Raw genomic sequence first — 129,238 nt, forward strand, 5'->3', positions numbered from 1 at the left:
TAGCAATGCAATAAATGGGAAAGACTTTTTAGTCTTTGAAGAAAACTCAGCTTCTATCACAGAACCAACACAAGATAAAAACCCTTAATGACGGGCCGGGAGTTTGGCCTAGTGGTAGTTGACCTAGTGGTGATGGATGGGGAAAGACCATCATAATTTGCACCAAGGACCTGAGAGCATCAATTTCTCCACTGCTCCCTTAAAGTCTGCTGTGTATGGTCCATGCATTAAAAACCAAATGGCTTACTATTTCAAATTCAATTTTTGAATGGAAGGTAGGGTGGAAGATACTACTCCTTGTTTATTGCAAAATTTGCACAATAGGAAAATGTTTCTCATCACCTTTTGCTTCAAGTTATTTATGAAACATTCACAAAACATGTAAGTACACACTTTTGGGGATATATTGTGTGTGGGGGGTGTTTGTATCTCTATGTCTGTGTACACAAGTCGTTTAGCTTGAAGTTGCAGCAGAAGCACTCCTTTAGCATCTTTGCTCAATGCTAATGATTCCCACTTGAGCCCCAGCTTTACTCCTGGTTTCTTTGGTGGGTAAAGACAAGAGTCTTAAGTATTTGGTTTTGGATGAGTAAGTCCAAAATGACTTCAGTGCTTCCTTTATATTTAAACACTCACTGATGGTGAGTCACTTGTGATTTAGTGACACTTAGCCTGTTCTTTTGTTCTGCTGAAAGTTTTAATAAAACACCAGTATTCATAAAGTGAAGGACCTGTGTTTTCTCACTGTTATGGATGTGAAGTTAACAAGAGGATGAATATCTTTCTACCACCAATAATTATTCTTTTAACTAGGTCCCTTCAGAATTTTGTACCACAAAACAACTAAGAGATAGATTTGTTAAACTTACAGTAGTGAAAAAATTAAAAGCATGGCTGGGCGTGGTGGCAACTCAGCAGGCTGAGATGAGGATCAAGGTTCAAAGCCAGCCCAGGCACAAAAGGACCTGAAAATCTTATCCCCAGTTAACCTCTAGAAAATGGGAAGTGGGGCTTGGATGAAGGGTTGTTCCTTGAGCTGAAGACCTCAGGGACAACCCCCAGGCCTAGGTTAGGGTGATAGCCTTGAGCTGAAATCCTCAGTGATAGGGCCCAGGCCAAAATCAAGTCCCATGACCCCCCTCCTCCCTCCCCAATAAAAATTAGAAACATGGAAAAGATGAGGAACAGCAGCTAGTTAGAAGATGATTGTGGAAATCCAATGGATGTGAACTGGATGTTTAACCTACTAGTGGAGTGTTTTCCTAGCATGCACAAAGACCCAGATTTGAGTACTCAGTGCCACATACATAGAAAAAGCTGGAAGTGGAGCGGTGGCTCAAGTGGTAGAGTTCTGGCCATGAGAAAGTCCAAGGACAGACTCAGGCCCTAAGTTCAAGCTCCAGGTCTGGCTAAAAAAAAATCCAAGGGATGAGAGAGACAACTAGATACAGGGAGAAATGGGGTAGGTATTTGAAGTACAGTATTATGTTCCATGTTCTCATTCTGCAATGACTGCATATACAAAGCCAGATTGCATGTTTCTTTGTCATGAGGACAGTCTCGTGGATGGTTATGGATGATAAGACGTTAAGCTAACATACTGAAAGATACCGAGCAATTGCACAAAAGAATCATGCATTTCTATTTCCTCTTCTTGACTGCTCACTTGTTCAATCCACCACGCATCTCCTTCTACATTCTCCTGACACTTCAGGTTCCCTTTGCTTTTGCATTTGGAGCCTGTCTCTTCCACTTCTTCTCTGATAGTTTTGTAAGCAACACAGATATGACTCCTCCTGTTGCTCTGACTCTGCTTCGTGTTCTTTGGCTTTCTTAATGAACTGAACTTTATCATCCTCATCTGAGGATTCCATGGGGGCATAGTCTGGTTTCTTTTTTTTCATATATTTTTACTGTAATTAATAGAAGGGTTCTATAATATTCACCAGACAGAAGGTGCATTACCTCCCAAAGGTTGATACCCTTTCTCATGTCTTGGTCCCCATTTTCCTTCCCCCATCCCTATCCATCATCTTGTTTTCCCCCTTCCCTATCCTGTTTCAAATAACTAAATATGCATATATATACACAATATATCAGATAACAAGGGGAAACACTGTAACAATATGAGATATCCAAGGGATAGCAAAAGAGATGAGAGATAACATATTATATTACGCTCAGTGGGGATAGAAATCTGATGGGACCTTCCAGACTGAGAAACAGTCTCGTGGATTTGTGTTTGGCATCCAGACAAGTGAGTGCATTTCTTAACTGTCAGCCAAGACAGAGGAGGACATGAATAAGTGGACATGAATAAGCATCTGTCAGACCCCTGGATGTGGGCAGGTGGAGAAAACATAGGAATGTAGATACCATGACCGGTAGGGCCAAAAAAAGAAGGGTAAAAGAAGCAAAGAAACCAGGTGCTGGTAGCTCACGCCTGTCATCCTAGCTACTCAGCAGTCTGAGACCCTAGGATCACAGTTCAAAGCCAGCCTAGGACAGAAACTCCATGAGACACTTATCTGCAATGAACTACTGAAAAACATCTGGAATGGGTGCTGTGCCTCAAGTGATAGAGCACTTGCCTTGAGTGAAAGAAGCTAAGTGACAGCACCCAGGCCCAACGTTCAAACCGCAGGGCTGAAAAAAAAAAGTTGCAAATGACAAGGAGGTGGCCAAAAGATAGAGGGACTCTAACTTGACAAACAATAGAATGGTAAGTTGCACTCAGAAGTGTTACACAGAATCTCGAAATCCCTGAGACATATCTATCTACGTATCCTATCTGTTTATCTAAATACATATTCTTTATGCATTTATATATTTGTATAGAGAGACAGATTAATACATGTGGCTATACATGCATACATAGCCAGACACATATGAGTTGGTAGTATAGTTCATGTGAGTTTGTGTGTGTTTCTGTGGATGGGTATCTCTGTTTAAGATAGAATATGTGTAAATATCTTTACAAAACTTTGACAAAATGTAGATAGACATAAGCTGTTGGGGGAATCTGAAAGGACAAGATAATTCACAGGCACCTTTATCCTTATAAATTCCCCAGCAAGTTTTAATTTTTTCATTATTTTCTTTTTCTAATCCAGTACTAAGGATTCCTCTCAAGGACCAGGTGCTGCCAATTACTATTTTTTCTCATGACTGGTACAAGGAGAACTGAATCACAGTTCCACTTTTGGCTTTTTTTTGTGCTTAAGATAAAGATCTCTATCAGTGACTTTTTTTCCAGGGCTGGCTTCTAACCAGGATCCTCAGATCTCAGCCTACTCTATAGCTACAATTAACAGTATGAGAACCCAGCACTGGGCATATGAGAATTCAGTTCCAATGCACAGGGCAAGAAATTCTGTGACTCTCTCAACTCCAATTAGCTACAATAAGCTAGAAGTGAAAGACCAATACCTTTGACGAAAAGATGCTCAGGGTTATCACATAGGCCCTGAAGTAAGCCCTAAATCCTATACACACCTGTGCATGCACACACTGGCACACATACACACACATGCACACACAATATCTCAGGCAATATTGTATCTTGAATTAATATCCAGAGATTGGACAAAAGCATAGCAAGTTATGAAATCTGTTTTTCTTGTCTATGTTGAGGGAAAGGAATAGGTCACAAGATGCAGAGTGAAGACTACAGAGGCAAATGCTGTGTATGAATAGCTATCCTTTAGAAAGCCCTAGGACAGGGCCGGGAGTTTGGCCTAGTGGTTAAAGTGCTTGCCTAGCATGCATGAAGACCCGGGTTCCATTCCTCGGGACCACATACATGGAAAAAAAAAAGCCGGAAGTGGTGCTGAGGCTCAAGTGGTAGAGCTCTAGCCTTGAGAAAATCCAAGGACAGTGCTAAGGCCCTGAGCTCAAGCCTAGGACTGGCAAAAAAAAAAATGTGCCAGAGGCAAAATGCTGAGAAGGCACTGTGAAGCAAAATGGCTTGTGCAGGATGAGGGGAATAGTGACAGTTAAGGTTGGATCTTACCTAACAAAGGCTCCTTGAGTCTGAGACCAGGCTAGTACCTAGGCTTAGTTAAAGACGTTGGGATTTTACAAACAAGGCATGCTGTTTACTACATCCACATGTATCTTGTGAGGTGGGAGGGAAGATTCAGCCTCCAGTATGTCTTTGGGGAGGTCTTCTGTGAGCAAGGAGCTTTAGTCATTGGGCCCTGAAAGGTGACCCTACCTTCCTCACAATGGAACAGAATATGGAACCCTGGTAACCAAGCCACAGTAACTGACAACCAGCTCAAGCCAGCTCCCTTGGCCTGTGGCTCAGGAACTAGAAAGATGTTGCTGTGCTGTTGCCAAAGGTCAGGAGACTCGAGTCTCAGGCATGAGAGATATGGATGCCTCGCTAGAAGATGTAGATGCTGGATCAGTGCCAAGCTACAAATCCAGTATATCAGGTCTTTCTCTAGGAAGAAAGCCAGGAAAATCCAGGGCAACTCAGATGAGGTATATTCCTGAGAGGAAACCCATTTGACCCCACCATCCTCCCCACACACTACAACCTTGTGTGCTTTCAAGTGTCTATACTGAGATGACAGTTTGTGTCATTTTCAATCTACTCTCTCCCAATTCCTCAGTGTGAAGTGTGCTCCCATTTCTGTTTGAATGATCCATTGTTTTTGCCACCATAGTGTGACCATGAGTCAGCTCAGACTCTGAATGAGCCTTGTAACGTATGGATCCTGGAGGAAGGCCTGTTGGAGACGCTGCTGATAACGCTGATCCCTGCCTACAAGAAAGGTGATCTCTTTTATGTGGGAAATTTCCTGCACAATTTCAGACAGTGGGGGACAATGGAGCAGTTGCTGGATATTCTCTTGAAAAAGTGAGTGTTCCCCCTCCAAACCCAGGCTTGCTCAGCCCCTCCTGGACCAGCCTTGGAATACGTGGCCCTTCTCTGAGCCTGTTTGATTCACTGGGGGGGTCCACAGGGGAGCTTAGCATGATACAAGTGCACAAGCTGACTACTTTATTAAGACTGGGCCACCATGCCATTTCATTTCCCTCACAAGCTACTGGAGTCTCAGCAGTGTGCTTACTGACAAGATGAATGACAGGCATGAGTGAGTGGCACCCAGTTGCAGCCCCCACCTCGGTGAGGTCCTATGAAATCCCATTTTCCAGTAGGAAATAAGGTTTCAGTAGCAATGGCCGAGGCCTGTGAAGTACTGGAGACAGAGGAAAGGCTGGGGGCTGAATCACTTCTGAGTCATCAGGTAGGGATTATGTTAGCTTTGCCTGTTAGAACCTCAAAGCACTTACATGTTGGTGTGTAGTCCAGTCCTGCCACTTGAACTCAGGCCCTGAGTGTCATCCCTTTGGTGTTCAAAAATCAGCACTGTACCATTTGAGTTATAGGTCACGTTCTGGCTTTTTGCTGCTTAATTGAACACAAGTGCTTCTAGACTTTTACTCACTAGAGTGGCTTCCAACTGTGATCCTCAGATCTCAGCCTACTGAGTGGCTAAGATTAGAGGCATGAGCATTGACTTCTTTATTTAGAGCATTTATTTAATTAGAGCGTTTACTTCTTTAGAGATGCACTTTGGACAGATGCATAGAGGCCTCTTAGCAGAATTTTCATGGAACTGTATAGACATATGTCACTTGGGTAGTTTTATATTCCTGCCTGGGATTTAGCTAGCCCTGTACTTGTCATGTTCGCTCCATATTGGAAAACCATAGAGTTGACTTCCTTCTCTTCTTCCATCGCTACAGATCCATCCACCGTAGTTGGGAGGAAGATGAGCAAGTAAAGAAGTAAGTGGACTTACACAGAAATAAAAGATTTGTCATGTAAAACTGGGTATAATTTTTTTATTGGTCATGAGACTTAAACTCTGGGCCTGGGTGGTGTCAATGAGCTCTTCATCTCAAAGCTATCACTCTATCCCTTGAACCATAGCATTAATTCAGGATTTTCTGGTGGATAATCGGAGATAAAGTTCCCACAGTCTTTTGTGCCTAAGCTGGCTGTGACCCTCCTTCCTCAGATCTCAAACTCTTGAGTAGTTAGACTTGCAGTCATGAGCCAGCAAGCCTGCCTAAAAATATTGGGTATTTTTGAGGCATCTAATCAAAGCACAAGTTTCTTGTTTGCACATCACTTATGATTTCTATCAGGTCTTGAGGTTGGGACTTAAGTGGATGTTAGATAACACAGTTTGAGGGCCCCCAAGGTTTGGCCTAGTGGTAGAGTGCTTGCCTAGCATGCACCAAGGCGCAGTTTCGATTGCTAGGTAGCACATCCATAGAAAAAAATAAAAAGCTGGAAGTAGTGCTGTGCCTCAAGTGGCAGAGTGCTAGCTTTGAGGAAAAAGCCCAAGGACACTGGTCAGTGCCGTAAGTCCAAGTCCCAAGACTGCCAAAAAAAATACATAACAGAGTTGTGGGTGTGATTGTGAGTGTGGACACTCATGAATTACAGCTAGGGCTGTGTGCAGAAAGTCAGATCCTGTGGGGAAACAACCTTCTCCTTGCCTATGACTGAGCATTTTTGAGGACTGTCTCTCAGAAGCTTCTGGAAACAGCGTGTAAAAGTCATCCTGTTCTCGGGTGTCTCTTTCCTCCTGCCAGCACACAAGTGCACATCTCTGCAGGATAGCCACAGCATTAGAGTCCTGCAAGAAAGGGGCTTTGGTAGAAGACTCAGGATGGAGAGAGAAGGGGCTCACTTTCCTTCTCCCCAATGTGCCCGCAGCATCGTGTGTTCCATGTTCATGATGTGGATGGACTTCTACCCCAGTGATTTCTATGAGGTCAAGAACTGCCACACCCTGACACGACTCAAGCTCTACATGAAGCTCCACATGCCGGCCTCGGAGCTGCTCTTCCGCTTACACATCCTTTTTGACCAGCTGGAGGAATGCGCGACCAGTAAGACCAAGAAAAAGAAGTCCTGGTGTGGGCGCCTCAGAGCCTGTGAGTAGGAAGCCCAGCTGGTCTAGGTACTGGTGGGCCCTTACTTGTACCCAGCTTGGCAAAATGCCCTTTATGGGTGGTGTTGGCCAGGTAATGTCCGTTCTCTGAAAGGACTCGGGCATAAGCACTCATTAGAAAAACCCTACATCTCCTCACTGTTCAGTCCAAACTCCAATTCTACAGCTTCCTCCATTAGAGCCTCATGGAAGTTGAGTGACACTTCCACTTGCAGAGTCCACTCTAAGAATCCTGTACCTATTTCCATTCTTAGGTTTGGGTCACCGTAGAAGAGCTTCTCCTGAACTCCAGATGAAAAACCCACCAGTGGAGCTGGTGACTGATGGACATGGAGAATCATCACTGCACTCCAGAAAGCATGGGCCTTCTGTAGAAAACACCAAACAGATTTGGAGTCCTGTGGTGGATATACCTTGTGCTCTGAACGCCATGTGTGACACAGTTGAACCCACAGATACTTTGGCGGAAGAGAAAGAGCAGCCAGAATTCACAGTCTACCCAGAGTCAGTCCACGTGAGTCAGAGCGACACTCCACTTACTGTGCAGGCTAAAGAGCCACATGCTGGGCTCATGGAAAATGTCCCCAGCTTATGTGTGGGGGAAGGAGCAAGTGCAGTCTCAATGCTAGATTCACTGGAGGAAAATGAATTGATCCTCACAGAATATCCAGACCCATCTGTCTCACCACAGGAGAACCAATCTCCAGTCGACAACCTAGAATCCATCCCCCTCTTAACTCAGGAAGGACATTCTGTTTCTCTTGAGGAGGGAGACACTTCTGAAGACTCTGAGGTAGAATTACTGCCTGAAGGCAACTTGGAGGCCAGTCTGGATTTAGAGCTTCCCTGTCCCCTTCCTAAAAAGATATCTCTTTATCTTGCTCTCATGATTGTTGTCAAGTGTTCATTGTATTTCCTTTTCTAACTATTAAATGCTCATTGTTAATATTATGGTGTACAGTTCTTCAGTCCTTATTATACTATGTTTTACTTTCAACCTACAATCTGATGCCCCAGACACATGGGTCATGGGTGTGGTAAAATCCAGACGGGTGGGAGGGTGGGAGGGAAATGGGGACTATGTCATTAGAAAGGGTATCAATGTTTGTAAAATTACGCACCTTCTTCTGGTGAATATAATGTAACCCTTCTATTAAGCACAATAAAAAATATTTAAAAAAATAAAATATTAGACCTTTTACAAGAGTTTACACAATAAAAAAAAAACCAACTGGCCTGGACCTGTACAAGATAACCTTACTGGATATACAGGGAACTATGAAATGCATGGAATTGCAGGGAATCAAGGCCGGTCCTCCTTGGAGAGACAGGTTGGCTACCAAAGCTTAAGGACAGAGCAGATGCCTGTCAATTGGGAGAAATGCCAGAGTAACTGAAGTAATATGTGGGACTCTGTTATGTGAGTTCAAGTCTGTTTATGTATCCATTGTTCTTTGTACAAATATCTAAGAAAATTAAAACTCCACAGTAGCATCAAAAATCTACTTTGGCCTTGAGTGTGGCCTAGTCGTAGAGTGCTTGCCTACTATACAAGAAGCCCTTGAGTCAATTCCTCAGCACTGCATACACAGAAAAAGCCAGATGAGCCACTGTGGCTCAAGTGTCAGAGCACCAGCCTTGAACAAAAAGTGGCCAAGGACAATTCCTGGTTCCTCAGTTCAAGCCCCAGGACTAGCCAAATAAGAATTCATACCATTTTCTGCATATTTTGAAATAGATCTAATTTATCTAACCCTACTTCTTTTTTGCCAGTTCAGGGTTTGTGCCACAAAGCCAAACTCCTGGCTTCAAACCTTAGTATTTTTTACTCATTTAATTTTTTTACATAATCACATTTCATGCTGTCTTCATGAATACCATAAAGCATATGCTTAGTATAATATAATGGTAAAGGTAAAACTTAAGAAATTAATAACTAAAATTTCTTTACTTTTTATTTTTATTAGTATTATACCATTAGTACAATTTTATGAGAAAAGTTACCTAGAATGTTTATTTTAGAGTCAAATAATCCATTTTGATAAATGATATCAGCCTATATCATTTATTTCAACACGTTTCAAACTATTGTTTTCAATAATTAAAATACAAATATATTTGTTATAAATGAACGTTATGATTGGGGGAGGGGTTTTGGGGGGAAGGGAAAGGGAGAAAAGGAGGGAGGAGGTAACAGTGTTTACAAGAAATGTACTCATTACATATATAACAGCAATCTCTTTGTATATCACCTTGACAACAAAATCAAAAAGTATAAAAATTTTAAAAGTCTACATCGGGGAGAATTTTTTTTTGCCAATCCTGAGCACAGTCCTTGTTTTTGTTTTTGTCTTTTCTTAAGTCTAAAGCTCTATCACATGTGCCACAGCACCACTTTTGGCTTTTCTATGTATATTGTACTGAGGAATCGAACAGGGGTCTGCGTTCATGGTAGGCAAGAACTCTTCCACTAGGCTAAACTCACAGCCCCAGTGGGAAGGAAATTTTTGACAAAATATGTAGGAAATATGTACACTGAGAAGGAAAACCATCAACAGAAGAAATGATATTTACATAGATGGATAAACACATGCCAGTATCATGGCACATCTCCATAATTCTAGCCTCAAGAGTGGCCTGTTTGGGCCAGGAGTTTGCCGGCTCAAGTGGTAGAGTGCTATCCTTTAGAAAGCCCTAGGACAGGGCCGGGAGTTTGGCCTAGTGGTTAAAGTGCTTGCCTAGCATGCATGAAGACCGGGTTCGATTCCTCAGTACCACATACATAGAAAAAAGCCGGAAGTGGTGCTGAGGCTCAAGTGGTAGAGCTCTAGCCTTAAGAAAGTCCAAGGATGGTGCTCAAGCCCTGAGCTCAAGCCCCATGGCTGACAAAGAAAAGAAAAGAAAGTCCTATTCAAGGCTGGAGTGTGGGCTAGTGGTAGTTTGCTTGCCAAGCATGCACAAAGCCCTGGGTTCAATTTCTCTGTATCACATATACAAAAAAAAGCTGGAGGTGATCTCAGAAGGCTGAGATCAGAGGATCACAGAGATCACAGTTCAAAGCCAGCCCAGGCACTAAACTCCATGAAACTGTTACTTCTAATAAGCACCAGAAAACCAGAAATGGCACTGTGGTTGTAGCCTTGAGCTGAAGAGCCCAGGGACATTGCCCAGGCTCAAAATTCAAGTCCCACATCCGCAAAACAGAGAGAGAGAGAGAGAGAGAGAGAGAGAGAGAGAGAGAGAGAGAGAGAGAGAGAGAGACCCAAAATGTAGATTTATAAAAGTTAAAAAACAAAAATTAAGTAGGGATATCAAGGCTTGTGAAGTATTATATTCTCTCTGGTGAATATAATGTAACCCATTAATTATAATAAAAAAGTAAAAAAATTAAATGGCTATGTGTGTTTTCTTGTACTCTGTAGACTTCAGTTAGATTGTGTTGGGAAACACAATAGGAATCATTTTAAAACAAGGTTTCCATATTAGTTGTGGGTTTTTGTACATCACAAGAATATTTTCTGCCACGTGCTGAAGACTCATCTCTGGAATCCTAGCTACTCAGGAGCCTGAGATCAGAGGATCATAGTTCAAAGCCAGCCTGGGCAAAGTCCATGAGACTCTTTATCTCTTATTAACCACTAAAATACCAGAAGTGGTGCTATGGCTCAAATTGGGAGAGCACTAGCCTTAAGCTGACGAGCTCAGGGATAGCACCCAGGTCTAGAGTTCACTAGCACAACGATGTTCATTTACCAGAGCAAAGATATGGAACCAGCCCAGATGCCCCTCAGTGGATGAGTAGATCAACAAGACCTGGTATTTATACACAATGGAATTCTATGCTGCTGTCAGAAAGAATGACACTGCCCCATTTGTAAGGAAATGTAAAGACTTAGAAAAAATCATATTAAGTGAAGTAAGCCAGACTCAAAGGAACATAGGCTCAAAGGTTTCCCTCATTTGTCCTAATCAGTAGAAACCATGTGCTCTCCTAGCAGAGATTTGCAATAGAACAAAACCTAGATACATAAGGCCATATAGAATATGATAAATGAAGAAACCTCCAGGATATAGAAACAAAAGCCATATAATGAGTGATGGTTGTCTTTAATGTACTATGTTATCTCTCATCTCTTTTGCTATCCCTTGGTTATCTCATATTATGATAGTATTTCACCTGGTAATTTGAAGTCGGATAGGGAAGGGATGGGGGTGGGGGAGGGAAATGGGGACCAAGACATGAGACAGGGTATCAACACCAAGCACCTTCTATCGGTGAATGTAATGTAATCCTTCTAATAATTACAATAAAACTATATGAAGAAAAAGATACCCTGTAGATTGAGAGGAGCCTTTTGCACTTGTAGATAATTAAAGACCTACTACCCGGATTGTACAAAGAAGTCAAGAAATGCAAGAGGCTAAGCGTTAACTATCCCATTAACAAAGTCAAGTAGAGACTACTTTGTGTATGTGTGTGTGTGTCACTCATGGGGCTTGAACTCTGGGCCTGGGAGCTGTCCCAACAAAAGCAGCACCAGGCTCGCCTGAGCCCAGAGAGCACCCATTCCTCCCAACAACCCAACCAGGGCACTTTCTCACCTGGGCTCAGCTGGGGAGGCGCGGGATGCACCATCGCCGAGCAGGAGGTGGAAGATCGGATGTTGGAGTCCCCGAGTCACACCCAGATGAACTGGAACCTTCCACAAGAAGGCGAAAGCATAACTTAGGAAGTGGAGAAGAAGGAACCTCGAGCACATTGGCTCCACGGTGCCCAACATTGGCGTTGGCAGCGGTGACTCCGCATTCTCCCCCCCCCCCAGCAGCGAGTTGGTGGTAGCGTCCAATTCCTGGAAGTGAGCAGCAGAAGTGAGCTGGAAGTGCCTGGGAGTCAGAGCCAGGGCTGGGCCGCCTCCACTTTCCTCGACGCCCCTCGGCCCACGGTTGTGGACCGGCTCCACCCTGCAGCAAGAAAAGGCGAGGCCGGCCGCCCTGAAGCAGCAGAAGGAGAAGCAGCTTCAGCAGGCGGTGGCTCTGGGACTGGTGGCCCTGGTTTTCCCGTCCTACGTGGGGCTGTGGGCTCTGCACCATGAGCAGCAGCCCCACTGGGATCAGGGGCCACGCTGGTCCCCCTGGCCAGACAGGTGAGTGACTTGGGGTGGGGGGGCCAGGGATGCTCCATCCTCCTCCCCGACAATGGTTTTACTGCAAACCTGCAGCTCATTCTTCCCCGCCTCGTGTCTGTGTCCTCAAAGACGACTCTGCAAGGGTCAGCGCTTCTTCCCATTACTATTACTATTGTTGTTATTATTAATGCCAGATGGGGTAAATTGAGGCACCTAGGGCAGAGATTTATCCACTCGACTGAGTTAGAATTAGAACCCAGGGCCCTTGATACCCCATCCAGAACTCTTGCTTCAAATTTCCAGACTTTCTTTCCAGTCTTCCTTGTTCTGTTGCCCACTCCTGTCCCCTGACCTGCTCAAGTACTCTCATTCTGGGAAGAACGGGGTCTGCATGTCTGTATCCAGCGTGTGATGCCCTGGGTAGGGCTGGTTCCCTCTTCACCTCTGTTCCCCACCATCACCCCCACCTGCCGATCCTGGTATTTCTTCTCAGGCAGTCTCCTTTGAAAATTACCTGCTCCCCTGACCCTCTGCAGCTTTCCCCTTACTATTTCTGTGTCGAGTCCTGTGGATTCCTTGGGGAGTGAGTGCTATGATCTTCTTGGAACTTCAGATCCCCTGGCTGGAGTGAAAGATGAATTTCTGGTTCTTCAGGAACTTGTCACTTTTGACTTTCCAGGAGTACAGTGGTGTCCGAGTGGTGGGATCCCCCAAGACGTTCCAGTTTCAGTTCCCTGAGGGTAGAATGCCCCATGCCTTCGTTCCCCTCTCTGAACTGATGGGACATGGTTGGTTTTGTTTTGTTGCCACTTCTGGGCCTTGAACTGAGGGCCTGAACACTGTCCTTGGGCTTTCTCAAGGCTAGAGCTCTACCACTTGAGCCCCAGCACCACTGCCAGCATTTTTCTATGTATGTGGTAGTGAGGAATTGAAGCCCGGTCTTTGTATTTCTTGTGCTACAAACTGACCATAATCACATACATGATCATGGTCAGAATTGTGCCTCTTTGAAACTCATTCATAAACCTGCACATGTGTACATGCATTTGTACTAAATTAGTATTTTCTTCCTTCATGTGTGTATGAGTATTCAGATCCTGGGTCTTGAGCTCAGGACCTGTGTGCTGCCCTTTAGAAATTTTCACTCATGGCTGGCACCCAACTTCTGGCTTTTTGGTGTTTCATTGGAGATAAAAGTCTTATAGCATTAACTGCCTGGTCAGGCTTAGAACTAGGATTCTCAGATCTCAGTCCCTTGTGTGAACCACTGGCACCTGGCTTGGACTAGCATTTTCCTGCTCCATCACATCACTCCAAATCTCTCATCTTGTAGCAAGTATATGGCATGCTGGAATTGCTTTATATAGTGGGACATTTCAGATTTGTTTATGGGGTTGTGTATCAGGTTATACTTGACTGAGTATTGGCTGTCCTCAAGGAAAGAGGCTGACTTTGAGATTGATGGTTTTCTTTGCTCCTCAGTATCAGGCTGTTATCTGTTTTGGTATGTAGAGCACAGAGGGTTCTTTGTCACAGAGCTAATCAGTAGGGGAGTAGCAATTCTACCTAGTTGCTGCAAACTGCCAGCAGGAGTCAGCTTCATTTTTATATATGTATATTTTTGTGAATCATGGGGCTTGAGATCTGGGCCTGGGTGCTGTCCCTGAGCTCTTCAGCTCAAGGCTACCACCCTACCCCTGAGCCTGGGGTTGTCCCTGAGCTCTTCAACTCAAGGCTACCATCGTACCCCTGGAGCCACAATCCCACTTCCTGTTTTCTAGTGCTTAATTAGAGATGAGAGTCTCACAGTCTGTGCCTGAGCCTGGTTTTGAACCTGATCCACAGATCTCAACCTCAACCTCCTGAGTATCTAGGATTACAGGCGTGAGCCCCCACACCCAGCTTTATGGTAAATCTTTACTGTTCAGAAACTGAAGAACATTAGAACACTTCTTTCCTAAACCCCAGGTTCAAATCCTGATAGCCAGCCTAACCTTTCTACCCTCTATATCTTATGTGTGTATTTCTTTCTTGAAATTTCTTTCCTCAAGGGGTCTGGATGCCAGGACTGTCACCTCAGCACTTTGTTGATTTGCTGCGTGTGTTCATCATCAACCATCTCTGTCTCTAGACCTTAATTTCTCTATCTGTAGACTATGATTAATGGAGAGAAGAGCCATTAGTGCCCAGGCTGGCTTTGAACCTTGATCCTCAGATCTCAGCCTCCTGAGTAGCCAGGATTACAGATGTGAGCCATTGTGCCTGGCTATCATTTTTTTTCTTTTTGTGGGTCTTGGGCTTGAAGTGGCCTGGGCACTATCCCTGAGCTCTTCAGCTCAAGACTACCAACCTACTCTTGAGCCAAGCCCCACATCCCATTTTCTAGAGATTAACTGTGATTGCTGCCGTGATCCTAGACTGGTACTGACTCATCCTGGCAGAACCCTTCTCTGCTGGCACTTTAGGGATCTCAGAGTCTGTCAGCACAGAATAGGTACTGAAAATCTCACCGCTGTCTTTCACTAAAACCTTGCTACAAGGAGCCAGTGGCTCATGCGTGTGACCCTAGGTACTTGGTAGGTTAGCAGTTTGAAGATTAGGGGTCAATGCCATTCCAAGGTAGGAAAGTCCTTGAGATGCTTATCTCCTAAAAAGCTAGATGCTAGCCAGACCTGTGGCTCCTGCCTGTAATCCTAGCTATTCAGGAGGCTGAGATCCAAGCATTCAAATTCAAAGCAATCTGGGGTATAAAAGCACCTGATACTCTTATCTCCAGTTAACCTGCAGAAAAGAGAAGTGGACTTGGATCAAGGGTAGGATAATAGTCTGGAGCTGAAGAGCACAGGGACAACTCCCAGGCCCATGAGTAGGGCGGTAGCCTTGTGCTGAAGATCCTAGGCACAGCATCCTGGCTGAGTTCAAGCCCCACGACCCATCAAGAAAAAAGAAGATGCAGATCTGATCTGTGGCTCATGTGGTAGACTGCTAGCCTTGAACAAAAGGTCACCGACAGTACCCAGGCTCTAAATTCAAGTTCTATCACTGGGGCACACACACTAGTGGCCTAGGACCTGAATCATTTCCTCTGTCTATGTAATATGCAACACATGATTCCCAAGAGACAAACAGGCTGGAGGGATTCTGGGGGTGTGTCTGTGTCTGTCTTATGTGTTGTTGATATGGTAGGGCTTGAACTCATAGTCTGGGTGCTGTCCTTAAGCTTTCATTGTCAAGGTTGGTACACTCTACCATTTCTGGCTCCTTAGTGGTTTATTGGAGTCTCACTGATCTTACTGTCCAGGCTGGCTTTGAACTCTAGTCCTTAAGTCACAGGTTTTTCTGTAGCTAAAATTATAGTCATTGACATTAAGGCATAGATTCTCAACCCTTCTAGGTAAATCTGTTTTATGTGAAACTTAGTTTACTCAGTGTGAACTGGTTTAAATAACCCTAGGCCAGTTGAGGCATGTATACCCTCTTCACAGTGCCTGGCTGGTGCTTCAGTACAGCACTATCTAACCCTGCCTGTGATGGCAGTGTTGGGGTTTTCTTTGGCCAGTCCTGGGGTTGAACTCTGGGCCTGAGCACTGTCTTTGGGCTTTCTCAAGGCTAGAGCTCTACCACTTGAGCCACTGAACCCCTTCTGGCTTTTTCTATGTATGTGGTACTGAGGAATTGAACCCGGGTCTTCTGCATGCTGGGCAAGCACTCTATCACTAGGCCAAACTCCCAGCTTGATTAAAGTTTTTGAAAAGAAACTAGGCCATGGCCAGGAGTTTGGCCTAGTGGTAGTGTGCTTGCTTAACATTCAGGAAGACCCGGGTTTGATTCCTTGGTACTTCATACATAGAAAAAAGCTGGACGTGGTGCTGAGGTTCAAGTGGTAGAGCTTTACTCTTGAGAAAGTCCATGGACAGTGCTCAGACCCTGAGCTTATGCCCAAGACTGGCAAAAAAAGAAAGAAAGAAAGAAAGAAAGAAAGAAAGAAAGAAAGAAAGAAAGAGTGAAGGGAGTTTGGCCTAGTGTTAGAGTGCCTGCCTAGGATGCACAAAGACTCAGGTTCGATTCCTGGGCACTACATACATAGAAAAAGCCAGAAGTGGTGCGGTGGCTCAGGGTAGAACACTAGCCTTGAGGAAAGCCCAAGGACAGTGCTCAGGCCCTGAGCTCAAGCCCCGGACTGGCAAAAAAGAAAAAAAAAGGAAAGAAAGAAAAGAAGGAAAGAATCTAGGCCAGGTGTTGGTGGCTGACACCTGTCGTCCTTGCTGCTCAGGAGGCTGACATCTGAGGATTGCGGTTTAAAGCCAGCCTGGGCAGGAAGACTATGAGATTTGCATCTCTGATTAACTTCAAAAAAGTTTGAAGTGAAGCTGTGACTCAAGAGTTAGAATTCCAGATTCCAGTCTTGAACAAAATAGCTCAGGAATAGCATCCAGGCCCTGATTTCATGCCCTAGTGCTAGCACAAAATGAAAGAAAGAGCCAGGCTTTTTAATAAAATGTGTTGTACTAAGCAGCAATCTCTGTGGAAAGAGAAAATTTAGAAATATTAATCTCAGCTGGGTGCCGTGGCTCACACCTGTAATCCTAGCTACTCAGGAAGCTGAGATCTGAAGATAAGGGTTCAAAGGCAGCCCGGACACCAAAGGACCTGAGACTTTTTTTTCATATATTTTTTATTGTAATTAGTTGAGGGTTACATTATATTCACCAGATAGAAGGTGCATTACTTCACATATATTGCTACCCTTTCTCATGTCTTGGTCCCCATTTCCCTCCCCCCACCCCTCATCTTGTTTTCCCCCTCCCCTACCCAATTTATATTAGATAACAAAGTGAAATGCTGTAACAATATGAGATAACCAAGGCACCAAAGGACCTGAGATTTTTTTCTCCAGTTAACCTCTAGAAAATGGGAAGGGGGGCTTGGCACAAAGGTAGAGCAGCATCCTTGAGCTCCAGAGCTCAGGGACAGTTCCCAGGCCAAGTTCAAGGCCCATGACCCATAAAAAAAAAGACAAAGAAAGAAAAGGGGTCTCAGAATCCATCAGCGCAGAATATGTTCTGAAAAATCTCAGCAGCTGTCTTTCACTAAAACCTTATTACAAGGAGGTTGAGGGGGAATGATGGATGGAAGGAGAGAAGGAAGGAAGGAAGGAAGAGAAAGGATGGAAAGGAAGGAAGTGGAGTGGGAGAACGATCTGGACTTCAGTGGCTCACACCTCTAATTCTAGTCAGAAATCCAGAGGTAAAGCTACACGGCTTAAACTGGTAGAGATCTAGCCTTGATCAAGAAACTCATGGACAGGGCCAGACCCTGTGTTCAAGCCCATGACTGACATAAAGAGAGAAAGGAAGAGAGGGAGGAGTGGGAAGGAAAGAACTGGTTCTAAGAGTTGAGTAAAGTGGAAGCTGCTAGGAATGTGGGAACCTGCTAAGAGCAAGGAGGTGAAACTGAGTTTTTTCACTCAGTCCTTGGCTGGTGCTGAAGGTGAGATTCCACCTACAGAGCCCCTACTCTGCCTTAGTTCTCATCTACTTAATTCTCCATAGGCCCTGGGAAAGAGGTGCTGGCCTCTGCTTCCTTTGTAAAGACTAGGAAACTGAGGCCCTCAAGGAACTCTCCTGGCCAGAAGAGGCAGAGATGGGGTGTCTACTCCCTGAAATAGGAGCCTTTCTATGTCCTTCCTAAAACTTTCCAGTCTGATCTTTCTCCTATGCCATCTTCTGGTGGTCTTCCCTACAACATTATTATAATCAATAAGTTCAGTGAAGTTAGAGGATATGATGTTCATGTAAAAAATAATTGGGGTTGCGAGTTTGGCCTAGGGGTAGAATGCTTGCCTAGCATGCATGAAGACCCAGGATCGATTCTTTGGTCCCACATACATAGAAAAAAGCCAGAAGTGCTGCTGTGGCTCAAATGGTAGAGCTTGAGAAAACCCAAGGACAGTCCTCATGCCCTGAACCCAAACCAAGGACTGGCAAAAATAATAATAATAATAATAATAATAATAATAATAATAGTAATATAGTAATAATTGAACTTATGTGAGCAATGAACAATTTAAAAAATAATGTATGGAGTCAATTCTATTTATACTAGAATAAAAATAAAACATTTAGAAATAAATGTATAAATAATGTAACATTGGACAATGAAAACTAGACTGCACAGCTGGTCTTGGAAGCACCCCAGCTTTTACCTGATCTTCTCTCCTTGCTACTGAGGAATTTACTTTTCCAAAAAGTCATTTTTCTATTTTCCTCTATGTTATTTTAGGTGCTCTCATCTTGAAGTCTGTACATCCAATTATGCCCTACAATCTCCATTTTCATGAGGAATAGCTTAAGTCCACTAAATAGGCAGAACCCATACCCTGGATGACTGAATAGCAGGCATGAAAAATTCCCTACTCTCTCCTTCCAATTATGTTGTATGTAACATCACAATAAACCTTTAAGAGCAAAGCATGGAATCTCACATATAATGAAGGAAGACAAAGGCTCTCTTCCACAGTCTAATGGATAAGGTCTGGGAAGACAAGTGTGAGGTCCCCTTGAAGTGCAATGGAGTTGATGGCGGTGAGGTACCATGCTCCAAGAAACCCCTGTAAGGAAACTTTTCACTAGTTAGTTGAAGAAATTATTAATGGTCTGTGAGCTATGCTCAGTCAGTGCCCAAGCTCTGAGTTCAAGCCACAGCACCAACAGCACAAAACAATACAACAAGAAAACACAACAACACAAAACAACACCAAAAAATAGCAGAGGCAGAAAAGCACAGGAAGAGGAAGCTGTTTCTAGCTTTCCTTGCCTTAAACAATAATTGGTTCTGCTTCCCAGAGTACAAGATTCACGTGGTATTCTTCTCCAACACTCTCAATCACTTGGTGACGTTTGAAGGTTTAGAACAACTTTTAGAAAGAAAATGAGCTGGCCTGAGGAATAAGCCACAGCCTAAATATTAGCAAGGACATGAGGTCATGATTTGGAGTGCAGGGATAACTGTCCAAACAAAGTATCTGTCTATGTACTAAGACTAATTCTAGTCTCACAAATTATTCAGCTTCTTCCCACTATCATTTCTAGTATGTGATCTCTCAGACTTATCCCAAATGACCCATCTATAGAGTTGCTGTGGCTAGCTCCAGTGTGTTGGCTCGTTCTGACAGTTGAGAAAGTGTTGGTCAGGGATCTTTGGCTGTGTAATAAAAATTATAGAATACTTTTGGTGTGGTAATGTATCTTGGTCAACGTAGTATGATTTGTAGATGTTACCTATCCTGAAGTTTTAGCTACTGTTACTGTTCTGTCACAATCTGCTGAAAGAAGTATTATTTCACTTAGGAAATTTTATTTGGAGTTGATGTCAGTGAAGCATAAACACTGCTTTTTTTTTTTGCCAGTCCTGGGCTTGAGCTCAGGGCCTGAGCACTGTCCTTGGACTTTCTCAAGGCTAGAGCTCTACCACTTGAGCCTCAGCAGCACTTCCGGCTTTTTTCTATGTATGTGGTACCGAGGAATCGAACCCGGGTCTTCATGCATGCTAGGGAAGCACTAGGCCAAACTCCCAGCCCCGCATAAACACTGCTTTAAAATGTCTTATGGAAATATGTGTTTATCCTATTTTATCTTCTGCACTCCCTGTGGCTTTTGCAACTTAAAATGTTACTAACATGGACCTTTCCCACTTTATTCTTCTGTTCTTGACAAATTACAATTTCTCCATTAGAATTATGAGCCTGTTTTACATCACTTAAAATGAGAGTGACTAAACATGGATTCTAAAACAATGGATAAAATATAATTGAGAAGGATAGCCTAGTGGTAGAATGCTTGCCTAGCATTCATGAAGACCTGAGTTCAATTCCTCGGTACCACATACACAGAAAAAGCCAGAATTGGTGCTGTGGCTCAAGAGGTAAAATGGTAGCCTTGAGGAATGCCCAAAGTACTCATGCCCTGAGTCCAAGCCACAAGATTGGCAATAATAATAATAATAATAATAATAATAAATATATATAATTTAAATACATTCTAATGCCCTTTTTTGTGTGCTACTCCTCATTCTTGAGCTCATGGTCTAGTCTGGGTACTGACCATGTTTGTTCAAGACTAATGAAGTACCACTTAACACACATGTTCTCTTCTAGGTATTTGTGATTATTTATTGGTGAATTGAGTCTCTCAGACCTCTGAGTAGGTAAGATTAGAACCAGGAGCCACCAAAGCCCAGTTACAATACCAACTTTTTTTTTGCCAGTCCTGGGGCTTGAATTTAGGACCTGAGCACTGTCCTTGGGCTTTCTCAAGGCTAAAACTCTACCATTTTAGCCAAAGCACCACTTCTGGCTTTTTCTATGTGTTACTGAGGAATGAAACAGGGGTCTATGTGCCTGCCAGGCATGCAGTGTACCACTAAGCCAAACTCCTGGCACACAATACTGACTTCTAAATACAGATTCTGTTTCTAATTAAACAACCTGAAATAAGACAGGAACAGTAGTTCACGACTGTAATAGTAACTACTGAGGAGGCTGAGAAATCTGAGGATCGTGGTTCAAAGCCAGCCTGGGTACAAAAGGACCTTGAGACTCTTATCTCCAATTAACCTCTAGAAAATGGAAAATGAGGCTTGACTCAAGGGTAGGGTGGTATCCTTGAGCTAAAGAGCTCAAGGACAGTCTTCAGGCCCAGGGGTAGGGTGGTAGCCTTTAGCTGATGAACTCAGGGACAGCACCCAGGCCTGGAGTTCAAGTCCCATGGTTGACTGAAAAGCAAAACAAACAATAACAAAAACCCAAATCCAATATTTTTCATCCTTGGCTGAGGATGGTTGCTTGGGATATTTTATATTGTGTCTTTATTAGGTGCTATATGTCCAGGAGGATATCCATGTTTAACCTAGAAATGAATTGCTTTTATAATGCTTACCAATTAATGGAGTGTGGACTGGTCCTAGGTGAAGAGTTTAAGGTGTTATTTGAAACAAAAGATTCTGCTCCCATAAGAAAGCTTTCTGTGGGGACAGTAGTTTGGCCTAGTGATAGGGAGTGCTGTCTAGTATACACGAAGATCTGGGTTTGATTCCTTGTTACCACTTACATAGAAAAGCCAGAAATGGTGCTACGGCCCAGGTGGTAGAGCATTAGCCTTGAGAAAAGCCCAAGGACAGTGCTTAAGCCCTGACATCAAGTCCAAGACTGGCAAAAAGAAGAAAAGAATGCATAGCCAGCATGGTGGCTCACACCTGTAATCCTAGCTACTCAGGAGGCTGAGATCTGAGGAGTTCAGCGCAAAGCCAGTCCAGACACTAAAGACTGTGAGACTCTTAACTCCTAGGAAACAGGAAGTGCTGCTGTGGCTCCAGTGGTAGGGTAAGTAGCCTTGAGCTGAAGAGCTCAGAGTCCAGGCCCCATGTCTGACAAAAAAGAGAAAGAGAGGGAGGCAGGGAGGGAGAGAAAGTTTTTTTTGCTTTTCTAACCCTTGCATCATGTTAGTTGGTTTATTTATTTCTTTATCATTTTCTTGTGTGGAGGGGGGAGGATCCTAGGGCTTGAACTCGGCCTGGGCACTGTCCCTGAGATCTTCAGCTCAACGCTACTACCCTACCCTTGAGCCAAGCCCCACTTCCCATTTTCTTGAAGCGAAATCTCAGGTTCTTTCTGTCCTGGCTGGCTTTCAACCTGATCCTCAGATCTCAGCTTCCTGAGTAGCTAGGATTATAGGCGTGAGCCACCACACCCAAGGTGTATAATGTTTTGAGCAGAAAAATCACACAGGTTCTTTCCTGACTACCTCATTTGCCTTCTCTTCCAGCCATGCTTCCAGAATCTTGTGTTCATTCCCAACAGCAAGAAAGAATGAAAGGATCTCTGGTGAGTTGCTTTTTCTCACTTTGTTTTACATTTCATTTTATTAATCCAATGGTGTTCAAGATTTATATTTCTGTTGAAAAACATTCAGCTTTAGGAACATGTGCATAAGTCACATAAAAATAGTTTAGCAAACTTTCTGAATGCAGATTTGCCCCAATTTCCTCATAGTTTTTATTTTTGCTGTAAGAAAAAGTCATGGCCGGGAGTTTGGCCAAGTGGTAGAGTGCTTGCCTAGCATGCACGGAGACCCAGGTTCGATTCCTCGGTACCACATACATAGAAAAAAAAAGTCGGTAGTCGTGCTGAGGCTCAAGTGGTAGAGTTCTAGGCTTGACAAAGTCCAAGGACTGTGTTCAGACCCTGATCTCAAGCCCTGGACTGGGAAAAAAAAAGAAAAAGTCACATTTCTTATATGATTCAGTAACACCTAGGAGATGACATCTCATTGCATGTGAAGATATGCTAGTAACTGGTCAGAAATCCCATCCTCATGATTAACCTTATATTATCTTAATGAAGTCTTACTGGTGTTGCTAAAATAGGGTGGTCACACATACCTTCTAATGTTCCAGGGAACTGAGTAAGCTATAAGTATTTACTCTCTAGGAGTGCTTTTGGACTGTTTTGTGGTCTTGGTCTTATGTAAAATTTAGGCTATATTTGATTATGCAGTTTGTGTTGTTTGTGTTCTTTCTAGAAATCCCTCTTTTTTTGTAAGGTGTCTTCACATGATTGTTTTCTCTAATTCCTGTCTTCATTGTCTGTTTCTTGCTCACTAGCTTTCTTCATTTCTCTTCTTATTTTTGCATCTGTTTTTCTCTGTCTCTTTTTCTTTTATCAGTCCCTCTTCCCTCCATATGTCTCTCACTTTTTTTCTTTCCTTCAAATGATCTGTCTGGGAGCTAGATTTCCTTCCTGCTTTCCTGATCAAATTGCCTTTGCTGACATGACTCTTAGAATTGATATTTTTCTCTTTTTTTCTTCTGCATTGTGGGTCTTGAACTGTGCGCCTGGATGCTGTCCTTGAGCTCTTCAGTTCAAGACTACCACCCTACCCATTGAGCCACAGAGCCACTTCTGGTTTTCTAAGTGGTTAATTGGAAATTAGAGTCTCATTGACTTCATTGCCTGGCTAGATTTGGGCTGGATTTCAACGTGCTTTAAACCAGCTTTGAACTGAGATCCTCAGATCTCAGCCTCCAGAATAGCTAGGATGACAGGCATGAGCCATCACACCCTGCAAATTGATACTTTTCTTATCAACAATGTAGGAAAATTGTTTTAAATGTAACCCTAGACAATTCAACAAGATTGCAGTGCCAAAGAAAATTAGGAAAATACAAAGACATAAGCAGATAGAGACACAGGGACATGGGGTGGGGTGGCCAGGGCTCCCCAGACTTACTGGCACTTGAGTACACAAGCAAGTATATTTGCTCCAGTTCACACAGGGAAGGTTACCATGGATACATGTAAAACATAAAGCATCTAGGGGCCGGGAGTTTGGCCTAGTGGTTAAAGTGCTTGCCTAGCATGCATGAAGACCCGGGTTCGATTCCTTGGTACCACATACATAGAAAAAAGCCGGAAGTGGTGCTAAGGCTCAAGTGGTAGAGCTCTACCCTTGAGAAAGTCCAAGGACAGGGCTTAGGCCCTGAGCTCAAGCCCAGGACTGGCAAAAAAAAAACATAAAGCATCTATATTAATACTACAATCAGAGCCACAAAAGAGTTTGGGAGAGACACTTGTTCACTTATTTCTTTGAGTCTGTAAACTAGAGCCCAGAGAAAGTCCAGATGTGAACTTCACCTTACCTAGCCTTAAAGACCAACAGCAGGGCCATGAGTGTGGCCTAGTGGTACAGTGCTTGCCTAGTATGCGTGCAGACCCAGGTTCAATTCCTCAGGACCACATACACAGAGAAAGCCCGAATTGCCAAGCGCAGTGGCTCACACTTGTAATCCTAGCTACTCAGGAGGCTGAGATCTGAGAATCACGGTTCAAAGCCAGCCTGGGCACTAAAAACTGTGAGGCTCTTATCTCCAATCAATCAACAGAAAATGGGAAGTGGCTCTGTGGCTCAAGGGATAGAGCAGTAGCCTTGAGTTGAAGAGCTCAGGGACAGTGCCCAGGCCCAGAGTTCAATCCCCAGGACCCACAAAAACAGAAAAAGAAAAAGCCAGAAGAGGTGCTCTGGCTCATGTGGTAGAGTGCCTGCCTTGAGGAATGCCCAAGAACTCTGGGTCTAGGTACCATCCCTAAGCAATTCAGGTCAATATTTTATGTAAGTCTAAAGCATTCATGTAGAAGAATAAAATTCCAGACATGGTGTGCTTATAACTCAGGGATAATGACTTGATGGACATGTGCCATTACAGAAGCTGGTGTCATTTGATGATGTAGCTGTGGATTTCAGCTGGGAGGAGTGGCAGGATCTGGACAATACTCAGAGGACCCTGTACAGAGATGTAATGCTGGAGACCTACAGCAACCTGGTGTCATTAGGTGAGCAAAAGTCAAGTTAACTTGCAAGGTCAAGTGACTTGTTATTTTATAGATACATGAATATTTATCAAACTTTCAATGCTATTTAAATGTAAGATTCCAGGCCTTGAGAAGTATCATTTCTTTCTAAAGAAAACCTAAGGTACTTTTGTTCTCATTCTTCAGGATACCTAATCAGCACTTTGACAAAAGTTCTAAATTATGTTCCCACTAATGGAGACAACCTTCCAAACTTACACAGTAATTGTAAGTGGATAAACAGTCTAGAATAGAATATATATCATTATTGGAAATATGATCTACAAGTAACTAAACAGTGAGTTTATAATGGAAACTGGCACTAGGTGCTTTATTTCATGCCTGTAATCTAAGACACTCAGGAGGAAGAAATCTGAGAATTCTAATTTGAAGCCAGCAATGGCAGAAAAGTTCCCATGAAACTCTCTAACTCCAATTAACCCCTCAAAAAATGTTAGTGGAGGGCCGAGAGTTTGGCCTTGTGGTTGAGTGCTTGCCTAGCATGCATGAAGACGCATGCATGTCAATGGAGCTGGGACTCAAACTGGTAGATTTCTAGCCTTGAGCAAAAGAGCTAAGTTTATGCCATACAAAATGAATCCAGAGCTGGGGAAAAGTCAACCATGGAGCCAGTGAGAAATGAGAAAAAAAGATTGAATAGCTACCTTGTGAGCGGGATGTCTGAGATCTTACAGCAATGATGACCCAGCATATTCAATAATTGTCCACTATTTCTAATATACAGGGCCCTGTGTTCCCAAACCTGTTTTGATTGTCAAGCTAGAGCAAGGTGCAGAACCATGGATAGGAAATTCCTCTGACAAGAATATCACAGGTGAGTTAATGCATCTGCATATTGATGTTGGAGCCTGAGCCCACTTGGTAAATTCATGTTGTGATGTACTGAGCAATAATGTTCTAAGTCCTGTGTGTGGAACCTAGGGGATTCTTTGTGAATGAATCAAGGATCTTTTTTTTTTTGCCAGTCCTAGGCTTGGGCTCAGGGCCTGAAGCATGCTCTTGGGTTTTCTCAAGGCTAGCTCTTTACCACTTGAGCCATAGCACCACTTCTGGGTTTTTTTCTTTGTATGTGGTTCCAAGGAACTGAACCAGGTCTTTGTGCATGCTAGACCAAACTCCCGGCCCTAAAAATCATATGGTGATATAATGAATTCTATGTGGCAGTAGAATTAAAGGTAGATTCCTCTGTGGAAATCACTGTGAAACAAAATTAAATGAGAAAGCTGGGAGCTGGTGGCTCATGCCTGTAATCCTAGCTACTTAGGAGGCTGAGATCTGAGGATCAAGGTTCAAAGCCAGACCGATCACAACAGGACCTTAGAGTCTTCTCTCCAATGAACCACTAGAAAATGGCAAGAGGGGCTGTGGCTCAAGAGGTAGGGCAGTACCCCTGAGCTGAAGAGCTCAGGGACAACACCCAGGTCCAGAGTTCAAGTCCCATGTCTGATAAAAAAAAAGAAAGAAGGAAAGAAATGTAGAAATGAGATTTCATTTTCTTTGAAACTAAGACTATAAAGGGATGAGGAAACAAGGAATACGTCAGAGCTTTATTCTCTGGTAAGGATAATAGCTTTTTGCTGGTAAGCAAGACTGGGATTGAGAACCAAACCTTGATTGCCTAGATGGACAAAGACAGGGTTCTATTCCTCAGTACCACATACATAGAAAAAGCCAGAAGTAGTGACTTAATTGATAGGGTTCTAGCCTTGAGAAAACCCAAAGACAGTGGTCAGGTCCTAAGGTCAATCATAGTACTGGACGGAAGAAAAAAACAACAACAAAGTTTTAGTCTAGAGAAGAAATTAACTAGCCAATGAGCTGGAGTATTTCTGGTCTTCCATGGTTCTGAGGGACAGGAGTGTCAGAAAAGGAATTTTGATGAGACTTCAAATGGAAAGAAACAAATTTCAAAACTCCCAAATACCTAAATTGAGACTTTAGTGATAAGTTATAACTGAAGGGATGTGGGTATAAGTCCTTACTCTCAAGAACCATTCTTGCGTAGATCAAAGGCAAACAGGCATATAAACCACTCTTGTGGTCTCTGAATCTAGAAAATATTCTTGTTCCTCACTTAATGGTTAAGAAGCAAAGCAGCATTGAAGCTGGGTAAGGTAATCCTAGCTGCTACTCAGGATCTGAGGATCAAGGTTCAAAGCCCGCCTGGGCACAAAAGGACCTGAGACTCTTATCTCCAGTTAACCTCAAGAAAACAGGAAGTGGGGCAGTAGCTCAAGGATAGGGGCTGTAGCCTTCCACAGAAGAGTTCAGGGACAGGGCCCAGGCCTATGAACCACACAAAAAAAAAAGTTTAAAAGAGAAGCAAAGCAGCACAATATGTAAATTATTTCTCAAAAATAAAAGGCAGCTATTCCCCAATGTATAAACAAAACAGTATTTGAAAAAAAAACAGCTGCAGGTATACTGTAGGCAGTGCTCAGCTTAAAACTGTAGCAATACATAGTTGGATAATTTGAATAAATATTTCCTGTGATATAAAAAGAAAACTAGGGCCGGGAGTTTGGCCTAGTGGTTAAAGTGCTTGCCTAGCATGCATGAAGACCCGGGTTCGATTCCTCGGTACCACATACATAGAAAAAAGCCAGAAGTGGTGCTGAGGCTCAAGTGGTAGAGCTCTAGCCTTGAGAAAGTCCAAGGACAGTGCTCAGGACCTAAGCTCAAGCCTAGGACTGGCAAAAAAAAAAGAAAACTAAAACACAGAAAAATATTATTGTCATTGTAAAATATCATTTTCTTAATAAGTTGGGGAGAAATGCATGTATTTCTCACAAATAAATTTCCACTTTTATATTTTAAAATATCTAAGACTTAGGATGGGAAAGTAAAGTCCTTACCTTTACATTAAGGAGTATTTGGATCTCATGTATGTTTGTGTCTTTTTTTCTATGACTCATTTTAGATATCCAAGTAATGGAAAATGTGTTTAAGACCTGCCAGGAAAGGCCACAGGAATGTCTTTGTGAATTAGCAGTTGCAAGGAGTATCGAAGCAGAGGAAAACATGAGATTAGCAACAACTTTTAATTTGAGCTCCACACATAAGCCAGAGCTGATTAGTAATAATGGGAACACCTTGGGGATGAGGACTGAGGAGTTCATTAAGTGTCACAACACTCTTCTCTCTCCTGAGCGTGAGGAGATGCATGCTGCATATAGGTCTCGCATGTCTCCTGTTGTTGAACAATCCCTCAGATATTCAGAGCCTTTTAGTCAAAATTGTGACAGTCCAAAAGAGCTGCAATACCATAATTCTGTTCTCCCTGCCCAAGAAATTCTCCAGGGAGGGAGGAAAAATGCTGAATGTACTGTGTGTCGAAAAATATTGTACTTAACACCGACCATCACTACACATCCGAAAATATACAGAGGAGAGACTCCTCGTACATGTAGTGAATGTGACAAATCTTTCAGGAATGAAATACGCCTTATAGTACCTCAGAGCAAATATCCTGAGATATCTGATAAGTATATCAAGTGTGAAAATTTAATTTCTGAGAAGTCAGACCTGATGTTCTAACCTCAATCTCCAACAGAAGAGAATCCTTACAAATATGAGGAACATAAGAAAATTTCTACCCAGAAGTCAACTCTCAGCAGGCATCAGAGAACTCACACACAAGAGAAATCTTATGAATGTAATAAATGTGGGAAGTCTTTCAGACTGAAGTCATACCTCACTTTGCACCAGAGAACACACACAAGAGAGAAACCTTATGAATGTAACAAATGTGGAAAGTCCTTCACATGGAAGTCAGTCCTCAACAGACATATGACAACTCACACAGAAGAGAAACCTTATGAATGTAACCAATGTGTAAAATCTTTCAGACAGAAGTCTTCCCTGAATTTGCATCAGAGAACACACACAGGAGAGAAACCTTATGAATGTAACCAATGTACAAAATCTTTCAGACTGAAGTATTACCTGAATTTGCATCGTAGAACACACACAGGAGAGAAACCTTATGAATGTAACAAATGTGGAAAATCTTTCAGACAGAAGTCTTCCCTGAGTTTGCATCAGAGAACACACATAGGAGGGAAACCTTATGAATGTAACCAATGTGGAAAATCTTTCAGACAAAAGTCTTCCCTGAGTTTGCATCAGAGAACACACACAGGAGAGAAACATTATGAATGTAACAAATGTGGGAAGTCTTTCATCCGGAAGGCAAAACTCCATGTTCATCAGAAAACACACACAGGAGAGAAACCTTACGTGTGTAACAGATGTGGGAAGTCCTTCGGATGGAAGTCCAACCTCGGCATGCATACAAGAATTCACACAGGAGAGAAACCTTATGAAGGTAACCAATGTGGAAAGTCTTTCAGATGGAAGTCTTCCCTCAATTTGCATCAGAGTGCACATACTGGAGAGAAACCTTATGATTGCAACAAATGTGGTAAGACCTTCAGGTGGAAGTCGCATCTCGGGAGGCATAACAGAATTCACACATATGAGGAACCTTATGAATGTAACCAAAGTGGGAAGTCCTTCACGCAGTATTCACCCCTCAGGAAGCATAAGAGAGTTCACACACATGAGAAGCCTTAGCAATGCAATAAATGGGAAAGACTTTTTAGTCTTTGAAGAAAACTCAGCTTCTGTCACAGAACCAACACAAGATAAAAACCCTTAATGACGGGCCGGGAGTTTGGCCTAGTGGTAGTTGGCCTAGTGGTGATGGATGGGGAAAGACCATCATAATTTGCACCAAGGACCTGAGAGCATCAATTTCTCCACTGCTCCCTTAAAGTCTGCTGTGTATGGTCCATGCATTAAAAACCAAATGACTTACTATTTCAAATTCAATTTTTGAATGGAAGGTAGGGTGGAAGATACTACTCCTTGTTTATTGCAAAATTTGCACAATAGGAAAATGTTTCTCATCACCTTTTGCTTCAAGTTATTTATGAAACATTCAGAAAACATGTAAGTACACACTTTTGGGGATATATTGTGTGTGGGGGTGTTTGTATCTCTATGTCTGTGTACACAAGTCGTTTAGCTTGAAGTTGCAGCAGAAGCACTCCTTTAGCATCTTTGCTCAATGCTAATGATTCCCACTTGAGCCCCAGCTTTACTCCTGGTTTCTTTGGTGGGTAAAGACAAGACTCTTAAGTATTTGGTTTTGGATGAGTAAGTCCAAAATGACTTCAGTGCTTCCTTTATATTTAAACACTCACTGATGGTGAGTCACTTGTGATTTAGTGACACTTAGCCTGTTCTTTTGTTCTGCTGAAAGTTTTAATAAAGCACCAGTATTCATAAAGTGAAGGACCTGTGTTTTCTCACTGTTATGGATGTGAAGTTAACAAGAGGATGAATATCTTTCTACCACCAATAATTATTCTTTTAACTAGGTCCCTTCAGAATTTTGTACCACAAAACAACTAAGAGATAGATTTGTTAAACTTACAGTAGTGAAAAAATTAAAAGCATGGCTGGGCGTGGTGGCAACTCAGCAGGCTGAGATGAGGATCAAGGTTCAAAGCCAGCCCAGGCACAAAAGGACCTGAAAATCTTATCCCCAGTTAACCTCTAGAAAATGGGAAGTGGGGCTTGGATGCAGGGTTGTTCCTTGAGCTGAAGACCTCAGGGACAACCCCCAGGCCTAGGTTAGGGTGATAGCCTTGAGCTGAAATCCTCAGTGACAGGGCCCAGGCCAAAATCAAGTCCCATGACCCCCCTCCTCCCTCCCCAATAAAAATTAGAAACATGGAAAAGATGAGGAACAGCAGCTAGTTAGAAGATGATTGTGGAAATCCAATGGATGTGAACTGGATGTTTAACCTACTAGTGGAGTGTTTTCCTAGCATGCACAAAGACCCAGATTTGAGTACTCAGTGCCACATACATAGAAAAAGCTGGAAGTGGAGCGGTGGCTCAAGTGGTAGAGTTCTGGCCATGAGAAAGTCCAAGGACAGACTCAGGCCCTAAGTTCAAGCTCCAGGTCTGGCTAAAAAAAAATCCAAGGGATGAGAGAGACAACTAGATACAGGGAGAAATGGGGTAGGTATTTGAAGTACAGTATTATGTTCCATGTTCTCATTCTGCAATGACTGCATATACAAAGCCAGATTGCATGTTTCTTTGTCATGAGGACAGTCTCATGGATGGTTATGGATGATAAGACGTTAAGCTAACATACTGATACCGAGCAATTGCACAAAAGAATCATGCATTTCTATTTCCTCTTCTTGACTGCTCACTTGTTCAATCCACCACGCATCTCCTTCTACATTCTCCTGACACTTCAGGTTCCCTTTGCTTTTGCATTTGGAGCCTGTCTCTTCCACTTCTTCTCTGATAGTTTTGTAAGCAACACAGATATGACTCCTCCTGTTGCTCTGACTCTGCTTCGTATTCTTTGGCTTTCTTAATGAACTGAACTTCATCATCCTCATCTGAGGATTCCATGGGGGCATAGTCTGGTTTCTTTTTTTTCATATATTTTTACTGTAATTAATAGAAGGGTTCTATAATATTCACCAGACAGAAGGTGCATTACCTCCCAAAGGTTGATACCCTTTCTCATGTCTTGGTCCCCATTTTCCTCCCCCCATCCCTATCCATCATCTTGTTTTCCCCCTTCCCTATCCTGTTTCAAATAACTAAATATGCATATATATACACAATATATCAGATAACAAGGGGAAACACTGTTACAATATGAGATATCCAAGGGATAGCAAAAGAGATGAGAGATAACATAGTATATTACGCTCAGTGGGGATAGAAATCTGATGGGACCTTCCAGACTGAGAAACAGTCTCGTGGATTTGTGTTTGGCATCCAGACAAGTGAGTGCATTTCTTAACTGTCAGCCAAGACAGAGGAGGACATGAATAAGTGGACATGAATAAGCACCTGTCAGACCCCTGGATGTGGGCAGGTGGAGAAAACATAGGAATGTAGATACCATGACTGGTAGGGCCAAAAAAAGAAGGGTAAAAGAAGCAAAGAAACCAGGTGCTGGTAGCTCACGCCTGTCATCCTAGCTACTCAGCAGTCTGAGACCCTAGGATCACAGTTCAAAGCCAGCCTAGGACAGAAACTCCATGAGACACTTATCTGCAATGAACTACTGAAAAACATCTGGAATGGGTGCTGTGCCTCAAGTGATAGAGCACTTGCCTTGAGTGAAAGAAGCTAAGTGACAGCACCCAGGCCCAACGTTCAAACCGCAGGGCTGGAAAAAAAAAGTTGCAAATGACAAGGAGGTGGCCAAAAATAGAGGGACTCTAACTTGACAAACAATAGAATGGTAAGTTGCACTCAGAAGTCTTACACAGAATCTCGAAATCCCTGAGACATATCTATCTACGTATCCTATCTGTTTATCTAAATACATATTCTTTATGCATTTATATATTTGTATAGAGAGACAGATTAATACATGTGGCTATACATGCATACATAGCCAGACACATATGGGTTGGTAGTATAGTTCATGTGAGTTTGTGTGTGTTTCTGTGGATGGGTATCTCTGTTTAAGATAGAATATGTGTAAATATCTTTACAAAACTTTGACAAAATGTAGATAGACATAAGCTGTTGGGGGAATCTGAAAGGACAAGATAATTCACAGGCACCTTTATCCTTATAAATTCCCCAGCAAGTTTTAATTTTTTCATTATTTTCTTTTTCTAATCCAGTACTAAGGATTCCTCTCAAGGACCAGGTGCTGCCAATTACTATTTTTTTCTCATGACTGGTACAAGAAGAACTGAATCACAGTTCCACTTTTGGCTTTTTTTTGTGCTTAAGATAAAGATCTCTATCAGTGACTTTTTTTCCAGGGCTGGCTTCTAACCAGGATCCTCAGATCTCAGCCTACTCTATAGCTACAATTAACAGTATGAGAACCCAGCACTGGGCATATGAGAATTCAGTTCCAATGCACAGGGCAAGAAATTCTGTGACTCTCTCAACTCCAATTAGCTACAATAAGCTAGAAGTGAAAGACCAATACCTTTGACGAAAAGATGCTCAGGGTTATCACATAGGCCCTGAAGTAAGCCCTAAATCCTATACACACCTGTGCATGCACACACTGGCACACATACACACACATGCACACACAATATCTCAGGCAATATTGTATCTTGAATTAATATCCAGAGATTGGACAAAAGCATAGCAAGTTATGAAATCTGTTTTTCTTGTCTATGTTGAGGGAAAGGAATAGGTCACAAGATGCAGAGTGAAGACTACAGAGGCAAATGCTGTGTATGAATAGCTATCCTTTAGAAAGCCCTAGGACAGGGCCGGGAGTTTGGCCTAGTGGTTAAAGTGCTTGCCTAGCATGCATGAAGACCCGGGTTCCATTCCTCGGGACCACATACATGGAAAAAAAAAAGCCGGAAGTGGTGCTGAGGCTCAAGTGGTAGAGCTCTAGCCTTGAGAAAATCCAAGGACAGTGCTCAGGCCCTGAGCTCAAGCCTAGGACTGGCAAAAAAAAAAAATGTGCCAGAGGCAAAATGCTGAGAAGGCACTGTGAAGCAAAATGGCTTGTGCAGGATGAGGGGAATAGTGACAGTTAAGGTTGGATCTTACCTAACAAAGGCTCCTTGAGCCTGAGACCAGGCTAGTACCTAGGCTTAGTTAAAGACGTTGGGATTTTACAAACAAGGCATGCTGTTTACTACATCCACATGTATCTTGTGAGGTGGGAGGGAAGATTCAGCCTCCAGTATGTCTTTGGGGAGGTCTTCTGTGAGCAAGGAGCTTTAGTCATTGGGCCCTGAAAGGTGACCCTACCTTCCTCACAATGGAACAGAATATGGAACCCTGGTAACCAAGCCACAGTAACTGACAACCAGCTCAAGCCAGCTCCCTTGGCCTGTGGCTCAGGAACTAGAAAGATGTTGCTGTGCTGTTGCCAAAGGTCAGGAGACTCGAGTCTCAGGCATGAGAGATATGGATGCCTCGCTAGAAGATGTAGATGCTGGATCAGTGCCAAGCTACAAATCCAGTATATCAGGTCTTTCTCTAGGAAGAAAGCCAGGAAAATCCAGGGCAACTCAGATGAGGTATATTCCTGAGAGGAAACCCATTTGACCCCACCATCCTCCCCACACACTACAACCTTGTGTGCTTTCAAGTGTCTATACTGAGATGACAGTTTGTGTCATTTTCAATCTACTCTCTCCCAATTCCTCAGTGTGAAGTGTGCTCCCATTTCTGTTTGAATGATCCATTGTTTTTGCCACCATAGTGTGACCATGAGTCAGCTCAGACTCTGAATGAGCCTTGTAACGTATGGATCCTGGAGGAAGGCCTGTTGGAGACGCTGCTGATAACGCTGATCCCTGCCTACAAGAAAGGTGATCTCTTTTATGTGGGAAATTTCCTGCACAATTTCAGACAGTGGGGGACAATGGAGCAGTTGCTGGATATTCTCTTGAAAAAGTGAGTGTTCCCCCTCCAAACCCAGGCTTGCTCAGCCCCTCCTGGACCAGCCTTGGAATACGTGGCCCTTCTCTGAGCCTGTTTGATTCACTGGGGGGGTCCACAGGGGAGCTTAGCATGATACAAGTGCACAAGCTGACTACTTTATTAAGACTGGGCCACCATGCCATTTCATTTCCCTCACAAGCTACTGGAGTCTCAGCAGTGTGCTTACTGACAAGATAGATGACAGGCATGAGTGAGTGGCACCCAGTTGCAGCCCCCACCTCGGTGAGGTCCTATGAAATCCCATTTTCCAGTAGGAAATAAGGTTTCAGTAGCAATGGCCGAGGCCTGTGAAGTACTGGAGACAGAGGAAAGGCTGGGGGCTGAATCACTTCTGAGTCATCAGGTAGGGATTATGTTAGCTTTGCCTGTTAGAACCTCAAAGCACTTACATGTTGGTGTGTAGTCCAGTCCTGCCACTTGAACTCAGGCCCTGAGTGTCATCCCTTTGGTGTTCAAAAATCAGCACTGTACCATTTGAGTTATAGGTCACGTTCTGGCTTTTTGCTGCTTAATTGAACACAAGTGCTTCTAGACTTTTACTCACTAGAGTGGCTTCCAACTGTGATCCTCAGATCTCAGCCTACTGAGTGGCTAAGATTAGAGGCATGAGCATTGACTTCTTTATTTAGAGCATTTATTTAATTAGAGCATTTACTTATTTAGAGGTGCGCTTTGGACAGATGCATAGAGGCCTCTTAGCAGAATTTTCATGGAACTGTATAGACATATGTCACTTGGGTAGTTTTATATTCCTGCCTGGGATTTAGCTAGCCCTGTACTTGTCATGTTCGCTCCATATTGGAAAACCATAGAGTTGACTTCCTTCTCTTCTTCCATCGCTACAGATCCATCCACCGTAGTTGGGAGGAAGATGAGCAAGTAAAGAAGTAAGTGGACTTACACAGAAATAAAAGATTTGTCATGTAAAACTGGGTATAATTTTTTTATTGGTCATGAGACTTAAACTCTGGGCCTGGGTGGTGTCAATGAGCTCTTCATCTCAAAGCTATCACTCTATCCCTTGAACCATAGCATTAATTCAGGATTTTCTGGTGGATAATCGGAGATAACGTTCCCACAGTCTTTTGTGCCTAAGCTGGCTGTGACCCTCCTTCCTCAGATCTCAAACTCTTGAGTAGTTAGACTTGCAGTCATGAGCCAGCAAGCCTGCCTAAAAATATTGGGTATTTTTGAGGCATCTAATCAAAGCACAAGTTTCTTGTTTGCACATCACTTATGATTTCTATCAGGTCTTGAGGTTGGGACTTAAGTGGATGTTAGATAACACAGTTTGAGGGCCCCCAAGGTTTGGCCTAGTGGTAGAGTGCTTGCCTAGCATGCACCAAGGCCCAGTTTCGATTGCTAGGTAGCACATCCATAGAAAAAAATAAAAAGCTGGAAGTAGTGCTGTGCCTCAAGTGGCAGAGTGCTAGCTTTGAGGAAAAAGCCCAAGGACACTGGTCAGTGCCGTAAGTCCAAGTCCCAAGACTGCCAAAAAAAATACATAACAGAGTTGTGGGTGTGATTGTGAGTGTGGACACTCATGAATTACAGCTAGGGCTGTGTGCAGAAAGTCAGATCCTGTGGGGAAACAACCTTCTCCTTGCCTATGACTGAGCATTTTTGAGGACTGTCTCTCAGAAGCTTCTGGAAACAGCGTGTAAAAGTCATCCTGTTCTCGGGTGTCTCTTTCCTCCTGCCAGCACACAAGTGCACATCTCTGCAGGATAGCCACAGCATTAGAGTCCTGCAAGAAAGGGGCTTTGGTAGAAGACTCAGGATGGAGAGAGAAGGGGCTCACTTTCCTTCTCCCCAATGTGCCCGCAGCATCGTGTGTTCCATGTTCATGATGTGGATGGACTTCTACCCCAGTGATTTCTATGAGGTCAAGAACTGCCACACCCTGACACGACTCAAGCTCTACATGAAGCTCCACATGCCGGCCTCGGAGCTGCTCTTCCGCTTACACATCCTTTTTGACCAGCTGGAGGAATGCGCGACCAGTAAGACCAAGAAAAAGAAGTCCTGGTGTGGGCGCCTCAGAGCCTGTGAGTAGGAAGCCCAGCTGGTCTAGGTACTGGTGGGCCCTTACTTGTACCCAGCTTGGCAAAATGCCCTTTATGGGTGGTGTTGGCCAGGTAATGTCCGTTCTCTGTTTGAAAGGACTCGGGCATAAGCACTCATTAGAAAAACCCTACATCTCCTCACTGTTCAGTCCAAACTCCAATTCTACAGCTTCCTCCATTAGAGCCTCATGGAAGTTGAGTGACACTTCCACTTGCAGAGTCCACTCTAAGAATCCTGTACCTATTTCCATTCTTAGGTTTGGGTCACCGTAGAAGAGCTTCTCCTGAACTCCAGATGAAAAACCCACCAGTGGAGCTGGTGACTGATGGACATGGAGAATCATCACTGCACTCCAGAAAGCATGGGCCTTCTGTAGAAAACACCAAACAGATTTGGAGTCCTGTGGTGGATATACCTTGTGCTCTGAACGCCATGTGTGACACAGTTGAACCCACAGATACTTTGGCGGAAGAGAAAGAGCAGCCAGAATTCACAGTCTACCCAGAGTCAGTCCACGTGAGTCAGAGCGACACTCCACTTACTGTGCAGGCTAAAGAGCCACATGCTGGGCTCATGGAAAATGTCCCCAGCTTATGTGTGGGGGAAGGAGCAAGTGCAGTCTCAATGCTAGATTCACTGGAGGAAAATGAATTGATCCTCACAGAATATCCAGACCCATCTGTCTCACCACAGGAGAACCAATCTCCAGTCGACAACCTAGAATCCATCCCCCTCTTAACTCAGGAAGGACATTCTGTTTCTCTTGAGGAGGGAGACACTTCTGAAGACTCTGAGGTAGAATTACTGCCTGAAGGCAACTTGGAGGCCAGTCTGGATTTAGAGCTTCCCTGTCCCCTTCCTAAAAAGATATCTCTTTATCTTGCTCTCATGATTGTTGTCAAGTGTTCATTGTATTTCCTTTTCTAACTATTAAATGCTCATTGTTAATATTATGGTGTACAGTTCTTCAGTCCTTATTATACTATGTTTTACTTTCAACCTACAATCTGATGCCCCAGACACATGGGTCATGGGTGTGGTAAAATCCAGACGGGTGGGAGGGTGGGAGGGAAATGGGGACTATGTCATTAGAAAGGGTATCAATGTTTGTAAAATTACGCACCTTCTTCTGGTGAATATAATGTAACCCTTCTATTAAGCACAATAAAAAATATTTAAAAAAATAAAATATTAGACCTTTTACAAGAGTTTACACAATAAAAAAAAAAACCAACTGGCCTGGACCTGTACAAGATAACCTTACTGGATATACAGGGAACTATGAAATGCATGGAATTGCAGGGAATCAAGGCCGGTCCTCCTTGGAGAGACAGGTTGGCTACCAAAGCTTAAGGACAGAGCAGATGCCTGTCAATTGGGAGAAATGCCAGAGTAACTGAAGTAATATGTGGGACTCTGTTATGTGAGTTCAAGTCTGTTTATGTATCCATTGTTCTTTGTACAAATATCTAAGAAAATTAAAACTCCACAGTAGCATCAAAAATCTACTTTGGCCTTGAGTGTGGCCTAGTCGTAGAGTGCTTGCCTACTATACAAGAAGCCCTTGAGTCAATTCCTCAGCACTGCATACACAGAAAAAGCCAGATGAGCCACTGTGGCTCAAGTGTCAGAGCACCAGCCTTGAACAAAAAGTGGCCAAGGACAATTCCTGGTTCCTCAGTTCAAGCCCCAGGACTAGCCAAATAAGAATTCATACCATTTTCTGCATATTTTGAAATAGATCTAATTTATCTAACCCTACTTCTTTTTTGCCAGTTCAGGGTTTGTGCCACAAAGCCAAACTCCTGGCTTCAAACCTTAGTATTTTTTACTCATTTAATTTTTTTACATAATCACATTTCATGCTGTCTTCATGAATACCATAAAGCATATGCTTAGTATAATATAATGGTAAAGGTAAAACTTAAGAAATTAATAACTAAAATTTCTTTACTTTTTATTTTTATTAGTATTATACCATTAGTACAATTTTATGAGAAAAGTTACCTAGAATGTTTATTTTAGAGTCAAATAATCCATTTTGATAAATGATATCAGCCTATATCATTTATTTCAACACGTTTCAAACTATTGTTTTCAATAATTAAAATACAAATATATTTGTTATAAATGAACGTTATGATTGGGGGAGGGGTTTTGGGGGGAAGGGAAAGGGAGAAAAGGAGGGAGGAGGTAACAGTGTTTACAAGAAATGTACTCATTACATATATAACAGCAATCTCTTTGTATATCACCTTGACAACAAAATCAAAAAGTATAAAAATTTTAAAAGTCTACATCGGGGAGAATTTTTTTTTGCCAATCCTGAGCACAGTCCTTGTTTTTGTTTTTGTCTTTTCTTAAGTCTAAAGCTCTATCACATGTGCCACAGCACCACTTTTGGCTTTTCTATGTATATTGTACTGAGGAATCGAACAGGGGTCTGCGTTCATGGTAGGCAAGAACTCTTCCACTAGGCTAAACTCACAGCCCCAGTGGGAAGGAAATTTTTGACAAAATATGTAGGAAATATGTACACTGAGAAGGAAAACCATCAACAGAAGAAATGATATTTACATAGATGGATAAACACATGCCAGTATCATGGCACATCTCCATAATTCTAGCCTCAAGAGTGGCCTGTTTGGGCCAGGAGTTTGCCGGCTCAAGTGGTAGAGTGCTATCCTTTAGAAAGCCCTAGGACAGGGCCGGGAGTTTGGCCTAGTGGTTAAAGTGCTTGCCTAGCATGCATGAAGACCGGGTTCGATTCCTCAGTACCACATACATAGAAAAAAGCCGGAAGTGGTGCTGAGGCTCAAGTGGTAGAGCTCTAGCCTTAAGAAAGTCCAAGGATGGTGCTCAAGCCCTGAGCTCAAGCCCCATGGCTGACAAAGAAAAGAAAAGAAAGTCCTATTCAAGGCTGGAGTGTGGGCTAGTGGTAGTTTGCTTGCCAAGCATGCACAAAGCCCTGGGTTCAATTTCTCTGTATCACATATACAAAAAAAAGCTGGAGGTGATCTCAGAAGGCTGAGATCAGAGGATCACAGAGATCACAGTTCAAAGCCAGCCCAGGCACTAAACTCCATGAAACTGTTACTTCTAATAAGCACCAGAAAACCAGAAATGGCACTGTGGTTGTAGCCTTGAGCTGAAGAGCCCAGGGACATTGCCCAGGCTCAAAATTCAAGTCCCACATCCGCAAAACAGAGAGAGAGAGAGAGAGAGAGAGAGAGAGAGAGAGAGACCCAAAATGTAGATTTATAAAAGTTAAAAAACAAAAATTAAGTAGGGATATCAAGGCTTGTGAAGTATTATATTCTCTCTGGTGAATATAATGTAACCCATTAATTATAATAAAAAAGTAAAAAAATTAAATGGCTATGTGTGTTTTCTTGTACTCTGTAGACTTCAGTTAGATTGTGTTGGGAAACACAATAGGAATCATTTTAAAACAAGGTTTCCATATTAGTTGTGGGTTTTTGTACATCACAAGAATATTTTCTGCCACGTGCTGAAGACTCATCTCTGGAATCCTAGCTACTCAGGAGCCTGAGATCAGAGGATCATAGTTCAAAGCCAGCCTGGGCAAAGTCCATGAGACTCTTTATCTCTTATTAACCACTAAAATACCAGAAGTGGTGCTATGGCTCAAATTGGGAGAGCACTAGCCTTAAGCTGACGAGCTCAGGGATAGCAGCCAGGTCTAGAGTTCACTAGCACAACGATGTTCATTTACCAGAGCAAAGATATGGAACCAGCCCAGATGCCCCTCAGTGGATGAGTAGATCAACAAGACCTGGTATTTATACACAATGGAATTCTATGCTGCTGTCAGAAAGAATGACACTGCCCCATTTGTAAGGAAATGTAAAGACTTAGAAAAAATCATATTAAGTGAAGTAAGCCAGACTCAAAGGAACATAGGCTCAAAGGTTTCCCTCATTTGTCCTAATCAGTAGAAACCATGTGCTCTCCTAGCAGAGATTTGCAATAGAACAAAACCTAGATACATAAGGCCATATAGAATATGATAAATGAAGAAACCTCCAGGATATAGAAACAAAAGCCATATAATGAGTGATGGTTGTCTTTAATGTACTATGTTATCTCTCATCTCTTTTGCTATCCCTTGGTTATCTCATATTATGATAGTATTTCACCTGGTAATTTGAAGTCGGATAGGGAAGGGATGGGGGTGGGGGAGGGAAATGGGGACCAAGACATGAGACAGGGTATCAACACCAAGCACCTTCTATCGGTGAATGTAATGTAATCCTTCTAATAATTACAATAAAACTATATGAAGAAAAAGATACCCTGTAGATTGAGAGGAGCCTTTTGCACTTGTAGATAATTAAAGACCTACTACCCGGATTGTACAAAGAAGTCAAGAAATGCAAGAGGCTAAGCGTTAACTATCCCATTAACAAAGTCAAGTAGAGACTACTTTGTGTATGTGTGTGTGTGTCACTCATGGGGCTTGAACTCTGGGCCTGGGAGCTGTCCCAACAAAAGCAGCACCAGGCTCGCCTGAGCCCAGAGAGCACCCATTCCTCCCAACAACCCAACCAGGGCACTTTCTCACCTGGGCTCAGCTGGGGAGGCGCGGGATGCACCATCGCCGAGCAGGAGGTGGAAGATCGGATGTTGGAGTCCCCGAGTCACACCCAGATGAACTGGAACCTTCCACAAGAAGGCGAAAGCATAACTTAGGAAGTGGAGAAGAAGGAACCTCGAGCACATTGGCTCCACGGTGCCCAACATTGGCGTTGGCAGCGGTGACTCCGCATTCTCCCCCCCCCCCCAGCAGCGAGTTGGTGGTAGCGTCCAATTCCCTGGAAGTGAGCAGCAGAAGTGAGCTGGAAGTGCCTGGGAGTCAGAGCCAGGGCTGGGCCGCCTCCACTTTCCTCGACGCCCCTCGGCCCACGGTTGTGGACCGGCTCCACCCTGCAGCAAGAAAAGGCGAGGCCGGCCGCCCTGAAGCAGCAGAAGGAGAAGCAGCTTCAGCAGGCGGTGGCTCTGGGACTGGTGGCCCTGGTTTTCCCGTCCTACGTGGGGCTGTGGGCTCTGCACCATGAGCAGCAGCCCCACTGGGATCAGGGGCCACGCTGGTCCCCCTGGCCAGACAGGTGAGTGACTTGGGGTGGGGGGGCCAGGGATGCTCCATCCTCCTCCCCGACAATGGTTTTACTTCAAACCTGCAGCTCATTCTTCCCCGCCTCGTGTCTGTGTCCTCAAAGACGACTCTGCAAGGGTCAGCGCTTCTTCCCATTACTATTACTATTGTTGTTATTATTAATGCCAGATGGGGTAAATTGAGGCACCTAGGGCAGAGATTTATCCACTCGACTGAGTTAGAATTAGAACCCAGGGCCCTTGATACCCCATCCAGAACTCTTGCTTCAAATTTCCAGACTTTCTTTCCAGTCTTCCTTGTTCTGTTGCCCACTCCTGTCCCCTGACCTGCTCAAGTACTCTCATTCTGGGAAGAACGGGGTCTGCATGTCTGTATCCAGCGTGTGATGCCCTGGGTAGGGCTGGTTCCCTCTTCACCTCTGTTCCCCACCATCACCCCCACCTGCCGATCCTGGTATTTCTTCTCAGGCAGTCTCCTTTGAAAATTACCTGCTCCCCTGACCCTCTGCAGCTTTCCCCTTACTATTTCTGTGTCGAGTCCTGTGGATTCCTTGGGGAGTGAGTGCTATGATCTTCTTGGAACTTCAGATCCCCTGGCTGGAGTGAAAGATGAATTTCTGGTTCTTCAGGAACTTGTCACTTTTGACTTTCCAGGAGTACAGTGGTGTCCGAGTGGTGGGATCCCCCAAGACGTTCCAGTTTCAGTTCCCTGAGGGTAGAATGCCCCATGCCTTCGTTCCCCTCTCTGAACTGATGGGACATGGTTGGTTTTGTTTTGTTGCCACTTCTGGGCCTTGAACTGAGGGCCTGAACACTGTCCTTGGGCTTTCTCAAGGCTAGAGCTCTACCACTTGAGCCCCAGCGCCACTGCCAGCATTTTTCTATGTATGTGGTAGTGAGGAATTGAAGCCCGGTCTTTGTATTTCTTGTGCTACAAACTGACCATAATCACATACATGATCATGGTCAGAATTGTGCCTCTTTGAAACTCATTCATAAACCTGCACATGTGTACATGCATTTGTACTAAATTAGTATTTTCTTCCTTCATGTGTGTATGAGTATTCAGATCCTGGGTCTTGAGCTCAGGACCTGTGTGCTGCCCTTTAGAAATTTTCACTCATGGCTGGCACCCAACTTCTGGCTTTTTGGTGTTTCATTGGAGATAAAAGTCTTATAGCATTAACTGCCTGGTCAGGCTTAGAACTAGGATTCTCAGATCTCAGTCCCTTGTGTGAACCACTGGCACCTGGCTTGGACTAGCATTTTCCTGCTCCATCACATCACTCCAAATCTCTCATCTTGTAGCAAGTATATGGCATGCTGGAATTGCTTTATATAGTGGGACATTTCAGATTTGTTTATGGGGTTGTGTATCAGGTTATACTTGACTGAGTATTGGCTGTCCTCAAGGAAAGAGGCTGACTTTGAGATTGATGGTTTTCTTTGCTCCTCAGTATCAGGCTGTTATCTGTTTTGGTATGTAGAGCACAGAGGGTTCTTTGTCACAGAGCTAATCAGTAGGGGAGTAGCAATTCTACCTAGTTGCTGCAAACTGCCAGCAGGAGTCAGCTTCATTTTTATATATGTATATTTTTGTGAATCATGGGGCTTGAGATCTGGGCCTGGGTGCTGTCCCTGAGCTCTTCAGCTCAAGGCTACCACCCTACCCCTGAGCCTGGGGTTGTCCCTGAGCTCTTCAACTCAAGGCTACCATCGTACCCCTGGAGCCACAATCCCACTTCCTGTTTTCTAGTGCTTAATTAGAGATGAGAGTCTCACAGTCTGTGCCTGAGCCTGGTTTTGAACCTGATCCACAGATCTCAACCTCAACCTCCTGAGTATCTAGGATTACAGGCGTGAGCCCCCACACCCAGCTTTATGGTAAATCTTTACTGTTCAGAAACTGAAGAACATTAGAACACTTCTTTCCTAAACCCCAGGTTCAAATCCTGATAGCCAGCCTAACCTTTCTACCCTCTATATCTTATGTGTGTATTTCTTTCTTGAAATTTCTTTCCTCAAGGGGTCTGGATGCCAGGACTGTCACCTCAGCACTTTGTTGATTTGCTGCGTGTGTTCATCATCAACCATCTCTGTCTCTAGACCTTAATTTCTCTATCTGTAGACTATGATTAATGGAGAGAAGAGCCATTAGTGCCCAGGCTGGCTTTGAACCTTGATCCTCAGATCTCAGCCTCCTGAGTAGCCAGGATTACAGATGTGAGCCATTGTGCCTGGCTATCATTTTTTTTCTTTTTGTGGGTCTTGGGCTTGAAGTGGCCTGGGCACTATCCCTGAGCTCTTCAGCTCAAGACTACCAACCTACTCTTGAGCCAAGCCCCACATCCCATTTTCTAGAGATTAACTGTGATTGCTGCCGTGATCCTAGACTGGTACTGACTCATCCTGGCAGAACCCTTCTCTGCTGGCACTTTAGGGATCTCAGAGTCTGTCAGCACAGAATAGGTACTGAAAATCTCACCGCTGTCTTTCACTAAAACCTTGCTACAAGGAGCCAGTGGCTCATGCGTGTGACCCTAGGTACTTGGTAGGTTAGCAGTTTGAAGATTAGGGGTCAATGCCATTCCAAGGTAGGAAAGTCCTTGAGATGCTTATCTCCTAAAAAGCTAGATGCTAGCCAGACCTGTGGCTCCTGCCTGTAATCCTAGCTATTCAGGAGGCTGAGATCCAAGCATTCAAATTCAAAGCAATCTGGGGTATAAAAGCACCTGATACTCTTATCTCCAGTTAACCTGCAGAAAAGAGAAGTGGACTTGGATCAAGGGTAGGATAATAGTCTGGAGCTGAAGAGCACAGGGACAACTCCCAGGCCCATGAGTAGGGCGGTAGCCTTGTGCTGAAGATCCTAGGCACAGCATCCTGGCTGAGTTCAAGCCCCACGACCCATCAAGAAAAAAGAAGATGCAGATCTGATCTGTGGCTCGTGTGGTAGACTGCTAGCCTTGAACAAAAGGTCACCGACAGTACCCAGGCTCTAAATTCAAGTTCTATCACTGGGGCACACACACTAGTGGCCTAGGACCTGAATCATTTCCTCTGTCTATGTAATATGCAACACATGATTCCCAAGAGACAAACAGGCTGGAGGGATTCTGGGGGTGTGTCTGTGTCTGTCTTATGTGTTGTTGATATGGTAGGGCTTGAACTCATAGTCTGGGTGCTGTCCTTAAGCTTTCATTGTCAAGGTTGGTACACTCTACCATTTCTGGCTCCTTAGTGGTTTATTGGAGTCTCACTGATCTTACTGTCCAGGCTGGCTTTGAACTCTAGTCCTTAAGTCACAGGTTTTTCTGTAGCTAAAATTATAGTCATTGACATTAAGGCATAGATTCTCAACCCTTCTAGGTAAATCTGTTTTATGTGAAACTTAGTTTACTCAGTGTGAACTGGTTTAAATAACCCTAGGCCAGTTGAGGCATGTATACCCTCTTCACAGTGCCTGGCTGGTGCTTCAGTACAGCACTATCTAACCCTGCCTGTGATGGCAGTGTTGGGGTTTTCTTTGGCCAGTCCTGGGGTTGAACTCTGGGCCTGAGCACTGTCTTTGGGCTTTCTCAAGGCTAGAGCTCTACCACTTGAGCCACTGAACCCCTTCTGGCTTTTTCTATGTATGTGGTACTGAGGAATTGAACCCGGGTCTTCTGCATGCTGGGCAAGCACTCTATCACTAGGCCAAACTCCCAGCTTGATTAAAGTTTTTGAAAAGAAACTAGGCCATGGCCAGGAGTTTGGCCTAGTGGTAGTGTGCTTGCTTAACATTCAGGAAGACCCGGGTTTGATTCCTTGGTACCTCATACATAGAAAAAAGCTGGACGTGGTGCTGAGGTTCAAGTGGTAGAGCTTTACTCTTGAGAAAGTCCATGGACAGTGCTCAGACCCTGAGCTTATGCCCAAGACTGGCAAAAAAAGAAAGAAAGAAAGAAAGAAAGAAAGAAAGAAAGAAAGAAAGAAAGAAAGAAAGAAAGAGTGAAGGGAGTTTGGCCTAGTGTTAGAGTGCCTGCCTAGGATGCACAAAGACTCAGGTTCGATTCCTGGGCACTACATACATAGAAAAAGCCAGAAGTGGTGCGGTGGCTCAGGGTAGAACACTAGCCTTGAGGAAAGCCCAAGGACAGTGCTCAGGCCCTGAGCTCAAGCCCCGGACTGGCAAAAAAGAAAAAAAAAGGAAAGAAAGAAAAGAAGGAAAGAATCTAGGCCAGGTGTTGGTGGCTGACACCTGTCGTCCTTGCTGCTCAGGAGGCTGACATCTGAGGATTGCGGTTTAAAGCCAGCCTGGGCAGGAAGACTATGAGATTTGCATCTCTGATTAACTTCAAAAAAGTTTGAAGTGAAGCTGTGACTCAAGAGTTAGAATTCCAGATTCCAGTCTTGAACAAAATAGCTCAGGAATAGCATCCAGGCCCTGATTTCATGCCCTAGTGCTAGCACAAAATGAAAGAAAGAGCCAGGCTTTTTAATAAAATGTGTTGTACTAAGCAGCAATCTCTGTGGAAAGAGAAAATTTAGAAATATTAATCTCAGCTGGGTGCCGTGGCTCACACCTGTAATCCTAGCTACTCAGGAAGCTGAGATCTGAAGATAAGGGTTCAAAGGCAGCCCGGACACCAAAGGACCTGAGACTTTTTTTTCATATATTTTTTATTGTAATTAGTTGAGGGTTACATTATATTCACCAGATAGAAGGTGCATTACTTCACATACATTGCTACCCTTTCTCATGTCTTGGTCCCCATTTCCCTCCCCCCACCCCTCATCTTGTTTTCCCCCTCCCCTACCCAATTTATATTAGATAACAAAGTGAAATGCTGTAACAATATGAGATAACCAAGGCACCAAAGGACCTGAGATTTTTTTCTCCAGTTAACCTCTAGAAAATGGGAAGGGGGGCTTGGCACAAAGGTAGAGCAGCATCCTTGAGCTCCAGAGCTCAGGGACAGTTCCCAGGCCAAGTTCAAGGCCCATGACCCATTAAAAAAAAAAGACAAAGAAAGAAAAGGGGTCTCAGAATCCATCAGCGCAGAATATGTTCTGAAAAATCTCAGCAGCTGTCTTTCACTAAAACCTTATTACAAGGAGGTTGAGGGGGAATGATGGATGGAAGGAGAGAAGGAAGGAAGGAAGGAAGAGAAAGGATGGAAAGGAAGGAAGTGGAGTGGGAGAACGATCTGGACTTCAGTGGCTCACACCTCTAATTCTAGTCAGAAATCCAGAGGTAAAGCTACACGGCTTAAACTGGTAGAGATCTAGCCTTGATCAAGAAACTCATGGACAGGGCCAGACCCTGTGTTCAAGCCCATGACTGACATAAAGAGAGAAAGGAAGAGAGGGAGGAGTGGGAAGGAAAGAACTGGTTCTAAGAGTTGAGTAAAGTGGAAGCTGCTAGGAATGTGGGAACCTGCTAAGAGCAAGGAGGTGAAACTGAGTTTTTTCACTCAGTCCTTGGCTGGTGCTGAAGGTGAGATTCCACCTACAGAGCCCCTACTCTGCCTTAGTTCTCATCTACTTAATTCTCCATAGGCCCTGGGAAAGAGGTGCTGGCCTCTGCTTCCTTTGTAAAGACTAGGAAACTGAGGCCCTCAAGGAACTCTCCTGGCCAGAAGAGGCAGAGATGGGGTGTCTACTCCCTGAAATAGGAGCCTTTCTATGTCCTTCCTAAAACTTTCCAGTCTGATCTTTCTCCTATGCCATCTTCTGGTGGTCTTCCCTACAACATTATTATAATCAATAAGTTCAGTGAAGTTAGAGGATATGATGTTCATGTAAAAAATAATTGGGGTTGCGAGTTTGGCCTAGGGGTAGAATGCTTGCCTAGCATGCATGAAGACCCAGGATCGATTCTTTGGTCCCACATACATAGAAAAAAGCCAGAAGTGCTGCTGTGGCTCAAATGGTAGAGCTTGAGAAAACCCAAGGACAGTCCTCATGCCCTGAACCCAAACCAAGGACTGGCAAAAATAATAATAATAATAATAATAATAATAATAATAATAATAGTAATATAGTAATAATTGAACTTATGTGAGCAATGAACAATTTAAAAAATAATGTATGGAGTCAATTCTATTTATACTAGAATAAAAATAAAACATTTAGAAATAAATGTATAAATAATGTAACATTGGACAATGAAAACTAGACTGCACAGCTGGTCTTGGAAGCACCCCAGCTTTTACCTGATCTTCTCTCCTTGCTACTGAGGAATTTACTTTTCCAAAAAGTCATTTTTCTATTTTCCTCTATGTTATTTTAGGTGCTCTCATCTTGAAGTCTGTACATCCAATTATGCCCTACAATCTCCATTTTCATGAGGAATAGCTTAAGTCCACTAAATAGGCAGAACCCATACCCTGGATGACTGAATAGCAGGCATGAAAAATTCCCTACTCTCTCCTTCCAATTATGTTGTATGTAACATCACAATAAACCTTTAAGAGCAAAGCATGGAATCTCACATATAATGAAGGAAGACAAAGGCTCTCTTCCACAGTCTAATGGATAAGGTCTGGGAAGACAAGTGTGAGGTCCCCTTGAAGTGCAATGGAGTTGATGGCGGTGAGGTACCATGCTCCAAGAAACCCCTGTAAGGAAACTTTTCACTAGTTAGTTGAAGAAATTATTAATGGTCTGTGAGCTATGCTCAGTCAGTGCCCAAGCTCTGAGTTCAAGCCACAGCACCAACAGCACAAAACAATACAACAAGAAAACACAACAACACAAAACAACACCAAAAAATAGCAGAGGCAGAAAGGCACAGGAAGAGGAAGCTGTTTCTAGCTTTCCTTGCCTTAAACAATAATTGGTTCTGCTTCCCAGAGTACAAGATTCACGTGGTATTCTTCTCCAACACTCTCAATCACTTGGTGACGTTTGAAGGTTTAGAACAACTTTTAGAAAGAAAATGAGCTGGCCTGAGGAATAAGCCACAGCCTAAATATTAGCAAGGACATGAGGTCATGATTTGGAGTGCAGGGATAACTGTCCAAACAAAGTATCTGTCTATGTACTAAGACTAATTCTAGTCTCACAAATTATTCAGCTTCTTCCCACTATCATTTCTAGTATGTGATCTCTCAGACTTATCCCAAATGACCCATCTATAGAGTTGCTGTGGCTAGCTCCAGTGTGTTGGCTCGTTCTGACAGTTGAGAAAGTGTTGGTCAGGGATCTTTGGCTGTGTAATAAAAATTATAGAAAACTTTTGGTGTGGTAATGTATCTTGGTCAACATAGTATGATTTGTAGATGTTACCTATCCTGAAGTTTTAGCTACTGTTACTGTTCTGTCACAATCTGCTGAAAGAAGTATTATTTCACTTAGGAAATTTTATTTGGGGTTGATGTCAGTGAAGCATAAACACTGCTTTTTTTTTTGCCAGTCCTGGGCTTGAGCTCAGGGCCTGAGCACTGTCCTTGGACTTTCTCAAGGCTAGAGCTCTACCACTTGAGCCTCAGCAGCACTTCCGGCTTTTTTCTATGTATGTGGTACCGAGGAATCGAACCCGGGTCTTCATGCATGCTAGGCAAGCACTAGGCCAAACTCCCAGCCCCGCATAAACACTGCTTTAAAATGTCTTATGGAAATACGTGTTTATCCTATTTTATCTTCTGCACTCCCTGTGGCTTTTGCAACTTAAAATGTTACTAACATGGACCTTTCCCACTTTATTCTTCTGTTCTTGACAAATTACAATTTCTCCATTAGAATTATGAGCCTGTTTTACATCACTTAAAATGAGAGTGACTAAACATGGATTCTAAAACAATGGACAAAATATAATTTAGAAGGATAGCCTAGTGGTAGAATGCTTGCCTAGCATTCATGAAGACCTGAGTTCAATTCCTCGGTACCACATACACAGAAAAAGCCAGAATTGGTGCTGTGGCTCAAGAGGTAAAATGGTAGCCTTGAGGAATGCCCAAAGTACTCATGCCCTGAGTCCAAGCCACAAGATTGGCAATAATAATAATAATAATAATAATAATAAATATATATAATTTAAATACATTCTAATGCCCTTTTTTGTGTGCTACTCCTCATTCTTGAGCTCATGGTCTGGTCTGGGTACTGACCATGTTTGTTCAAGACTAATGAAGTACCACTTAACACACATGTTCTCTTCTAGGTATTTGTGATTATTTATTGGTGAATTGAGTCTCTCAGACCTCTGAGTAGGTAAGATTAGAACCAGGAGCCACCAAAGCCCAGTTACAATACCAACTTTTTTTTGCCAGTCCTGGGGCTTGAATTTAGGACCTGAGCACTGTCCTTGGGCTTTCTCAAGGCTAAAACTCTACCATTTTAGCCAAAGCACCACTTCTGGCTTTTTCTATGTGTTACTGAGGAATGAAACAGGGGTCTATGTGCCTGCCAGGCATGCACTGTACCACTAAGCCAAACTCCTGGCACACAATACTGACTTCTAAATACAGATTCTGTTTCTAATTAAACAACCTGAAATAAGACAGGAACAGTAGTTCACGACTGTAATAGTAACTACTGAGGAGGCTGAGAAATCTGAGGATCGTGGTTCAAAGCCAGCCTGGGTACAAAAGGACCTTGAGACTCTTATCTCCAATTAACCTCTAGAAAATGGAAAATGAGGCTTGACTCAAGGGTAGGGTGGTATCCTTGAGCTAAAGAGCTCAAGGTCAGTCTTCAGGCCCAGGGGTAGGGTGGTAGCCTTTAGCTGATGAACTCAGGGACAGCACCCAGGCCTGGAGTTCAAGTCCCATGGTTGACTGAAAAGCAAAACAAACAATAACAAAAACCCAAATCCAATATTTTTCATCCTTGGCTGAGGATGGTTGGTTGGGATATTTTATATTGTGTCTTTCTTAGGTGCTATATGTCCAGGAGGATATCCATGTTTAACCTAGAAATGAATTGCTTTTATAATGCTTACCAATTAATGGAGTGTGGATTGGTCCTAGGTGAAGAGTTTAAGGTGTTATTTGAAACAAAAGATTCTGCTCCCATAAGAAAGCTTTCTGTGGGGACAGTAGTTTGGCCTAGTGATAGGGAGTGCTGTCTAGCATACACGAAGATCTGGGTTTGATTCCTTGTTACCACTTACATAGAAAAGCCAGAAATGGTGCTACGGCCCAGGTGGTAGAGCATTAGCCTTGAGAAAAGCCCAAGGACAGTGCTTAAGCCCTGACATCAAGTCCAAGACTGGCAAAAAGAAGAAAAGAATGCATAGCCAGCATGGTGGCTCACACCTGTAATCCTAGCTACTCAGGAGGCTGAGATCTGAGGAGTTCAGCGCAAAGCCAGTCCAGACACTAAAGACTGTGAGACTCTTAACTCCTAGGAAACAGGAAGTGCTGCTGTGGCTCCAGTGGTAGGGTAAGTAGCCTTGAGCTGAAGAGCTCAGAGTCCAGGCCCCATGTCTGACAAAAAAGAGAAAGAGAGGGAGGCAGGGAGGGAGAGAAAGTTTTTTTTGCTTTTCTAACCCTTGCATCATGTTAGTTGGTTTATTTATTTCTTTATCATTTTCTTGTGTGGAGGGGGGAGGATCCTAGGCTTGAACTCGGCCTGGGCACTGTCCCTGAGATCTTCAGCTCAACGCTACTACCCTATCCTTGAGCCAAGCCCCACTTCCCATTTTCTTGAAGCGAAATCTCAGGTTCTTTCTGTCCTGGCTGGCTTTCAACCTGATCCTCAGATCTCAGCTTCCTGAGTAGCTAGGATTATAGGCGTGAGCCACCACACCCAAGGTGTATAATGTTTTGAGCAGAAAAATCACACAGGTTCTTTCCTGACTACCTCATTTGCCTTCTCTTCCAGCCATGCTTCCAGAATCTTGTGTTCATTCCCAACAGCAAGAAAGAATGAAAGGATCTCTGGTGAGTTGCTTTTTCTCACTTTGTTTTACATTTCATTTTATTAATCCAATGGTGTTCAAGATTTATATTTCTGTTGAAAAACATTCAGCTTTAGGAACATGTGCATAAGTCACATAAAAATAGTTTAGCAAACTTTCTGAATGCAGATTTGCCCCAATTTCCTCATAGTTTTTATTTTTGCTGTAAGAAAAAGTCATGGCCGGGAGTTTGGCCAAGTGGTAGAGTGCTTGCCTAGCATGCACGGAGACCCAGGTTCGATTCCTCGGTACCACATACATAGAAAAAAAAAGTCGGTAGTCGTGCTGAGGCTCAAGTGGTAGAGTTCTAGGCTTGACAAAGTCCAAGGACTGTGTTCAGACCCTGATCTCAAGCCCTGGACTGGGAAAAAAAAAGAAAAAGTCACATTTCTTATATGATTCAGTAACACCTAGGAGATGACATCTCATTGCATGTGAAGATATGCTAGTAACTGGTCAGAAATCCCATCCTCATGATTAACCTTATATTATCTTAATGAAGTCTTACTGGTGTTGCTAAAATAGGGTGGTCACACATACCTTCTAATGTTCCAGGGAACTGAGTAAGCTATAAGTATTTACTCTCTAGGAGTGCTTTTGGACTGTTTTGTGGTCTTGGTCTTATGTAAAATTTAGGCTATATTTGATTATGCAGTTTGTGTTGTTTGTGTTCTTTCTAGAAATCCCTCTTTTTTTGTAAGGTGTCTTCACATGATTGTTTTCTCTAATTCCTGTCTTCATTGTCTGTTTCTTGCTCACTAGCTTTCTTCATTTCTCTTCTTATTTTTGCATCTGTTTTTCTCTGTCTCTTTTTCTTTTATCAGTCCCTCTTCCCTCCATATGTCTCTCACTTTTTTTCTTTCCTTCAAATGATCTGTCTGGGAGCTAGATTTCCTTCCTGCTTTCCTGATCAAATTGCCTTTGCTGACATGACTCTTAGAATTGATATTTTTCTCTTTTTTTCTTCTGCATTGTGGGTCTTGAACTGTGCGCCTGGATGCTGTCCTTGAGCTCTTCAGTTCAAGACTACCACCCTACCCATTGAGCCACAGAGCCACTTCTGGTTTTCTAAGTGGTTAATTGGAAATTAGAGTCTCATTGACTTCATTGCCTGGCTAGATTTGGGCTGGATTTCAACGTGCTTTAAACCAGCTTTGAACTGAGATCCTCAGATCTCAGCCTCCAGAATAGCTAGGATGACAGGCATGAGCCATCACACCCTGCAAATTGATACTTTTCTTATCAACAATGTAGGAAAATTGTTTTAAATGTAACCCTAGACAATTCAACAAGATTGCAGTGCCAAAGAAAATTAGGAAAATACAAAGACATAAGCAGATAGAGACACAGGGACATGGGGTGGGGTGGCCAGGGCTCCCCAGACTTACTGGCACTTGAGTACACAAGCAAGTATATTTGCTCCAGTTCACACAGGGAAGGTTACCATGGATACATGTAAAACATAAAGCATCTAGGGGCCGGGAGTTTGGCCTAGTGGTTAAAGTGCTTGCCTAGCATGCATGAAGACCCGGGTTCGATTCCTTGGTACCACATACATAGAAAAAAGCCGGAAGTGGTGCTAAGGCTCAAGTGGTAGAGCTCTACCCTTGAGAAAGTCCAAGGACATGGCTTAGGCCCTGAGCTCAAGCCCAGGACTGGCAAAAAAAAAAACATAAAGCATCTATATTAATACTACAATCAGAGCCACAAAAGAGTTTGGGAGAGACACTTGTTCACTTATTTCTTTGAGTCTGTAAACTAGAGCCCAGAGAAAGTCCAGATGTGAACTTCACCTTACCTAGCCTTAAAGACCAACAGCAGGGCCATGAGTGTGGCCTAGTGGTACAGTGCTTGCCTAGTATGCGTGCAGACCCAGGTTCAATTCCTCAGGACCACATACACAGAGAAAGCCCGAATTGCCAAGCGCAGTGGCTCACACTTGTAATCCTAGCTACTCAGGAGGCTGAGATCTGAGAATCACGGTTCAAAGCCAGCCTGGGCACTAAAAACTGTGAGGCTCTTATCTCCAATCAATCAACAGAAAATGGGAAGTGGCTCTGTGGCTCAAGGGATAGAGCAGTAGCCTTGAGTTGAAGAGCTCAGGGACAGTGCCCAGGCCCAGAGTTCAATCCCCAGGACCCACAAAAACAGAAAAAGAAAAAGCCAGAAGAGGTGCTCTGGCTCATGTGGTAGAGTGCCTGCCTTGAGGAATGCCCAAGAACTCTGGGTCTAGGTACCATCCCTAAGCAATTCAGGTCAATATTTTATGTAAGTCTAAAGCATTCATGTAGAAGAATAAAATTCCAGACATGGTGTGCTTATAACTCAGGGATAATGACTTGATGGACATGTGCCATTACAGAAGCTGGTGTCATTTGATGATGTAGCTGTGGATTTCAGCTGGGAGGAGTGGCAGGATCTGGACAATACTCAGAGGACCCTGTACAGAGATGTAATGCTGGAGACCTACAGCAACCTGGTGTCATTAGGTGAGCAAAAGTCAAGTTAACTTGCAAGGTCAAGTGACTTGTTATTTTATAGATACATGAATATTTATCAAACTTTCAATGCTATTTAAATGTAAGATTCCAGGCCTTGAGAAGTATCATTTCTTTCTAAAGAAAACCTAAGGTACTTTTGTTCTCATTCTTCAGGATACCTAATCAGCACTTTGACAAAAGTTCTAAATTATGTTCCCACTAATGGAGACAACCTTCCAAACTTACACAGTAATTGTAAGTGGATAAACAGTCTAGAATAGAATATATATCATTATTGGAAATATGATCTACAAGTAACTAAACAGTGAGTTTATAATGGAAACTGGCACTAGGTGCTTTATTTCATGCCTGTAATCTAAGACACTCAGGAGGAAGAAATCTGAGAATTCTAATTTGAAGCCAGCAATGGCAGAAAAGTTCCCATGAAACTCTCTAACTCCAATTAACCCCTCAAAAAATGTTAGTGGAGGGCCGAGAGTTTGGCCTTGTGGTTGAGTGCTTGCCTAGCATGCATGAAGACGCATGCATGTCAATGGAGCTGGGACTCAAACTGGTAGATTTCTAGCCTTGAGCAAAAGAGCTAAGTTTATGCCATACAAAATGAATCCAGAGCTGGGGAAAAGTCAACCATGGAGCCAGTGAGAAATGAGAAAAAAAGATTGAATAGCTACCTTGTGAGTGGGATGTCTGAGATCTTACAGCAATGATGACCCAGCATATTCAATAATTGTCCACTATTTCTAATATACAGGGCCCTGTGTTCCCAAACCTGTTTTGATTGTCAAGCTAGAGCAAGGTGCAGAACCATGGATAGGAAATTCCTCTGACAAGAATATCACAGGTGAGTTAATGCATCTGCATATTGATGTTGGAGCCTGAGCCCACTTGGTAAATTCATGTTGTGATGTACTGAGCAATAATGTTCTAAGTCCTGTGTGTGGAACCTAGGGGATTCTTTGTGAATGAATCAAGGATCTTTTTTTTTGCCAGTCCTAGGCTTGGGCTCAGGGCTTGAAGCATGCTCTTGGGTTTTCTCAAGGCTAGCTCTTTACCACTTGAGCCATAGCACCACTTCTGGGTTTTTTTCTTTGTATGTGGTTCCAAGGAACTGAACCAGGTCTTTGTGCATGCTAGGCCAAACTCCCGGCCCTAAAAATCATATGGTGATATAATGAATTCTATGTGGCAGTAGAATTAAAGGTAGATTTCTCTGTGGAAATCACTGTGAAACAAAATAAAATGAGAAAGCTGGGAGCTGGTGGCTCATGCCTCTAATCCTAGCTACTTAGGAGGCTGAGATCTGAGGATTAATGTTCAAAGCCAGACCGATCACAACAGGACCTTAGAGTCTTCTCTCCAATGAACCACTAGAAAATGGCAAGAGGGGCTGTGGCTCAAGAGGTAAGGCAGTATCCCTGAGCTGAAGAGCTCAGGGACAACACCCAGGTCCAGAGTTCAAGTCCCATGTCTGATAAAAAAAAAAGAAAGAAGGAAAGAAATGTAGAAATGAGATTTCATTTTCTTTGAAACTAAGACTATAAAGGTATGAGGAAACAAGGAATAAGTCAGAGCTTTATTCTCTGGTAAGGATAATAGCTTTTTGCTGGTAAGCAAGACTGGGATTCAGAACCAAACCTTGATTGCCTAGATGGACAAAGACAGGGTTCTATTCCTCAGTACCACATACATAGAAAAAGCCAGAAGTAGTGACTTAATTGATAGGGTTCTAGCCTTGAGAAAACCCAAAGACAGTGGTCAGGTCCTAAGGTCAATCATAGTACTGGACGGAACTAAAAAACAACAACAAAGTTTTAGTCTAGAGAAGAAATTAACTAGCCAATGAGCTGGGGTATTTCTGGTCTTCCATGGTTCTGAGGGACAGGAGTGTCAGAAAAGGAATTTTGATGAGACTTCAAATGGAAAGAAACAAATTTCAAAACTCCCAAATACCTAAATTGAGACTTTAGTGATAAGTTATAACTGAAGGGATGTGGGTGTAAGTCCTTACTCTCAAGAACCATTCTTGCGTAGATCAAAGGCAAACAGGCATATAAACCACTCTTGTGGTCTCTGAATCTAGAAAATATTCTTGTTCCTCACTTAATGGTTAAGAAGCAAAGCAGCATTGAAGCTGGGTAAGGTAATCCTAGCTGCTACTCAGGATCTGAGGATCAAGGTTCAAAGCCCGCCTGGGCACAAAAGGACCTGAGACTCTTATCTCCAGTTAACCTCAAGAAAACAGGAAGTGGGGCAGTAGCTCAAGGATAGGGGCTGTAGCCTTCCACAGAAGAGTTCAGGGACAGGGCCCAGGCCTATGAACCACACAAAAAAAAAGTTTAAAAGAGAAGCAAAGCAGCACAATATGTAAATTATTTCTCAAAAATAAAAGGCAGCTATTCCCCAATGTATAAACAAAACAGTATTTGAAAAAAAAACAGCTGCAGGTATACTGTAGGCAGTGCTCAGCTTAAAACTGTAGCAATACATAGTTGGATAATTTGAATAAATATTTCCTGTGATATAAAAAGAAAACTAGGGCCGGGAGTTTGGCCTAGTGGTTAAAGTGCTTGCCTAGCATGCATGAAGACCCGGGTTCGATTCCTCGGTACCACATACATAGAAAAAAGCCAGAAGTGGTTCTGAGGCTCAAGTGGTAGAGCTCTAGCCTTGAGAAAGTCCAAGGACAGTGCTCAGGACCTAAGCTCAAGCCTAGGACCGGCAAAAAAAAAAGAAAACTAAAACACAGAAAAATATTATTGTCATTGTAAAATATCATTTTCTTAATAAGTTGGGGAGAAATGCATGTATTTCTCACAAATAAATTTCCACTTTTATATTTTAAAATATCTAAGACTTAGGATGGGAAAGTAAAGTCCTTACCTTTACATTAAGGAGTATTTGGATCTCATGTATGTTTGTGTCTTTTTTTCTATGACTCATTTTAGATATCCAAGTAATGGAAAATGTGTTTAAGACCTGCCAGGAAAGGCCACAGGAATGTCTTTGTGAAGTAGCAGTTGCAAGGAGTATCGAAGCAGAGGAAAACATGAGATTAGCAACAACTTTTAATTTGAGCTCCACACATAAGCCAGAGCTGATTAGTAATAATGGGAACACCTTGGGGATGAGGACTGAGGAGTTCATTAAGTGTCACAACACTCTTCTCTCTCCTGAGCGTGAGGAGATGCATGCTGCATATAGGTCTCGCATGTCTCCTGTTGTTGAACAATCCCTCAGATATTCAGAGCCTTTTAGTCAAAATTGTGACAGTCCAAAAGAGCTGCAATACCGTAATTCTGTTCTCCCTGCCCAAGAAATTCTCCAGGGAGGGAGGAAAAATGCTGAATGTACTGTGTGTCGAAAAATATTCTACTTAACACCGACCATCACTACACAGTTGAAAATATACAGAGGAGAGACTCCTCGTACATGTAGTGAATGTGACAAATCTTTCAGGAATGAAATACGCCTTATAGTACCTCAGAGCAAATATCCTGAGATATCTGATAAGTATATCAAGTGTGAAAATTTAATTTCTGAGAAGTCAGACCTGATGTTCTAACCTCAATCTCCAACAGAAGAGAATCCTTACAAATATGAGGAACATAAGAAAATTTCTACCCAGAAGTCAACTCTCAGCAGGCATCAGAGAACTCACACACAAGAGAAATCTTATGAATGTAATAAATGTGGGAAGTCTTTCAGACTGAAGTCATACCTCACTTTGCACCAGAGAACACACACAAGAGAGAAACCTTATGAATGTAACAAATGTGGAAAGTCCTTCACATGGAAGTCAGTCCTCAACAGACATATGACAACTCACACAGAAGAGAAACCTTATGAATGTAACCAATGTGTAAAATCTTTCAGACAGAAGTCTTCCCTGAATTTGCATCAGAGAACACACACAGGAGAGAAACCTCATGAATGTAACCAATGTACAAAATCTTTCAGACTGAAGTATTACCTGAATTTGCATCGTAGAACACACACAGGAGAGAAACCTTATGAATGTAACAAATGTGGAAAATCTTTCAGACAGAAGTCTTCCCTGAATTTGCATCAGAGAACACACATAGGAGGGAAACCTTATGAATGTAACCAATGTGGAAAATCTTTCAGACAAAAGTCTTCCCTGAGTTTGCATCAGAGAACACACACAGGAGAGAAACATTATGAATGTAACAAATGTGGGAAGTCTTTCATCCGGAAGGCAAAACTCCATGTTCATCAGAAAACACACACAGGAGAGAAACCTTACGTGTGTAACAGATGTGGGAAGTCCTTCGGATGGAAGTCCAACCTCGGCATGCATACAAGAATTCACACAGGAGAGAAACCTTATGAATGCAACCAATGTGGAAAGTCTTTCAGATGGAAGTCTTCCCTCAATTTGCATCAGAGTGCACATACTGGAGAGAAACCTTATGATTGCAACAAATGTGGTAAGACCTTCAGGTGGAAGTCGCATCTCGGGAGGCATAACAGAATTCACACATATGAGGAACCTTATGAATGTAACCAAAGTGGGAAGTCCTTCACGCAGTATTCACCCCTCAGGAAGCATAAGAGAGTTCACACACATGAGAAGCCTTAGCAATGCAATAAATGGGAAAGACTTTTTAGTCTTTGAAGAAAACTCAGCTTCTATCACAGAACCAACACAAGATAAAAACCCTTAATGACGGGCCGGGAGTTTGGCCTAGTGGTAGTTGGCCTAGTGGTGATGGATGGGGAAAGACCATCATAATTTGCACCAAGGACCTGAGAGCATCAATTTCTCCGCTGCTCGCTTAAAGTCTGCTGTGTGTGGTCCATGCATTAAAAACCAAATGACTTACTATTTCAAATTCAATTTTTGAATGGAAGGTAGGGTGCAAGATACTACTCCTTGTTTATTGCAAAATTTGCACAATAGGAAAATGTTTCTCATCACCTTTTGCTTCAAGTTATTTATGAAACATTCAGAAAACATGTAAGTACACACTTTTGGGGATATATTGTGTGTGGGGGGGTGTTTGTATCTCTATGTCTGTGTACACAAGTCGTTTAGCTTGAAGTTGCAGCAGAAGCACTCCTTTAGCATCTTTGCTCAATGCTAATGATTCCCACTTGAGCCCCAGCTTTACTCCTGGTTTCTTTGGTGGGTAAAGACAAGAGTCTTAAGTATTTGGTTTTGGATGAGTAAGTCCAAAATGACTTCAGTGCTTCCTTTATATTTAAACACTCACTGATGGTGAGTCACTTGTGATTTAGTGACACTTAGCCTGTTCTTTTGTTCTGCTGAAAGATTTAATAAAACACCAGTGTTCATAAAGTGAAGGACCTGTGTTTTCTCACTGTTATGGATGTGAAGTTAACTAGAGGATGAATATATTTCTACCACCAATAATTATTCTTTTAACTAGGTCCCTTCAGAATTTTGTACCCCAAAACAACTAAGAGATAGATTTGTTAAACTTACAGTAGTGAAAAACTTAAAAGCATGGCTGGGCGTGGTGGCAACTCAGCAGGCTGAGATGAGGATCAAGGTTCAAAGCCAGCCCAGGCACAAAAGGACCTGAAAATCTTATCCCCAGTTAACCTCTAGAAAATGGGAAGTGGGGCTTGGATGAAGGGTTGTTCCTTGAGCTGAAGACCTCAGGGCCAACCCCAGGCCTAGAATAGGGTGATAGCCTTGAGCTGAAAACCTCAGTGACAGGGCCCAGGCCAAAATCAAGTCCCATGACCCCCCTCCTCCCTCCCCAATAAAAATTAGAAACATGGAAAAGATGAGGAACAGCAGCTAGTTAGAAGATGATTGTGGAAATCCAATGGATGTGAACTGGATGTTTAACCTACTAGTGGAGTGTTTTCCTAGCATGCACAAAGACCCAGATTTGAGTACTCAGTGCCACATACATAGAAAAAGCTGGAAGTGGAGCGGTGGCTCAAGTGGTAGAGTTCTGGCCATGAGAAAGTCCAAGGACAGACTCAGGCCCTAAGTTCAAGCTCCAGGACTGGCAAAAAAAAAAATCCAAGGGATGAGAGAGACAACTAGATATAGGGAGAAATGGGGTAGGTATTTGAAGTACAGTATTATGTTCCACGTTCTCATTCTGCAATGACTGCATATACAAAGCCAGATTGCATGTTTCTTTGTCATGAGGACAGTCTCGTGGATGGTTATGGATGATAAGACGTTAAGCTAACATACTGAAAGATATCGAGCAATTGCACAAAAGAATCATGCATTTCTATTTCCCCTTCTTGACTGCTCACTTGTTCAATCCACCACGCATCTCCTTCTACATTCTCCTGACACTTCAGGTTCCCTTTGCTTTTGCATTTGGAGCCTGTCTCTTCCACTTCTTCTCTGATAGTTTTGTAAGCAACACAGATATGACTCCTCCTGTTGCTCTGACTCTGCTTCGTGTTCTTCGGCTTTCTTAATGAACTGAACTTCATCATCCTCATCTGAGGATTCCATGGGGGCATAGTCTGGTTTCTTTTTTTTCATATATTTTTACTGTAATTAATAGAAGGGTTCTATAATATTCACCAGACAGAAGGTGCATTACCTCCCAAAGGTTGATACCCTTTCTCATGTCTTGGTCCCCATTTTCCTCCCCCCATCCCTATCCATCATCTTGTTTTCCCCCTTCCCTATCCTGTTTCAAATAACTAAATATGCATATATATACACAATATATCAGATAACAAGGGGAAACACTGTAACAATATGAGATATCCAAGGGATAGCAAAAGAGATGAGAGATAACATAGTATATTACGCTCAGTGGGGATAGAAATCTGATGGGACCTTCCAGACTGAGAAACAGTCTCGTGGATTTGTGTTTGGCATCCAGACAAGTGAGTGCATTTCTTAACTGTCAGCCAAGACAGAGGAGGACATGAATAAGTGGACATGAATAAGCATCTGTCAGACCCCTGGATGTGGGCAGGTGGAGAAAACATAGGAATGTAGATACCATGACCGGTAGGGCCAAAAAAAGAAGGGTAAAAGAAGCAAAGAAACCAGGTGCTGGTAGCTCACGCCTGTCATCCTAGCTACTCAGCAGTCTGAGACCCTAGGATCACAGTTCAAAGCCAGCCTAGGACAGAAACTCCATGAGACACTTATCTGCAATGAACTACTGAAAAACATCTGGAATGGGTGCTGTGCCTCAAGTGATAGAGCACTTGCCTTGAGTGAAAGAAGCTAAGTGACAGCACCCAGGCCCAACGTTCAAACCGCAGGGCTGGAAAAAAAAAGTTGCAAATGACAAGGAGGTGGCCAAAAGATAGAGGGACTCTAACTTGACAAACAATAGAATGGTAAGTTGCACTCAGAAGTCTTACACAGAATCTCGAAATCCCTGAGACATATCTATCTACGTATCCTATCTGTTTATCTAAATACATATTCTTTATGCATTTATATATTTGTATAGAGAGACAGATTAATACATGTGGCTATACATGCATACATAGCCAGACACATATGGGTTGGTAGTATAGTTCATGTGAGTTTGTGTGTGTTTCTGTGGATGGGTATCTCTGTTTAAGATAGAATATGTGTAAATATCTTTACAAAACTTTGACAAAATGTAGATAGACATAAGCTGTTGGGGGAATCTGAAAGGACAAGATAATTCACAGGCACCTTTATCCTTATAAATTCCCCAGCAAGTTTTAATTTTTTCATTATTTTCTTTTTCTAATCCAGTACTAAGGATTCCTCTCAAGGACCAGGTGCTGCCAATTACTATTTTTTCTCATGACTGGTACAAGAAGAACTGAATCACAGTTCCACTTTTGGCTTTTTTTTTGTGCTTAAGATAAAGATCTCTATCAGTGACTTTTTTTCCAGGGCTGGCTTCTAACCAGGATCCTCAGATCTCAGCCTACTCTATAGCTACAATTAACAGTATGAGAACCCAGCACTGGGCATATGAGAATTCAGTTCCAATGCACAGGGCAAGAAATTCTGTGACTCTCTCAACTCCAATTAGCTACAATAAGCTAGAAGTGAAAGACCAATACCTTTGACGAAAAGATGCTCAGGGTTATCACATAGGCCCTGAAGTAAGCCCTAAATCCTATACACACCTGTGCATGCACACACTGGCACACATACACACACATGCACACACAATATCTCAGGCAATATTGTATCTTGAATTAATATCCAGAGATTGGACAAAAGCATAGCAAGTTATGAAATCTGTTTTTCTTGTCTATGTTGAGGGAAAGGAATAGGTCACAAGATGCAGAGTGAAGACTACAGAGGCAAATGCTGTGTATGAATAGCTATCCTTTAGAAAGCCCTAGGACAGGGCCGGGAGTTTGGCCTAGTGGTTAAAGTGCTTGCCTAGCATGCATGAAGACCCGGGTTCCATTCCTCGGGACCACATACATGGAAAAAAAAAAACCGGAAGTGGTGCTGAGGCTCAAGTGGTAGAGCTCTAGCCTTGAGAAAATCCAAGGACAGTGCTCAGGCCCTGAGCTCAAGCCTAGGACTGGCAAAAAAAAAATGTGCCAGAGGCAAAATGCTGAGAAGGCACTGTGAAGCAAAATGGCTTGTGCAGGATGAGGGGAATAGTGACAGTTAAGGTTGGATCTTACCTAACAAAGGCTCCTTGAGCCTGAGACCAGGCTAGTACCTAGGCTTAGTTAAAGACGTTGGGATTTTACAAACAAGGCATGCTGTTGACTACATCCACATGTATCTTGTGAGGTGGGAGGGAAGATTCAGCCTCCAGTATGTCTTTGGGGAGGTCTTCTGTGAGCAAGGAGCTTTAGTCATTGGGCCCTGAAAGGTGACCCTACCTTCCTCACAATGGAACAGAATATGGAACCCTGGTAACCAAGCCACAGTAACTGACAACCAGCTCAAGCCAGCTCCCTTGGCCTGTGGCTCAGGAACTAGAAAGATGTTGCTGTGCTGTTGCCAAAGGTCAGGAGACTCGAGTCTCAGGCATGAGAGATATGGATGCCTCGCTAGAAGATGTAGATGCTGGATCAGTGCCAAGCTACAAATCCAGTATATCAGGTCTTTCTCTAGGAAGAAAGCCAGGAAAATCCAGGGCAACTCAGATGAGGTATATTCCTGAGAGGAAACCCATTTGACCCCACCATCCTCCCCACACACTACAACCTTGTGTGCTTTCAAGTGTCTATACTGAGATGACAGTTTGTGTCATTTTCAATCTACTCTCTCCCAATTCCTCAGTGTGAAGTGTGCTCCCATTTCTGTTTGAATGATCCATTGTTTTTGCCACCATAGTGTGACCATGAGTCAGCTCAGACTCTGAATGAGCCTTGTAACGTATGGATCCTGGAGGAAGGCCTGTTGGAGACGCTGCTGATAACGCTGATCCCTGCCTACAAGAAAGGTGATCTCTTTTATGTGGGAAATTTCCTGCACAATTTCAGACAGTGGGGGACAATGGAGCAGTTGCTGGATATTCTCTTGAAAAAGTGAGTGTTCCCCCTCCAAACCCAGGCTTGCTCAGCCCCTCCTGGACCAGCCTTGGAATACGTGGCCCTTCTCTGAGCCTGTTTGATTCACTGGGGGGGTCCACAGGGGAGCTTAGCATGATACAAGTGCACAAGCTGACTACTTTATTAAGACTGGGCCACCATGCCATTTCATTTCCCTCACAAGCTACTGGAGTCTCAGCAGTGTGCTTACTGACAAGATGGATGACAGGCATGAGTGAGTGGCACCCAGTTGCAGCCCCCACCTCGGTGAGGTCCTATGAAATCCCATTTTCCAGTAGGAAATAAGGTTTCAGTAGCAATGGCCGAGGCCTGTGAAGTACTGGAGACAGAGGAAAGGCTGGGGGCTGAATCACTTCTGAGTCATCAGGTAGGGATTATGTTAGCTTTGCCTGTTAGAACCTCAAAGCACTTACATGTTGGTGTGTAGTCCAGTCCTGCCACTTGAACTCAGGCCCTGAGTGTCATCCCTTTGGTGTTCAAAAATCAGCACTGTACCATTTGAGTTATAGGTCACGTTCTGGCTTTTTGCTGCTTAATTGAACACAAGTGCTTCTAGACTTTTACTCACTAGAGTGGCTTCCAACTGTGATCCTCAGATCTCAGCCTACTGAGTGGCTAAGATTAGAGGCATGAGCATTGACTTCTTTATTTAGAGCATTTATTTAATTAGAGCATTTACTTATTTAGAGGTGCGCTTTGGACAGATGCATAGAGGCCTCTTAGCAGAATTTTCATGGAACTGTATAGACATATGTCACTTGGGTAGTTTTATATTCCTGCCTGGGATTTAGCTAGCCCTGTACTTGTCATGTTCGCTCCATATTGGAAAACCATAGAGTTGACTTCCTTCTCTTCTTCCATCGCTACAGATCCATCCACCGTAGTTGGGAGGAAGATGAGCAAGTAAAGAAGTAAGTGGACTTACACAGAAATAAAAGATTTGTCATGTAAAACTGGGTATAATTTTTTTATTGGTCATGAGACTTAAACTCTGGGCCTGGGTGGTGTCAATGAGCTCTTCATCTCAAAGCTATCACTCTATCCCTTGAACCATAGCATTAATTCAGGATTTTCTGGTGGATAATCGGAGATAAAGTTCCCACAGTCTTTTGTGCCTAAGCTGGCTGTGACCCTCCTTCCTCAGATCTCAAACTCTTGAGTAGTTAGACTTGCAGTCATGAGCCAGCAAGCCTGCCTAAAAATATTGGGTATTTTTGAGGCATCTAATCAAAGCACAAGTTTCTTGTTTGCACATCACTTATGATTTCTATCAGGTCTTGAGGTTGGGACTTAAGTGGATGTTAGATAACACAGTTTGAGGGCCCCCAAGGTTTGGCCTAGTGGTAGAGTGCTTGCCTAGCATGCACCAAGGCGCAGTTTCGATTGCTAGGTAGCACATCCATAGAAAAAAATAAAAAGCTGGAAGTAGTGCTGTGCCTCAAGTGGCAGAGTGCTAGCTTTGAGGAAAAAGCCCAAGGACACTGGTCAGTGCCGTAAGTCCAAGTCCCAAGACTGCCAAAAAAAATACATAACAGAGTTGTGGGTGTGATTGTGAGTGTGGACACTCATGAATTACAGCTAGGGCTGTGTGCAGAAAGTCAGATCCTGTGGGGAAACAACCTTCTCCTTGCCTATGACTGAGCATTTTTGAGGACTGTCTCTCAGAAGCTTCTGGAAACAGCGTGTAAAAGTCATCCTGTTCTCGGGTGTCTCTTTCCTCCTGCCAGCACACAAGTGCACATCTCTGCAGGATAGCCACAGCATTAGAGTCCTGCAAGAAAGGGGCTTTGGTAGAAGACTCAGGATGGAGAGAGAAGGGGCTCACTTTCCTTCTCCCCAATGTGCCCGCAGCATCGTGTGTTCCATGTTCATGATGTGGATGGACTTCTACCCCAGTGATTTCTATGAGGTCAAGAACTGCCACACCCTGACACGACTCAAGCTCTACATGAAGCTCCACATGCCGGCCTCGGAGCTGCTCTTCCGCTTACACATCCTTTTTGACCAGCTGGAGGAATGCGCGACCAGTAAGACCAAGAAAAAGAAGTCCTGGTGTGGGCGCCTCAGAGCCTGTGAGTAGGAAGCCCAGCTGGTCTAGGTACTGGTGGGCCCTTACTTGTACCCAGCTTGGCAAAATGCCCTTTATGGGTGGTGTTGGCCAGGTAATGTCCGTTCTCTGTTTGAAAGGACTCGGGCATAAGCACTCATTAGAAAAACCCTACATCTCCTCACTGTTCAGTCCAAACTCCAATTCTACAGCTTCCTCCATTAGAGCCTCATGGAAGTTGAGTGACACTTCCACTTGCAGAGTCCACTCTAAGAATCCTGTACCTATTTCCATTCTTAGGTTTGGGTCACCGTAGAAGAGCTTCTCCTGAACTCCAGATGAAAAACCCACCAGTGGAGCTGGTGACTGATGGACATGGAGAATCATCACTGCACTCCAGAAAGCATGGGCCTTCTGTAGAAAACACCAAACAGATTTGGAGTCCTGTGGTGGATATACCTTGTGCTCTGAACGCCATGTGTGACACAGTTGAACCCACAGATACTTTGGCGGAAGAGAAAGAGCAGCCAGAATTCACAGTCTACCCAGAGTCAGTCCACGTGAGTCAGAGCGACACTCCACTTACTGTGCAGGCTAAAGAGCCACATGCTGGGCTCATGGAAAATGTCCCCAGCTTATGTGTGGGGGAAGGAGCAAGTGCAGTCTCAATGCTAGATTCACTGGAGGAAAATGAATTGATCCTCACAGAATATCCAGACCCATCTGTCTCACCACAGGAGAACCAATCTCCAGTCGACAACCTAGAATCCATCCCCCTCTTAACTCAGGAAGGACATTCTGTTTCTCTTGAGGAGGGAGACACTTCTGAAGACTCTGAGGTAGAATTACTGCCTGAAGGCAACTTGGAGGCCAGTCTGGATTTAGAGCTTCCCTGTCCCCTTCCTAAAAAGATATCTCTTTATCTTGCTCTCATGATTGTTGTCAAGTGTTCATTGTATTTCCTTTTCTAAGTATTAAATGCTCATTGTTAATATTATGGTGTACAGTTCATCAGTCCTTATTATACTATGTTTTACTTTCAACCTACAATCTGATGCCCCAGACACATGGGTCATGGGTGTGGTAAAATCCAGACGGGTGGGAGGGTGGGAGGGAAATGGGGACTATGTCATTAGAAAGGGTATCAATGTTTGTAAAATTACGCACCTTCTTCTGGTGAATATAATGTAACCCTTCTATTAAGCACAATAAAAAATATTTAAAAAAATAAAATATTAGACCTTTTACAAGAGTTTACACAATAAAAAAAAAACCAACTGGCCTGGACCTGTACAAGATAACCTTACTGGATATACAGGGAACTATGAAATGCATGGAATTGCAGGGAATCAAGGCCGGTCCTCCTTGGAGAGACAGGTTGGCTACCAAAGCTTAAGGACAGAGCAGATGCCTGTCAATTGGGAGAAATGCCAGAGTAACTGAAGTAATATGTGGGACTCTGTTATGTGAGTTCAAGTCTGTTTATGTATCCATTGTTCTTTGTACAAATATCTAAGAAAATTAAAACTCCACAGTAGCATCAAAAATCTACTTTGGCCTTGAGTGTGGCCTAGTCGTAGAGTGCTTGCCTACTATACAAGAAGCCCTTGAGTCAATGCCTCAGCACTGCATACACAGAAAAAGCCAGATGAGCCACTGTGGCTCAAGTGTCAGAGCACCAGCCTTGAACAAAAAGTGGACAAGGACAATTCCTGGTTCCTCAGTTCAAGCCCCAGGACTAGCCAAATAAGAATTCATACCATTTTCTGCATATTTTGAAATAGATCTAATTTATCTAACCCTACTTCTTTTGTGCCAGTTCAGGGTTTGTGCCACAAAGCCAAACTCCTGGCTTCAAACCTTACTATTTTTTACTCATTTAATTTTTTTACATAATCACATTTCATGCTGTCTTCATGAATACCATAAAGCATATGCTTAGTATAATATAATGGTAAAGGTAAAACTTAAGAAATTAATAACTAAAATTTCTTTACTTTTTATTTTTATTAGTATTATACCATTAGTACAATTTTATGAGAAAAGTTACCTAGAATGTTTATTTTAGAGTCAAATAATCCATTTTGATAAATGATATCAGCCTATATCATTTATTTCAACACGTTTCAAACTATTGTTTTCAATAATTAAAATACAAATATATTTGTTATAAATGAACATTATGTATTGGGGGAGGGGCTTTGGGGGGAAGGGAAAGGGAGAAAAGGAGGGAGGGGGTAACAGTGTTTACAAGAAATGTACTCATTACATATATAACAGCAATCTCTTTGTATATCACCTTGACAACAAAATCAAAAAGTATAAAAATTTTAAAAGTCTACATCGGGGAGAATTTTTTTTTGCCAATCCTGAGCACAGTCCTTGTTTTTGTTTTTGTCTTTTCTTAAGTCTAAAGCTCTATCACATGTGCCACAGCACCACTTTTGGCTTTTCTATGTATATTGTACTGAGGAATCGAACAGGAGTCTGCGTTCATGGTAGGCAAGAACTCTTCCACTAGGCTAAACTCACAGCCCCAGTGGGAAGGAAATTTTTGACAAAATATGTAGGAAATATGTACACTGAGAAGGAAAACCATCAACAGAAGAAATGATATTTACATAGATGGATAAACACATGCCAGTATCATGGCACATCTCCATAATTCTAGCCTCAAGAGTGGCCTGTTTGGGCCAGGAGTTTGCCGGCTCAAGTGGTAGAGTGCTATCCTTTAGAAAGCCCTAGGACAGGGCCGGGAGTTTGGCCTAGTGGTTAAAGTGCTTGCCTAGCATGCATGAAGACCCGGGTTCGATTCCTCAGTACCACATACATAGAAAAAAGCCGGAAGTGGTGCTGAGGCTCAAGTGGTAGAGCTCTAGCCTTAAGAAAGTCCAAGGATGGTGCTCAAGCCCTGAGCTCAAGCCCCATGGCTGACAAAGAAAAGAAAAGAAAGTCCTATTCAAGGCTGGAGTGTGGGCTAGTGGTAGTTTGCTTGCCAAGCATGCACAAAGCCCTGGGTTCAATTTCTCTGTATCACATATACAAAAAAAAGCTGGAGGTGATCTCAGAAGGCTGAGATCAGAGGATCACAGAGATCACAGTTCAAAGCCAGCCCAGGCACTAAACTCCATGAAACTGTTACTTCTAATAAGCACCAGAAAACCAGAATTGGCTGAAGAGCCCAGGGACATTGCCCAGGCTCAAAATTCAGGTCCCACATCCGCAAAACAGAGAGAGAGAGAGAGAGAGAGAGAGAGAGAGAGAGAGAGAGAGAGAGAGAGAGAGAGAGAGAGAGAGGGAGAGGCAGGCCCAAAATGTAGATTTATAAAAGTTAAAAAACAAAAATTAAGTAGGGATATCAAGGCTTGTGAAGTAGTATATTCTCTCTGGTGAATATAATGTAACCCATTAATTATAATAAAAAAGTAAAAAAATTAAATGGCTATGTGTGTTTTCTTGTACTCTGTAGACTTCAGTTAGATTGTGTTGGGAAACACAATAGGAATCATTTTAAAACAAGGTTTCCATATTAGTTGTGGGTTTTTGTACATCACAAGAATATTTTCTGCCACGTGCTGAAGACTCATCTCTGGAATCCTAGCTACTCAGGAGCCTGAGATCAGAGGATCATAGTTCAAAGCCAGCCTGGGCAAAGTCCATGAGACTCTTTATCTCTTATTAACCACTAAAATACCAGAAGTGGTGCTATGGCTCAAATTGGGAGAGCACTAGCCTTAAGCTGACGAGCTCAGGGATAGCAGCCAGGTCTAGAGTTCACTAGCACAACGATGTTCATTTACCAGAGCAAAGATATGGAACCAGCCCAGATGCCCCTCAGTGGATGAGTAGATCAACAAGACCTGGTATTTATACACAATGGAATTCTATGCTGCTGTCAGAAAGAATGACACTGCCCCATTTGTAAGGAAATGTAAAGACTTAGAAAAAATCATATTAAGTGAAGTAAGCCAGACTCAAAGGAACATAGGCTCAAAGGTTTCCCTCATTTGTCCTAATCAGTAGAAACCATGTGCTCTCCTAGCAGAGATTTGCAATAGAACAAAACCTAGATACATAAGGCCATATAGAATATGATAAATGAAGAAACCTCCAGGATATAGAAACAAAAGCCATATAATGAGTGATGGTTGTCTTTAATGTACTATGTTATCTCTCATCTCTTTTGCTATCCCTTGGTTATCTCATATTATGATAGTATTTCACCTGGTAATTTGAAGTCGGATAGGGAAGGGATGGGGGTGGGGGAGGGAAATGGGGACCAAGACATGAGACAGGGTATCAACACCAAGCACCTTCTATCGGTGAATGTAATGTAATCCTTCTAATAATTACAATAAAACTATATGAAGAAAAAGATACCCTGTAGATTGAGAGGAGCCTTTTGCACTTGTAGATAATTAAAGACCTAATACCCGGATTGTACAAAGAAGTCAAGAAATGCAAGAGGCTAAGCGTTAACTACCCCATTAACAAAGTCAAGTAGAGACTACTTTGTGTATGTGTGTGTGTGTCACTCATGGGGCTTGAACTCTGGGCCTGGGAGCTGTCCCAACAAAAGCAGCACCAGGCTCGCCTGAGCCAGAGAGCACCCATTCCTCCCAACAACCCAACCAGGGCACTTTCTCACCTGGGCTCAGCTGGGGAGGCGCGGGATGCACCATCGCCGAGCAGGAGGTGGAAGATCGGATGTTGGAGTCCCCGAGTCACACCCAGATGAACTGGAACCTTCCACAAGAAGGCGAAAGCATAACTTAGGAAGTGGAGAAGAAGGAACCTCGAGCACATTGGCTCCACGGTGCCCAACATTGGCGTTGGCAGCGGTGACTCCGCATTCTCCCCCCCCCCAGCAGCGAGTTGGTGGTAGCGTCCAATTCCCTGGAAGTGAGCAGCAGAAGTGAGCTGGAAGTGCCTGGGAGTCAGAGCCAGGGCTGGGCCGCCTCCACTTTCCTCGACGCCCCTCGGCCCACGGTTGTGGACCGGCTCCACCCTGCAGCAAGAAAAGGCAAGGCCGGCCGCCGTGAAGCAGCAGAAGGAGAAGCAGCTTCAGCAGGGGTGGCTCTGGGACTGGTGGCCCTGGTTTTCCCGTCCTACGTGGGGCTGTGGGCTCTGCACCATGAGCAGCAGCCCCACTGGGATCAGGGGCCACGCTGGTCCCCCTGGCCAGACAGGTGAGTGACTTGGGGTGGGGGGGCCAGGGATGCTCCATCCTCCTCCCGGACAATGGTTTTACTGCAAACCTGCAGCTCATTCTTCCCCGCCTCGTGTCTGTGTCCTCAAAGACGACTCTGCAAGGGTCAGCGCTTCTTCCCATTACTATTACTATTGTTGTTATTATTAATGCCAGATGGGGTAAATTGAGGCACCTAGGGCAGAGATTTATCCACTCGACTGAGTTAGAATTAGAACCCAGGGCCCTTGATACCCCATCCAGAACTCTTGCTTCCAATTTCCAGACTTTCTTTCCAGTCTTCCTTGTTCTGTTGCCCACTCCTGTCCCCTGACCTGCTCAAGTACTCTCATTCTGGGAAGAACGGGGTCTGCATGTCTGTATCCAGCGTGTGATGCCCTGGGTAGGGCTGGTTCCCTCTTCACCTCTGTTCCCCACCATCACCCCCACCTGCCGATCCTGGTATTTCTTCTCAGGCAGTCTCCTTTGAAAATTACCTGCTCCCCTGACCCTCTGCAGCTTTCCCCTTACTATTTCTGTGTCGAGTCCTGTGGATTCCTTGGGGAGTGAGTGCTATGATCTTCTTGGAACTTCAGATCCCCTGGCTGGAGTGAAAGATGAATTTCTGGTTCTTCAGGAACTTGTCACTTTTGACTTTCCAGGAGTACAGTGGTGTCCGAGTGGTGGGATCCCCCAAGACGTTCCAGTTTCAGTTCCCTGAGGGTAGAATGCCCCATGCCTTCGTTCCCCTCTCTGAACTGATGGGACATGGTTGGTTTTATTTTGTTGCCACTTCTGGGCCTTGAACTGAGGGCCTGAACACTGTCCTTGGGCTTTCTCAAGGCTAGAGCTCTACCACTTGAGCCCCAGCACCACTGCCAGCATTTTTCTATGTATGTGGTAGTGAGGAATTGAAGCCCGGTCTTTGTATTTCTTGTGCTACAAACTGACCATAATCACATACATGATCATGGTCAGAATTGTGCCTCTTTGAAACTCATTCATAAACCTGCACATGTGTACATGCATTTGTACTAAATTAGTATTTTCTTCCTTCATGTGTGTATGAGTATTCAGATCCTGGGTCTTGAGCTCAGGACCTGTGTGCTGCCCTTTAGAAATTTTCACTCATGGCTGGCACCCAACTTCTGGCTTTTTGGTGGTTCATTGGAGATAAAAGTCTTATAGCATTAACTGCCTGGTCAGGCTTAGAACTAGGATTCTCAGATCTCAGTCCCTTGTGTGAACCACTGGCACCTGGCTTGGACTAGCATTTTCCTGCTCCATCACATCACTCCAAATCTCTCATCTTGTAGCAAGTATATGGCATGCTGGAATTGCTTTATATAGTGGGACATTTCAGATTTGTTTATGGGGTTGTGTATCAGGTTATACTTGACTGAGTATTGGCTGTCCTCAAGGAAAGAGGCTGACTTTGAGATTGATGGTTTTCTTTGCTCCTCAGTATCAGGCTGTTATCTGTTTTGGTATGTAGAGCACAGAGGGTTCTTTGTCACAGAGCTAATCAGTAGGGGAGTAGCAATTCTACCTAGTTGCTGCAAACTGCCAGCAGGAGTCAGCTTCATTTTTATATATGTATATTTTTGTGAATCATGGGGCTTGAGATCTGGGCCTGGGTGCTGTCCCTGAGCTCTTCAGCTCAAGGCTACCACCCTACCCCTGAGCCTGGGGTTGTCCCTGAGCTCTTCAACTCAAGGCTACCATCGTACCCCTGGAGCCACAATCCCACTTCCTGTTTTCTAGTGCTTAATTAGATATGAGAGTCTCACAGTCTGTGCCTGAGCCTGGTTTTGAACCTGATCCACAGATCTCAACCTCAACCTCCTGAGTATCTAGGATTACAGGCGTGAGCCCCCACACCCAGCTTTATGGTAAATCTTTACTGTTCAGAAACTGAAGAACATTAGAACACTTCTTTCCTAAACCCCAGGTTCAAATCCTGATAGCCAGCCTAACCTTTCTACCCTCTATATCTTATGTGTGTATTTCTTTCTTGAAATTTCTTTCCTCAAGGGGTCTGGATGCCAGGACTGTCACCTCAGCACTTTGTTGATTTGCTGCGTGTGTTCATCATCAACCATCTCTGTCTCTAGACCTTAATTTCTCTATCTGTAGACTATGATTAATGGAGAGAAGAGCCATTAGTGCCCAGGCTGGCTTTGAACCTTCATCTTCAGATCTCAGCCTTCTGAGTAGCCAGGATTACAGATGTGAGCCATTGTGCCTGGCTATCATTTTTTTTTCTTTTTGTGGGTCTTGGGCTTGATGTGGCCTGGGCACTATCCCTGAGCTCTTCAGCTCAAGACTACCAACCTACTCTTGAGCCAAGCCCCACATCCCATTTTCTAGAGATTAACTGTGATTGCTACAGTGATCCTAGACTGGTACTGACTCATCCTGGCAGAACCCTTCTCTGCTGGCACTTTAGGGGTCTCAGAGTCTGTCAGCACAGAATAGGTACTGAAAATCTCACCGCTGTCTTTCACTAAAACCTTGCTACAAGGAGCCAGTGGCTCATGCGTGTGACCCTAGGTACTTGGTAGGTTAGCAGTTTGAAGATTAGGGGTCAATGCCATTCCAAGGTAGGAAAGTCCTTGAGATGCTTATCTCCTAAAAAGCTAGATGCTAGCCAGACCTGTGGCTCCTGCCTGTAATCCTAGCTATTCAGGAGGCTGAGATCCAAGCATTCAAATTCAAAGCAATCTGGGGCATAAAAGCACCTGATACTCTTATCTCCAGTTAACCTGCAGAAAAGAGAAGTGGACTTGGCTCAAGGGTAGGGTGATAGTCTGGAGCTGAAGTGCACAGGGACAACTCCCAGGTCCAGGAGTAGGGCGGTAGCCTTGTGCTGAAGATCCTAGGCACAGCATCCTGGCTGAGTTCAAGCCCCATGACCCACCAAAAAAAAAGAAGATGCAGATCTGATCTGTGGCTCATGTGGTAGACTGCTAGCCTTGAACAAAAGGTCACCGACAGTACCCAGGCTCTAAATTCAAGTTCTATCACTGGGGCACACACACTAGTGGCCTAGGACCTGAATCATTTCCTCTGTCTATGTAATATGCAACACATGATTCCCAAGAGACAAACAGGCTGGAGGGATTCTGGGGTGTGTCTGTGTCTGTCTTATGTGTTGTTGATATGGTAGGGCTTGAACTCATAGTCTGGGTGCTGTCCTTAAGTTTTCATTGTCAAGGTTGGTACACTCTACCATTTCTGGCTCCTTAGTGGTTTATTGGAGTCTCGCTGATCTTACTGTCCAGGCTGGCTTTGAACTCTAGTCCTTAAGTCACAGGTTTTTCTGTAGCTAAAATTATAGTCATTGACATTAAGGCATAGATTCTCAACCCTTCTAGGTAAATCTGTTTTATGTGAAACTTAGTTTACTCAGTGTGAACTGGTTTAAATAACCCTAGGCCAGTTGAGGCATGTATACCCTCTTCACAGTGCCTGGCTGGTGCTTCAGTACAGCACTATCTAACCCTGCCTGTGATGGCAGTGTTGGGGTTTTCTTTGGCCAGTCCTGGGGTTGAACTCTGGGCCTGAGCACTGTCTTTGGGCTTTCTCAAGGCTAGAGCTCTACCACTTGAGCCACTGAACCCCTTCTGGCTTTTTCTATGTATGTGGTACTGAGGAATTGAACCCGGGTCTTCTGCATGCTGGGCAAGCACTCTATCACTAGGCCAAACTCCCAGCTTGATTAAAGTTTTTGAAAAGAAACTAGGCCATGGCCAGGAGTTTGGCCTAGTGGTAGTGTGCTTGCTTAACATTCAGGAAGACCCGGGTTTGATTCCTTGGTACCTCATACATAGAAAAAAGCTGGACGTGGTGCTGAGGTTCAAGTGGTAGAGCTTTACTCTTGAGAAAGTCCATGGACAGTGCTCAGACCCTGAGCTTATGCCCAAGACTGGCAAAGAAAGAAAGAAAGAAAGAAAGAAAGAAAGAAAGAAAGAAAGAAAGAAAGAAAGAAAGAAAGAAAGAGTGAAGGGAGTTTGGCCTAGTGTTAGAGTGCCTGCCTAGGATGCACAAAGACTCAGGTTCGATTCCTGGGCACTACATACATAGAAAAAGCCAGAAGTGGTGCGGTGGCTCAGGGTAGAACACTAGCCTTGAGGAAAGCCCAAGGACAGTGCTCAGGCCCTGAGCTCAAGCCCCGGACTGGCAAAAAAGAAAAAAAAGGAAAGAAAGAACAGAAGGAAAGAATCTAGGCCAGGTGTTGGTGGCTGACACCTGTCGTCCTTGCTGCTCAGGAGGCTGACATCTGAGGATTGCGGTTTAAAGCCAGCCTGGGCAGGAAGACTATGAGATTTGCATCTCTGATTAACTTCAAAAAAGTTTGAAGTGAAGGTGTGACTCAAGAGTTAGAATTCCAGATTCCAGTCTTGAACAAAATAGCTCAGGAATAGCATCCAGGCCCTGATTTCATGCCCTAGTGCTAGCACAAAATGAAAGAAAGAGCCAGGCTTTTTAATAAAATGTGTTGTACTAAGCAGCAATCTCTGTGGAAAGAGAAAATTTAGAAATATTAATCTCAGCTGGGTGCCGTGGCTCACACCTGTAATCCTAGCTACTCAGGAAGCTGAGATCTGAAGATAAGGGTTCAAAGGCAGCCCGGACATCAAAGGACCTGAGACTTTTTTTTCATATATTTTTTATTGTAATTAGTTGAGGGTTACATTATATTCACCAGATAGAAGGTGCATTACTTCACATACATTGCTACCCTTTCTCATGTCTTGGTCCCCATTTCCCTCCCCCCACCCCTCATCTTGTTTTCCCCCTCCCCTACCCAATTTATATTAGATAACAAAGTGAAATGCTGTAACAATATGAGATAACCAAGGCACCAAAGGACCTGAGATTTTTTTCTCCAGTTAACCTCTAGAAAATGGGAAGGGGGGCTTGGCACAAAGGTAGAGCAGCATCCTTGAGCTCCAGAGCTCAGGGACAGTTCCCAGGCCAAGTTCAAGGCCCATGACCCATAAAAAAAAAAAAAGACAAAGAAAGAAAAGGGGTCTCAGAATCCATCAGCGCAGAATATGTTCTGAAAAATCTCAGCAGCTGTCTTTCACTAAAACCTTATTACAAGGAGGTTGAGGGGGAATGATGGATGGAAGGAGAGAAGGAAGGAAGGAAGGAAGAGAAAGGATGGAAAGGAAGGAAGTGGAGTGGGAGAACGATCTGGACTTCAGTGGCTCACACCTCTAATTCTAGTCAGAAATCCAGAGGTAAAGCTACACGGCTTAAAGTGGTAGAGATCTAGCCTTGATCAAGAAACTCATGGACAGGGCCAGACCCTGTGTTCAAGCCCATGATTGACATAGAGAGAGAAAGGAAGAGAGGGAGGAGTGGGAAGGAAAGAACTGGTTCTTTCTAAGAGTTGAGTAACGTGGAAGCTGCTAGGAATGTGGGAACCTGCTAAGAGCAAGGAGGTGAAACTGAGTTTTTTCACTCAGTCCTTGGCTGGTGCTGAAGGTGAGATTCCACCTACAGAGCCCCTACTCTGCCTTAGTTCTCATCTACTTAATTCTCCATAGGCCCTGGGAAAGAGGTGCTGGCCTCTGCTTCCTTTGTAAAGACTAGGAAACTGAGGCCCTCAAGGAACTCTCCTGGCCAGAAGAAGCAGAGATGGGGTGTCTACTCCCTGAAATAGGAGCCTTTCTATGTCCTTCCTAAAACTTTCCAGTCTGATCTTTCTCCTATGCCATCTTCTGGTGGTCTTCCCTACAACATTATTATAATCAATAAGTTCAGTGAAGTTAGAGGATATAATGTTCATGTAAAAAATAATTGGGGTTGCGAGTTTGGCCTAGGGGTAGACTGCTTGCCTAGCATGCATGAAGACCCAGGATCGATTCTTTGGTCCCACATACATAGAAAAAAGCCAGAAGTGCTGCTGTGGCTCAAATGGTAGAGCTTGAGAAAACCCAAGGACAGTCCTCATGCCCTGAACCCAAACCAAGGACTGGCAAAAATAATAATAATAATAATAATAATAGTAATATAGTAATAATTGAACTTATGTGAGCAATGAACAATTTAAAAATAATGTATGGAGTCAATTCTATTTATACTAGAATAAAAATAAAACATTTAGAAATAAATGTATAAATAATGTAACATTGGACAATGAAAACTAGACTGCACAGCTGGTCTTGGAAGCACCCCAGCTTTTACCTGATCTTCTCTCCTTGCTACTGAGGAATTTACTTTTCCAAAAAGTCATTTTTCTATTTTCCTCTATGTTATTTTAGGTGCTCTCAACTTGAAGTCTGTACATCCAATTATGCCCTACAATCTCCATTTTCATGAGGAATAGCTTAAGTCCACTAAATAGGCAGAACCCATACCCTGGATGACTGAATAGCAGGCATGAAAAATTCCCTACTCTCTCCTTCCAATTATGTTGTATGTAACATCACAATAAACCTTTAAGAGCAAAGCATGGAATCTCACATATAATGAAGGAAGACAAAGGCTCTCTTCCACAGTCTAATGGATAAGGTCTGGGAAGACAAGTGTGAGGTCCCCTTGAAGTGCAATGGAGTTGATGGCGGTGAGGTACCATGCTCCCAGAAACCCCTGTAAGGAAACTTTTCACTAGTTAGTTGAAGAAATTATTAATGGTCTGTGAGCTATGCTCAGTCAGTGCCCAAGCTCTGAGTTCAAGCCACAGCACCAACAGCACAAAACAATACAACAAGAAAACACAACAACACAAAACAACACCAAAAAACAGCAGAGGCAGAAAAGCACAGGAAGAGGAAGCTGTTTCTAGCTTTCCTTGCCGTAAACAATAATTGGTTCTGCTTCCCAGAGTACAAGATTCACGTGGTATTCTTCTCCAACACTCTCAATCACTTGGTGACGTTTGAAGGTTTAGAACAACTTTTAGAAAGAAAATGAGCTGGCCTGAGGAATAAGCCACAGCCTAAATATTAGCAAGGACATGAGGTCATGATTTGGAGTGCAGGGATAACTGTCCAAACAAAGTATCTGTCTATGTACTAAGACTAATTCTAGTCTCACAAATTATTCAGCTTCTTCCCACTATCATTTCTAGTATGTGATCTCTCAGACTTATCCCAAATGACCCATCTATAGAGTTGCTGTGGCTAGCTCCAGTGTGTTGGCTCGTTCTGACAGTTGAGAAAGTGTTGGTCAGGGATCTTTGGCTGTGTAATAAAAATTATAGAATACTTTGGCTGTGGTAATGTATCTTGGTCAACGTAGTATGATTTGTAGATGTTACCTATCCTGAAGTTTTAGCTACTGTTACTGTTCTGTCACAATCTGCTGAAAGAAGTATTATTTCACTTAGGAAATTTTATTTGGAGTTGATGTCAGTGAAGCATAAACACTGCTTTTTTTTTTGCCAGTCCTGGGCTTGAGCTCAGGGCCTGAGCACTGTCCTTGGACTTTCTCAAGGCTAGAGCTCTACCACTTGAGCCTCAGCAGCACTTCCGGCTTTTTTCTATGTATGTGGTACCGAGGAATCGAACCCGGGTCTTCATGCATGCTAGGCAAGCACTAGGCCAAACTCCCAGCCCCGCATAAACACTGCTTTAAAATGTCTTATGGAAATATGTGTTTATCCTATTTTATCTTCTGCACTCCCTGTGGCTTTTGCAACTTAAAATGTTACTAACATGGACCTTTCCCACTTTATTCTTCTGTTCTTGACAAATTACAATTTCTCCATTAGAATTATGAGCCTGTTTTACATCACTTAAAATGAGAGTGACTAAACATGGATTCTAAAACAATGGATAAAATATAATTTAGAAGGATAGCCTAGTGGTAGAATGCTTGCCTAGCATTCATGAAGACCTGAGTTCAATTCCTCGGTACCACATACACAGAAAAAGCCAGAATTGGTGCTGTGGCTCAAGAGGTAAAATGGTAGCCTTGAGGAATGCCCAAAGTACTCATGCCCTGAGTCCAAGCCACAAGATTGGCAATAATAATAATAATAATAATAATAATAATAATAAATATATATAATTTAAATACATTCTAATGCCCTTTTTTGTGTGCTACTCCTCATTCTTGAGCTCATGGTCTGGTCTGGGTACTGACCATGTTTGTTCAAGACTAATGAAGTACCACTTAACACACATGTTCTCTTCTAGGTATTTGTGATTATTTATTGGTGAATTGAGTCTCTCAGACCTCTGAGTAGGTAAGATTAGAACCAGGAGCCACCAAAGCCCAGTTACAATACCAACTTTTTTTTTGCCAGTCCTGGGGCTTGAATTTAGGACCTGAGCACTGTCCTTGGGCTTTCTCAAGGCTAAAACTCTACCATTTTAGCCAAAGCACCACTTCTGGCTTTTTCTATGTGTTACTGAGGAATGAAACAGGGGTCTATGTGCCTGCCAGGCAAGCACTGTACCACTAAGCCAAACTCCTGGCACACAATACTGACTTCTAAATACAGATTCTGTTTCTAATTAAACAACCTGAAATAAGACAGGAACAGTAGTTCACGACTGTAATAGTAACTACTGAGGAGGCTGAGAAATCTGAGGATCGTGGTTCAAAGCCAGCCTGGGTACAAAAGGACCTTGAGACTCTTATCTCCAATTAACCTCTAGAAAATGGAAAATGAGGCTTGACTCAAGGGTAGGGTGGTATCCTTGAGCTAAAGAGCTCAAGGACAGTCTTCAGGCCCAGGGGTAGGGTGGTAGCCTTTAGCTGATGAACTCAGGGACAGCACCCAGGCCTGGAGTTCAAGTCCCATGGTTGACTGAAAAGCAAAACAAACAATAACAAAAACCCAAATCCAATATTTTTCATCCTTGGCTGAGGATGGTTGGTTGGGATATTTTATATTGTGTCTTTATTAGGTGCTATATGTCCAGGAGGATATCCATGTTTAACCTAGAAATGAATTGCTTTTATAATGCTTACCAATTAATGGAGTGTGGATTGGTCCTAGGTGAAGAGTTTAAGGTGTTATTTGAAACAAAAGATTCTGCTCCCATAAGAAAGCTTTCTGTGGGGACAGTAGTTTGGCCTAGTGATAGGGAGTGCTGTCTAGCATACAGGAAGATGTGGGTTTGATTCCTTGTTACCACTTACATAGAAAAGCCAGAAATGGTGCTACGGCCCAGGTGGTAGAGCATTAGCCTTGAGAAAAGCCCAAGGACAGTGCTTAAGCCCTGACATCAAGTCCAAGACTGGCAAAAAGAAGAAAAGAATGCATAGCCAGCATGGTGGCTCACACCTGTAATCCTAGCTACTCAGGAGGCTGAGATCTGAGGAGTTCAGCGCAAAGCCAGTCCAGACACTAAAGACTGTGAGACTCTTAACTCCTAGGAAACAGGAAGTGCTGCTGTGGCTCCAGTGGTAGGGTAAGTAGCCTTGAGCTGAAGAGCTCAGAGTCCAGGCCCCATGTCTGACAAAAAAGAGAAAGAGAGGGAGGCAGGGAGGGAGAGAAAGTTTTTTTTGCTTTTCTAACCCTTGCATCATGTTAGTTGGTTTATTTATTTCTTTATCATTTTCTTGTGTGGAGGGGGGAGGATCCTAGGGCTTGAACTCGGCCTGGGCACTGTCCCTGAGATCTTCAGCTCAACGCTACTACCCTACCCTTGAGCCAAGCCCCACTTCCCATTTTCTTGAAGCGAAATCTCAGGTTCTTTCTGTCCTGGCTGGCTTTCAACCTGATCCTCAGATCTCAGCTTCCTGAGTAGCTAGGATTATAGGCGTGAGCCACCACACCCAAGGTGTATAATGTTTTGAGCAGAAAAATCACACAGGTTCTTTCCTGACTACCTCATTTGCCTTCTCTTCCAGCCATGCTTCCAGAATCTTGTGTTCATTCCCAACAGCAAGAAAGAATGAAAGGATCTCTGGTGAGTTGCTTTTTCTCACTTTGTTTTACATTTCATTTTATTAATCCAATGGTGTTCAAGATTTATATTTCTGTTGAAAAACATTCAGCTTTAGGAACATGTGCATAAGTCACATAAAAATAGTTTAGCAAACTTTCAAATCTGCACTTTCTGAGTGCAGATTTGCCTCAATTTCTTCATAGTTTTTATTTTTGCTGTAAGAAAAAGTCATGGCCAGGAGTATGGCCAAGTGGTAGAGTGCTTGCCTAGCATGCACGAAGACCCAGGTTCGATTCCTCGGTACCACATACATAGAAAAATAAGTCGGTAGTCGTGCTGAGGCTCAAGTGGTAGAGTTCTAGGCTTGACAAAGTCCAAGGACTGTGTTCAGACCCTGATCTCAAGCCCTGGACTGGGAAAAAAAAAGAAAAAGTCACATTTTTTATATGATTCAGTAACACCTAGGAGATGACATCTCATTGCATGTGAAGATATGCTAGTAACTGGTCAGAAATCCCATCCTCATGATTAACCTTATATTATCTTAATGAAGTCTTAGTGGTGTTGCTAAAATAGGGTGGTCACACATACCTTCTAATGTTCCAGGGAACTGAGTAAGCTATAAGTATTTACTCTCTAGGAGTGCTTTTGGACTGTTTTGTGGTCTTGGTCTTATGTAAAATTTAGGCTATATTTGATTATGCAGTTTGTGTTGTTTGTGTTCTTTCTAGAAATCCCTCTTTTTTTGTAAGGTGTCTTCACATGATTGTTTTCTCTAATTCCTGTCTTCATTGTCTGTTTCTTGCTCACTAGCTTTCTTCATTTCTCTTCTTATTTTTGCATCTGTTTTTCTCTGTCTCTTTTTCTTTTATCAGTCCCTCTTCCCTCCATATGTCTCTCACTTTTTTTCTTTCCTTCAAATGATCTGTCTGGGAGCTAGATTTCCTTCCTGCTTTCCTGATCAAATTGCCTTTGCTGACATGACTCTTAGAATTGATATTTTTCTCTTTTTTTCTTCTGCATTGTGGGTCTTGAACTGTGCGCCTGGATGCTGTCCTTGAGCTCTTCAGTTCAAGACTACCACCCTACCCATTGAGCCACAGAGCCACTTCTGGTTTTCTAAGTGGTTAATTGGAAATTAGAGTCTCATTGACTTCATTGCCTGGCTAGATTTGGGCTGGATTTCAACGTGCTTTAAACCAGCTTTGAACTGAGATCCTCAGATCTCAGCCTCCAGAGTAGCTAGGATGACAGGCATGAGCCATCACACCCTGCAAATTGATACTTTTCTTATCAACAATGTAGGAAAATTGTTTTAAATGTAACCCTAGACAATTCAACAAGATAGCAGTGCCAAAGAAAATTAGGAAAATACAAAGACATAAGCAGATAGAGACACAGGGACATGGGGTGGGGTGGCCAGGGCTCCCCAGACTTACTGGCACTTGAGTACACAAGCAAGTATATTTGCTCCAGTTCACACAGGGAAGGTTACCATGGATACATGTAAAACATAAAGCATCTAGGGGCCGGGAGTTTGGCCTAGTGGTTAAAGTGCTTGCCTAGCATGCATGAAGACCCGGGTTCGATTCCTTGGTACCACATACATAGAAAAAAGCCGGAAGTGGTGCTAAGGCTCAAGTGGTAGAGCTCTACCCTTGAGAAAGTCCAAGGACAGGGCTTAGGCCCTGAGCTCAAGCCCAGGACTGGCAAAAAAAAACATAAAGCATCTATATTAATACTACAATCAGAGCCACAAAAGAGTTTGGGAGAGACACTTGTTCACTTATTTCTTTGAGTCTGTAAACTAGAGCCCAGAGAAAGTCCAGATGTGAACTTCACCTTACCTAGCCTTAAAGACCAACAGCAGGGCCATGAGTGTGGCCTAGTGGTACAGTGCTTGCCTAGTATGCGTGCAGACCCAGGTTCAATTCCTCAGGACCACATACACAGAGAAAGCCCGAATTGCCAAGCGCAGTGGCTCACACTTGTAATCCTAGCTACTCAGGAGGCTGAGATCTGAGAATCACGGTTCAAAGCCAGCCTGGGCACTAAAAACTGTGAGGCTCTTATCTCCAATCAATCAACAGAAAATGGGAAGTGGCTCTGTGGCTCAAGGGATAGAGCAGTAGCCTTGAGTTGAAGAGCTCAGGGACAGTGCCCAGGCCCAGAGTTCAATCCCCAGGACCCACAAAAACAGAAAAAGAAAAAGCCAGAAGAGGTGCTCTGGCTCATGTGGTAGAGTGCCTGCCTTGAGGAATGCCCAAGAACTCTGGGTCTAGGTACCATCCCTAAGCAATTCAGGTCAATATTTTATGTAAGTCTAAAGCATTCATGTAGAAGAATAAAATTCCAGACATGGTGTGCTTATAACTCAGGGATAATGACTTGATGGACATGTGCCATTACAGAAGCTGGTGTCATTTGATGATGTAGCTGTGCATTTCAGCTGGGAGGAGTGGCAGGATCTGGACAATGCTCAGAGGACCCTGTACAGAGATGTAATGCTGGAGACCTACAGCAACCTGGTGTCATTAGGTGAGCAAAAGTCAAGTTAACTTGCAAGGTCAAGTGACTTGTTATTTTATAGATACATGAATATTTATCAAACTTTCAATGCTATTTAAATGTAAGATTCCAGGCCTTGAGAAGTATCATTTCTTTCTAAAGAAAACCTAAGGTACTTTTGTTCTCATTCTTCAGGATACCTAATCAGCACTTTGACAAAAGTTCTAAATTATGTTCCCACTAATGGAGACAACCTTCCAAACTTACACAGTAATTGTAAGTGGATAAACAGTCTAGAATAGAATATATATCATTATTGGAAATATGATCTACAAGTAACTAAACAGTGAGTTTATAATGGAAACTGGCACTAGGTGCTTTATTTCATGCCTGTAATCTAAGACACTCAGGAGGAAGAAATCTGAGAATTCTAATTTGAAGCCAGCAATGGCAGAAAAGTTCCCATGAAACTCTCTAACTCCAATTAACCCCTCAAAAAATGTTAGTGGAGGGCCGAGAGTTTGGCCTTGTGGTTGAGTGCTTGCCTAGCATGCATGAAGACGCATGCATGTCAATGGAGCTGGGACTCAAACTGGTAGATTTCTAGCCTTGAGCAAAAGAGCTAAGTTTATGCCATACAAAATGAATCCAGAGCTGGGGAAAAGTCAACCATGGAGCCAGTGAGAAATGAGAAAAAAAGATTGAATAGCTACCTTGTGAGCGGGATGTCTGAGATCTTACAGCAATGATGACCCAGCATATTCAATAATTGTCCACTATTTCTAATATACAGGGCCCTGTGTTCCCAAACCTGTTTTGATTGTCAAGCTAGAGCAAGGTGCAGAACCATGGATAGGAAATTCCTCTGACAAGAATATCACAGGTGAGTTAATGCATCTGCATATTGATGTTGGAGCCTGAGCCCACTTGGTAAATTCATGTTGTGATGTACTGAGCAATAATGTTCTAAGTCCTGTGTGTGGAACCTAGGGGATTCTTTGTGAATGAATCAAGGATCTTTTTTTTTTTTTGCCAGTCCTAGGCTTGGGCTCAGGGCCTGAAGCATGCTCTTGGGTTTTCTCAAGGCTAGCTCTTTACCACTTGAGCCATAGCACCACTTCTGGGTTTTTTTCTTTGTATGTGGTTCCAAGGAACTGAACCAGGTCTTTGTGCATGCTAGGCCAAACTCCCGGCCCTAAAAATCATATGGTGATATAATGAATTCTATGTGGCAGTAGAATTAAAGGTAGATTTCTCTGTGGAAATCACTGTGAAACAAAATTAAATGAGAAAGCTGGGAGCTGGTGGCTCATGCCTGTAATCCTAGCTACTTAGGAGGCTGAGATCTGAGGATCAAGGTTCAAAGCCAGACCGATCACAACAGGACATTAGAGTCTTCTCTCCAATGAACCACTAGAAAATGGCAAGAGGGGCTGTGGCTCAAGAGGTAGGGCAGTACCCCTGAGCTGAAGAGCTCAGGGACAACACCCAGGTCCAGAGTTCAAGTCCCATGTCTGATAAAAAAAAAAGAAAGAAGGAAAGAAATGTAGAAATGAGATTTCATTTTCTTTGAAACTAAGACTATAAAGGTATGAGGAAACAAGGAATACGTCAGAGCTTTATTCTCTGGTAAGCAAGACTGGGATTGAGAACCAAACCTTGATTGCCTAGATGGACAAAGACAGGGTTCTATTCCTCAGTACCACATACATAGAAAAAGCCAGAAGTAGTGACTTAATTGATAGGGTTCTAGCCTTGAGAAAACCCAAAGACAGTGGTCAGGTCCTAAGGTCAATCATAGTACTGGACGGAAGAAAAAAACAACAACAAAGTTTTAGTCTAGAGAAGAAATTAACTAGCCAATGAGCTGGAGTATTTCTGGTCTTCCATGGTTCTGAGGGACAGGAGTGTCAGAAAAGGAATTTTGATGAGACTTCAAATGGAAAGAAACAAATTTCAAAACTCCCAAATACCTAAATTGAGACTTTAGTGATAAGTTATAACTGAAGGGATGTGGGTGTAAGTCCTTACTCTCAAGAACCATTCTTGCGTAGATCAAAGGCAAACAGGCATATAAACCACTCTTGTGGTCTCTGAATCTAGAAAATATTCTTGTTCCTCACTTAATGGTTAAGAAGCAAAGCAGCATTGAAGCTGGGTAAGGTAATCCTAGCTGCTACTCAGGATCTGAGGATCAAGGTTCAAAGCCTGCCTGGGCACAAAAGGACCTGAGACTCTTATCTCCAGTTAACCTCAAGAAAACAGGAAGTGGGGCAGTAGCTTAAGGATAGGGGCTGTAGCCTTCCACAGAAGAGTTCAGGGACAGGGCCCAGGCCTATGAACCACACAAAAAAAAAGTTTAAAAGAGAAGCAAAGCAGCACAATATGTAAATTATTTCTCAAAAATAAAAGGCAGCTATTCCCCAATGTATAAACAAAACAGTATTTGAAAAAAAAACAGCTGCAGGTATACTGTAGGCAGTGCTCAGCTTAAAACTGTAGCAATACATAGTTGGATAATTTGAATAAATATTTCTTGTGATATAAAAAGAAAACTAGGGCCGGGAGTTTGGCCTAGTGGTTAAAGTGCTTGCCTAGCATGCATGAAGACCCGGGTTCGATTCCTCGGTACCACATACATAGAAAAAAGCCAGAAGTGGTGCTGAGGCTCAAGTGGTAGAGCTCTAGCCTTGAGAAAGTCCAAGGACAGTGCTCAGGACCTAAGCTCAAGCCTAGGACTGGCAAAAAAAAAAGAAAACTAAAACACAGAAAAATATTATTGTCATTGTAAAATATCATTTTCTTAATAAGTTGGGGAGAAATGCATGTATTTCTCACAAATAAATTTCCACTTTTATATTTTAAAATATCTAAGACTTAGGATGGGAAAGTAAAGTCCTTACCTTTACATTAAGGAGTATTTGGATCTCATGTATGTTTGTGTCTTTTTTTCTATGACTCATTTTAGATATCCAAGTAATGGAAAATGTGTTTAAGACCTGCCAGGAAAGGCCACAGGAATGTCTTTGTGAATTAGCAGTTGCAAGGAGTATCGAAGCAGAGGAAAACATGAGATTAGCAACAACTTTTAATTTGAGCTCCACACATAAGCCAGAGCTGATTAGTAATAATGGGAACACCTTGGGGATGAGGACTGAGGAGTTCATTAAGTGTCACAACACTCTTCTCTCTCCTGAGCGTGAGGAGATGCATGCTGCATATAGGTCTCGCATGTCTCCTGTTGTTGAACAATCCCTCAGATATTCAGAGCCTTTTAGTCAAAATTGTGACAGTCCAAAAGAGCTGCAATACCATAATTCTGTTCTCCCTGCCCAAGAAATTCTCCAGGGAGGGAGGAAAAATGCTGAATGTACTGTGTGTCGAAAAATATTCTACTTAACACCGACCATCACTACACAGTTGAAAATATAGAGAGGAGAGACTCCTCGTACATGTAGTGAATGTGACAAATCTTTCAGGAATGAAATACGCCTTATAGTACCTCAGAGCAAATATCCTGAGATATCTGATAAGTATATCAAGTGTGAAAATTTAATTTCTGAGAAGTCAGACCTGATGTTCTAACCTCAATCTCCAACAGAAGAGAATCCTTACAAATATGAGGAACATAAGAAAATTTCTACCCAGAAGTCAACTCTCAGCAGGCATCAGAGAACTCACACAGAAGAGAAATCTTATGAATGTAATAAATGTGGGAAGTCTTTCAGACTGAAGTCATACCTCACTTTGCACCAGAGAACACACACAAGAGAGAAACCTTATGAATGTAACAAATGTGGAAAGTCCTTCACATGGAAGTCAGTCCTCAACAGACATATGACAACTCACACAGAAGAGAAACCTTATGAATGTAACCAATGTGTAAAATCTTTCAGACAGAAGTCTTCCCTGAATTTGCATCAGAGAACACACACAGGAGAGAAACCTTATGAATGTAACCAATGTACAAAATCTTTCAGACTGAAGTATTACCTGAATTTGCATCGTAGAACACACACAGGAGAGAAACCTTATGAATGTAACAAATGTGGAAAATCTTTCAGACAGAAGTCTTCCCTGAATTTGCATCAGAGAACACACATAGGAGGGAAACCTTATGAATGTAACCAATGTGGAAAATCTTTCAGACAAAAGTCTTCCCTGAGTTTGCATCAGAGAACACACACAGGAGAGAAACATTATGAATGTAACAAATGTGGGAAGTCTTTCATCCGGAAGGCAAAACTCCATGTTCATCAGAAAACACACACAGGAGAGAAACCTTACGTGTGTAACAGATGTGGGAAGTCCTTCGGATGGAAGTCCAACCTCGGCATGCATACAAGAATTCACACAGGAGAGAAACCTTATGAATGTAACCAATGTGGAAAGTCTTTCAGATGGAAGTCTTCCCTCAATTTGCATCAGAGTGCACATACTGGAGAGAAACCTTATGATTGCAACAAATGTGGTAAGACCTTCAGGTGGAAGTCGCATCTCGGGAGGCATAACAGAATTCACACATATGAGGAACCTTATGAATGTAACCAAAGTGGGAAGTCCTTCACGCAGTATTCACCCCTCAGGAAGCATAAGAGAGTTCACACACATGAGAAGCCTTAGCAATGCAATAAATGGGAAAGACTTTTTAGTCTTTGAAGAAAACTCAGCTTCTGTCACAGAACCAACACAAGATAAAAACCCTTAATGACGGGCCGGGAGTTTGGCCTAGTGGTAGTTGGCCTAGTGGTGATGGATGGGGAAAGACCATCATAATTTGCACCAAGGACCTGAGAGCATCAATTTCTCCACTGCTCCCTTAAAGTCTGCTGTGTATGGTCCATGCATTAAAAACCAAATGACTTACTATTTCAAATTCAATTTTTGAATGGAAGGTAGGGTGGAAGATACTACTCCTTGTTTATTGAAAAATTTGCACAATAGGAAAATGTTTCTCATCACCTTTTGCTTCAAGTTATTTATGAAACATTCAGAAAACATGTAAGTACACACTTTTGGGGATATATTGTGTGTGGGGGGGTGTTTGTATCTCTATGTCTGTGTACACAAGTCGTTTAGCTTGAAGTTGCAGCAGAAGCACTCCTTTAGCATCTTTGCTCAATGCTAATGATTCCCACTTGAGCCCCAGCTTTACTCCTGGTTTCTTTGGTGGGTAAAGACAAGAGTCTTAAGTATTTGGTTTTGGATGAGTAAGTCCAAAATGACTTCAGTGCTTCCTTTATATTTAAACACTCACTGATGGTGAGTCACTTGTGATTTAGTGACACTTAGCCTGTTCTTTTGTTCTGCTGAAAGTTTTAATAAAACACCAGTATTCATAAAGTGAAGGACCTGTGTTTTCTCACTGTTATGGATGTGAAGTTAACAAGAGGATGAATATCTTTCTACCACCAATAATTATTCTTTTAACTAGGTCCCTTCAGAATTTTGTACCACAAAACAACTAAGAGATAGATTTGTTAAACTTACAGTAGTGAAAAACTTAAAAGCATGGCTGGGCGTGGTGGCAACTCAGCAGGCTGAGATGAGGATCAAGGTTCAAAGCCAGCCCAGGCACAAAAGGACCTGAAAATCTTATCCCCAGTTAACCTCTAGAAAATGGGAAGTGGGGCTTGGATGCAGGGTTGTTCCTTGAGCTGAAGACCTCAGGGACAACCCCCAGGCCTAGGTTAGGGTGATAGCCTTGAGCTGAAATCCTCAGTGACAGGGCCCAGGCCAAAATCAAGTCCCATGACCCCCCTGCTCCCTCCCCAATAAAAATTAGAAACATGGAAAAGATGAGGAACAGCAGCTAGTTAGAAGATGATTGTGGAAATCCAATGGATGTGAACTGGATGTTTAACCTACTAGTGGAGTGTTTTCCTAGCATGCACAAAGACCCAGATTTGAGTACTCAGTGCCACATACATAGAAAAAGCTGGAAGTGGAGCGGTGGCTCAAGTGGTAGAGTTCTGGCCATGAGAAAGTCCAAGGACAGACTCAGGCCCTAAGTTCAAGCTCCAGGTCTGGCTAAAAAAAAATCCAAGGGATGAGAGAGACAACTAGATACAGGGAGAAATGGGGTAGGTATTTGAAGTACAGTATTATGTTCCATGTTCTCATTCTGCAATGACTGCATATACAAAGCCAGATTGCATGTTTCTTTGTCATGAGGACAGTCTCATGGATGGTTATGGATGATAAGACGTTAAGCTAACATACTGAAAGATACCGAGCAATTGCACAAAAGAATCATGCATTTCTATTTCCTCTTCTTGACTGCTCACTTGTTCAATCCACCACGCATCTCCTTCTACATTCTCCTGACACTTCAGGTTCCCTTTGCTTTTGCATTTGGAGCCTGTCTCTTCCACTTCTTCTCTGATAGTTTTGTAAGCAACACAGATATGACTCCTCCTGTTGCTCTGACTCTGCTTCGTATTCTTTGGCTTTCTTAATGAACTGAACTTCATCATCCTCATCTGAGGATTCCATGGGGGCATAGTCTGGTTTCTTTTTTTTCATATATTTTTACTGTAATTAATAGAAGGGTTCTATAATATTCACCAGACAGAAGGTGCATTACCTCCCAAAGGTTGATACCCTTTCTCATGTCTTGGTCCCCATTTTCCTCCCCCCATCCCTATCCATCATCTTGTTTTCCCCCTTCCCTATCCTGTTTCAAATAACTAAATATGCATATATATACACAATATATCAGATAACAAGGGGAAACACTGTAACAATATGAGATATCCAAGGGATAGCAAAAGAGATGAGAGATAACATAGTATATTACGCTCAGTGGGGATAGAAATCTGATGGGACCTTCCAGACTGAGAAACAGTCTCGTGGATTTGTGTTTGGCATCCAGACAAGTGAGTGCATTTCTTAACTGTCAGCCAAGACAGAGGAGGACATGAATAAGTGGACATGAATAAGCACCTGTCAGACCCCTGGATGTGGGCAGGTGGAGAAAACATAGGAATGTAGATACCATGACTGGTAGGGCCAAAAAAAGAAGGGTAAAAGAAGCAAAGAAACCAGGTGCTGGTAGCTCACGCCTGTCATCCTAGCTACTCAGCAGTCTGAGACCCTAGGATCACAGTTCAAAGCCAGCCTAGGACAGAAACTCCATGAGACACTTATCTGCAATGAACTACTGAAAAACATCTGGAATGGGTGCTGTGCCTCAAGTGATAGAGCACTTGCCTTGAGTGAAAGAAGCTAAGTGACAGCACCCAGGCCCAACGTTCAAACCGCAGGGCTGGAAAAAAAAAGTTGCAAATGACAAGGAGGTGGCCAAAAATAGAGGGACTCTAACTTGACAAACAATAGAATGGTAAGTTGCACTCAGAAGTCTTACACAGAATCTCGAAATCCCTGAGACATATCTATCTACGTATCCTATCTGTTTATCTAAATACATATTCTTTATGCATTTATATATTTGTATAGAGAGACAGATTAATACATGTGGCTATACATGCATACATAGCCAGACACATATGGGTTGGTAGTATAGTTCATGTGAGTTTGTGTGTGTTTCTGTGGATGGGTATCTCTGTTTAAGATAGAATATGTGTAAATATCTTTACAAAACTTTGACAAAATGTAGATAGACATAAGCTGTTGGGGGAATCTGAAAGGACAAGATAATTCACAGGCACCTTTATCCTTATAAATTCCCCAGCAAGTTTTAATTTTTTCATTATTTTCTTTTTCTAATCCAGTACTAAGGATTCCTCTCAAGGACCAGGTGCTGCCAATTACTATTTTTTTCTCATGACTGGTACAAGAAGAACTGAATCACAGTTCCACTTTTGGCTTTTTTTTTGTGCTTAAGATAAAGATCTCTATCAGTGACTTTTTTTCCAGGGCTGGCTTCTAACCAGGATCCTCAGATCTCAGCCTACTCTATAGCTACAATTAACAGTATGAGAACCCAGCACTGGGCATATGAGAATTCAGTTCCAATGCACAGGGCAAGAAATTCTGGACTCTCTCAACTCCAATTAGCTACAATAAGCTAGAAGTGAAAGACCAATAACTTTGACGAAAAGATGCTCAGGGTTATCACATAGGCCCTGAAGTAAGCCCTAAATCCTATACACACCTGTGCATGCACACACTGGCACACATACACACACATGCACACACAATATCTCAGGCAATATTGTATCTTGAATTAATATCCAGAGATTGGACAAAAGCATAGCAAGTTATGAAATCTGTTTTTCTTGTCTATGTTGAGGGAAAGGAATAGGTCACAAGATGCAGAGTGAAGACTACAGAGGCAAATGCTGTGTATGAATAGCTATCCTTTAGAAGGCCCTAGGACAGGGCCGGGAGTTTGGCCTAGTGGTTAAAGTGCTTGCCTAGCATGCATGAAGACCCGGGTTCCATTCCTCGGGACCACATACATGGAAAAAAAAAAGCCGGAAGTGGTGCTGAGGCTCAAGTGGTAGAGCTCTAGCCTTGAGAAAATCCAAGGACAGTGCTCAGGCCCTGAGCTCAAGCCTAGGACTGGCAAAAAAAAAAAAAAATGTGCCAGAGGCAAAATGCTGAGAAGGCACTGTGAAGCAAAATGGCTTGTGCAGGATGAGGGGAATAGTGACAGTTAAGGTTGGATCTTACCTAACAAAGGCTCCTTGAGCCTGAGACCAGGCTAGTACCTAGGCTTAGTTAAAGACGTTGGGATTTTACAAACAAGGCATGCTGTTTACTACATCCACATGTATCTTGTGAGGTGGGAGGGAAGATTCAGCCTCCAGTATGTCTTTGGGGAGGTCTTCTGTGAGCAAGGAGCTTTAGTCATTGGGCCCTGAAAGGTGACCCTACCTTCCTCACAATGGAACAGAATATGGAACCCTGGTAACCAAGCCACAGTAACTGACAACCAGCTCAAGCCAGCTCCCTTGGCCTGTGGCTCAGGAACTAGAAAGATGTTGCTGTGCTGTTGCCAAAGGTCAGGAGACTCGAGTCTCAGGCATGAGAGATATGGATGCCTCGCTAGAAGATGTAGATGCTGGATCAGTGCCAAGCTACAAATCCAGTATATCAGGTCTTTCTCTAGGAAGAAAGCCAGGAAAATCCAGGGCAACTCAGATGAGGTATATTCCTGAGAGGAAACCCATTTGACCCCACCATCCTCCCCACACACTACAACCTTGTGTGCTTTCAAGTGTCTATACTGAGATGACAGTTTGTGTCATTTTCAATCTACTCTCTCCCAATTCCTCAGTGTGAAGTGTGCTCCCATTTCTGTTTGAATGATCCATTGTTTTTGCCACCATAGTGTGACCATGAGTCAGCTCAGACTCTGAATGAGCCTTGTAACGTATGGATCCTGGAGGAAGGCCTGTTGGAGACGCTGCTGATAACGCTGATCCCTGCCTACAAGAAAGGTGATCTCTTTTATGTGGGAAATTTCCTGCACAATTTCAGACAGTGGGGGACAATGGAGCAGTTGCTGGATATTCTCTTGAAAAAGTGAGTGTTCCCCCTCCAAACCCAGGCTTGCTCAGCCCCTCCTGGACCAGCCTTGGAATACGTGGCCCTTCTCTGAGCCTGTTTGATTCACTGGGGGGGTCCACAGGGGAGCTTAGCATGATACAAGTGCACAAGCTGACTACTTTATTAAGACTGGGCCACCATGCCATTTCATTTCCCTCACAAGCTACTGGAATCTCAGCAGTGTGCTTACTGACAAGATAGATGACAGGCATGAGTGAGTGGCACCCAGTTGCAGCCCCCACCTCGGTGAGGTCCTATGAAATCCCATTTTCCAGTAGGAAATAAGGTTTCAGTAGCAATGGCCGAGGCCTGTGAAGTACTGGAGACAGAGGAAAGGCTGGGGGCTGAATCACTTCTGAGTCATCAGGTAGGGATTATGTTAGCTTTGCCTGTTAGAACCTCAAAGCACTTACATGTTGGTGTGTAGTCCAGTCCTGCCACTTGAACTCAGGCCCTGAGTGTCATCCCTTTGGTGTTCAAAAATCAGCACTGTACCATTTGAGTTATAGGTCAAGTTCTGGCTTTTTGCTGCTTAATTGAAGACAAGTGCTTCTAGACTTTTACTCACTAGAGTGGCTTCCAACTGTGATCCTCAGATCTCAGCCTACTGAGTGGCTAAGATTAGAGGCATGAGCATTGACTTCTTTATTTAGAGCATTTATTTAATTAGAGCGTTTACTTCTTTAGAGATGCACTTTGGACAGATGCATAGAGGCCTCTTAGCAGAATTTTCATGGAACTGTATAGACATACGTCACTTGGGTAGTTTTATATTCCTGCCTGGGATTTAGCTAGCCCTGTACTTGTCATGTTCGCTCCATATTGGAAAACCATAGAGTTGACTTCCTTCTCTCCTTCCATCGCTACAGATCCATCCACCGTAGTTGGGAGGAAGATGAGCAAGTAAAGAAGTAAGTGGACTTACACAGAAATAAAAGATTTGTCATGTAAAACTGGGTATAATTTTTTTATTGATCATGAGACTTAAACTCTGGGCCTGGGTGGTGTCAATGAGCTCTTCATCTCAAAGCTATCACTCTATCCCTTGAACCATAGCATTAATTCAGGATTTTCTGGTGGATAATTGGAGATAAAGTTCCCACAGTCTTTTGTGCCTAAGCTGGCTGTGACCCTCCTTCCTCAGATCTCAAACTCTTGAGTAGTTAGACTTGCAGTCATGAGCCAGCAAGCCTGCCTAAAAATATTGGGTATTTTTGAGGCATCTAATCAAAGCACAAGTTTCTTGTTTGCACATCACTTATGATTTCTATCAGGTCTTGAGGTTGGGACTTAAGTGGATGTTAGATAACACAGTTTGAGGGCCCCCAAGGTTTGGCCTAGTGGTAGAGTGCTTGCCTAGCATGCACCAAGGCCCAGTTTCGATTGCTAGGTAGCACATCCATAGAAAAAAATAAAAAGCTGGAAGTAGTGCTGTGCCTCAAGTGGCAGAGTGCTAGCTTTGAGGAAAAAGCCCAAGGACACTGGTCAGTGCCGTAAGTTCAAGTCCCAAGACTGCCAAAAAAAATACATAACAGAGTTGTGGGTGTGATTGTGAGTGTGGACACTCATGAATTACAGCTAGGGCTGTGTGCAGAAAGTCAGATCCTGTGGGGAAACAACCTTCTCCTTGCCTATGACAGTGAGCATTTTGGAGGATTGTCTCTCAGAAGCTTCTGGAAACAGCGTGTAAAAGTCATCCTGTTCTCGGGTGTCTCTTTCCTCCTGCCAGCACACAAGTGCACATCTCTGCAGGATAGCCACAGCATTAGAGTCCTGCAAGAAAGGGGCTTTGGTAGAAGACTCAGGATGGAGAGAGAAGGGGCTCACTTTCCTTCTCCCCAATGTGCCCGCAGCATCGTGTGTTCCATGTTCACGATGTGGATGGACTTCTACCCCAGTGATTTCTATGAGGTCAAGAACTGCCACACCCTGACACGACTCAAGCTCTACATGAGGCTCCACATGCCGGCCTCGGAGCTGCTCTTCCGCTTACACATCCTTTTTGACCAGCTGGAGGAATGCGCGACCAGTAAGACCAAGAAAAAGAAGTCCTGGTGTGGGCGCCTCAGAGCCTGTGAGTAGGAAGCCCAGCTGGTCTAGGTACTGGTGGGCCCTTACTTGTACCCAGCTTGGCAAAATGCCCTTTATGGGTGGTGTTGGCCAGGTAATGTCAGTTCTCTGTTTGAAAGGACTCGGGCATAAGCACTCATTAGAAAAACCCTACATCTCCTCACTGTTCAGTCCAAACTCCAATTCTACAGCTTCCTCCATTAGAGCCTCATGGAAGTTGAGTGACACTTCCACTTGCAGAGTCCACTCTAAGAATCCTGTACCTATTTCCATTCTTAGGTTTGGGTCACCGTAGAAGAGCTTCTCCTGAACTCCAGATGAAAAACCCACCAGTGGAGCTGGTGACTGATGGACACGGAGAATCATCACTGCACTCCAGAAAGCATGGGCCTTCTGTAGAAAACACCAAACAGATTTGGAGTCCTGTGGTGGATATACCTTGTGCTCTGAACGCCATGTGTGACACAGTTGAACCCACAGATACTTTGGCGGAAGAGAAAGAGCAGCCAGAATTCACAGTCTACCCAGAGTCAGTCCACGTGAGTCAGAGCGACACTCCACTTACTGTGCAGGCTAAAGAGCCACATGCTGGGCTCATGGAAAATGTCCCCAGCTTATGTGTGGGGGAAGGAGCAAGTGCAGTCTCAATGCTAGATTCACTGGAGGAAAATGAATTGATCCTCACAGAATATCCAGACCCATCCGTCTCACCACAGGAGAACCAATCTCCAGTTGACAACCTAGAATCCATCCCCCTCTTAACTCAGGAAGGACATTCTGTTTCTCTTGAGGAGGGAGACACTTCTGAAGACTCTGAGGTAGAATTACTGCCTGAAGGCAACTTGGAGGCCAGTCTGGATTTAGAGCTTCCCTGTCCCCTTCCTAAAAAGATATCTCTTTATCTTGCTCTCATGATTGTTGTCAAGTGTTCATTGTATTTCCTTTTCTAACTATTAAATGCTCATTGTTAATATTATGGTGTACAGTTCGTCAGTCCTTATTATACTATGTTTTACTTTCAACCTACAATCTGATGCCCCAGACACATGGGTCATGGGTGTGGTAAAATCCAGACGGGTGGGAGGGTGGGAGGGAAATGGGGACTATGTCATTAGAAAGGGTATCAATGTTTGTAAAATTACGCACCTTCTTCTGGTGAATATAATGTAACCCTTCTATTAAGCACAATAAAAATATTTAAAAAAATAAAATATTAGACCTTTTACAAGAGTTTACACAATAAAAAAAACCAACTGGCCTGGACCTGTACAAGATAACCTTACTGGATATACAGGGAACTATGAAATGCATGGAATTGCAGGGAATCAAGGCCGGTCCTCCTTGGAGAGACAGGTTGGCTACCAAAGCTTAAGGACAGAGCAGATGCCTGTCAATTGGGAGAAATGCCAGAGTAACTGAAGTAATATGTGGGACTCTGTTATGTGAGTTCAAGTCTGTTTATGTATCCATTGTTCTTTGTACAAATATCTAAGAAAATTAAAACTCCACAGTAGCATCAAAAATCTACTTTGGCCTTGAGTGTGGCCTAGTCGTAGAGTGCTTGCCTACTATACAAGAAGCCCTTGAGTCAATTCCTCAGCACTGCATACACAGAAAAAGCCAGATGAGCCACTGTGGCTCAAGTGTCAGAGCACCAGCCTTGAACAAAAAGTGGACAAGGACAATTCCTGGTTCCTCAGTTCAAGCCCCGGGACTAGCCAAATAAGAATTCATACCATTTTCTGCATATTTTGAAATAGATCTAATTTATGTAACCCTACTTCTTTTTTGCCAGTTCAGGGTTTGTGCCACAAAGCCAAACTCCTGGCTTCAAACCTTACTATTTTTTACTCATTTAATTTTTTTACATAATCACATTTCATGCTGTCTTCATGAATACCATAAAGCATATGCTTAGTATAATATAATGGTAAAGGTAAAACTTAAGAAATTAATAACTAAAATTTCTTTACTTTTTATTTTTATTAGTATTATACCATTAGTACAATTTTATGAGAAAAGTTACCTAGAATGTTTATTTTAGAGTCAAATAATCCATTTTGATAAATGATATCAGCCTATATCATTTATTTCAACACGTTTCAAACTATTGTTTTCAATAATTAAAATACAAATATATTTGTTATAAATGAACGTTATGACTTGGGGGAGGGGTTTTGGGGGCAAGGGAAAGGGAGAAAAGGAGGGAGGGGGTAACAGTGTTTACAAGAAATGTACTCATTACATATATAACAGCAATCTCTTTGTATATCACCTTGACAACAAAAATCAAAAAAGTATAAAACTTTTAAAAGTCTACATTGGGGAGAATTTTTTTTTGCCAGTCCTGAGCACAGTCCTTGTTTTTGTTTTTGTCTTTTCTTAAGTCTAAAGCTCTATCACATGTGCCACAGCACCACTTTTGGCTTTTCTATGTATATTGTACTGAGGAATCGAACAGGGGTCTGCGTTCATGGTAGGCAAGAACTCTTCCACTAGGCTAAACTCACAGCCCCAGTGGGAAGGAAATTTTTGACAAAATATGTAGGAAATATGTACACTGAGAAGGAAAACCATCAACAGAAGAAATGATATTTACATAGATGGATAAACACATGCCAGTATCATGGCACATCTCCGTAATTCTAGCCTCAAGAGTGGCCTGTTTGGGCCAGGAGTTTGCCGGCTCAAGTGGTAGAGTGCTATCCTTTAGAAAGCCCTAGGACAGGGCCGGGAGTTTGTCCTAGTGGTTAAAGTGCTTGCCTAGCATGCATGAAGACCCGGGTTCGATTCCTCAGTACCACATACATAGAAAAAAGCCGGAAGTGGTGCTGAGGCTCAAGTGGTAGAGCTCTAGCCTTAAGAAAGTCCAAGGATGGTGCTCAAGCCCTGAGCTCAAGCCCCATGGCGGACAAAAAAAAGAAAGTCCTATTCAAGGCTGGAGTGTGGGCTAGTGGTAGTTTGCTTGTCAAGCTTGCACAAAGCCCTGGGTTCAATTTCTCTGTATCACATATACAATAAAAAGCTGGAGGTGATCTCAGAAGGCTTAGATCAGAGGATCACAGAGATCACAGTTCAAAGCCAGCCCAGGCACTAAACTCCATGAAACTGTTACTTCTAATAAGCACCAGAAAACCAGAAATGGCACTGTGGTTGTAGCCTTGAGCTGAAGAGCCCAGGGACATTGCCCAGGCTCAAAATTCAAGTCCCACATCCGCAAAACAGAGAGAGAGAGAGAGAGAGAGAGAGAGAGAGAGAGAGAGAGAGAGAGAGAGAGAGAGACCCAAAATGTAGATTTATAAAAGTTAAAAAACAAAAATTAAGTAGGGATATCAAGGCTTGTGAAGTATTATATTCTCTCTGGTGAATATAATGTAACCCATTAATTATAATAAAAAATTAAATGGCTATGTGTGTTTTCTTGTACTCTGTAGACTTCAGTTAGATTGTGTTGGGAAACACAATAGGAATCATTTTAAAACAAGGTTTCCATATTAGTTGTGGGTTTTTGTACATCACAAGAATATTTTCTGCCACGTGCTGAAGACTCATCTCTGGAATCCTAGCTACTCAGGAGCTGAGATCAGAGGATCATAGTTCAAAGCCAGCCTGGGCAAAGTCCATGAGACTCTTTATCTCTTATTAACCACTAAAATACCAGAAGTGGTGCTATGGCTCAAATTGGGAGAGCACTAGCCTTAAGCTGACGAGCTCAGGGATAGCACCCAGGTCTAGAGTTCACTAGCACAACGATGTTCATTTACCAGAGCAAAGATATGGAACCAGCCCAGATGCCCCTCAGTGGATGAGTAGATCAACAAGACCTGGTATTTATACACAATGGAATTCTATGCTGCTGTCAGAAAGAATGACACTGCCCCATTTGTAAGGAAATGTAAAGACTTAGAAAAAATCATATTAAGTGAAGTAAGCCAGACTCAAAGGAACATAGGCTCAAAGGTTTCCCTCATTTGTCCTAATCAGTAGAAACCATGTGCTCTCCTAGCAGAGATTTGCAATAGAACAAAACCTAGATACATAAGGCCATATAGAATATGATAAATGAAGAAACCTCCAGGTTATAGAAACAAAAGCCATATAATGAGTGATGGTTGTCTTTAATGTACTATGTTATCTCTCATCTCTTTTGCTATCCCTTGGTTATCTCATATTATGATAGTATTTCACCTGGTAATTTGAAGTCGGATAGGGAAGGGATGGGGGTGGGGGAGGGAAATGGGGACCAAGACATGAGACAGGGTATCAACACCAAGCACCTTCTATCGGTGAATGTAATGTAATCCTTCTAATAATTACAATAAAACTATATGAAGAAAAAGATACCCTGTAGATTGACAGGAGCCTTTTGCACTTGTAGATAATTAAAGACCTAATACCCGGATTGTACAAAGAAGTCAAGAAATGCAAGAGGCTAAGCGTTAACTACCCCATTAACAAAGTCAAGTAGAGACTACTTTGTGTATGTGTGTGTGTGTCACTCATGGGCTTGAACTCTGGGCCTGGGAGCTGTCCCAACAAAAGCAGCACCAGGCTCGCCTGAGCCCAGAGAGCACCCATTCCTCCCAACAACCCAACCAGGGCACTTTCTCACCTGGGCTCAGCTGGGGAGGCGCGGGACGCACCATCGCCGAGCAGGAGGTGGAAGATCGGATGTTGGAGTCCCCGAGTCACACCCAGATGAACTGGAACCTTCCACAAGAAGGCGAAAGCATAACTTAGGAAGTGGAGAAGAAGGAACCTCGAGCACATTGGCTCCACGGTGCCCAACATTGGCGTTGGCAGCGGTGACTCCGCATTCTCCCCCCCCCCAGCAGCGAGTTGGTGGTAGCGTCCAATTCCCGGAAGTGAGCAGCAGAAGTGAGCTGGAAGTGCCTGGGAGTCAGAGCCAGGGCTGGGCCGCCTCCACTTTCCTCGACGCCCCTCGGCCCACGGTTGTGGACCGGCTCCACCCTGCAGCAAGAAAAGGCAAGGCCGGCCGCCGTGAAGCAGCAGAAGGAGAAGCAGCTTCAGCAGGGGTGGCTCTGGGACTGGTGGCCCTGGTTTTCCCGTCCTACGTGGGGCTGTGGGCTCTGCACCATGAGCAGCAGCCCCACTGGGATCAGGGGCCACGCTGGTCCCCCTGGCCAGACAGGTGAGTGACTTGGGGTGGGGGGGCCAGGGATGCTCCATCCTCCTCCCGGACAATGGTTTTACTGCAAACCTGCAGCTCATTCTTCCCCGCCTCGTGTCTTTGTCCTCAAAGACGACTCTGCAAGGGTCAGCGCTTCTTCCCATTACTATTACTATTGTTGTTATTATTAATGCCAGATGGGGTAAATTGAGGCACCTAGGGCAGAGATTTATCCACTCGACTGAGTTAGAATTAGAACCCAGGGCCCTTGATACCCCATCCAGAACTCTTGCTTCCAATTTCCAGACTTTCTTTCCAGTCTTCCTTGTTCTGTTGCCCACTCCTGTCCCCTGACCTGCTCAAGTACTCTCATTCTGGGAAGAACGGGGTCTGCATGTCTGTATCCAGCGTGTGATGCCCTGGGTAGGGCTGGTTCCCTCTTCACCTCTGTTCCCCACCATCACCCCCACCTGCCGATCCTGGTATTTCTTCTCAGGCAGTCTCCTTTGAAAATTACCTGCTCCCCTGACCCTCTGCAGCTTTCCCCTTACTATTTCTGTGTCGAGTCCTGTGGATTCCTTGGGGAGTGAGTGCTATGATCTTCTTGGAACTTCAGATCCCCTGGCTGGAGTGAAAGATGAATTTCTGGTTCTTCAGGAACTTGTCACTTTTGACTTTCCAGGAGTACAGTGGTGTCCGAGTGGTGGGATCCCCCAAGACGTTCCAGTTTCAGTTCCCTGAGGGTAGAATGCCCCATGCCTTCGTTCCCCTCTCTGAACTGATGGGACATGGTTGGTTTTATTTTGTTGCCACTTCTGGGCCTTGAACTGAGGGCCTGAACACTGTCCTTGGGCTTTCTCAAGGCTAGAGCTCTACCACTTGAGCCCCAGCACCACTGCCAGCATTTTTCTATGTATGTGGTAGTGAGGAATTGAAGCCCGGTCTTTGTATTTCTTGTGCTACAAACTGACCATAATCACATACATGATCATGGTCAGAATTGTGCCTCTTTGAAACTCATTCATAAACCTGCACATGTGTACATGCATTTGTACTAAATTAGTATTTTCTTCCTTCATGTGTGTATGAGTATTCAGATCCTGGGTCTTGAGCTCAGGACATGTGTGCTGCCCTTTAGAAATTTTCACTCATGGCTGGCACCCAACTTCTGGCTTTTTGGTGGTTCATTGGAGATAAAAGTCTTATAGCATTAACTGCCTGGTCAGGCTTAGAACTAGGATTCTCAGATCTCAGTCCCTTGTGTGAACCACTGGCACCTGGCTTGGACTAGCATTTTCCTGCTCCATCACATCACTCCAAATCTCTCATCTTGTAGCAAGTATATGGCATGCTGGAATTGCTTTATATAGTGGGACATTTCAGATTTGTTTATGGGGTTGTGTATCAGGTTATACTTGACTGAGTATTGGCTGTCCTCAAGGAAAGAGGCTGACTTTGAGATTGATGGTTTTCTTTGCTCCTCAGTATCAGGCTGTTATCTGTTTTGGTATGTAGAGCACAGAGGGTTCTTTGTCACAGAGCTAATCAGTAGGGGAGTAGCAATTCTACCTAGTTGCTGCAAACTGCCAGCAGGAGTCAGCTTCAATTTTATATATGTATATTTTTGTGAATCATGGGGCTTGAGATCTGGGCCTGGGTGCTGTCCCTGAGCTCTTCAGCTCAAGGCTACCACCCTACCCCTGAGCCTGGGGTTGTCCCTGAGCTCTTCAACTCAAGGCTACCATCGTACCCCTGGAGCCACAATCCCACTTCCTGTTTTCTAGTGCTTAATTAGAGATGAGAGTCTCACAGTCTGTGCCTGAGCCTGGTTTTGAACCTGATCCACAGATCTCAACCTCAACCTCCTGAGTATCTAGGATTACAGGCGTGAGCCCCCACACCCAGCTTTATGGTAAATCTTTACTGTTCAGAAACTGAAGAACATTAGAACACTTCTTTCCTAAACCCCAGGTTCAAATCCTGATAGCCAGCCTAACCTTTCTACCCTCTATATCTTATGTGTGTATTTCTTTCTTGAAATTTCTTTCCTCAAGGGGTCTGGATGCCAGGACTGTCACCTCAGCACTTTGTTGATTTGCTGCGTGTGTTCATCATCAACCATCTCTGTCTCTAGACCTTAATTTCTCTATCTGTAGACTATGATTAATGGAGAGAAGAGCCATTAGTGCCCAGGCTGGCTTTGAACCTTCATCTTCAGATCTCAGCCTCCTGAGTAGCCAGGATTACAGATGTGAGCCATTGTGCCTGGCTATCATTTTTTTTCTTTTTGTGGGTCTTGGGCTTGATGTGGCCTGGGCACTATCCCTGAGCTCTTCAGCTCAAGACTACCAACCTACTCTTGAGCCAAGCCCCACATCCCATTTTCTAGAGATTAACTGTGATTGCTACAGTGATCCTAGACTGGTACTGACTCATCCTGGCAGAACCCTTCTCTGCTGGCACTTTAGGGGTCTCAGAGTCTGTCAGCACAGAATAGGTACTGAAAATCTCACCGCTGTCTTTCACTAAAACCTTGCTACAAGGAGCCAGTGGCTCATGCGTGTGACCCTAGGTACTTGGTAGGTTAGCAGTTTGAAGATTAGGGGTCAATGCCATTCCAAGGTAGGAAAGTCCTTGAGATGCTTATCTCCTAAAAAGCTAGATGCTAGCCAGACCTGTGGCTCCTGCCTGTAATCCTAGCTATTCAGGAGGCTGAGATCCAAGCATTCAAATTCAAAGCAATCTGGGGCATAAAAGCACCTGATACTCTTATCTCCAGTTAACCTACAGAAAAGAGAAGTGGACTTGGATCAAGGGTAGGGTAATAGTCTGGAGCTGAAGTGCACAGGGACAACTCCCAGGCCCAGGAGTAGGGCAGTAGCTTGTGCTGAAGATCCTAGGCACAGCATCCTGGCTGAGTTCAAGCCCCATGACCCACCAAAAAAAAAGAAGATGCAGATCTGATCTGTGGCTCATGTGGTAGACTGCTAGCCTTGAACAAAAGGTCACCGACAGTACCCAGGCTCTAAATTCAAGTTCTATCACTGGGGCACACACACTAGTGGCCTAGGACCTGAATCATTTCCTCTATGTAATATGCAACACATGATTCCCAAGAGACAAACAGGCTGGAGGGATTCTGGGCGTGTGTCTGTGTCTGTCTTATGTGTTGTTGATATGGTAGGGCTTGAACTCATAGTCTGGGTGCTGTCCTTAGGCTTTCATTGTCAAGGTTGGTACACTCTACCATTTCTGGCTCCTTAGTGGTTTATTGGAGTCTCACTGATCTTACTGTCCAGGCTGGCTTTGAACTCTAGTCCTTAAGTCACAGGTTTTTCTGTAGCTAAAATTATAGTCATTGACATTAAGGCATAGATTCTCAACCCTTCTAGGTAAATCTGTTTTATGTGAAACTTAGTTTACTCGGTGTGAACTGGTTTAAATAACCCTAGGCCAGTTGAGGCATGTATACCCTCTTCACAGTGCCTGGCTGGTGCTTCAGTACAGCACTATCTAACCCTGCCTGTGATGGCAGTGTTGGGGTTTTCTTTGGCCAGTCCTGGGGTTGAACTCTGGGCCTGAGCACTGTCTTTGGGCTTTCTCAAGGCTAGAGCTCTACCACTTGAGCCACTGAACCCCTTCTGGCTTTTTCTATGTATGTGGTACTGAGGAATTGAACCCGGGTCTTCTGCATGCTGGGCAAGCACTCTATCACTAGGCCAAACTCCCAGCTTGATTAAAGTTTTTGAAAAGAAACTAGGCCATGGCCAGGAGTTTGGCCTAGTGGTAGTGTGCTTGCTTAACATTCAGGAAGACCCGGGTTTGATTCCTTGGTACCTCATACATAGAAAAAAGCTGGACGTGGTGCTGAGGTTCAAGTGGTAGAGCTTTACTCTTGAGAAAGTCCATGGACAGTGCTCAGACCCTGAGCTTATGCCCAAGACTGGCAAAAAAAGAAAGAAAGAAAGAAAGACAGAGTGAAGGGAGTTTGGTCTAGTGTTAGAGTGCCTGCCTAGGATGCACAAAGACTCAGGTTCGATTCCTGGGCACTACATACATAGAAAAAGACAGAAGTGGTGTGGTGGCTCAGGGTAGAACACTAGCCTTGAGGAAAGCCCAAGGACAGTGCTCAGGCCCTGAGCTCAAGCTCCGGACTGGCAAAAAAGAAAAAAAAAAGAAAGAAAGAAAAGAAGGAAAGAATCTAGGCCAGGTGTTGGTAGCTGACACCTGTCGTCCTTGCTGCTCAGGAGGCTGACATCTGAGGATTGCGGTTTAAAGCCAGCCTGGGCAGGAAGACTATGAGATTTCCATCTCTCATTAACTTCAAAAAAGTTGGAAGTGAAGGTGTGACTCAAGAGTTAGAATTCCAGATTCCAGTCTTGAACAAAATAGCTCAGGAATAGCATCCAGACCCTGATTTCATGCCCTAGTGCTAGCACAAAATGAAAGAAAGAGCCAGGCTTTTTAATAAAATGTGTTGTAGTAAGCAGCAATCTCTGTGGAAAGAGAAAATTTAGAAATATTAATCTCAGCTGGGTGCCGTGGCTCACACCTGTAATCCTAGCTACTCAGGAGGCTGACATCTGAAGATCAGGGTTCAAAGGCAGCCGAGACACCAAAGGACCTGAGACTTTTTTTCATATATTTTTATGGTAATTAGTTGAGGGTTACATTGTATTCACCAGATAGAAGGTGCATTACTTCACATACATTGATACCCTTTCTCATGTCTTGGTCCCCATTTCCCTCCCCCCACCCCTCATCTTGTTTTCCCCCCTTCCCTATCCAATTTATATTAGATAACAAAGTGAAATACTGTAACAATATGAGATAACCAAGGCACCAAAGGACCTGAGATTTTTTTCTCCAGTTAACCACTAGAAAATGGGAAATGGGGCTTGGCACAAAGGTAGAGCAGCATCCTTGAGCTCCAGAGCTCAGGGACAGTTCCCAGGCCAAGTTCAAGGCCCATAACCCATAAAAAAAAATAAAAGACAAAGAAAGAAAAGGGGTCTCAGAATCCATCAGCGCAGAATAGGTACTGAAAAATCTCAGCAGCTGTCCTTCACTAAAACCTTACTACAAGGAGGTGGAGGGGGAATGATGGATGGAAGGAAGGAAGGAAGGAAGGAGAGAAGGAAGGAAGGAAGCAAGTGAAAGGATGGAAAGGAAGGAAGTGGGGTGGGAGAACGATCTGGACTTCAGTGGCTCACACCTCTAATTCTAGTCAGAAATCCAGAGGTAAAGCTACACGGCTTAAAGTGGTAGAGATCTAGCCTTGATCAAGAAACTCATGGACAGGGCCAGACCCTGTGTTCAAGGCCATGACTGACATAAAGAGAGAAAGGAAGAGAGGGAGGAGTGGGAAGGAAAGAACTGGTTCTTTCTAAGAGTTGAGTAAAGTGGAAGCTGCTAGGAATGTGGGAACCTGCTAAGAGCAAGGAGGTGAAACTGAGTTTTTTCACTCAGTCCTTGGCTGGTGCTGAAGGTGAGATTCCACCTACAGAGCCCCTACTCTGCCTTAGTTCTCATCTACTTAATTCTCCATAGGCCCTGGGAAAGAGGTGCTGGCCTCTGCTTCCTTTGTAAAGACTAGGAAACTGAGGCCCTCAAGGAACTCTCCTGGCCAGAAGAGGCAGAGATGGGGTGTCTACTCCCTGAAATAGGAGCCTTTCTATGTCCTTCCTAAAACTTTCCAGTCTGATCTTTCTCCTGTGCCATCTTCTGGTGGTCTTCCCTACAACATTATTATAATCAATAAGTTCAGTGAAGTTAGAGGATATGATGTTCATGTAAAAATTAATTGGGGTTGGGGGTTTGCCTAGGGGTAGAGTGCTTGCCTAGCATGCATGAAGACCCAGGATCGATTCTTTGGTCCCATATACATAGAAAAAAGCCAGAAGTGCTGCTGTGGCTCAAATGGTAGAGCTTGAGAAAACCCAAGGACAGTCCTCATGCCCTGAACCCAAACCAAGGACTGCCAATAATAATAATAATAATAATAATAATAATAATAATAATAGTAATATAATAATAATTGAACTTATGTGAGCAATGAACAATTTAAAAATAATGTATGGAGTCAATTCAATTTATACTAGAATAAAAATAAAACATTTACAAATAAATGCATAAATAATGTAACATTGGACAATGAAAACTAGACTGCACAGCTGGTCTTGGAAGCACCCCAGCTTTTACCTGATCTTCTCTCCTTGCTACTGAGGAATTTACTTTTCCAAAAAGTCATTTTTCTATTTTCCTCTGTTATTTTAGGTGCTCTCAAGTTGAAGTCTGTACATCCAAATATGCCCTACAATCTCCATTTTCATGAGGAATAGCTTAAGTCCACTAAATAGGCAGAACCCATACCCTGGATGACTGAATAGCAGGCATGAAAAATTCCCTACTGTCCTTCCAATCATGTTGTATGTAACATCACAATAAACCTTTAAGAGCAAAGCATGGAATCTCACATATAATGAAGGAAGACAAAGGCTCTCTTCCACAGTCTAATGGATAAGGTCTGGGAAGACAAGTGTGAGGTCCCCTTGAAGTGCAATGGAGTTGATGGCGGTGAGGTACCATGCTCCAAGAAACCCCTGTAAGGAAACTTTTCACTAGTTAGTTGAAGAAATTATTAATGGTCTGTGAGCTATGCTCAGTCAGTGCCCAAGCTCTGAGTTCAAGCCACAGCACCAACAGCACAAAACAATACAACAAGAAAACACAACAACACAAAACAACACCAAAAAATAGCAGAGGCAGAAAAGCACAGGAAGAGGAAGCTGTTTCTAGCTTTCCTTGCCGTAAACAATAATTGGTTCTGCTTCCCAGAGTACAAGATTCACGTGGTATTCTTCTCCAACACTCTCAATCACTTGGTGACGTTTGAAGGTTTAGAACAACTTTTAGAAAGAAAATGAGCTGGCCTGAGGAATAAGCCACAGCCTAAATATTAGCAAGGACATGAGGTCATGATTTGGAGTGCAGGGATAACTGTCCAAACAAAGTATCTGTCTATGTACTAAGACTAATTCTAGTCTCACAAATTATTCAGCTTCTTCCCACTATCATTTCTAGTATGTGATCTCTCAGACTTATCCCAAATGACCCATCTATAGAGTTGCTGTGGCTAGCTCCAGTGTGTTGGCTCCTTCTGACAGTTGAGAAAGTGTTGGTCAGGGATCTTTGGCTGTGTAATAAAAATTATAGAATACTTTTGGTGTGGTAATGTATCTTGGTCAACGTAGTATGATTTGTAGATGTTACCTATCCTGAAGTTTTAGCTACTGTTGCTGTTCTGTCACAATCTGCTCAAAGAAGTATTATTTCACTTAGGAAATTTTATTTGGAGTTGATGTCAGTGAAGCATAAACACTGCTTTTTTTTTTTGCCAGTCCTGGGCTTGAGCTCAGGGCCTGAGCACTGTCCTTGGACTTTCTCAAGGCTAGAGCTCTACCACTTGAGCCTCAGCAGCACTTCCGGCTTTTTTCTATGTATGTGGTACCGAGGAATCGAACCCGGGTTTTCATGCATGCTAGGCAAGCACTAGGCCAAACTCCCAGCCCCGCATAAACACTGCTTTAAAATGTCTTATGGAAATATGTGTTTATCCTATTTTATCTTCTGCACTCCCTGTGGCTTTTGCAACTTAAAATGTTACTAACATGGACCTTTCCCACTTTATTCTTCTGTTCTTGACAAATTACAATTTCTCCATTAGAATTATGAGCCTGTTTTACATCACTTAAAATGAGAGTGACTAAACATGGATTCTAAAACAATGGATAAAATATAATTGAGAAGGATAGCCTAGTGGTAGAATGCTTGCCTAGCATTCATGAAGACCTGAGTTCAATTCCTCGGTACCACATACACAGAAAAAGCCAGAATTGCTGCTATGGCTCAAGAGGTAAAATGGTAGCCTTGAGGAATGCCCAAAGTACTCATGTCCTGAGTCCAAGCCACAAGATTATCAATAATAATAATAATAATAGTAATAAATATATATAATTTAAAGACAGTCTAATGCCCTTTTTTGTGTGCTACTCCTCATTTTTGAGCTCATGGTCTGGTCTGGGTACTGACCATGTTTGTTCAAGACTAATGAAGTACCACTTAACACACATGTTCTCTTCTAGGTATTTGTGATTATTTATTGGTGAATTGAGTCTCTCAGACCTCTGAGTAGGTAAGATTAGAACCAGGAGCCACCAAAGCCCAGTTACAATACCAACTTTTTTTTTTGCCAGTCCTGGGGCTTGAATTTAGGACCTGAGCACTGTCCTTGGGCTTTCTCAAGGCTAAAACTCTACCATTTTAGCCAAAGCACCACTTCTGGCTTTTTCTATGTGTTACTGAGGAATGAAACAGGGGTCTATGTGCCTGCCAGGCAAGCACTGTACCATTAAGCCAAACTCCTGGCACACAATACTGACTTCTAAATACAGATTCTGTTTCTAATTAAACAACCTGAAATAAGACAGGAACAGTAGTTCACGACTGTAATAGTAACTACTGAGGAGGCTGAGAAATCTGAGGATCGAGGTTCAAAGCCAGCCTGGGTATAAAAGGACCTTGAGACTCTTATCTCCAATTAACCTCTAGAAAATGGAAAATGAGGCTTGACTCAAGGGTAGGGTGGTATCCTTGAGCTAAAGAGCTCAAGGACAGCGTTCAGGCCCAGGGGTAGGGTGTTAGCCTTCAGCTGATGAACTCAGGGACAGCACCCAGGCCTGGAGTTCAAGTCCCATGCTTGACTAAAAAGCAAAACAAACAATAACAAAAACCCAAATCCAATATTTTTCATCCTTGGCTGAGGATGGTTGGTTGGGATGTTTTATATTGTGTCTTTATTAGGTGCTATATGTCCAGGAGGATATCCATGTTTAACCTAGAAATGAATTGCTTTTATAATGCTTACCAATTAATGGAGTGTGGATTGGTCCTAGGTGAAGAGTTTAAGGTGTTATTTGAAACATAAAAGATTCTGCTCCCATAAGAAAGCTTTCTGTGGGGACAGTAGTTTGGCCTAGTGATAGGGAGTGCTGTCTAGCATACACGAAGATCTGGGTTTGATTCCTTGTTACCACTTACATAGAAAAGCCAGAAATGGTGCTACAGCCCAGGTGGTGGAGCATTAGCCTTGAGAAAAGCCCAAGGACAGTGCTTAAGCCCTGACATCAAGTCCAAGACTGGCAAAAAGAAAAAATAATGCTTAGCCAGCATAGTGGCTCACACCTGTAATCCTAGCTACTCAGGAGGCTGAGAGCTGAGGAATTCAGCTCAAAGCCAGGCCAGACACTAAAGACTGTGAGACTCTTAACTCCTAGGAAACAGGAAGTGCTGCTGTGGCTCCAGTGGTAGGCTAAGTAGCCTTGAGCTGAAGAGCTCAGAGTCCAGGCCCCAAGTCTGACAAAAAAGAGAAAGAGAGGGAGGGACGGAGAGAAAGTTTTTTTTGCTTTTCTAACCTTTGCATCATGTTAGTTGGTTTATTTATTTCTTTATCATTTTCTTTTGTGTAGGGGGGGGAGGATCCTAGGGCTGGAACTCGGCCTGGGCACTGTCCCTGAGTGTTTTCTCAATTCTTGCTCTCTGCCACTTGAACCACAGTGCCACATCTGGATTTTCTCTCTATGTGGTACTGAGGAATCGAACCCAGATCTTCATGGATGCTAGGCAAACTCCCACTAGGCCAAACTCCCAACCTGATAGACTATTTATAAATAGTCATCATCATATCAAAATATCCTTTCTCCTACAAAGAATGAACACTTAACTATGTGTGTAATGCATTTTTTTATTTTGCCAATACTTCTATGATTTTCCCACTTGCATTTTTTACAGATGACAGCACAGATATTCATCAGGAAAAAAAAAAAGATTAGGATACAGAAACCTAACAACGTCCTAGTAGATTAATGTCAAAAATACGTGCAAGATGGGCTGGGAGGTTGATCTAGTGGTAGAGTGTTTGGCTACCATGCAAAAAGACTCAGGGTTGATGCCTCCGTACCACATACATAAAAAATGCTGGAAGTGGTGCTACGGCTCGGTGGGACAGCTATAGCCTAAAGAAAGCCCAAGAACAATGCTCAGGCTCTGAGTTCAAGCCCCAGAACTAGCATAAACAAAAAAATGTGCCAGAGGCAAAATGCTGAGAAGGCACTGTGAAGCAAAATGGCTTGTGCAGGATGAGGGGAATAGTGACAGTTAAGGTTGGATCTTACCTAACAAAGGCTCCTTGAGTCTGAGACCAGGCTAGTACCTAGGCTTAGTTAAAGACGTTGGGATTTTACAAACAAGGCATGCTGTTTACTACATCCACATGTATCTTGTGAGGTGGGAGGGAAGATTCAGCCTCCAGTATGTCTTTGGGGAGGTCTTCTGTGAGCAAGGAGCTTTAGTCATTGGGCCCTGAAAGGTGACCCTACCTTCCTCACAATGGAACAGAATATGGAACCCTGGTAACCAAGCCACAGTAACTGACAACCAGCTCAAGCCAGCTCCCTTGGCCTGTGGCTCAGGAACTAGAAAGATGTTGCTGTGCTGTTGCCAAAGGTCAGGAGACTCGAGTCTCAGGCATGAGAGATATGGATGCCTCGCTAGAAGATGTAGATGCTGGATCAGTGCCAAGCTACAAATCCAGTATATCAGGTCTTTCTCTAGGAAGAAAGCCAGGAAAATCCAGGGCAACTCAGATGAGGTATATTCCTGAGAGGAAACCCATTTGACCCCACCATCCTCCCCACACACTACAACCTTGTGTGCTTTCAAGTGTCTATACTGAGATGACAGTTTGTGTCATTTTCAATCTACTCTCTCCCAATTCCTCAGTGTGAAGTGTGCTCCCATTTCTGTTTGAATGATCCATTGTTTTTGCCACCATAGTGTGACCATGAGTCAGCTCAGACTCTGAATGAGCCTTGTAACGTATGGATCCTGGAGGAAGGCCTGTTGGAGACGCTGCTGATAACGCTGATCCCTGCCTACAAGAAAGGTGATCTCTTTTATGTGGGAAATTTCCTGCACAATTTCAGACAGTGGGGGACAATGGAGCAGTTGCTGGATATTCTCTTGAAAAAGTGAGTGTTCCCCCTCCAAACCCAGGCTTGCTCAGCCCCTCCTGGACCAGCCTTGGAATACGTGGCCCTTCTCTGAGCCTGTTTGATTCACTGGGGGTGTTCACAGGGGAGCTTAGCATGATACAAGTGCACAAGCTGACTACTTTATTAAGACTGGGCCACCATGCCATTTCATTTCCCTCACAAGCTACTGGAGTCTCAGCAGTGTGCTTACTGACAAGATAGATGACAGGCATGAGTGAGTGGCACCCAGTTGCAGCCCCCACCTCAGTGAGGTCCTATGAAATCCCATTTTCCAGTAGGAAATAAGGTTTCAGTAGCAATGGCCGAGGCCTGTGAAGTACTGGAGACAGAGGAAAGGCTGGGGGCTGAATCACTTCTGAGTCATCAGGTAGGGATTATGTTAGCTTTGCCTGTTAGAACCTCAAAGCACTTACATGTTGGTGTGTAGTCCAGTCCTGCCACTTGAACTCAGGCCCTGAGTGTCATCCCTTTGGTGTTCAAAAATCAGCACTGTACCATTTGAGTTATAGGTCAAGTTCTGGCTTTTTGCTGCTTAATTGAAGACAAGTGCTTCTAGACTTTTACTCACTAGAGTGGCTTCCAACTGTGATCCTCAGATCTCAGCCTACTGAGTGGCTAAGATTAGAGGCATGAGCATTGACTTCTTTATTTAGAGCATTTATTTAATTAGAGCGTTTACTTCTTTAGAGATGCACTTTGGACAGATGCATAGAGGCCTCTTAGCAGAATTTTCATGGAACTGTATAGACATACGTCACTTGGGTAGTTTTATATTCCTGCCTGGGATTTAGCTAGCCCTGTACTTGTCATGTTCGCTCCATATTGGAAAACCATAGAGTTGACTTCCTTCTCTCCTTCCATCGCTACAGATCCATCCACCGTAGTTGGGAGGAAGATGAGCAAGTAAAGAAGTAAGTGGACTTACACAGAAATAAAAGATTTGTCATGTAAAACTGGGTATAATTTTTTTATTGGTCATGAGACTTAAACTCTGGGCCTGGGTGGTGTCAATGAGCTCTTCATCTCAAAGCTATCACTCTATCCCTTGAACCATAGCATTAATTCAGGATTTTCTGGTGGATAATTGGAGATAAAGTTCCCACAGTCTTTTGTGCCTAAGCTGGCTGTGACCCTCCTTCCTCAGATCTCAAACTCTTGAGTAGTTAGACTTGCAGTCATGAGCCAGCAAGCCTGCCTAAAAATATTGGGTATTTTTGAGGCATCTAATCAAAGCACAAGTTTCTTGTTTGCACATCACTTATGATTTCTATCAGGTCTTGAGGTTGGGACTTAAGTGGATGTTAGATAACACAGTTTGAGGGCCCCCAAGGTTTGGCCTAGTGGTAGAGTGCTTGCCTAGCATGCACCAAGGCCCAGTTTCGATTGCTAGGTAGCACATCCATAGAAAAAAATAAAAAGCTGGAAGTAGTGCTGTGCCTCAAGTGGCAGAGTGCTAGCTTTGAGGAAAAAGCCCAAGGACACTGGTCAGTGCCGTAAGTTCAAGTCCCAAGACTGCCAAAAAAAATACATAACAGAGTTGTGGGTGTGATTGTGAGTGTGGACACTCATGAATTACAGCTAGGGCTGTGTGCAGAAAGTCAGATCCTGTGGGGAAACAACCTTCTCCTTGCCTATGACAGTGAGCATTTTGGAGGACTGTCTCTCAGAAGCTTCTGGAAACAGCGTGTAAAAGTCATCCTGTTCTCGGGTGTCTCTTTCCTCCTGCCAGCACACAAGTGCACATCTCTGCAGGATAGCCACAGCATTAGAGTCCTGCAAGAAAGGGGCTTTGGTAGAAGACTCAGGATGGAGAGAGAAGGGGCTCACTTTCCTTCTCCCCAATGTGCCCGCAGCATCGTGTGTTCCATGTTCACGATGTGGATGGACTTCTACCCCAGTGATTTCTATGAGGTCAAGAACTGCCACACCCTGACACGACTCAAGCTCTACATGAGGCTCCACATGCCGGCCTCGGAGCTGCTCTTCCGCTTACACATCCTTTTTGACCAGCTGGAGGAATGCGCGACCAGTAAGACCAAGAAAAAGAAGTCCTGGTGTGGGCGCCTCAGAGCCTGTGAGTAGGAAGCCCAGCTGGTCTAGGTACTGGTGGGCCCTTACTTGTACCCAGCTTGGCAAAATGCCCTTTATGGGTGGTGTTGGCCAGGTAATGTCAGTTCTCTGTTTGAAAGGACTCGGGCATAAGCACTCATTAGAAAAACCCTACATCTCCTCACTGTTCAGTCCAAACTCCAATTCTACAGCTTCCTCCATTAGAGCCTCATGGAAGTTGAGTGACACTTCCACTTGCAGAGTCCACTCTAAGAATCCTGTACCTATTTCCATTCTTAGGTTTGGGTCACCGTAGAAGAGCTTCTCCTGAACTCCAGATGAAAAACCCACCAGTGGAGCTGGTGACTGATGGACATGGAGAATCATCACTGCACTCCAGAAAGCATGGGCCTTCTGTAGAAAACACCAAACAGATTTGGAGTCCTGTGGTGGATATACCTTGTGCTCTGAACGCCATGTGTGACACAGTTGAACCCACAGATACTTTGGCGGAAGAGAAAGAGCAGCCAGAATTCACAGTCTACCCAGAGTCAGTCCACGTGAGTCAGAGCGACACTCCACTTACTGTGCAGGCTAAAGAGCCACATGCTGGGCTCATGGAAAATGTCCCCAGCTTATGTGTGGGGGAAGGAGCAAGTGCAGTCTCAATGCTAGATTCACTGGAGGAAAATGAATTGATCCTCACAGAATATCCAGACCCATCTGTCTCACCACAGGAGAACCAATCTCCAGTCGACAACCTAGAATCCATCCCCCTCTTAACTCAGGAAGGACATTCTGTTTCTCTTGAGGAGGGAGACACTTCTGAAGACTCTGAGGTAGAATTACTGCCTGAAGGCAACTTGGAGGCCAGTCTGGATTTAGAGCTTCCCTGTCCCCTTCCTAAAAAGATATCTCTTTATCTTGCTCTCATGATTGTTGTCAAGTGTTCATTGTATTTCCTTTTCTAACTATTAAATGCTCATTGTTAATATTATGGTGTACAGTTCGTCAGTCCTTATTATACTATGTTTTACTTTCAACCTACAATCTGATGCCCCAGACACATGGGTCATGGGTGTGGTAAAATCCAGACGGGTGGGAGGGTGGGAGGGAAATGGGGACTATGTCATTAGAAAGGGTATCAATGTTTGTAAAATTACGCACCTTCTTCTGGTGAATATAATGTAACCCTTCTATTAAGCACAATAAAAAATATTTAAAAAAATAAAATATTAGACCTTTTACAAGAGTTTACACAATAAAAAAAAAACCAACTGGCCTGGACCTGTACAAGATAACCTTACTGGATATACAGGGAACTATGAAATGCATGGAATTGCAGGGAATCAAGGCCGGTCCTCCTTGGAGAGACAGGTTGGCTACCAAAGCTTAAGGACAGAGCAGATGCCTGTCAATTGGGAGAAATGCCAGAGTAACTGAAGTAATATGTGGGACTCTGTTATGTGAGTTCAAGTCTGTTTATGTATCCATTGTTCTTTGTACAAATATCTAAGAAAATTAAAACTCCACAGTAGCATCAAAAATCTACTTTGGCCTTGAGTGTGGCCTAGTCGTAGAGTGCTTGCCTACTATACAAGAAGCCCTTGAGTCAATTCCTCAGCACTGCATACACAGAAAAAGCCAGATGAGCCACTGTGGCTCAAGTGTCAGAGCACCAGCCTTGAACAAAAAGTGGACAAGGACAATTCCTGGTTCCTCAGTTCAAGCCCCAGGACTAGCCAAATAAGAATTCATACCATTTTCTGCATATTTTGAAATAGATCTAATTTATCTAACCCTACTTCTTTTTTGCCAGTTCAGGGTTTGTGCCACAAAGCCAAACTCCTGGCTTCAAACCTTACTATTTTTTACTCATTTAATTTTTTTACATAATCACATTTCATGCTGTCTTCATGAATACCATAAAGCATATGCTTAGTATAATATAATGGTAAAGGTAAAACTTAAGAAATTAATAACTAAAATTTCTTTACTTTTTATTTTATTAGTATTATACCATTAGTACAATTTTATGAGAAAAGTTACCTAGAATGTTTATTTTAGAGTCAAATAATCCATTTTGATAAATGATATCAGCCTATATCATTTATTTCAACACGTTTCAAACTATTGTTTTCAATAATTAAAATACATATATATTTGTTATAAATGAACATTATGTATTGGGGGAGGGGCTTTGGGGGGAAGGGAAAGGGAGAAAAGGAGGGAGGGGGTAACAGTGTTTACAAGAAATGTACTCATTACATATATAACAGCAATCTCTTTGTATATCACCTTAACAACAAAATCAAAAAGTATAAAAATTTTAAAAGTCTACATCGGGGAGAATTTTTTTTTGCCAATCCTGAGCACAGTCCTTGTTTTTGTTTTTGTCTTTTCTTAAGTCTAAAGCTCTATCACATGTGCCACAGCACCACTTTTGGCTTTTCTATGTATATTGTACTGAGGAATCGAACAGGGGTCTGCGTTCATGGTAGGCAAGAACTCTTCCACTAGGCTAAACTCACAGCCCCAGTGGGAAGGAAATTTTTGACAAAATATGTAGGAAATATGTACACTGAGAAGGAAAACCATCAACAGAAGAAATGATATTTACATAGATGGATAAACACATGCCAGTATCATGGCACATCTCCATAATTCTAGCCTCAAGAGTGGCCTGTTTGGGCCAGGAGTTTGCCGGCTCAAGTGGTAGAGTGCTATCCTTTAGAAAGCCCTAGGACAGGGCCGGGAGTTTGGCCTAGTGGTTAAAGTGCTTGCCTAGCATGCATGAAGACCGGGTTCGATTCCTCAGTACCACATACATAGAAAAAAGCCGGAAGTGGTGCTGAGGCTCAAGTGGTAGAGCTCTAGCCTTAAGAAAGTCCAAGGATGGTGCTCAAGCCCTGAGCTCAAGCCCCATGGCTGACAAAGAAAAGAAAGTCCTATTCAAGGCTGGAGTGTGGGCTAGTGGTAGTTTGCTTGCCAAGCATGCACAAAGCCCTGGGTTCAATTTCTCTGTATCACATATACAAAAAAAAGCTGGAGGTGATCTCAGAAGGCTGAGATCAGAGGATCACAGAGATCACAGTTCAAAGCCAGCCCAGGCACTAAACTCCATGAAACTGTTACTTCTAATAAGCACCAGAAAACCAGAAATGGCTGAAGAGCCCAGGGACATTGCCCAGGCTCAAAATTCAAGTCCCACATCCGCAAAACAGAGAGAGAGAGAGAGAGAGAGAGAGAGAGACCCAAAATGTAGATTTATAAAAGTTAAAAAACAAAAATTAAGTAGGGATATCAAGGCTTGTGAAGTATTATATTCTCTCTGGTGAATATAATGTAACCCATTAATTATAATAAAAAAGTAAAAAAATTAAATGGCTATGTGTGTTTTCTTGTACTCTGTAGACTTCAGTTAGATTGTGTTGGGAAACACAATAGGAATCATTTTAAAACAAGGTTTCCATATTAGTTGTGGGTTTTTGTACATCACAAGAATATTTTCTGCCACGTGCTGAAGACTCATCTCTGGAATCCTAGCTACTCAGGAGCCTGAGATCAGAGGATCATAGTTCAAAGCCAGCCTGGGCAAAGTCCATGAGACTCTTTATCTCTTATTAACCACTAAAATACCAGAAGTGGTGCTATGGCTCAAATTGGGAGAGCACTAGCCTTAAGCTGACGAGCTCAGGGATAGCACCCAGGTCTAGAGTTCACTAGCACAACGATGTTCATTTACCAGAGCAAAGATATGGAACCAGCCCAGATGCCCCTCAGTGGATGAGTAGATCAACAAGACCTGGTATTTATACACAATGGAATTCTATGCTGCTGTCAGAAAGAATGACACTGCCCCATTTGTAAGGAAATGTAAAGACTTAGAAAAAATCATATTAAGTGAAGTAAGCCAGACTCAAAGGAACATAGGCTCAAAGGTTTCCCTCATTTGTCCTAATCAGTAGAAACCATGTGCTCTCCTAGCAGAGATTTGCAATAGAACAAAACCTAGATACATAAGGCCATATAGAATATGATAAATGAAGAAACCTCCAGGATATAGAAACAAAAGCCATATAATGAGTGATGGTTGTCTTTAATGTACTATGTTATCTCTCATCTCTTTTGCTATCCCTTGGTTATCTCATATTATGATAGTATTTCACCTGGTAATTTGAAGTCGGATAGGGAAGGGATGGGGGTGGGGGCGGGAAATGGGGACCAAGACATGAGACAGGGTATCAACACCAAGCACCTTCTATCGGTGAATGTAATGTAATCCTTCTAATAATTACAATAAAACTATATGAAGAAAAAGATACCCTGTAGATTGAGAGGAGCCTTTTGCACTTGTAGATAATTAAAGACCTAATACCCGGATTGTACAAAGAAGTCAAGAAATGCAAGAGGCTAAGCGTTAACTACCCCATTAACAAAGTCAAGTAGAGACTACTTTGTGTATGTGTGTGTGTGTCACTCATGGGGCTTGAACTCTGGGCCTGGGAGCTGTCCCAACAAAAGCAGCACCAGGCTCGCCTGAGCCCAGAGAGCACCCATTCCTCCCAACAACCCAACCAGGGCACTTTCTCACCTGGGCTCAGCTGGGGAGGCGCGGGATGCACCATCGCCGAGCAGGAGGTGGAAGATCGGATGTTGGAGTCCCCGAGTCACACCCAGATGAACTGGAACCTTCCACAAGAAGGCGAAAGCATAACTTAGGAAGTGGAGAAGAAGGAACCTCGAGCACATTGGCTCCACGGTGCCCAACATTGGCGTTGGCAGCGGTGACTCCGCATTCTCCCCCCCCCCAGCAGCGAGTTGGTGGTAGCGTCCAATTCCCGGAAGTGAGCAGCAGAAGTGAGCTGGAAGTGCCTGGGAGTCAGAGCCAGGGCTGGGCCGCCTCCACTTTCCTCGACGCCCCTCGGCCCACGGTTGTGGACCGGCTCCACCCTGCAGCAAGAAAAGGCGAGGCCGGCCGCCGTGAAGCAGCAGAAGGAGAAGCAGCTTCAGCAGGGGTGGCTCTGGGACTGGTGGCCCTGGTTTTCCCGTCCTACGTGGGGCTGTGGGCTCTGCACCATGAGCAGCAGCCCCACTGGGATCAGGGGCCACGCTGGTCCCCCTGGCCAGACAGGTGAGTGACTTGGGGTGGGGGGGCCAGGGATGCTCTATCCTCCTCCCCAACAATGGTTTTACTTCAAACCTGCAGCTCATTCTTCCCCGCCTCGTGTCTGTGTCCTCAGAGACAGCTCTGGAAGGGTCAGCGCTTCTTCCCATTACTATTATTATTGTTGTTGTTATTATTAATGCCAGATGGGGTAAATTGAGGAACCTAGGGCAGAGATTTATCCACTCGACTGAGTTAGAATTAGAACCCAGGGCCCTTGATACCCCATCCAGAACTCTTGCTTCAAATTTCCAGACTTTCTTTACAGTCTTCCTTGTTCTGTTGCCCACTCCTGTCCCCTGACCTGCTCAAGTACTCTCATTCTGGGAAGAACGGGGTCTGCATGTCTGTATCCAGGGTGTGATGCCCTGGGTAGGGCTGGTTCCCTCTTCACCTCTGTTCCCCACCATCACCCCCACCTGCCGATCCTGGTATTTCTTCTCAGGCAGTCTGTTTTGCAAATTACCTGCTCCCCTGACCCTCTGCAGCTTTCCCCTTACTATTTCTGTGTCGAGTCCTGTGGATTCCTTGGGGAGTGAGTGCTATGATCTTCTTGGAACTTCAGATCCCCTGGCTGGAGTGAAAGATGAATTTCTGGTTCTTCAGGAACTTGTCACTTTTGACTCTCCAGGAGTACAGTGGTGTCCGAGTGGTGGGATCCCCCAAGACGTTCCAGTTTCAGTTCCCTGAGGGTAGAATGCCCCATGCCTTCGTTCCCCTCTCTGAACTGATGGGACATGGTTGGTTTTGTTTTGTTGCCACTTCTGGGCCTTGAACTGAGGGCCTGAACACTGTCCTTGGGCTTTCTCAAGGCTAGAGCTCTACCACTTGAGCCCCAGCACCACTGCCAGCATTTTTCTATGTATGTGGTAGTGAGGAATTGAAGCCCGGTCTTTGTATTTCTTGTGCTACAAACTGATCATAATCACATACAAGATCATGGTCAAAATTGTGCCTCTTTGAAACTCATTCATGAACCTGCACATGTGTACATGCATTTGTACTAAATTAGTATTTTCTTCCTTTATGTGTGTATGAGTATTCAGATCCTGGGTCTTGAGCTCAGGACATGTGTGCTGCCCTTTCGAAATTTTCACTCATGGCTGGCACCCAACTTCTGGCTTTTTGGTGGTTCATTGGAGATAAAAGTCTTATAGCATTAACTGCCTGGTCAGGCTTAGAACTAGGATTCTCAGATCTCAGTCCCTTGTGTGAACCACTGGCACCTGGCTTGGACTAGCATTTTCCTGCTCCATCACATCACTCCAAATCTCTCATCTTGTAGCAAGTATATGGCATGCTGGAATTGCTTTATATAGTGGGACATTTCAGATTTGTTTATGGGGTTGTATATCAGGTTATACTTGACTGAGTATTGGCTGTCCTCAAGGAAAGAGGCTGACTTTGAGATTGATGGTTTTCTTTGCTCCTCAGTATCAGGCTGTTATCTGTTTTGGTATGTAGAGCATAGAGGGTTCTTTGTCACAGAGCTAATCAGTAGGGGAGTAGCAATTCTACCTAGTTGTTGCAAACTGCCAGGAGGAGTCAGCTTCATCTTTATATATGTATATTTTTGTGAGTCATGGGGCTTGAGCTCTGGGCCTGGGTGCTGTCCCTGAGCTCTTCAGCTCAAGGCTACCACCCTACTCCTGAGCCTGGAGTTGTCCCTGAGCTCTTCAACTCAAGGCTACCATCTTACCCCTGGAGCCACAATCCCACTTCCTGTTTTCTAGTGCTTAATTAGAGATGAGAGTCTCACAGTCTGTGCCTGAGCCTGGTTTTGAACCTGATCCACAGATCTCAACCTCAACCTCCTGAGTATCTAGGATTACAGGCGTGAGCCCCCACACCCAGCTTTATGGTAAATCTTTACTGTTCAGAAACTGAAGAACATTAGAACATTTCTTTCCTGAACCCCAGGTTCAAATCCTGATAGCCAGCCTAACCTTTCTACCCTCTATATCTTATGTGTGTATTTCTTTCTTGAAATTTCTTTCCTCAAGGGGTCTGGATGCCAGGACTGTCACCTCAGCACTTTGTTGATTTGCTGCGTGTGTTCATCATCAACCATCTCTGTCTCTAGACCTTAATTTCTCTATCTGTAGACTATGATTAATGGAGAGAAGAGCCAGGCTGGCTTTGAACCTTGATCCTCAGATCTCAGCCTCCTGAGTAGCCAGGATTACAGATGTGAGCCATTGTGCCTGGCTATCATTTTTTTTTCTTTTTGTGGGTCTTGGGCTTGAAGTGGCCTGGGCACTATCCCTGAGCTCTTCAGCTCAAGACTACCAACCTACTCTTGAGCCAAGCCCCACATCCCATTTTCTAGAGATTAACTGTGATTGCTGCAGTGATCCTAGACTGGTACTGGCTCATCCTGGCAGAACCCTTCTCTGCTGGCACTTTAGGGGTCTCAGAGTCTGTCAGCACAGAAAAGGTACTGAAAATCTCACCGCTGTCTTTCACTAAAACCTTGCTACAAGGAGCCAGTGGCTCATGCATGTGACCCTAGGTACTTGGTAGGTTAGCAGTTTGAGGATTAGGGGTCAATGCTATTCCAAGGTAGGAAAGTCCTTGAGATGCTTATCTCCTAAAAAGCTAGATGCTAGCCACACCTGTGGCTCCTGCCTGTAATCCTAGCTATTCAGGAGGCTGAGATCCAAGCATTCAAATTCAAAGCAATCTGGGGCATAAAAGCACCTGATACTCCAGTTAACCTGCAGAAAAGAGAAGTGAACTTGGATCAAGGGTAGGGCGATAGTCTGGAGCTGAAGTGCACAGGGACAACTCCCAGGCCCAGGAGTAGGGCGGTAGCTTGTGCTGAAGATCCTAGGCACAGCATCCTGGCTGAGTTCAAGCCCCATGACCCACCAAAAAAAAAGAAGATGCAGATCTGATCTGTGGCTCATGTGGTAGACTGCTAGCCTTGAACAAAAGGTCACCAACAGTACCCAGGCTCTAAATTCAAGTTCTATCACTGGGGCACACACACTAGTGGCCTAGGACCTGAATCATTTCCTCTGTCTATGTAATATGCAACACATGATACCCAAGAGCCAAACAGGCTGGAGGGATTCTGGGGGTGTGTCTGTGTCTGTCTTATGTGTTGTTGATATGGTAGGGCTTGAACTCATAGTCTGGGTGCTGTCCTTAAGCTTTCATTGTCAAGGTTGGTACACTCTACCATTTCTGGCTCCTTAGTGGTTTATTGGAGTCTCGCTGATCTTACTGTCCAGGCTGGCTTTGAACTCTAGTCCTTAAGTCACAGGTTTTTCTGTAGCTAAGATTATAGTCATTGACATTAAGGCATAGATTCTCAACCCTTCTAGGTAAATCTGTTTTATGTGAGACTTAGTTTACTCAGTGTGAACTGGTTTAAATAACCCTAGGCCAGTTGAGGCATGTATAACCTCTTCACAGTGCCTGGCTGGTGCTTCAGTACAGCACTATCTAACCCTGCCTGTGATGGCAGTGTTGGGGTTTTCTTTGGCCAGTCCTGGGGTTGAACTCTGGGCCTGAGCACTGTCTTTGGGCTTTCTCAAGGCTAGAGCTCTACCACTTGAGCCACTGAACCCCTTCTGGCATTTTCTATGTATGTGGTACTGAGGAATTGAACCCGGGTCTTCTGCATGCTGGGCAAGCACTCTATCACTAGGCCAAACTCCCAGCTTGATTAAAGTTTTTGAAAAGAAACTAGGCCATGGCCAGGAGTTTGGCCTAGTGGTAGTGTGCTTGCTTAACATTCAGGAAGACCCGGGTTTGATTCCTTGGTACCTCATACATAGAAAAAAGCTGGACGTGGTGCTGAGGTTCAAGTGGTAGAGCTTTACTCTTGAGAAAGTCCATGGACAGTGCTCAGACCCTGAGCTTATGCCCAAGACTGGCAAAAAAAGAAAGAAAGAAAGAAAGACAGAGTGAAGGGAGTTTGGTCTAGTGTTAGAGTGCCTGCCTAGGATGCACAAAGACTCAGGTTCGATTCCTGGGCACTACATACATAGAAAAAGACAGAAGTGGTGTGGTGGCTCAGGGTAGAACACTAGCCTTGAGGAAAGCCCAAGGACAGTGCTCAGTCCCTGAGCTCAAGCTCCGGACTGGCAAAAAAGAAAAAAAAAAGAAAGAAAGAAAAGAAGGAAAGAATCTAGGCCAGGTGTTGGTGGCTGACACCTGTCGTCCTTGCTGCTCAGGAGGCTGACATCTGAGGATTGCGGTTTAAAGCCAGCCTGGGCAGGAAGACTATGAGATTTCCATCTCTGATTAACTTCAAAAAAGTTGGAAGTGAAGCTGTGACTCAAGAGTTAGAATTCCAGATTCCAGTCTTGAACAAAATAGCTCAGGAATAGCATCCAGGCCCTGATTTCATGCCCTAGTGCTAGCACAAAATGAAAGAAAGAGCCAGGCTTTTTAATAAAATGTGTTGTAGTAAGCAGCAATCTCTGTGGAAACAGAAAATTTAGAAATATTAATCTCAGCTGGGTGCCGTGGCTCACACCTGTAATCCTAGCTACTCAGGAGGCTGAGATCTGAAGATCAGGGTTCAAAGGCAGCCCAGACACCAAAGGACCTGAGACTTTTTTTCATATATTTTTTATGGTAATTAGTTGAGGGTTACATTGTATTCACCAGATAGAAGGTACATTACTTCACATACATTGATACCCTTTCTCATGTCTTGGTCCCCATTTCCCTCCCCCCACCCCTCATCTTGTTTTCCCCCCTTCCCTATCCAATTTATATTAGATAACAAAGTGAAATACTGTAACAATATGAGATAACCAAGGCACCAAAGGACCTGAGATTTTTTTCTCCAGTTAACCACTAGAAAATGGGAAATGGGGCTTGGCACAAAGGTAGAGCCGCATCCTTGAGCTCCAGAGCTCAGGGACAGTTCCCAGGCCAAGTTCAAGGCCCATAACCCATAAAAAAAATAAAAGACAAAGAAAGAAAAGGGGTCTCAGAATCCATCAGCGCAGAATAGGTACTGAAAAATCTCAGCAGCTGTCCTTCACTAAAACCTGACTACAAGGAGGTGGAGGGGGAATGATGGATGGAAGGAAGGAAGGAGAGAAGGAAGGAAGGAAGCAAGAGGAAGGATGGAAAGGAAGGAATTGGGGTGGGAGAACGATCTGGACTTCAGTGGCTCACACCTCTAATTCTAGTCAGAAATCCAGAGGTAAAGCTACACGGCTTAAACTGGTAGAGATCTAGCCTTGATCAAGAAACTCATGGACAGGGCCAGACCCTGTGTTCAAGCCCATGACTGACATAAAGAGAGAAAGGAAGAGAGGGAGGAGTGGGAAGGAAAGAACTGGTTCTTTCTAAGAGTTGAGTAAAGTGGAAGCTGCTAGGAATGTGGGAACCTGCTAAGAGCAAGGAGGTGAAACTGAGTTTTTTCACTCAGTCCTTGGCTGGTGCTGAAGGTGAGATTCCACCTACAGAGCCCCTACTCTGCCTTAGTTCTCATCTACTTAATTCTCCATAGGCCCTGGGAAAGAGGTGCTGGCCTCTCCTTCCTTTGTAAAGACTAGGAAACTGAGGCCCTCAAGCAACTCTCCTGGCCAGAAGAGGCAGAGATGGGGTGTCTACTCCCTGAAATAGGAGCCTTTCTATGTCCTTCCTAAAACTTTCCAGTCTGATCTTTCTCCTGTGCCATCTTCTGGTGGTCTTCCCTACAACATTATTATAATCAATAAGTTCAGTGAAGTTAGAGGATATGATGTTCATGTAAAAATTAATTGGGGTTGGGGGTTTGGCCTAGGGGTAGAGTGCTTGCCTAGCATGCATGAAGACCCAGGATCGATTCTTTGGTCCCATATACATAGAAAAAAGCCAGAAGTGCTGCTGTGGCTCAAATGGTAGAGCTTGAGAAAACCCAAGGACAGTCCTCATGCCCTGAACCCAAACCAAGGACTGCCAATAATAATAATAATAATAATAATAATAATAATAATAATAGTAATATAATAATAATTGAACTTATGTGAGCAATGAACAATTTAAAAATAATGTATGGAGTCAATTCTATTTATACTAGAATAAAAATAAAACATTTACAAATAAATGCATAAATAATGTAACATTGGACAATGAAAACTAGACTGCACAGCTGGTCTTGGAAGCACCCCAGCTTTTACCTGATCTTCTCTCCTTGCTACTGAGGAATTTACTTTTCCAAAAAGTCATTTTTTCTATTTTCCTCTGTTATTTTAGGTGCTCTCAAGTTGAAGTCTGTACATCCAAATATGCCCTACAATCTCCATTTTCATGAGGAATAGCTTAAGTCCACTAAATAGGCAGAACCCATACCCTGGATGACTGAATAGCAGGCATGAAAATTCCCTACTGTCCTTCCAATCATGTTGTATGTAACATCACAATAAACCTTTAAGAGCAAAGCATGGAATCTCACATATAATGAAGGAAGACAAAGGCTCTCTTCCACAGTCTAATGGATAAGGTCTGGGAAGACAAGTGTGAGGTCCCCTTGAAGTGCAATGGAGTTGATGGCGGTGAGGTACCATGCTCCAAGAAACCCCTGTAAGGAAACTTTTCACTAGTTAGTTGAAGAAATTATTAATGGTCTGTGAGCTATGCTCAGTCAGTGCCCAAGCTCTGCGTTCAAGCCACAGCACCAACAGCACAAAACAATACAACAAGAAAACACAACAACACAAAACAACACCAAAAAATAGCAGAGGCAGAAAAGCACAGGAAGAGGAAGCTGTTTCTAGCTTTCCTTGCCTTAAACAATAATTGGTTCTGCTTCCCAGAGTACAAGATTCACGTGGTATTCTTCTCCAACACTCTCAATCACTTGGTGACGTTTGAAGGTTTAGAACAACTTTTAGAAAGAAAATGAGCTGGCCTGAGGAATAAGCCACAGCCTAAATATTAGCAAGGACATGAGGTCATGATTTGGAGTGCAGGGATAACTGTCCAAACAAAGTATCTGTCTATGTACTAAGACTAATTCTAGTCTCACAAATTATTCAGCTTCTTCCCACTATCATTTCTAGTATGTGATCTCTCAGACTTATCCCAAATGACCCATCTATAGAGTTGCTGTGGCTAGCTCCAGTGTGTTGGCTCGTTCTGACAGTTGAGAAAGTGTTGGTCAGGGATCTTTGGCTGTGTAATAAAAATTATAGAGGACTTTTGGTGTGGTAATGTATCTTGGTCAACATAGTATGATTTGTAGATGTTACCTATCCTGAAGTTTTAGCTACTGTTGCTGTTCTGTCACAATCTGCTCAAAGAAGTATTATTTCACTTAGGAAATTTTATTTGGGGTTGATGTCAGTGAAGCATAAATACTACTTTTTTTTTTTGCCAGTCCTGGGCTTGAGCTCAGGGCCTGAGCACTGTCCTTGGTCTTTCTCAAGGCTAGAGCTCTACCACTTGAGCCTCAGCAGCACTTCCGGCTTTTTTCTATGTATGTGGTACTGAGGAATCGAACCCGGGTCTTCATGCATGCTAGGCAAGCAGTAGGCCAAACTCCCAGCCCCGCATAAACACTGCTTTAAAATGTCTTATGGAAATATGTGTTTATCCTATTTTATCTTCTGCACTCCCTGTGGCTTTTGCAACTTAAAATGTTACTAACATGGACCTTTCCCACTTTATTCTTCTGTTCTTGACAAATTACAATTTCTCCATTAGAATTATGATCCTGTTTTACATCACTTAAAATGAGAGTGACTAAACATGGATTCTAAAACAATGGATAAAATATAATTTAGAAGGATAGCCTAGTGGTAGAATGCTTGCCTAGCATTCATGAAGACCTGAGTTCAATTCCTCGGTACCACATACACAGAAAAAGCCAGAATTGGTGCTGTGGCTCAAGAGGTAAAATGGTAGCCTTGAGGAATGCCCAAAGTACTCATGCCCTGAGTCCAAGCCACAAGATTATCAATAATAATAATAATAATAGTAATAAATATATATAATTTAAATACAGTCTAATGCCCTTTTTTGTGTGCTACTCCTCATTCTTGAGCTCATGGTCTGGTCTGGGTACTGACCATGTTTGTTCAAGACTAATGAAGTACCACTTAACACACATGTTCTCTTCTAGGTATTTGTGATTATTTATTGGTGAATTGAGTCTCTCAGACCTCTGAGTAGGTAAGATTAGAACCAGGAGCCACCAAAGCCCAGTTACAATACCAACTTTTTTTTGCCAGTCCTGGGGCTTGAATTTAGGACCTGAGCACTGTCCTTGGGCTTTCTCAAGGCTAAAACTCTACCATTTTAGCCAAAGCACCACTTCTGGCTTTTTCTATGTGTTACTGAGGAATGAAACAGGGGTCTATGTGCCTGCCAGGCATGCACTGTACCACTAAGCCAAACTCCTGGCACACAATACTGACTTCTAAATACAGATTCTGTTTCTAATTAAACAACCTGAAATAAGACAGGAACAGTAGTTCACGACTGTAATAGTAACTACTGAGGAGGCTGAGAAATCTGAGGATCGAGGTTCAAAGCCAGCCTGGGTACAAAAGGACCTTGAGACTCTTATCTCCAATTAACCTCTAGAAAATGGAAAATGAGGCTTGACTCAAGGGTATGGTGGTATCCTTGAGCTAAAGAGCTCAAGGACAGCGTTCACGCCCAGGGGTAGGGTGGTAGCCTTTAGCTGATGAACTCAGGGACAGCACCCAAGCCTGGAGTTCAAGTCCCATGGTTGACTAAAAAGCAAAACAAACAATAACAAAAACCCAAATCCAATATTTTTCATCCTTGGCTGAGGATGGTTGGTTGGGATGTTTTATATTGTGTCTTTATTAGGTGCTATATGTCCAGGAGGATATCCATGTTTAACCTAGAAATGAATTGCTTTTATAATGCTTACCAATTAATGGAGTGTGGATTGGTCCTAGGTGAAGAGTTTAAGGTGTTATTTGAAACAAAAGATTCTGCTCCCATAAGAAAGCTTTCTGTGGGGACAGTAGTTTGGCCTAGTGATAGGGAGTGCTGTCTAGCATACACGAAGATCTGGGTTTGATTCCTTGTTACCACTTACATAGAAAAGCCAGAAATGGTGCTACGGCCCAGGTGGTAGAGCATTAGCCTTGAGAAAAGCCCAAGGACAGTGCTTAAGCCCTGACATCAAGTCCAAGACTGGCAAAAAGAAGAAAAGAATGCATAGCCAGCATGGTGGCTCACACCTGTAATCCTAGCTACTCAGGAGGCTGAGATCTGAGGAGTTCAGCGCAAAGCCGGTCCAGACACTAAAGACTGTGAGACTCTTAACTCCTAGGAAACAGGAAGTGCTGCTGTGGCTCCAGTGGTAGGGTAAGTAGCCTTGAGCTGAAGAGCTCAGAGTCCAGGCCCCATGTCTGACAAAAAAGAGAAAGAGAGGGAGGCAGGGAGGGAGAGAAAGTTTTTTTTGCTTTTCTAACCCTTGCATCATGTTAGTTGGTTTATTTATTTCTTTATCATTTTCTTGTGTGGAGGGGGGAGGATCCTAGGGCTTGAACTCGGCCTGGGCACTGTCCCTGAGATCTTCAGCTCAACGCTACTACCCTACCCTTGAGCCAAGCCCCACTTCCCATTTTCTTGAAGCGAAATCTCAGGTTCTTTCTGTCCTGGCTGGCTTTCAACCTGATCCTCAGATCTCAGCTTCCTGAGTAGCTAGGATTATAGGCGTGAGCCACCACACCCAAGGTGTATAATGTTTTGAGCAGGAAAATCACACAGGTTCTTTCCTGACTACCTCATTTGCCTTTTCTTCCAGCCATGCTTCCAGAATCTTGTGTTCATTCCCAACAGCAAGAAAGAATGAAAGGATCTCTGGTGAGTTGCTTTTTCTCACTTTGTTTTACATTTCATTTTATTAATCCAATGGTGTTCAAGATTTATATTTCTGTTGAAAAACATTCAGCTTTAGGAACATGTGCATAAGTCACATAAAAATAATTTAGCAAACTTTCTGAGTGCAGATTTGCCCCAATTTCCTCATAGTTTTTATTTTTGCTGTAAGAAAAAGTCATGGCCGGGAGTTTGGCCAAGTGGTAGAGTGCTTGCCTAGCATGCACGGAGACCCAGGTTCGATTCCTCGGTACCACATACATAGAAAAAAAAAGTCGGTAGTCGTGCTGAGGCTCAAGTGGTAGAGTTCTAGGCTTGACAAAGTCCAAGGACTGTGTTCAGACCCTGATCTCAAGCCCTGGACTGGGAAAAAAAAAGAAAAAGTCACATTTCTTATATGATTCAGTAACACCTAGGAGATGACATCTCATTGCATGTGAAGATATGCTAGTAACTGGTCAGAAATCCCATCCTCATGATTAACCTTATATTATCTTAATGAAGTCTTACTGGTGTTGCTAAAATAGGGTGGTCACACATACCTTCTAATGTTCCAGGGAACTGAGTAAGCTATAAGTATTTACTCTCTAGGAGTGCTTTTGGACTGTTTTGTGGTCTTGGTCTTATGTAAAATTTAGGCTATATTTGATTATGCAGTTTGTGTTGTTTGTGTTCTTTCTAGAAATCCCTCTTTTTTTGTAAGGTGTCTTCACATGATTGTTTTCTCTAATTCCTGTCTTCATTGTCTGTTTCTTGCTCACTAGCTTTCTTCATTTCTCTTCTTATTTTTGCATCTGTTTTTCTCTGTCTCTTTTTCTTTTATCAGTCCCTCTTCCCTCCATATGTCTCTCACTTTTTTTCTTTCCTTCAAATGATCTGTCTGGGAGCTAGATTTCCTTCCTGCTTTCCTGATCAAATTGCCTTTGCTGACATGACTCTTAGAATTGATATTTTTCTCTTTTTTTCTTCTGCATTGTGGGTCTTGAACTGTGCGCCTGATGCTGTCCTTGAGCTCTTCAGTTCAAGACTACCACCCTACCCATTGAGCCACAGAGCCACTTCTGGTTTTCTAAGTGGTTAATTGGAAATTAGAGTCTCATTGACTTCATTGCCTGGCTAGATTTGGGCTGGATTTCAACGTGCTTTAAACCAGCTTTGAAATGAGATCCTCAGATCTCAGCCTCCAGAGTAGCTAGGATGACAGGCATGAGCCATCACACCCTGCAAATTGATACTTTTCTTATCAACAATGTAGGAAAATTGTTTTAAATGTAACCCTAGACAATTCAACAAGATTGCAGTGCCAAAGAAAATTAGGAAAATACAAAGACATAAGCAGATAGAGACACAGGGACATGGGGTGGGGTGGCCAGGGCTCCCCAGACTTACTGGCACTTGAGTACACAAGCAAGTATATTTGCTCCAGTTCACACAGGGAAGGTTACCATGGATACATGTAAAACATAAAGCATCTAGGGGCCGGGAGTTTGGCCTAGTGGTTAAAGTGCTTGCCTAGCATGCATGAAGACCCGGGTTCGATTCCTTGGTACCACATACATAGAAAAAAGCCGGAAGTGGTGCTAAGGCTCAAGTGGTAGAGCTCTACCCTTGAGAAAGTCCAAGGACAGGGCTTAGGCCCTGAGCTCAAGCCCAGGACTGGCTAAAAAAAAACATAAAGCATCTATATTA

The 129,238-nt window shown here is 43.4% G+C and overlaps 4 protein-coding genes across 9 annotated transcripts; all 4 read left to right on the forward strand.

The window, feature by feature from the left end:
- Positions 1-4,254: 4,254 nt before the first annotated feature.
- Positions 4,255-7,965, forward strand: LOC150044740 (uncharacterized). Of its 2 annotated transcripts, none has more exons than XM_090320956.1 (5): positions 4,255-4,488; positions 4,674-4,867; positions 5,761-5,802; positions 6,743-6,963; positions 7,235-7,965. In XM_090320956.1, exons 1-5 carry the CDS (start codon positions 4,321-4,323, stop codon positions 7,903-7,905), a joined length of 1,296 nt encoding a protein of 431 aa, XP_090177082.1. In that variant the 5' UTR covers positions 4,255-4,320; the 3' UTR covers positions 7,906-7,965. The 2 variants fall into 2 exon arrangements, with proteins under 2 accessions (XP_090177082.1, XP_090177084.1); XM_090320958.1 differs by having other exon boundaries at positions 6,743-6,918.
- A 25,387-nt stretch (positions 7,966-33,352) lies between these two features.
- LOC150044741 (uncharacterized) lies at positions 33,353-37,067 on the forward strand. 2 transcript variants are annotated; one of them, XM_090320951.1, is made up of 5 exons: positions 33,353-33,586; positions 33,772-33,965; positions 34,859-34,900; positions 35,841-36,061; positions 36,337-37,067. In XM_090320951.1, exons 1-5 carry the CDS (start codon positions 33,419-33,421, stop codon positions 37,005-37,007), a joined length of 1,296 nt encoding a protein of 431 aa, XP_090177077.1. In that variant the 5' UTR covers positions 33,353-33,418; the 3' UTR covers positions 37,008-37,067. The 2 variants fall into 2 exon arrangements, with proteins under 2 accessions (XP_090177077.1, XP_090177078.1); XM_090320952.1 differs by having other exon boundaries at positions 35,841-36,016.
- A 25,388-nt stretch (positions 37,068-62,455) lies between these two features.
- On the forward strand, positions 62,456-66,232 carry LOC150044742 (uncharacterized). 3 transcript variants are annotated; one of them, XM_090320953.1, is made up of 5 exons: positions 62,456-62,689; positions 62,875-63,068; positions 63,962-64,003; positions 64,944-65,164; positions 65,440-66,232. In XM_090320953.1, exons 1-5 carry the CDS (start codon positions 62,522-62,524, stop codon positions 66,108-66,110), a joined length of 1,296 nt encoding a protein of 431 aa, XP_090177079.1. In that variant the 5' UTR covers positions 62,456-62,521; the 3' UTR covers positions 66,111-66,232. The 3 variants fall into 3 exon arrangements, with proteins under 3 accessions (XP_090177079.1, XP_090177080.1, XP_090177081.1); XM_090320954.1 differs by having other exon boundaries at positions 64,944-65,119; XM_090320955.1 differs by having other exon boundaries at positions 62,875-62,983.
- A 43,651-nt stretch (positions 66,233-109,883) lies between these two features.
- On the forward strand, positions 109,884-113,607 carry LOC150044743 (uncharacterized). Of its 2 annotated transcripts, none has more exons than XM_090320960.1 (5): positions 109,884-110,117; positions 110,303-110,496; positions 111,390-111,431; positions 112,374-112,549; positions 112,870-113,607. In XM_090320960.1, exons 1-5 carry the CDS (start codon positions 109,950-109,952, stop codon positions 113,538-113,540), a joined length of 1,251 nt encoding a protein of 416 aa, XP_090177086.1. In that variant the 5' UTR covers positions 109,884-109,949; the 3' UTR covers positions 113,541-113,607. The 2 variants fall into 2 exon arrangements, with proteins under 2 accessions (XP_090177086.1, XP_090177085.1); XM_090320959.1 differs by having other exon boundaries at positions 112,374-112,594; positions 112,870-113,606.
- Positions 113,608-129,238: the final 15,631 nt, after the last annotated feature.

The sequence above is a fragment of the Megascapheus bottae genome, chromosome 29 (assembly GCF_031878675.1).
Source record: "Megascapheus bottae isolate mThoBot1 chromosome 29, mThoBot2.hap1, whole genome shotgun sequence".
In the NCBI taxonomy this organism is placed as follows: Eukaryota; Metazoa; Chordata; class Mammalia; order Rodentia; family Geomyidae; genus Megascapheus; species Megascapheus bottae.

Coding starts and splice junctions, on each gene's coding strand:
- LOC150044740 (XM_090320956.1), top strand. CDS start 4,321: ATGTTGCTGTGCTGTTGCCAAAGGTCAGGAGACTCGAGTCTCAGGCAT. Junction 4,868..5,760: donor CTGGATATTCTCTTGAAAAA/GTGAGTGTTCCC, acceptor CCATCGCTACAG/ATCCATCCACCGTAGTTGGG. Junction 5,803..6,742: donor GAAGATGAGCAAGTAAAGAA/GTAAGTGGACTT, acceptor ATGTGCCCGCAG/CATCGTGTGTTCCATGTTCA.
- LOC150044741 (XM_090320951.1), top strand. CDS start 33,419: ATGTTGCTGTGCTGTTGCCAAAGGTCAGGAGACTCGAGTCTCAGGCAT. Junction 33,587..33,771: donor TCCAGGGCAACTCAGATGAG/GTATATTCCTGA, acceptor TTGCCACCATAG/TGTGACCATGAGTCAGCTCA. Junction 34,901..35,840: donor GAAGATGAGCAAGTAAAGAA/GTAAGTGGACTT, acceptor ATGTGCCCGCAG/CATCGTGTGTTCCATGTTCA.
- LOC150044742 (XM_090320953.1), top strand. CDS start 62,522: ATGTTGCTGTGCTGTTGCCAAAGGTCAGGAGACTCGAGTCTCAGGCAT. Junction 64,004..64,943: donor GAAGATGAGCAAGTAAAGAA/GTAAGTGGACTT, acceptor ATGTGCCCGCAG/CATCGTGTGTTCCATGTTCA. Junction 65,165..65,439: donor GTGTGGGCGCCTCAGAGCCT/GTGAGTAGGAAG, acceptor TTCCATTCTTAG/GTTTGGGTCACCGTAGAAGA.
- LOC150044743 (XM_090320959.1), top strand. CDS start 109,950: ATGTTGCTGTGCTGTTGCCAAAGGTCAGGAGACTCGAGTCTCAGGCAT. Junction 110,118..110,302: donor TCCAGGGCAACTCAGATGAG/GTATATTCCTGA, acceptor TTGCCACCATAG/TGTGACCATGAGTCAGCTCA. Junction 112,595..112,869: donor GTGTGGGCGCCTCAGAGCCT/GTGAGTAGGAAG, acceptor TTCCATTCTTAG/GTTTGGGTCACCGTAGAAGA.